The sequence below is a fragment of the Thermobia domestica genome, chromosome 18, assembly GCF_964235325.1.
Source record: "Thermobia domestica chromosome 18, izTheDome1.hap1.1, whole genome shotgun sequence".
Classification (NCBI taxonomy): Eukaryota; Metazoa; Arthropoda; class Insecta; order Zygentoma; family Lepismatidae; genus Thermobia; species Thermobia domestica.
The window spans coordinates 26,572,224-26,698,114 of NC_137471.1; the positions used below are offsets into that span (position 1 = coordinate 26,572,224).

Below are 125,891 nucleotides of genomic sequence, written 5' to 3' on the forward strand. Positions count from 1 at the left end.
TATCCTTCCTCCCCAAGTTCCACCATGAAAGTGAAATGACAGAAACCATTCCAGGACCTAACCTCATCTATGTTGTAAATTTGATTGAGATTGGTCGGGTAGTTCAAGAGTTATTAAATCATTAAACACAGTCACTTATATATATATATATATATATATATATATATATATATATATATATATATATATATATATATATATATATATATATATATATATATATATATATATATATATATATATATATATATATATATATATATATATATATATATATATATATATATATGTAGTGTATAAAGTGCATTGAGTTCTTATGCCATCTTCCAAGTTCTACCTTGCAATACATTTCGCAATCTTGATCGAACTAACATTCTTGTTAAGACGTGCACGTAGAACGATCATTCAGCCTTCTCTGAAAAGTGCACGGTTATTCGATGCGTTCGCAATGCGTTTTTGTGGCTCATGCGTATGCTTGGAATACGCTGACCATGTATTTAAATTTGGATGGCTAATCACAATGCACTGCAAACGCATAAAGCAATAAAAAACGCACAGAATACGTTGGCTCGAGCGTATTTGGTACGTTTCGGAACAATAGAGCACCTGCTGTTTCGAAATCAATAAAAGATGTCTAAAGGAACGAAAAAAGAGGAAAGACGTGTTGCTAGGCAAGAAACAGCTGCTTGGAAGATGCTTTGTGCAGAGTATTGGAACCCTGGTATTATAAAGTATGTGCGTGTATAACAAAAGAAAATTCACCAAAAATACAAGGAAATTCGAAAAATTCGCTAATCACAGAAAAATCTATGTAACACAATAGGGTTATTTCTCGTGATTCGCATGAATGAGAATAATGGTGTGGCAGTAAGGCGTGGAAATCCTGACTGGCTCACAGTATGATTTACAACTCTAGCGAAAGTAAAAATTACCGAGTAGCCACCTAAATCGCGTTCGCTGCGGCGGTAACACATCGGAAACGCATCCTTGATTAGCCATAGTCTAAACACAAGAAAAAGTAGAGGAGACCGGGGCTTGTTGTGACAGGGGCAGATTGTGACAGCTATGTTTCTAGGAAAAGTGCAAACAATATACACCACCTGGCGACGCTGATTGACGTCTAAAGTCACGAGTTCACAGGCTATTGTTTCCCATCAGTGTGAGTCGCGCCAAGCCAGAGCAAAGAAGAAAGTTGGTTTTGTGGAGGCCTTGATCTATTTTGCAAGGTAAGTTTGATTTCTGTTTTCTTCAATATAAAATAGTTGGAAATATTAATGTTTTTTTTTTTCTAAAAACTAAAGCAACTATAATACGCATGTAAACGGTTTTGTTTGTTGGTAAAGTAAAATTGAAATACTGAATTGCCAATAAAAGCAAGAAAATACCCATTGGGGCTAGTTGTGACAAACTGCTAGGGGTAAATTGTGACAAATGTCACAACTGTCCCCGCAGGAAACCAGAAAATAGAAGTTTATTGTCTAATTAATTTTATTAATTTTACATAAGGGATATTTTTAATGTTTTGTTAGGACGTGGACACGTTATTAGTATTGGGAAGAAATTTTCGATTTCTAACGCATAAAATCATTAGCACGGTGTTGATTGTGTATGCATCAATGTTTGCATAATTAGACTGGTTTCTTTTGCATATGTCTCTTGCAGTGTACTCAAGGAATCCCGGGTTCGATTCCTGGTGGAGACACAAATGGTTCGGATCCCACCTTAGTTGTAGGTGCCTCCTTAGGACGTCATTACCATTCCATGGAAAACAAAGACAAACCGCCATGGGTTCACCGTGTCCAGAGACCTTTGAATCAAAGACTTGCCTTCGGACAGAACACCACATCTACATCTGTACCACATCTGGCTACCGGCCTGTCTTGCAAAGATATTTAAAGTCTCCCCTGAGAGACTTCTCGCGACTCTCGTCCAGCTCTAGCGTCAAAATAACTAGACTTGACTCGAGGGGATATGGTAAGCAGCACGCCGCTCCGGTGCCTTTACTTCCCTGAAATAGACTACTTATCTAATACCAGGCTCTATGAACCTGGGAGCCTCTATAGAACTGACTGAGCCACACAGTCACAGAAACTATTCCTTGATTCTTCTTTCAATTGACAGATAATACTTAAATGATTATGTAACTATAATATCTTTATATGCACATTAGAAAACTACATGCGTGTTGCATTTTTTTCATTTCAGGAAAGGAAAATCCTCTTCCAGCTTCTACCATTGGATACAAACGCAGCCGACAGGTGTTTACAGACGCCCAGGAGGAGGAGTTGGTCCAATATATCATGACTTGTAGTAAATTATACTATGGATTGTCACCCAGAGAAGTTCGTCAACTGGCTTATGAATACTCAGTTGCTAATCACATTCCCACCCCAGAAAAATGGATTGACATGAACATGGCTGGAGTTGATTGGTTCACTTTATTTATGAAACGTCACCCTAGTTTATCAATCCGATCGACACAACCTACAAGCTTAAGTAGGGCAACAAACTTTAATAGGCATAATGTAAATATGTTTTTCGATAACCTTTCTGCTATTCTTGATAAATACCAGTTCCAGCCTCAAGATATATATAATGTGGATGAAACTGGTATTACAACTGTACAGAAGACAGGTAAGGTAGTAGCAGAGAAAGGAGTCAAGATAGTAGGTGCTGCTACATCAGGTGAACGATAGCTTAGTAACAGTTACAGTAGCAGTCAATGCTATCGGAAATGCTTTGCCACCAATGTTTGTCTTCCCTCGAAAGAGATTCGACCGACTTCGATTTCATGGTAAAGGTCCTATAGGAAGTATTGCAGGAAGTAATCCATCAGGTTAGATGACAGGAGACCTGTTTGTGCAATTCATGAAGCATTTTGTCAAACATACAGGCAGTTCTCTTCAACATCGTGTTCTTTTGTTGCTTGATAACCATGAATCTCATATCTCAGTGCAGGTAATCAATTATGCCAAGAAAAATGGTGTTGTTCTCCTATCATTCCCACCTCACACGTCCCATAAGCTGCAACCCCTGGACAGAGGAGTATATTCTTCATTTAAAAAGTTAGTTGCAAATGGAATGGATGCATGGATAAAAAAACAATCCTGAGTGTGCACTTAGTATCTATGACATCCCGACTATTGTGATAACGGCATTTCCTCTTAGTGTAAATCCACCTAATATTCTTAATGCATTCAGAATAACTGGTATATATCCCTTTAATAGAGACATTTTTACAGATGATGAATTTTTGCCATCGCAGGTAACTGATCGTTATATTGAAGATGATGACCACATTATAAAATTAGCACTAGGACGTACTTCACTAACACATCACTCAACTTCAACAGCATCCTCATCCTCAACGAACTTTACAGGTCATAATGAAGAACAAGGACCAACTAACATTACATAAGAAGTGAATTCAGAACTCCCAGCTCTACCTGTGAAAGAAACAAACCAGCCTTATCCAGCAACAAACCGTAAAGAATCTAAAACCTCATCGACTGTTGACAATAGATCTTCTACAAGTAAAGAAAAACCACAACTGTCGTCTATGCAAAAAATGCCTCACGACGAAACGTCTAGAAATAACAGTAATCCTCATCATGTTAGTCCTAACGCCCTTCGTCCGTTACCAAAAGCTAGACCCAGAGAAGCTAAAGGAGGAAGGAAGAAGCGAGTGTCCGCTGTACTCACTGATACTCCAGTAAAAGAAGCATTAGAAGCAGAAGCAAGAGCAAGAAATGAAAAGTCTCTTAAGAAGGGTTATAACGAAATACTTTAGTTTGTATAATATTTACCTGTACCGTGGGCAAAAAGTGCTCATAAATATGTAATATACTTAGTAGAATGTTCATTTTAAATTAACAGAAAAGAAGAATGTTTTTAATATATGTAAGAGATTATTATGGGATAGTTGTGGCTATGTACATGTTATGTGTTGACCTAGTCAAGTGAATTTATGTATTTCACGGTTTTAAAAGGGAATATTTAAGACATATCAAGCAATAAAGGTGAGACTAATGATCTTTGAATATCTGAGTTGATTCTTGCATAAAGAAAAGTAATTATCGCTTCGTAACTTATATATTACAAGACGGACCAGGTTGACGACGCTTTTCTATAGAGTCGTTATAAAAATTTGGTTTACCAAACCCGGGACTTTTGAAAATTCAGTTCCCGAAGAAGGAAAGTAGGGCTGAATTTACTTGGATATTACCATTTATGAATACGAACTTAACCGTATTACGAAGCGGTAAGGTCATCAAAAGAAAAATGGATAGTGAAATAGTGCAACAGGAATCTAATACCAGTAATCCAGGTGAAATTAATGCAACACCAAGTTTGTCATTTGAGGATCGACTTTTGTTAGCGGTGCAGCGACAAATTATGCAAATGACGACTGAGATAAAACAAACCATAGAACAGAAGTTCAACGAATATAACCAGATCATGGAACAGAAGTTCTATGAAGCTAACCAGGCCATGGAACAGAAGATAGAATTGAAATTCAACGAAGCTAACAAGACCATGGAACAGAAGTTAAACGAATCTAACCAGACCATGGAACAGAAGTTAAACGAATCTAACCAGACCATGGAAAAGAAGATAGAACTGAAATTTAACGAAGTTAGCCAGACTATGGAACAGAAGATAGAACTGAAATTCAACGAAGCTAGCAAGCAGTATGAAGGATTTAAAGCGGCATTGATCGCGAATTACGAAAATGACTTTTTGCTGGCAAACAGAGATGCCACTCTTAGAAATCAACATTTCAATCCTCGATTGCACAAATCTATTGTAGAGTTTGTTGTAAATGTCCATAATGAATTAAAGGTTGTTAATCCCTTGCAATCGGAATCAAGAATAATTGCATCGATTCGCAATTTGCTTCCATTTAAATTACAGCAGATCTTATTTTCCACACAGTGTATGAGTTTCAGTCATTTATTAATGCTTGTACAATGCTACGAAACTCAATACCATGCTATGAATCTAACACAATCAGGAATGGGTAAAAATAAGAGTAATTTTGATCATTTGGTCCCTGTTCGGAATTTGAATATCCGAAGTGTGAATAATAATGAACCGAACCTAAGACGAGTATACTCTAGCAATCAAAATGAACAAAATAGACAAGGTTATGTAGGGAATCCGCCTAACCTAATCAACCGAAGTAGACACAAAAATAATAGAAATACATGTCGAAATCCTAGAGATGCTACCAATCCTATGTATAGACATAATCATTGTTCACGAGATGGTACTTCGTATCCAAATTCAAATCACGATGAAAGACATGTACAACCTAATGTAGAACCTAACCACGATTGTGCGGTACAATGCACTTTATTAGATTCATATGCCAGTGCGAATGTAACATGATTACCGTTAACGAAATTAGGTTAAACCCATGTTGGTTATAGATTCTTATGAATTTTCGTTTTAAAGTTTGTGTTAATATTAATAATGAAAACGATGGTTATAAATATTTGAAATGCATCTAGTTAAAGAGTTAGTAGCACCCAACATTCTTGATCAAATAAATAAGAATGAAAAATAATAATAATAATGAAAAATGTGTTTATTTAATAACAAAAGGGTGTCTTTTGTTTCTGTAAAATAAATTTATTTATTTCCATTTGATTATTCAAACGTAGGTTATGTTTAATTTTTATTCTTTCTTATTAATGTGAAGAATCATAATTCAATTTATAATTAGTTAAAGGCAAAAATTATTTTATATCAGATTGATTTGTGTTTAATTATCAAAGATTATGTTAAGAATAAGATCCATTCTATAAAATCAATTATTCAATGACTACCTTGAGTGAAATTCTTCTTTATTTTGGACATCTTAGTGCTACTATGTATACATTACAATTGCAACATCTAACTTATTTGTTATACAATGCGCCCGAAAAGAACAAATATTATTTGTCACATCATCGTTTGTAATAATGATCGAAACTAGTAATCTTGATAATTTGTGTTTCACCCTCGTTAATTATATTTCTAAGCGACGATGTTTTTAATGATAAAGAATAAATAATAATGTAATAAAAGAGAAATATTAATGAAATCAAAGATTTATTGTAAATGTATTTATGCGAATGATAATAACTAATATTTTATATATATATGAGGGTTAACCAAAAAGTAATGAAGATATATACGAGGTGTGATCAAAATATAAAGAACATATGTAATGTACGAACATTAATCTAATCAGACCAGTGGTTCTTGAATATAAAAGCCAAGCCTACTCATGACTTTTATATTCAGTCCCTTTATCGGGCGACATTTTCTATAACGAAATACTTTAGTTTGTATAATATTTACCTGTACCGTGGGCAAAAAGTGCTCATAAATATGTAATATACTTAGTAGAATGTTCATTTTAAATTAACAGAAAAGAAGAATGTTTTTAATATATGTAAGAGATTATTATGGGATAGTTGTGGCTATGTACATGTTATGTGTTGACCTAGTCAAGTGAATTTATGTATTTCACGGTTTTAAAAGGGAATATTTAAGACATATCAAGCAATAAAGGTGAGACTAATGATCTTTGAATATCTGAGTTGATTCTTGCATAAAGAAAAGTAATTATCGCTTCGTAACTTATATATTACAAGACGGACCAGGTTGACGACGCTTTTCTATAGAGTCGTTATAGGGTATAAGCCGTAATATTTTGAACAGCTCTATGAAAAAAGGGGTGAAAATTTCAAAACATAAAAATGATAGTGACGATGATAGTGAAGATTGTTTTTGTCTTGTGTGTCTGGAACCATTTTCTAATTCTAAACCCAGAGAAGCGTGGGTTAAATGTGTTGACTGTAACCAGTGGTCACACGAAGCGTGCACAGAAGGTAATCCTATTTATGTATGCCACAACTGCAACTCGGATGATGATAGAGGGTCTATGTAGTCTAGGTTTGCATCATAAGTAATTTCGGAAAGGAATTGTGATTCTATTATAAAACTGAGTATTAGGAAGGAAGTATTGTGGACTCATATAACTGTGTACGATAACGATAATTTAGAAAGAATATTCAAATGAAAAATTGAAACTGGATTCTTTATGTATAGAAAATATTTTTGTTAGAGAACATTACTTTTTCGTTATGTTTAGCACAATTTATGTTAAAATTACATAAGCGATATCGTGCACATTTCTTTCTGTCACAACTTACCCGATCAAAGTCACAACCTACCCCAGCAAGGGGCATGTTGTGACAAAACATTTGTGTTTGTTTTTCCTATTATATTATTCTTGTAATGAAAAATATAGATGCAGAAAAAATTATGGAAGTAGTCTAATGTCTAAACTTTATTTTAAGACATTTTTTTTTTTGACATTTAATAAAAATGGGATCTTAGAAAAAATAAAAACTGAATTTTGTCACAAGCCCCGGTCTCATCTATTCTTCAGGATAAAGTCATTAACAAATTCGCTTTGTAGCCTTACCCTCTTTAGCTAGCGCTCAAAACGGTGAAGGAGGAAAATTAAAAAGAAGGTAGCATAGTTGTATAAAAACTATGTTTATGCTTTCATAATACAATAGTTATTCCTATTTTAAATTGCATAACAGCATTGAGAATCTAATATATTGTGCTTATTTAATACCATAAAAATATTAATTTGTAAAACAATAATTCTGATTGTTCTTTGTCGTATATGTACAATGATAATCAAGTTTGAAATGCCCGAACTTAGCCCCCTTAACAACCTAAATACATAAAGACAGTCGAAACTGAAATGACCTGACTTTGCCCCTCTCTGAAAAAAGTCCTTGTGACGCCCATGTATAGTAATAGAATCTAGGTTCGAAATACATAGGTGTCAAAACTCGAGAGCCCGACGCTCATGAGCTCGGCAACCGGGCTCGGGCTCAATAATTGAGCGCGAGCTCGAGTGAGCCCGAGCCCCAATGAAATAAGTGAGCGCGAGCTCAGTTGAGAGAAGTGAGCGCGAGTCCGAGTGAGCGCGAGCCCACTTGAGATTACTGAGCACGAGCCTCAGTGAGCGCGAACCCAATCGAGAGAAGTGAGTGCGAGCCCGAGTGAGCGCGAGCCCAGTTAAGAGAAATGATCGCGAGTGCGAATGGGCGCGAGCTTAGTTGAGAGAAGTGATCGCGAGCCCAAGTGAGTGCGAGCCCAGTCAAGAGAGATGAGCCCGAGCCCGAATGAGCGCTAGCCCAGTTGAGATAGGTGAGCGCCAGTGCGAGCGAGCCCAGTGGAAAATGGCCATCTATGTCGAAATAACACTATGTTATTTTCTCCGACCTTCATTCAGTATTTCGTTCTAGAGCTATGGCTCTTTACTTTTTATCGTTTAAACCAACACCCGAATGGCATTTGTTCTACAATAATTATATTTTCGTGCAAGAATTCATTTCTTGAACGTATTTGGTATTGTTTCCGAACATCCTGTATAATATTTAGAAACAGTCGTAAGCCTCTGAAGCAGTTTCTTCCTGACATGGTGTTTGGGGGCACTGCCCCCCACCCACGAGCTCTCAAAATGGCCTCCGAAGGAGACCAAAATAATACGTCTATAATACAGGGTGTCCGAGAAGTCCTTCCCTGATTACAGAAATTGATAACTCAGGCTAGAAATAAGATAGAAATATGAAACTGGTGTTGAATTGTTTACAAACTATAAAAGTTTTGGTCACATCAGTACACTTCCACATGAGCACCCTTGGTAGCACGTAGCCTCCACCATGTCTACTGAGGTTCTTGGTCGACCAGACCTCGGAAGGTCAGCAACCGACCCTGTGTTCTTGAACTTCTCATACCAGGCTTTAATGCTTTTGACATCAGGTGGAGTCCTCCCAAATGTTGTCTGGAACTGTCTCTGCACCGTGGTTGGTGATCGTGTCTCATGGTACCACAGGACACACTGTGCCTTCTCCTGGTTGGTTGGCATGGCTTCTTGGGCTTCTTACTTACGTACTACAAACCTAAAACAAACAAAATTGAGACTTGGTAAAACAGAACAGAACAAACCTAACACAGACAAAAACTTTTATAGTTTGTAAACAATTCAACACCAGTTTCATATTTCTATCTTATTTCTAGCCTGAGTTATCAATTTCTGTAATCAGGGAAGGACTTCTCGGACACGTATAATAATAAATAGAATAATACCGTGTGAAAATAGTATGTGCCCCTCGAAATACTAACAAGTAAGTGTGCCCCTTGGAACTTTTTTTTAAAAAAATGAAAGAAACACTGCTCTGAAGTGATTTCAAATCTACGCATTTACAGTATAAACTTGTTTGGAAATAAGAAAGAAGAAGTAATAAAAAAAAAGAGAGATTATTCATTCGCTTGTTATCAAAAAAAGATTAAAAAAACCCATCAAGTCCTTTCGAAGAAACTAACCTAACAAGAAACCAAAGAATCAAAACAGTTCTCTGTTTGTGAATAAAAACAAGACTTAGGACGTGCATATATATAGCTGAACGTGACTGACATGTTGCCGCTGCGTACACACGAAATGTACCAAAACGCGTATCAATGTAATTAAATGGAAAGTGAACAACCTTCTGTACTATATTAATGTTAAGTGTTTCTTGTTTTCAAACCGTGCTGTACGTATATTCTTAGAGAAACGCGTGAGTTCTTTTAATGCTAAGCGGCTTAACTGGCAAGCGACTCATTTCCAGAGTCTATATCAGGGTTTCTCAACCTGGGGGTCGCGAAGATAAGCGGAAGATATAATTAGAATCTAATACCGGTAAATATTTTTAAATATTTTGAATTTTGTTCTGATAGGCATATTTTTATTTTTATACATACTGTTAAAAACAACAAAAAAATAGGTTTACTAAACATTTTTAACTGGAGCAGAGTTGTTTAAAAATCAATTTAAATGGAAGATGTACTATATGAAACTAATAAGAACTGCATATTGAAATACCAGAAAAATACAAATGCAACAAAACCTGCACATTGAAATACAATTAAAATTGAAAGCTAATCAGATACCTGGCATGGTGAGATTTCACTAGTACAGCAATGTCAGATTTAATCTTCATGACGCATATTATCAAGTCATTTAAAATACTCAATAACTTTTTTAACAACTGCTCAAGTTTTTAACCAAAATTAGAAATCACTTTGTATTATTATTATTAGACCCAAAATTTAGGTAGTTACGAATTTTTAAACTTCCAAATGGCCTCCATTTTGAAAAAGTATGACGGATCGGATTCGATATTTGGTATATGAATGAACTGACCAAATCTGATTTTAATCCATTCGTTTCTAGAGAAATTACTGTATCCATTGTATACAAGAAATGGATTCTACTATTATAAAAAGTATATGGATTTTGTGAGATCTCCGCAGTCTTCTATCTATCTATCTATCTATTAAAATGCTACAATAGCAATTAAAAGCGCCCAAGCTCCAACATATAACTATGGCTTTCAAATCTTTCATTTACGGTTATGTGTGATTTCACGTTTAACAGAGACAAACATTTTAAGTATTTGTACTTTAAATAGTCTAAATTAGTTAACCATATCTTTTTCATAAAGTTTATGATATATTATTGTTGTTCAAAGCCTTTGTATTTTAATAAGCCTTCTCCAAAATCAATGCACATGAATTGTGCTTCCATTTTCCGAGTTCTTTTAAACTATATGTTGTGGAAATTTATATGCTTGTGACCAATCCTTTCGACAATGAGATCTCGGACACTACAGGCTCTAGAAAGATGACGTTTTCACTGATCGATTGGAAATTTTGAGTAGATTGTCCAGTTCTAATTGAATATTTTAAAAATATGGCCGTTATTTCTTTAGTGCATTTTTTAGGGTACGCATGGAAGCGTTGAAATTTAAAAAAAAAAAAAAAGCAAAAGCACCATATTCTACACGTTATACATTCCAACACCACGCTGTTGTATCTAGGGGTTGCATATGTCTCAGGCGTTTGTTTCATGGCCAAATAATAATGAAAAAAGAACGATAACCATTTCTCCAGTTTAACCAGTAAGATGAATCTTTATTTTTGGAGTGATTTGCCCAATGAACACCATATATAACTGCGATTATAATTAATTGCGTATGTAATGTATTTGCTTATTACATACTGTGTGCAAGAAGAAAGAAAACACTGGTCATGCATGAATTAGAAACTCCAACCGGAAGTAGGTTCAAATCTTGCAAACGGTGCGAAATATTGAGGTCCCCTTTATGATACGCCTTGCGCTTTTTTTTTTTTTAATCAAGACTTTTTTCACTTGTGTCTGTAAAGGGACATGTACAGATGTTGTGAGGAATGAGAAGAATATTTATGCTCATATGCGAATGATGCTCTGTGTAGAGAGCGCAGGTTCAGCTAGTAAGTATATTAAAAATCCAACCAAAGCTTATTACAAACCCGAAAATTATAAGAGGGTCGCTGGCAAGAGGATATGATAGATAGGGGTCGTGATAGGAATTGGGTTGAGAACCATTATGTTCTTCGATTGATACGTTGGCCGTGGTTTAATTGATGCGTCTTTCACCTAGTATTAGGGAGTTCCTCAGTTCGAAACTTGGCCATCATTCTAGGTTTTCCCACGATTTTCCGGCTTATGTAAATAAAGGGAATAAAGAGAAAAGTTTCTTTTCCTAATAGGAAAGAAAGATGTATAAATAAAAGAATTTCTATATAGTATTATAACTAGAGAGCGGATTTTAAGGTGCAGCACTTTTTCTAAAAATGTAGTTGTTAAACAACCAAAGTTCAAAGTATGTATTTCCGGGCATAAAACGAACTGAAATGAACGCACTTTGTTGCACTTTTTTCGGAAATGTTGCACCTTTTTTGCTAAATTAATAAAATTTCCCCTTTTTAATATATTTCTTTTAGCCTTCGACAACTTTGTTGTCCCTTTTTCTACTTTTTTTTTAAAAAAATTTGGACAGAACAATATGTTTTATTTTCGATCTGGTTTACACATAATGTTCCATAAATTTGGACGCAATCTTGACGGATTTGCTAGGGACAAATTTGAACTGAATTTGCGAAAGTATCCGGACGTAGAAACCTTTGCAACGTCAACTGAACTTCTCGCCCATGTGCTTACAAAATATGCACCACTGGTTTCCGTTGATGTCGAGCGAGGGTTCTCCACAAACTAGGATCTCCTGAACTCCAAGCAACAGAAACTAATGTCGGAAAACATAGAAATGTTATGCATATTCAAGTATAACCAGTTTCTGAAAACCCAGTAGTATGTAACGGTTTCTCAAGCCACAATATTGCTAAATTAATGTGTTTTTTTTTTTAAAACACCTAGTTGGTTTTCGCCACAATTATATTACAAGAATATTGAATGTTGTACAAATTTGAGATTAAATACAACAATTTTGCAATTTATGTCAAATGTTTAAAGCCAAGTTTATAACAATATTTGCTGGTGTAATGAATAAAGAATATTCAAGTAACTGTATACTATAGCACTCAATAAAGATATCCTATTAGCACCTTTTTTTGGCACCTTTTTGAATGATTTTTCAGCCCCTTTTATTCCCTTTTTCCTACCACATTTTTGCACCTTAAAATCCGGTCCCTAATTATAACAAACATTAAATTCCAGACTCACAATAGAAAGCTTTTTTTTTTTTTTTTTTTTTTTTTTTGTAGTTGTTAGCTCTCAGATTGATACTTTAGAGAGTATTCATGGTTACTATCGCATTAAAAAGTTGTTTTGCATGTTTGGTAGCACAAAATATTTATCGACTACGACGGAAGACTCTACACAATTGTTGCCCCATGCAATGCATCATTTGCCACCCCCTTTTCTCCAGAAATAACAAATCCGAAAAGACACGGGTTTGAGTATACTATCCCATTATGAACAACGAAGGGGAGGGAAAGAGCATTCGCACTCAGAAAGGCCTAAACACTATAAATACAATATCGTTGAGTCTGCTTTTTTTCCCTTTATAATCTATTATATTATTGAAAGATAAAGCAAACACATCTACAGAGTAAAGATGGTAATCCTTTTTGTAGAATTCAATATCGAGCTTCAATCTAAATATTTCAGTTTGCAATTCCAGTGCAACTAGATCTTTTATCTTTATTTCTTGACTTTCCTTCTACCTCTATTAAAAAGTTTTTAATAAACCTTGTTTCCACCTTCAATGATAAAGAACTTGTTTGTGACAAAGACAAGAGTAGTTTTCATATCAAATCTGTGATAACTAACGAAATGAAAGTGTGGAACAAGTGTTCGCTGCTGTTCGAGAATTGAGTTCTTGTATATGACAACAATCAAGCAATCCATGCTGGGATTTGTTTGACCATTTGCTTTTAGTACTGTCCATGTAATCTTAAACTAATGCGACACAAACACGATTTATGAATATAGTATTCAAATAGAGGGTCAGCTTAGTAAATTTTTAACTACCATCATCATGAAGTCTGTTTCCAACAAGAAATATTTATTTAAAATTATATAGATATAACAGAAATTGCCACCCCTTGCGATTGGCCGCCACGTGCAAATGCACGTGTTGTTGCACATATGGTAGAGCCGGATCTGTCTTATAAATATATACAGTGGTCGAAGTGAGACGGTATGCGGTGGTATGCCATATCGCCTCTGGTTTTTCAATGATAAAGGCATACCGCCTCTAGTTTCTCAGTGATCAAGACATACCGTTACTGCTAAATACCTTTAATAAATCCATTTTTATACACAGTAATTGACGAATAGTTTTACACGTAAAAATATTTTATTTCTTATGTAGAAATACTTTCTGAGTTAACAACACCAACATTTTTGTTATCTTTTTCAACCTTTTGTTTTTAAAAATGAGATGTCTTTAGAGAGGTTCATCTAAAGATATACCACATTGACTTGACACTTAGTTTTCCATTTCAAGCGCTGCTATCGGCTGAAGCAATTCCATTCCCTTTCGCTAAGGCTCTCTCGCTTAACAACAGCTGAACCCTTATTGGCTCAACGCCTGGGTGTGAACTTTAGTTCGCATTTTTGCCACGGCTCAAGACATTTTGGCAGCACTATAGTTTATATTTTGATGTGCCATATTGTCTGATATAGGGGTCGTCTGCTATGGGGCAGATCTTCCGGGTATTTGGAATATCCCTCAGACGAGTGGGGAGTCCGGGAGTTTTCCCGTAGAAAATTGTTAATATAAAAATAGGTTTTTCAGGATTTTCGTGTACAATTTTCTAAGGAGATATTTTAATTTTTTTTTCAGAAAGTTGTAGGCGGGATCAAAGTTTTTCCATATCCCCCCCCCGTAACTTCAGAGAAGCTCTCTAATGCTTTTCAGTCATTATATAAATAGAAATGTAATATTTTAGGCAACATACCCTCACTGTATTTCAACATTTAGATAACCGGTATGTCGAGTCAAAATCGAAATAAACATATATATTGGTTAGTAGCAACATGGCTACTACTGAGAATGAAAACCTATGAAGGGAGCAAATGTTTAATTAGGGAGGTGGGTCAGACCCTCAAATTACCCTATAGCTAAGCCATTGCTAGAACATATTCGTGGAACGTTTCCTCAACCATTTCATCCAAGTACTGACCAGACCAAATACTGCTTGACTTCGGAGACCATACAGGAATTGGTAGTAGACCTGCGCAGCTAGGGTTTTGACCAACAACGATACAAACAAGCAACAAAATTTACTTTCGTTTTCTTTACTTAATTTACTGTAAATGTCACCCAGGCAGAAAGACAAGTTTACTTTTAAGAAGCATATGCACACATAATTTTGTTCAACTTTTTTTTTTGGATAATGCATTGCACTTTGTCTCTAAATAACAAAAAAAGGTAGAAAAAAAATGAGAAATACAATATAAGAAACTGTCAGTAGAAGTTGACTTTTGTTAGAATAACGCTTGTTAAGTATTGCGTGTAATTTCGTTTTCATTTTGTCACACTGTCTGAACACTGTCTGAACGTAATTTCCAAGACCCACAACAAAGGAGATTCAATCTGAGTTATCTCGTGTGTCAAGCGCCGTTATGCTGTTCCTCCAGACTCATCTCTCGTATGTCTTCAGGCAGAAAGCTTTTTTTTTGGGGGGGGGAGGGGGGGTTGTTTTGCTCTACATGACATCTCATTTGACATAGCGGTCTTGTTAAAAACAACAAAAAGAAACTAAAAGTGAAACAACCTGCGAACAAAGAAAGAAGCATCACAAAATTATCTTGCAACATACGTGTTGTGAGCACAGTGGTGGACAGGTGGTTTGGTTAGACCGGTTGGTAGTTGCTACATAGTGGGAAAAAATATGGTGATTCGCATCGGTACAAACTGGCAAGATTATTGGTGTTTGATTCTATGTATAGTTATTTCAGGTAAGTGTTAAACAAAATTTTTAACCATATTTTTTAGAGGTGTACAGTCAAAAACTTGTGGGTCCAAATCTACCCTTGGTAAAATCTCTCGTGTAAAGATCTCACCTGTCCAAAACTAGCCGGGCGAAATCTCGCTAGGACAGAACCTCACCATGATAATTTATTTACCGCAGAATGTTCAATGTATCACTATAGATGAGGCTTTCCTATTAGTAACAAATGAAAATGAAATGAAATCTTTAAGTTTAACGTCCCACGTTTATGCCGTTCAGACTAAAGGAGACGGTGATAATGAGAAATAAGTGAAATGGTGGAATGAGGAAACGGGAAAACCCCGAGAAAACCCACGAGCTCAGTATTTGTCCACCACAAAGTTCACACGGCGCTAGCTGGGATCGAACCAGGAACCCCAAGCACCGGAGGTGAACGCTCTACCACTGAGCCACCGCGCCCCCCTTGTTAGTAACAAGAAAATACTATATACAATCTGAGATATTCCGAGTGGTAATATCTGAGCTGGGACCCACGGTGGCTCAGTGGCAGAGCGCTAACCTCTGGCACGTGGAGTCCCTAGTTCGATCTCTGCTTCTCCAAATGGGTTTTATGGTGGACAAATATCGTGTGGGGGGGCTTTTTCGGTGTTCTCCCGTTTTCTTTCTTTTTCGGCATTCGACTATGTCCTACATTTCATCATCACCTTAGCCTCTGTGCATAATTATGGGACATTAAACTGTTAAAATAAGGTTTTAAAAAAACTAACTGATCTGTGGCAACAGTCAGTTACCACGCCTGTATAGGGTGTTCTAAAAATGGCGCCCACGGACTACGGAGCACTATTCTACAAGTCAAAATAAAGCGATATATATATATAAAAATTGTATACCTTTTGGGTTCTTCCGCCAAGTGAACTTTGTGGTGGACAAACACCGTGTGCGTGGGTTGTCTTGGGGTTCTCCCGTTTCCTCCCACTTTCTTCATTCCACCATTTCATACATTACTCATCATCACCGTCTCCTTTAGCCTAACCGGCATATCGTGAGACGTAAAACTCAAAGATTTCATTTTCATTTTGGGTCCTCGTCTGGAGATGCCAATTGCACTATGTGGCAACGTTGCAGGTAAAGAACCATAGAATAGATCTACCAATCCATCAATTCTTCAATCCATCACATCGATTCTTTCCAGAGGAAAGTTCACATTGATTTAGATTGACACTACTACTACTTACTGTATTAGCGTAATAATCGATGTAACTGTTTGATTGGTTCGTAAAGCAATGCTAATGATTCCACGTTAATCTGCGACGTTGTCACATAGTGAAATTCTGATTCCCTGTGGCGGCTAAAGCAGAGCCTGAGAATGGACCATTCCGATTTAGTAAAATCAATTGCTGAAAATGAATGTTAGCACTGAATTCAGTACCAAAAGAAACAGAGAAAAAGAGGGTGTTTATTGACAGACTGTATACAGGGTGGGAGATAAATGAGGGCAAAAAGCGAAGATAGAACGTAGAAAATATCTAGAAATGCCATGTTAATTTTGAAACGAGTAGAGGGATTGAGATCAAATGTTAGATAAGAGGAATCTATCTGGAGTTCCACTGAATAGGTGTATGTGAAGTGAACAGTGTTTTAACTGCCAATTGTATGTAACTGATTTTGAGAAGAGTAATCAGTGTTACAACCTACACGTTTTTTTCGGAGGGGGTCATAAATATATCAGAACCCTGAATGGGACAGGTATCTTTGTGTGCAAGGTACCACGCCAGCATTCATCCAGTGGAACTACTTCTCATTCTGTTACACGTTACAAACATTCTTCTTGATGTTCCAAGATTCGATTCTATTCTTTTCTATTTCTCGTACATACAACGTGCTCATGGACCGTACTACAGGGTCTCTAGTTCCTCATTCACGTCACCTTTACACGACAGTATTGCTACATTACCATAGCGTGGAACGCCTCCTGTTACAGAGGTCTCAAACTATATTAGCTACTATTGATTTCAATAGACGGTGTGCTTCAAGAGTCATATGTCACATGACCCCTTTCCTGTATATTTTTCTTGCGCTAATTCCAACATGGCGACTTTTCAGATGTCCCCCATGGTTCACATTAAGCCTATTCAGTGGAGCTTCACATGCATTCCTCATATCCAACGTTTGACCTCAATCACTCTACTCATTTAAAAGTTAACACGGCATTACTTGATATTTTCTATCTTCGCACTTTGCCCTTATTTATCTCCCACCCTGTATACGGCCTGCCACTAAACACCCTCTTTTTCTCTGTTTCTTTTGGTGCTGAATCCAGTGCTGGTAATCATTTTTAACAATTGAATTCACTAAATCGGAATGATCCTTGTGAGGGGTATGCCATTATACGAGGATTTTCGCTTTATTTTGATCTGAAGAATAGCGCTCTGTTGTTCGTGGGCGCCATTTGTAGAATACCCGATATATATCTAATCTAATATAAATAAAATAGTTTGTTCGTCTGCCTGTGTGCGGCATGGGGACCAGACGACTGGACCGAGAGTTACCAAATTTTAGTCAGAGGTACCTTGGCCCAGGCCCCAGATCAAGACGAAGACCTTTTTTCAAATTTTGAACCAGGGGGTCTCAGGGGGGGGGCGTTTACCGGAACCGGCTTGGGGATCAGACAAATTGACCGAGAGTTACCAAATTTTAGTCACGAATACCTTGGTCCAGGCTCTAAACCAGAGTTAAACGTTTTTGTCAAAATTCGAACCAGGGGGGTCTCAGGGGGGCGTTTACCGGGACATGTATAACTTCTAAATTCACGTTATTCGGCTCCGGGCCGGAGGTCACCGGGGGAGGGGGAGTGAGATACCGAGACATATAAAAGTAATCCAAAATGACCGATATTAGTGTCAAATCCATAGTTTTCGCGGTCGCTGAGATCAATAGTGATACTCCCACAGGCGTTGACTTCCAAATACAGCCCCCGTGCGAAGCATGGGTATATTCAACTAGTATATATATATATACAGGGGCGGATCCAGGATATGATCAAGGGAGGGTCTAAACCATATTTTGCCGTTTTATCCAATGTAAAGCAGGATTGAAGCCCATTTTTATCTAGTGTACACCTGAGCGTCAAGAGGGGACTATAGCCCCTATAGCCCCCTTGGATCAGCCATATTTTATATATATATATATATATATATATATATATATATATATATATATATATAAGCGGGAACATTTAGGGGCGGAATGGCACGCATTTTTCTTTCTTTTTTTAAGTGCAGTTTATGAACATTGGCCAAAATATATACTCATGTCCAAAATTATTGTATCATGTCTATAAGTATGTTGTAGGAATATAATTTGATAAGGAATTCGCCCGGTATTTCTTATAATGTTAGTATGTGTATAATCGGCAAATACATGTATGTGGCAAATTTCATGTCAAAAGAGCAGTAAATAAGAACAATAAAACGAAAATAATACTTTCTTCTCCATTTAGCAACATTTTGTTTTACTCATTCCAATTTTCGTATTTATAATTCTTTTTCCTATAAAAGTTAAAACAAATATACATTTCCAGATTATACACATAGTATCAGTATTAAAAGTACCGGCAGGCACGTAGCCAAGGGGTGGGTCCGGGGGGTCCGGACCCCCCCCCTTCGGAACCAGAAATGTAAAAAATTAAGGAAGGATGAAACAATAAGAAACGAGAAAAAGAAGAATCAGCGTTAAAAACATAAAGCTACAGCAAGCGTATGGTTACTCTTTCTTATGAGAAGCTTTGTGTAGAGAAACTGTGGGTGGGTGGGGGGATCAAGTTAAAAATGAATATTATTGTAACGGAGCATTCCAAATTCCATCTAGCTCCATGCTAATCCTATGGACAACAAATGATGATCGAGAAACCGGTTCGATCAGATAGACTCTAAGAAGAACTTAAGAAACTCGGAATATTATATCTTTTTCAATACTTTTTTTATGTCTTTTACTCGAGATTCTTTATTCTTTTATTCGAGAGATAGTTCGTTATTGAAATACTTACTAGAATGTCCTCATTTTATTGTCCTAACAAACCAATATACGTGTTGCCACTAAAATAGTGTAGATTGATCGAACCCCTGGTGTGTAACCAGAGTATTTCATGTTATCCCCCCCCAACATTACGAAATCCTGGCTAAACGAACCAATATATGTTTACAGTAAAATAGTTCAGAATGATCACGATCTTGGCGTGATAACCGCTATATTTCGTCACGGACCCCCCTATTACGAAATCCTAGCTACGTGCCTGGTACCGGTACCCTGCAAAATCATTATCAAGTCATATTCTTACAAGAAGACAGTTATAGATATGCGACAATCATTTTGGACATGAGTGTACGTGTGCCAGCGCCGTACACAATTAGGAAGAGGAAGTTAATAAAAAGTGGGATTACCCAAGATCGATTACTGCCCTCTTATATGGAGCAGGGAACATCTGTCTGGCCATAGTACGTTTCCGTGTTCCCACTGTTCATTCTATAACTGCAGAAGATCTCCTGCATTATCTGAATATCCAGACACCGGATGTTCTCAGAAATGTCACTGACCTAAAGTTTCTATATAAGGTAGTCAATGGAAGCCTAAGGTCTGAAGCCCTACTTCAAAAATTATCCCTTCATATTCCTACCCCTTGTAGCACAAATATTCATCTCTTCCACCTTTCTTCCTCTAGACCAGCGTTTCCCAACCGGTGTGCCGCAAATGGGCCGCTGATGCGCCGCGAGAAATGAAAAAATTATTAATTATATAGCAACAAAATTGCAAGACAGGAAAAATGTGTATTTGTATTTCACATTACTATGAACCTCTACAATGGAAAAAAAATACTGTAATTGTAATATATTATTGTACATACTTTACTACTACATAGATTGTATTTCGAAAACAGAATTTTATTAATATTTAAAAATTGTAATGTATATTAACCATGTTAATAAAATATAAATTTCACACTGTGTTACTTGTCTGTACATTTTTAATGTTTAAAAAAGTATTTATTATCATTGTTATGACTATTATTGCTTCTTTATTGTTACAGATTATTTCGCAACTTGAAAATTTGAAATCTCATTCTATCCTTTCGACAAAGCAAACACACACACAAATTACCTCCACCTGTTTTAAAAGTAAAAGAGATTTGTTTGTTCGTTTGTTATTTAGTGATCTTTCTTAGTGAAAGGTTGGATACAATCTTCGAAAAAGAAATTATTTTAAAAGCATGAGTCCTATATTTCATTGGAATTGTTTTCTATTTTTTGATTAGAATTAAAAATAAGCATAATGATTTACGATAGGGGGAAACCAGTGTTCCAGTTTTCTTCTCTGTGAGGAGATCAGTAGTAAACAAAAAAACAAATAAATAAATAAATAAATAAAAATAAATAAATAAATAAATAAATAAATAAAAACGACGGTATTTTCTATTTACAAATAATAATAATATCTATGAGTGTGCCGCGAGAATTCAAGTTACACCCGTAGTGGGTCGCAAGTTGAAAAAGGTTGGGAAACGCTGCTCTCGACTGTCGATTATTCGAAGTTCCTTCTTTCACAGAGCATCAAATTTATACAGTCAGATAACAACTGACGTGCACATTTTTTAAAGCTACTTAGCTTTTGACAGAATAATTACACAAATTCAACATAACTGAAAGTGAATTAAGGAACTTCATCTTTGCTTTGTCCTTTTTATTTTTCTATTGTTAATACATGTTTGTCATGTTTTCCTGCGTAAATGGCACTCGTTATGTTATATCTGAGTATCTGTTGAAATAAATAAATGAAAGGAAAATAGACCCGACAGTGCTAGTGAAAGAGTTAGGAAGTATCAAAGCAAGGAAATGAAAGTACTGTTAAGGTTATAAATGCTGTTATTCTATTTATCTCAAACAGTGAGTCAGGGGCGGATCCAGGACGGACTTTGGGGGGGGGGGCGGTGCATTGCAATACTGCTACTTAGAGCTACTTTTAAGAGTTCCAAGCTCTGGGATTGGTTTTATCTCTATATATATAAAAGAGAACGTACAAATCCTTTGTTCCCTCATCACGCTAATACGGCTGAACCAATTTCTTTTATTTTTGGGGGGTTATTAGGATTTGGACCCTAGATGGTTTTTATCATATCACTTTAATTTTTAATTACCAGTGTCTTGAGATAATTGACCATTCAAGTGTCCATAACGTACAAATCCTTTGTTAGATCATCATAGGTAAAAAATAAACGTATTTATATGCAACCCGCATGACCGTGTCACTCGGCGGGTTAACATAAATGACAGGCGCTATAATGTTAACATTTACTGCAATCACTTGAAAGCGAAAAAGTAAAAATTATCTAAGTAACAAAGTTTATTGCGTTCCGGGGTGACCGCAGCGAAACGGGGCGGGTTAACATAAATGACAGGCGATATAATGTTAACATTTAATGCAATCTTCTATGGTTTTTATCATATCACTTGAAAGCGAAAAAGTAAAAATTATCTAAGTAACAACGTTTATTGCGTTCCGGGGTGACCGCAGCGAAGCGGGGTGAACGCTGCTAGTTAATATATAAAATAAGAAAGTTGCCTCTTCTGGGGGGGGGGCGATCGCCCCGCACCTGGATCCGCTCCTGCAGTGAGTGAGAGACTTGGAAATATTAAAATGTACTATCTCATCACGAACTTTATGTTGTTTTTTTTACACTGGTGCAAACAGAACTGATTTTTCTATGACATTTATTGAATGTAGATAAATCTACTCTAATCAAAAATTATATGTGAGTATAAACTTTGTATTACTAGTTTACACTAATCATTAACGCATAAATTGTTCAAAACACAAAGTTGTTTATAGTATACGTCTTAACAATTGATTTCTTTAAAAAGGCAAAAGTTAAATTTTTGGACACACTGCATTCGCTAATCACGTTTTGTATGGAATCTTTATAGAAAGAACTAGCATCAATTACCCACTTCGCTGGGTTAAATTAAGAAAAAATAGTAACAATGGGCCTTATGCAGAGTCATTTTGACGTATGATTAGCGTCATACTAAAGGCCTGACTACTGCAGGAAACATATGTTAGTCGAACTCTTTAGTATGCCACTAATAACGCATCAAAACGACTCTGCATAAGGCCCAATATGTTCCGTTAGCCAGTCACTTTTAACTATTACTAAAATGCTCTTTGATATCGGTCAATTTCGATGATTTTTATATGTACACTCATGTCCAAAATTATTGTTGCATGTCTATAAATATGTTGATGTAGGAATATAATTTGATAGCGAATTCGACCCGTATTTCTTACAACATTAGTATGAATATAATCGGCAAAGACACGTATGTGGCAAATTTCATGACAAAAGAGCAGTAAATAAGAACAATAATACGAAAATAAAAATTTCTTGTCCATTTAGAAACATTTTATGTTACTCATTATAATTTTCGTATTTATAATTTTTTCCTATGAAATTTACCACAAATATAGGGCTACATTTCCCGATTACACACATAGTATCAGTATTAAAATACCCTTAAAATCATTATCACATGATATTCTTACACGAAGACAGTTATAGATATGCTATAATCATTTTGGACATGACTGTACCTCTCCCCTTCCCATGTTACGGGGCACGGCATCGGAAGTGTCATTGTTCATCTCAGCGACCCCGAAAACTATGAATTCGACACTGATATTGGTCATTTGATCATTTTTACATCTCCCTCCTTTACCTTCCTCAAGTTGGGGACTGATATTTGGATTTAAACGGTATCAGAAGTGTCACTCTTCATCTCAGCGACTCCGAAAGCTGTGAATTCGACACTGATATTGGTCACTTCGATCTCCCTCTTCCCTTCCCTAAGTTGCGGGGCTGAATTTGGATTTAAACGACATCAGAAGTGTTACTGTTTACCTCATCGACCCCGAAAACTACGGATTCGATATTAATATCGGTCGTTTTCGATTATTTTTAAATGTCTCTCCCTTCCCCCCACGTTTAAGTTACACTATCAAAGTGATATGACAAAAACCATCTCATGTTTAAACTTCATCTAGGTTGTAAATTTGATCGATATCTGTCCGGTGGTTCAAGAGTTATTAAGTTTTATTTATTTTCATATATAAATCCCCTCCCCTCCCCAACCCTAAGCTCTACCGTAAAAGCGATTTGTTAAAAACCACCCCTGGTCCGAACACCATCTATGTTGAAAATTTGATTGGGTGGTTTAAGAGTTATTAACTCACGAACATAGTCATTTTTAATTTTATATTGATTTTAATATATCTCCTCCCACTCCCCGATGTTGCTTCGTCAAAGTGAAAGGATAAAACATACCCCCAGGCACGAACCTCATCTATGTGTAAAATGTGATCGAGACTGATCATTTAGTTCAAGATTTATTAAGATTTATTTATTTATAACTCCCCCTCCCCTTAGTTCTACCGTGAAAGTAGATAGCTAAAAACACTCCCAGGTCAGAATCGCATCTATGTCAAAATTTTGATCGAATTCGGTCGCTCGTTTCAAGAGATTAAGAGTTACATAGTCACTTTCAATTTTATGCAACCATCTTTTGTTTTATATTTACAATGGACATCGACATGGTTTACATTACAATAAAACTTTAATTTCCTGTTGCCCTGTGGTTTTATTAATAAAATTTCATTTCAAATGCCACATACATAAATAAAAATATTTTTTTAAAAAATAATTGGCTTATGGATTACTTATTAATACCGTACAGAGAGGTATTCGGAGTAAATTTTATTTTATTTAATGCTTAAACAAATGGTAACAGTGTGATGTGGTTTAACAAAGCTTCGCTTGGGTTTGGGTTTATGGGGACGCAGACATGTTTTTCGCCTAGGGTATAAAATATCTTACAAGTTAGAGCCGCCCTTGTGTCTTTCCATACTGCTTATATATATATATATATATATATAATTGTTTCAATCATTTAAAGTAGTCTAGTCAGAGGAAATTTTCAGAAAGCAAGCCTTTATTGAGTTTGCCCTCACTACCTCATTACCTTATTCTCATATCAACCTCATGATGTTCCTCTTATTTCGTCTCACCTCACACGATATTGATGCAGTATGATTGTTTCAGATTTTGCTTGGTGGGAGGGAAAATGAAAATTTATTTTGAGTAAGAGTTTTACGTTTTTTTAATATATTAGTATGTATAATCTATATATATAAAAGAGAACGTACAAAATCCTTTGTCCGCTCATCACGCTAATACGGCTGAACCAATTTCTTTCATTTTTGGGGGGTTATTAGGATTTGGACCCTAGATGGTTTTTATCATATCACTTTAATTTTTAATTACCAGTGTCTTGAGATAATTGACCATTCAAGTGTCCATAACGTACAAATCCTTTGTTATTAGTTCATCATAGGTAAAAACAAACGTATTTATATGCAACCCGCATGACCGTGTCACTCGGCGGGTTAACATAAATGACAGGCGATATACAGCGGAAAATAGCTTGAATCTTCTGTTTAAAATTTTTTAATTGATTTGCTTATTTTTACAGACACTTTTACAATATGCCAGCACCGGGATGACCGCAGCGAAGCGGGGCGGGTTAACATAAATGACAGGCGATATAATGTTAAGATTTACTGCAATCTTCTATGGTTTTTATCATATCACTTGAAAGCGAAAAAGTAAAAATTATCTAAGTAACAAAGTTTATTGCGTTCCGGGGTGACCGCAGCGAAGCGGGGTGAACGCTGCTAGTTGATTATAAAATATATTTATTACTAAACCTCGGGGGGCAGAATTGCCCCCTTGGCCTTCCCAAATGACACTTCTGTATTGGTGGAATTGAAATTCGAACTCGTGGAATCATACTTGACGTAAATCATCATCATCATCATCATCATAGGTATTATGCCATTATTGGCAGGTGACTTGCCGCAGCTGGGAAGTTTCTATGCTCCACGGTCTTCCGCTAACCTCTGTATCTAGATGTGCGATTTTCCTGTTTTGATATCATCCATTAACTGTAGTCTCATTTGCCCTCTCCCTCTTTCTCCTGCCACTATACCATCCAGCATTCCGTGATCACACTGTTCCTTCTTAACTAATGTTGCAACCAGTTTCTCTTCCTCTTCTTAATAATATCTTTTCTCCCCCACGATTTCTGACACCCTCTCATTCACTTTCCACTCGACCTAGATAATTCTCTCTATTCTTCTCCACACCCACATTTCGAAAACTTTCAGTCGTTTTTCATCATTTTTGCTTAATATCAATGTTTCTGCCCCATACACTATAATACCGCGCATAAAGCATTTTATGAGTCTCTTTTCTCAACTCTTTGTATAAGGTTCCACAAAATAGTCTTTTTTTCCTCCTAAACGCTTCTTTCACCATTCCTATACTTGCTTTTACGGTATTTCACTTCACACTTTATATCATCACTAAATATACTACCTAGGTATCGAAAACTGATCACCTATTATATTTTCTTCCCTCCTACTTCTATGTTTTACACTGACCGCTTCGTTCTAATCACCATGGCTTTTGTCTTTCCAACATGTATTTTTATCCCATATTGTTCACAGCATTTCCTCACGTTTTCTAACACCTTATTGATTTTCTCTTCAGATTCTGCAACAAACGCCATATCATCTGCAAATCGTAAACACCTAATCATTCTACCCCCTTCTGAAATGCCGTCTTCATTATTATGTAGGCTCTTTTTCACTATCTCTTCCAGATAGATATCAAATATTGTTGGCGAGAGACAGCATGCATGTCGAATTTCCCTTTGCAAGTGGAGTCTCGTCTATCATTTCGTCCCCTAATCTTACATTTTACTTGTTGTTTCATATATAAGTTCTTATGTGACTTTTGATATAAATAATAATTAAATATTCAAAAAATGAAATGAAATCTTTAGTTTTACGTCCCACGGTTATGCAGGTTAGGCTAAAGGAGACGGTGATGATGGGAAATGAATGAAATGGTGGAATGTGAGAGGAAACGTGAGAACCTCGAGAAAACCCACGAGCACGGTGTTTGTCCACCACAAAGTCCACACAGCGCGAACTGGGATCGAACTAGGGACCCCAAGCACCGGAGGTAAACGCTCTACCACTGAGCCACCGCGCCCCCCTAATTAAATATTCAGAATACACTATATATTTAGATTATGTTAAATTATATAAGAAACAGAGCACGATCATAATGAATACAAGATCTTCATTTAAGCCATACACTAATAGTTTTAAATTGTTAGAATGTCTTTCGACATGTATTAGCGTAACTGTTTATTATTGGAATTAGTATGTCGCGGAACACGCACAAAGTTTATTAAGAATTCGTCAGAATACATGCAACAGGGGAATGGCTTCAAAGTTATTTAACAATACGTGATGATTCGCTGGAAAAGAAAACAAAATGGCTTGTCGAATGTCACAAGGAAATTGTTACCCGCCTCGGCTTCGTCTGTGTTCCATTCATTAGCCATTGAATGTTAGTACACAGCGCTATCTTTCGCCTCGTGCATTTTAAACTTTAACAGTAAGGGGCAGACTACTAAATATTTTTCAAAAGCTAACAATTTTTCTTTTGCCAGTTTGCCAGGTTCTATGAAATAATGAAGTTAGTATTGACAATTTTTGCTCCCACTAGAAGTACTGACTGACACAATCTACCTTCGCCATGAAATATAGTCGTTGGTTCAGCGATGTGGTTCCAGACGTCGACTATTTTGAGTAGTAAGGTTATTGTAGTTTTATTTTTTTATTTTATTTTATTTATTTATTTATTTATTTATTTATTTTTTTGGTCTTTGAAAATCACACTTGGAGCGAAGCAACCTAAGGGTAAAGACATACCGACGATACCTCGCGATTGAGGTCGAGGTTTAAGTCGCGGTTGCAACCTTGATGTCAAGGTCTAGATGGATGAAGGGCGCACATAGCGAAGAGGTCCTCTTCAGTTTGTGGAGAAACATTACTGTGACGCGTGTGAAATTATTGCATAAAATCACGGCGAAAACACATTTTCAAATTGAAAGGACCAAACAGTTTACAAATAGGGATGGATGCGAGACGAGACATGAGAAATGCCGAAGTCTCGTCTCTTGTTTCGCAAAATTATTTGAGTCTCATCTCTTGTCCATCTCTATCAACAAATCAAAATCATTTCCCAGTAAATTAAAAAAAAAAAAAAAAAAAAAAACAGGTACCGTATGTTTCGAGGTGGATGGGGTATTAACTTCAGCAAATGAAGTTTCGTCACTGCAATTCCATTATTCGACTTTGCCTCCCCATGGATACGTGCCTGTCTTTAAAGGTATTTTTTTTTATCTTGTATCAATCACGAATTTAGAAGAAACCCCTTTTTTTAAATCTCGGAAATGGGGGGGGGGGGGGCGTGGAGTTTTTAAGCATAAATATAATTAATAGCAGCTCCTTTTTTGTTTAGAAATTCTACAATTTACGGACTTCAGCCCGAAAGCCCCTCCCTGTAACCGCCACTGCCTTATATAATAATAAGCTACAGCACAGGGTGTTCGGAATGGGACTCACTGTTTTCAAAAGTGTATAGTTTTAATATAGCCAGAGATACAGAAAAAAAAAACAATGCATTTTAAAGGAGAACTCAAAAAGTTTATTTGGTCTTACAAATCATTCTAACTCAATGTAACTCCACGTGAACTCCATTTGTAACTCTTACAATATCTAGCCTGAACTCAATCTCTCTCCACATATTTTGTAACATCTGAGGTGTTACTGAAGCAATCGCATTCCTAATACGGTTCTTCAGTTCATCAAGGTTACGCACCTTTTCACCAGAATACACAAGGTCTTCCACATACCCCCACTGGAAGAAGTCTAGGGGGATAACATCAGGAGAGCGTGGAGGCCACCTAATTGGCCCTTCACGGCCTATCCAATGGCCAGGAAATTCAGTATCAAGGTACTCTCTCACTTGTAGGCTCCAATGTGGCGGGGCACCATCCATTTGCATCAACTTGAGGTTGCAAATGTTGTAACTGGGGAACAGCAAAGTGTTGAAGCATGTCTAAGAACACATTTCCTGTTATGGTTTGCTCTATGAAAAAGAAGGGGCCTATAATTGCATTATGTGTTAAAGCACACCAAACATTCAATTTGAGATTGTCACTAGAAATGTTCTATGGACGCATGCGGATTCTCAGATCCCCATATCCTAACATTGTGTCTGTTAACACAGCCAGACAAGTGGAAAGTTGTCTCATCAGAGAAAACAACGTTCAGTAGGAAATTATCATAATCAATCCTGTCCAGAATTTCAGTAGCAAATGCTGCTCTCTGTGGTTTATCGTTTGGCTTAATTTCTTGCAACAATTGCACCTTATACTCGAGCAAACGTAATCGTTTATGTACCACATCGTGCATTGTTAACTTTGGAATTGAAATTGCCTGCTCGCTGCGCGAATTGACTTCCTCGGGTTACGTGAGAAACAGTTTCTTATTGCTTTCACATTTTCTTCTGACACACACGATTCACCACCGCTGTGTTGTTTCACAACCACTCCCCGTTGATAAAAATTGATCCTTTCACGCCTGGATACTGTTGCGTGATGGAGCATCATTGTGGTAAACACGTCGAAAGTTTCGTTGAACTTGAACAACAGTTTTTGCCTCTGCAAACCTCCAGACGCATTGCACCTTTTCGACTGCAGACGCCATTTCTGTTTATCGGCGATACTAGCGCCGTCACTGGTACTTGTTCAAATATGAAAAATTACTGAACAAAACTTTTTGAGTTTTCCTTCAATATGAATGTTTTTTCTTCTGTATCTCTGACCATACTAAAACTATACACTTTTAAAAACGGTCAGTGCCATTCCGGACACCCTGTATAATTCTCAAATAAATACGAATGACTTATCTGACATTCTCATTTCAGTTGTTATTTTCTTAAGTTCTCTATTTAAAACCTGCCTACAGAAGTATCATGATGCTTTTGTGTTTCTTATCCCATATTGCTGGAACATTCCTTATTAGTTTTATTAACATGTCTTTCATAATCAAATTTAATAGTGCAGCAAAACTTCTCTACTTCTCTAAAAATACTAAACAAATTAACATTTTATTCTGTGCAGCGCTTCAGGGAGAACCAATGAGAACATGGGCTACAGCGATGCTTCCGCTGAACATCGATGTAAAAGCAATCTCGGTTGTTTATCATCGCGACCACTAATTCACCCTCGCGGTCGACTTCTAGGTCGCGATGTAGCGTACATCTTCGGCATGCGCTTACCCATTTGAAAAGTGAAATGAAATGTATCAGTTTTACGTTCCACAGTTATGCCGGTTAGGCTAAAGGAGGCGGTGATGATGAAAAATGAATGAAATGGTGGAATGAAGAAAGTGGGAGGAAACTGGAGAACCCCGAGAAAATCCATGAGCACGGTGTTTGTTCACCACAAAGTCCACACGGGGCGAGCTGGTACCGAACCAGAGACCCTAAGCACCAGAGATGAACGCACTACCACTGAGCTAACACAGCCCTAATTTTCTGAAATCTTATGTAGAGTTAAACATAGGGTTTTTAGAAGCAAGTGTTTTGAACGTGACTATTTCAATGTTTGTTATTTGAAATAAATTATGCTTTAAAAAACGACGTAACTTCGGGGATCCCAAATGGAACATACTACGCGTAAGTAGAATCCACTTTCGATATCTCTGTACTAAAAGTCAGGGCTTTGAACTGGGTCAGTCCCTCTGCTAAAGCCACTGGCACCAACTTCTGGCACACAACTAAAGAAATAGTGGGAAATTACCAGCAAATGGAAGAAATCGTAGACTGAGAGCTGAAATGAACGGAGTAATTATAACAGGAGATTTTAATGCTAGGATAAGAAGGTAGTAGGGGCGTACGCACGATGTGGGTCCTGGGGGTCCGGACCCCCTCTGAAATCCCGACTTTTTTTTTTTGTAAATGTAGTCTATTTTTAGGAGCAATTTTAGAGATTTTCACATAATTTAGCCTCAAATTGTATTTGGGCCACCCCCCGAAACGCTTTAGACCCCTCCCGAAATAAATTCCTGCTTACGTCCCTGGAAGGTAATATAGTAGAGATATATGGGTTGGGTGAATGATTCAAGACGCTTATCAATTGTTACAGGCAGAACTCACTTGCAATTGGGAATAGTTGATTTAACCAGAACAGGATGAGGAGATGAAAATTATACTAGGAAAATGTAGATACAAAATAAATTATGTTAAGATTTACGAATAAGTTAGCATTCCTTTTTTAAAATAAAAAAAAAATACAATAATATGCAGATTCATCCCATAGTCAACATCTTCTCACATTATAACCTTGTTTCGGTCGAAGTGAAATGAATATCCAACTGAGGAATACAACAATAAATAAATAAATAAATAAATAAATTAGAAACTGCAAAATTAAAAAATAAATAGGACAAGAGGAATACATAGTAAGAAAACTCATAAGAAAGTAATTTAACACGAAAAAATGGACAAATGAAAAAATATGCATCAACGTTTGGAGGCATCAGACGACTGAAAACGTAGTAGGATCGTACATATTAGAAAATCTACACATTAATAAAGTGATTTGTTTTTACGTCCTTTATCAGCAGAGAGACAATATCGAACGACATACAAATTTACAGCTTGTATTTGGTTTACAGCTGGATCTGAATCACTGAGATGCTCTCTCTTATTCTTCTATCGAGAATTGAACCCGGAAATACGTGCACCAAAGCCATACGCCGTAGTCACTAGTGGAGAATTCGGTAACCATTTGCACATCTCCATGGCCGGTAATAGGAAATTTGCTACCCCATCATGAACAACGAAGGAGAGGGAAAGTTCACTCGCACTCAGAAAGGCCGAAACACTACAAATACAATCTCGTTGTGTCTCTTTTTTCCTTTAAATAATAATCTATTATGTTGTGAAAGATAAAACAAACTCACCTGCAAAGAAGAGATTGTAATCTTTTTTATATATATAGAATTCAATATCGATCTTCAATCTCAATATATCAGTTTGCAATCCCAGTGCAACTAGCTTTTTTATTTTTATTTTTTGACTTTCCTTCTACATCTGTTAAAAAAAGTTTAAAAATAGTTTGTTTCCACCTTCAATGATAAGGAACTTGTTTGTGACAAAGACAAGACAAGTCTTCATATCAAAACTGTGATAAACTAAATAGAACAGGTGTTCGCTACAGTTCGAGAATTGAGTTCTTGTATTTGACAACAATTAACCAATTCATGCTGGGATTTGTTTGACCATTTGCTTTAGCACTGTCCATGTGGCCTTAAAATAATGCGACCTAAATATAATTTATGAATGTAGTATAGATGGTAAACTTAGTAAATTTAACTACCATCATCATGAAACCTGCTTCCAACAAGAAAAAAGTATTTTAAATTATATAGGTATGAAAGATTTTGCCACCCCTCGAGACTTTCAGCCCCGTACAAATACACGTGTTGCACATAAGGTAGAGCCGGCCATGAACCAGGAGCGTCATTTCAGATTTTGCTTGGGGGGGAAACCCCTTGATATAAGTAAAATATCGCTTTTTTTACTCATTTACTACTACTCTATTGATAAAATCTATATAAATCTCAAACTCAGGGAGGGGCAATTGCCCCTCCCTGTCACCCCTAAGTGACGCCCCTGCCATGAACATCTGATAAAATAATAATTTTAGAAATATCTAAATGTAGTTTGCAAAGGACACAAAGTTCATCATGAAATTTAACGGATATTTTGTTCAACATAAAAAAAAGAAAAGAAAAAAAAGAAAAGAAAAGAAAAGAAAAATGTAAAATAAGCAAGTATTGTGCATGTCAGTTGCGAGAGTATCCGGAAGACAGCATCAAATGCTTTTGTATTGAATGCCATCTGCATATACCAACACGTTTCTGTCGTGTATAAACGTACGTACACGAACTCCAGGAAGAAGTCGCCTTCTCGAACAATAGAAAATTCCCAGTCCAGATTAATATTATCATTATCTGTGTTGTTATTTTAGTGTTTCCTGAGGCACCTATTTTTTTTTTTTAAGCTACATTATTCTTCTCTCTTTCTTCCAGCTACAATTTACGCTTTCTGCTCGTCATACCTTGCAGTTTGTAGGACTCTCTTTCAATCTCATCCGAAAAGAGAAGAAAGAAAAAAATTAAAATGTCTTCCGGCAAAAGAAGAAAACAAGTCCATTAATTTTGTTCTTAATTTTCAGAGAAAAGATAAAAGTGGAACTGAACCGGTTAAACATCTATCCCCTTTTCTCTTTTTCTTTTACAATTTATTGAAATGGATTATTATTGTTTATTTTGGGTACTATGGTGTAAAATTTAAAGTAGTCCACTCTCTTTAATCAATGATAGCGTTTGCATTAAGACAGTAGAAATAAGGCAACGCAAAATCCACCTTTTAGTTTACGATAATAGCACTGCTCAGCATCAAAAATGTTTTCGAATAAATGGGTGTTCCTAAAAAATTTAATGCGCTGAGTTCAATAGTGCAATCTGTTTTTTTTCTAGCACGTCAGGTTTCTGAGGAATTCAAGGATTTGTGTTTGATAAAAGTCCCGTTAATATGCTGTTGAACGCAAAGGAATGTCTCCAAACGTCTCCATGTCTAGTGTTTAAATTGAAATTTTAAAGTGAAAATGTGAATATACCAGTGTGATAGTTGAAGGGGGAAAATTCCCAGGCACCTCTGAACACTTCCCCGGAACCTCGTTCCCTTTGTGCTTTCTAGCGGTGGAGGAACTTGGTAATGACTTCCATGTATAATTACAAAAATTAAATTTATATACAAATAAAAAACATCAGTTTTTCAACTTACTAATAAGGAATCTGTGTTGGAACAGAATCTACTCCGAGAAGTTTTAGCACAGTGCAGTGGCGTATTTAGGAGGAGGGTTATCGGGCTTATCCTGAATAAATTCGATGATTTTTCGCATTCCACGCACAATAATAATCCTTCTCACCATTTCTAAGAATTTCATTGACTTTTCATTTTCTTATGCTCTTTGTTCACAAATAATACTGTATTTGTCAAATTTCATTCCATGTAAGAATTGTGTTCTTTTTTTCCTGTCCTTCGTCCATTCTACTCTTCTGTTTCCTTTTCTTGGCTGTTACTTTCTTTCGTTTCTCCTATCATACTTTCGACCGTTGTTAGTTATGATTCAAGTCGGCCGTCGTCTGTAACACCAAAGCTAAGAGAAGCTGATAAGCGAAACTGATGTTCCACACCAACTTGCACGGATATCGTCATATACTTTAGTTATTATAGCAAAGGAATATTTACATCGTTTAATTATAAAGAAAGGTAAATGTTTGAATTAAAGAAAATCAAGAGAGAGGAATAAGTAGCCCGGGAAATTAGGTAGACCAAGAGGATGTTTCCTTTTTCTTCTTGAATAGAATAAAAGGTAAGATTCACTGCTAAATTTTTGTGTATATCGTATCACATAAGATTCACCAGTCTGCAATTCTTGCTATTAAAACGGCAATAATTATATTTCAACTTCAACTTGTCTCAACATTTTATTATAGGTAAAAACATACACAGCTAAAACTGAATATATCCATTTTTTCTAAATTGAAATCAGTTAAGTTGAAATGAGATTACAAATATTCAACGTGTTTGTAAGAGCGTCATTTCAGGTTTGCCTGGGAGGCAAAATCCTCCACCGACATACGAGTTTCACATTTTTTCCTAGTACCGAATTAGTAGATAATTGGTTAAAATATTAATCTCGAAGTCAGGTGGGCAATTGTCTCCATTCTTCCCCGTATTGTGCATAGCTCTCCCCAAAACAAAATCCTAAATACGCCACTGGTACAGTGAGTTTATCCGAAACGCTGAAAAGTAACACCTCCTGAACACAGAACAGATTGAGGTGTGTTTCAAGCTCTCAGGTTTAGTTCCAGGTTTAGCTATAAGCTATTTTACTGTGAACAATGGATATAAGACAGTTTTTAACAAATATCTCTTCTGCCTTTTTTGTATAATACACTTCTTTTAAACTAGAAGGTTAACTACTTTGAATATTCATAATAATTACGGTTATGCATATTTGTAACTTGGTGTACACAAATTACAATTATGAGCACACTTTATGGAGACACTCTCACAGAGAATACCCAAGATCATTTATACACTATGTACGTATATTAGAAAAACTGATTCTTTTGTGAAAAAAATACTGTGAACTGAGAAATTATAGCCTTTTCCATATTGTACAGGGGCATTTTCCTGCGAGTACAAGTTTCTTTTGGAATGTATTGAGAAATTAACACAGTCTGCAAGACAGTGGCGTATTTTGTGGACTACGGGCCTACCTGTAGCAGCCCTAGAATATTACAAAATAAAGTTATAATATGAACTAAATTATATTAATAATTTTATATTTTAGTATCTTTTTTCAATGACAAGTTTCTGAGAATTATATGTATTTAGAAAGATCCACTTTTTCTATGTATTTAGAAAGGAAATTATACGAGTAATGACAGTGCATTTTGGGGGTCTCGGGGAATTGTTTTGGACATCATGAGTCTCGTTCCGTAGCAATTTGCGTTAACGCAACGAAAATTTTGTGTTTTACAGTAGTTTGCATAGCTCTTCGCACGCAACCTGTCTCGCGAACCTAAAAGGTCTTCAATACGACAACGCAGCAGAAACCACTCTCAAGCTACTACAGTAAGAATCGTATCAGAGCATTCCCCTTCGCTACACCTCCGCCCACAGCGTATGAACCAGGTAGGTTTCGTGGGCGTGGGTGAAGAGTAAAAGGAAATTATACGAGTAATGACAGTGTATTTTGGGGGGGGGTCCCTGGGAATTGTTTTGGACATCATGAGCCTCGTTCCGTAGCGATTTGCGTTAACGCAACGAAAATTTTGTGTTTTACAGTAGTTTGCGTAGCTCTTTCTTACAGACTGAGACTCTTCTTTCCTGATCGCCTATTTCAGCGCTCATTATTACTCGGACAGCTTCTATTTGCTCTGGTGAGTAAGGTTATCAAACCTATTCAATGCGAAATGTGGTGATACTTCATGCAACAAATAAAGGTAGAAATGTGTGATCGTTTTTCCGTAATACTAACAAGATAATATGTCTTACTAGTGAAGAGAAAATGATATTTATCTACTTGATAAAAGGATGGTGTAAGTTTTTTTTTCTTATTTTGAAAATTGTATAATAACATGGAAACTAAAGTCCAATAATAATAATAATAATAATAATAATAATAATAATAATAATAATAATAATAATAATAATACAATGTACAGGTGTTATAAAGGTTAGTGGTAGCCCAAGCCATCAAACCAGTATGCGCCATTGCTGCAAGAGTACTCTCTTAGTACAAGATATTTTAGACCCACATTAAGTCCTCCCCCCACCTCGAAGTGCTTCAATTTCCACAGTGGAATATACCATAGTATGTGGTCTGGCAACACTAATGCGACTGCTCTTTACTTCATAGGTGGTCTGCTAACACCGACTGGAATGAACTGCACGGTTGCATAAAGTATAGATTTGTGTATTCAGACAACAATGTCGTCACGTGTCTGCGAAAACCATCCGAACACATTTTGTTATACATGTGGGAAGTACATGTTGTGTAAATAAAGACTAAATATAACATCATTAGTGAAAGAAGCCTATTTTGCGTACTTCGGGTTTGTGCTTGGCGATGAAAATAAACCATGGACACCAGGCCGGTAGCCAGCCCAAAAATGTAGGAGGGGGGCTGAAGTTAGGGTGGCCCGATCCAACCATATTATAGTTCATTTGCAAGCCTACCGTGAAAATTTTAGGGAGAGCAGCAAAAATTTAGGAGGGGGCGGTCCCCCTAGACCTCCCGTGGATACGGGCCTGATGGGCACCCCAGAAGGTATGTAAGACATGTGTGGAAGTTTTGCGGTTGTGGATGAAAGGACAAAGAGACAAATTTTATTACGGAGGGAACAATTAAAGCATACGAATGATTGTTATTTTTGTCAGGTGAAAGTGCAACGTTTCAGTTCCAAGAAGAAACGTGATATGGTGTATCCTCATTTGAGATCTGCAATGCGAGCAATTAAACATGCCGAAACTCTGCCTGTTCCTTCTCGTCCATTAGGGATGCACACGAGACAAGATTTGAGGCTGTCTCGACTCGAAATGTGCTGTAAAAGTGATGTCTCGACTCGAAAAATTTATATTTTTCTATTAGAAGAGCTGTGTCTCTAGTCGAATTTTGTCAGGAAAATCCTGTCTCGACTCGTCTTGTAAGCATCGCTATCGTCCATCAAGCACTACTACGAAAGGAACAAAATGATTCAAACAGAAAAGCAAGCCCCGCACAGCTACAAGGATGTTGTTAAAAAAAAAAAATTCCTAGGAAATACAAGATGTCCATGAAGTTAGCAGGCCACCTATAGCAGGCCAGAACTTCAACTTCACAGATCGTTAGTGCTTCGTTAGTGCTCGTTAGTGCCGCAAACCCCATCGTTATTGCTACAAAAATAACGCCGCAATTTTAATAGTTACTATTGGCCTGCTAACTTCATGCCAGCAGGCCAACATATCAGAATCACACCATAAGTGAAATAGCCGGTTTCAGCATCGTTAGTGCTCGTTAGTGCTGTAAACAATAACGTTAGTGCTTCTATATATACAGTTTTTAGGGTAACAAAATGGGTCAGTTTTATGAAGCTAGCATGAACTTAGCAGGCCACCTATGGCAGGCCAGAATTTCAACTTCACAGATCGTTAGTGCTTCGTTAGTGCCGCAAACCCCATCGTTAGTGCTACAAAAATAACGCCGCAATTTTCACCAGTCACAATTGGCCTGCTAACTTCATGCCAATGAACTTTGCAGTCAACATATGGCAGGAAACAACTGGGATTTTACACATCGTTAGTGCTTTGTTAGTGCTCGTTAGTGCCGCAAACCCCATCGTTAGTGCTACAAAAGTAACGCCGCAATTTTAATAGTTACTATTGGCCTGCTAACTTCATGCCAGCAGGCCAACATATCAGAATCACACCATAAGTGAAATAGCCGGTTTCAGCATCGTTAGTGCTCGTTAGTGCTGTAAACAATAACGTTAGTGCTTCTATATATACAGTTTTTAGGGTAACAAAATGGGTCAGTTTTATGAAGCTAGCATGAACTTAGTAGGCCACCTATGGCAGACCAGAATTTCAACTTCACAGATCTTTAGTGCTTCGTTAGTGCTCGTTAGTGCCGCAAACCCCATCATTAGTGCTACAAAAATAACGCCGCAATTTTCACCAGTCACTATTGGCCTGCTAACTGCATGCCAATGAACTTTGCAGTCGACATATGGCAGGAAACAACTGGGATTTTACACATCGTTAGTGCTCCGTTAGTGCTCGTTAGTGCCGCAAACCCCTTCGTTAGTGCTACAAAAATAACGCTGCAATTTTAATAGTTACTATTGGCCTGCTAACTTCATGCCAGCAGGCCAACATATCAGAATCACACCATAAGTGAAATAGCCGGTTTCAGCATCGTTAGTGCTCGTTAGTGCTGTAAACAATAACGGTAGTGCTTCTATATATACACAGTTTTTAGGGTAACAAAATGGGTCAGTTTTATGAAGCTAGTATGAACTTAGTAGGCCACCTATGGCAGGCCAGAATTTCAACTTCACAGATCGTTAGTGCGTCGTTAGTGCTCGTTAGTGCCGCAAACCCCATCGTTAGTGCTACAAAAATAACGCCGCAATTTTCACCAGTCACTATTGGCCTGCTAACTTCATGCCAATGAACTTTGCAGGCCACATATGGCAGGACACAACTGGGATTTTACACATCGTTAGTGCTTTGTTAGTGTTCGTTAGTGCCGCAAACCCAATCGTTAGTGCTACAAAAATAACGTCTGAATTTTAATAGTTACTATTGGCCTGCTAACTTTATGCCAGCAGGACAACATATCAGAATCACACCATAAGTGAAATAGCCGGTTTCAGAATCGTTAGTGCTCGTTAGTGCTGTAAACAATAACGTTAGTGCTTCTATATATACAGTTTTTAGGGTAGCAAAATGGGTCAGTTTTATGAAGCTAGTATGAACTTAGCAGGCCACCTATGGCAGGCCAGAATTTCAACTTCACAGATCGTTAGTGCTTCGTTAGTGCTCGTTAGTGCCGCAAACCCAATCGTTAGTGCTACAAAAATATCGTATGAATTTTAATAGTTACTATTGGCCTGCTAACTTTATGCCAGCAGGACAACATATCAAAATAACACCATAAATGAAATTGCCGGTTCGAGCTTCGTTAGTGCTCGTTAGTGCTAGAAATATTAATGTTAGTGCTTCTATATATATAGTTTTAGGGTAACAAAATGGGTCCGTTTTATGAAGCTAGCGTGAACTTAGCAGGTCACTTATGGCAGGACAGAATTACAATTTCACAGATCGTTAGTGCTTCATTAATGCTCGTTAGTGCCGCAAACAATATCGTTAGTGCTACAAAAATAACGCCTGAATTTTCAGCAGTCACTATTGAGCTGCTAATTTTATGCCAATGAAGTTGGCAGGCCACATATGGCAGGCGACTACTAGGATTTTACACATCGTTAGTGCTTCGTTAGTGCACGTTAGTGCTCCAAACCCCATCGATAGTGCTACAAAAATAACGCCTGAATTTTCAACAGTTACTATTGGCGTGCTAACTTCATGTCAATGAACTTGGCAGGCCACATATGGCAGGCTACAACTGTGATTTCACATATCGTTAGTGCTTCGTTAGTGCTCGTTAGCACCGGAAACTCCATCGTTAGTGCTACGAAAATAAGTCTGAATTATGATATAATAGATAGTATTGGCCTGCTAATTTCATGCCAGCAGGCTAACATATCAAAATCACCCCATAAATGAAGTGGCCGCTTCGAGCATCGTTAGCGCTCGTTAGTGCTAAAAGCATTAACGTTAGTGCTTCTATGTATTCAGTTTTTTGGCTAACATAATGGGTCCGTTTTATGAATCTGGCATGCCACATATGGCAGACCACGATTTGGATTTTACACATCGTAAATGCTTCGTTAGTGCCCGTTAGTGCCGCAAATCTCATCGTTAATGCTACAAAAATAACGTCTCAATTTTTAAAAGTAAATGTTGCCGTGCTAACTTCTTGCCAATTAATTTTGGCAGGCAACAATTTCGATTTCACATATTGTTTTGCTTCGTTAGTGTTCGTTATCGCCGCAAAACTCATCGTGAGTGCTTGAAAAATAACGTCTCATTTTTTAGTCACTATTGGCCTGCTAACATCAGCCTAATGAGTTTGCCAGGCCGTCTATTGCAGCCCACAATTTTGATTACACACATTGTTAGTGCTTCGTTAGAACAGCAAATCCCATCGTTAGTGCTACAAAAATAACGCCTCAATTTTTAACAGTCACTATTGGCCTGCTAACTTTATGCCAATGAACTTGCCAAGCCACATATGTCAGACCACAATTTCGGTTTCACATATTGTTTGTGATTCATTTGTGCTCGTTAGTGCCGCAAAACCCATCGTTAGTGTTACAGAAATAACGTCCCAATTTTTAACAGTCACTATTGCCTTGCTAACATCTTGCCAACGAACTTAGCAGACCACCTATGGCAGACCACAATTTCGATTTCACACATTGTTAGTGATTCTTTAGTGCTCGTTAGTGCCGTTAGCCCCATCGATAGTGCTACAAAAATAACTTCACAATTTTTAACAGTCGCTACTTGCCTGATAATTTCATCCCAATGAACTTGGCAGGTCGTCTGTGGCAGGCCACAAGTTCGAATTCACACATTGTTAGTGTTTTGTTAGTGTTCGTTAATGTCCCAAATCCCATCGTTAGTACTACAAAAATAACGTCTGAATTTTAGTAGTTCTTTTGGCCTCCTAACTTCATGCCAGCAGGCCATCGTATCAAAATCACACCATTGGTGAAATTGTCAGTTCGAGCAACGTTAGTGCTCGTTAGTGCCCTAAACATTAACGTTAGTGCTTCTATATATACAGTTTTTAGGGTAACAAAATGGGTCAGTATTATGAAGCTAGCATGAACTTAGCAGGCCACCTATAGCAGGCCAGAATTTCAACTTCACAGATCGTTAGTGCTTCGTTAGTGCTCGTTAGTGCCGCAAACCCCATCGTTAGTGCTACAAAAATAACGCCGCAATTTTCTCCAGTCACTATTGGCCTGCTAACTTCATGCCAATGAACTTCGCAGGCCACATATGGCAGGCCACAACTTGGATTTTACACATCGTTAGTGCTTCGTTAGTGCTCGTTAGTGCTGCAGACCCCATCGTTAGTGCTACAGAAATAACGTCTCAATTTTAATTGTTACTATTTGCTGCTAACTTCATTCTGAAGAACTTGGGATACTACCTATGGCAGGCCACAATTTCGATTTTGCACATAGTTAGTGCTTCTTTATTTCCCGTTAGTCACGCAAACCCCATAGTTAGTGCTACAAAAACAACGTCTCAATTTTTAACAGTCACTATTGGCCTGCTAATTTTATGCGAACAGGCCAACATATCAAAATCACTCCATAAATGAAGTGGACGGTTGGAGCAGCGTTAGTGCTTGTTAGTGCTATAAACATTAATGTTAGTGCTTCTATATGTACAATTATTGTTTAAAAAATGGACCCGTTTCATGAAGCTGACAAGCCACCACCATTTAACCTCACATATGAATTGAGACGTTATTTCTCTAGCACTAACGATGGGGTCTGCAGCATTAACCAGCACTAACGAAGCACTAACAATGTGTGAAATCACAGTTGTGGCCTGCCATATGTGGCCTGCCAAGTTCATTGGCATGAAGTTAGCATAACAATACTTACTTTTAAAAATTGAAACGTTATTTTTCTGGCACTAATGATGGGGTTTGCGGCACTAACGGGCACTAACGAAGCATTTACGATGTGTAAAATCCAAATCGTGGTCTGCTATGTGTGGCATGCCAGCTTCCTAAAACGGACTCATTTTACTACTCAAAAAACTGAATACATACAAGCACTAACGTTAATGCTCTAAAGCACTAACGAGCACTAACGGCGCTCGAAGCGGCCACTTCATTTATGGGGTGATTTTGATATGGTAGCATGCAGGCATGAAATTAGCAGGCCAATAGTAACTATTATATCATAATTGAGACTTATTTTCGTAGCACTAACGATGGAGTTTCCGGCTCTAACGAGCACTAACGAAGCACTAACAATGTGTGAAATCCTAGGTGTGGCCTGCCAAGTTCATTGGCATGAAGTTAGCTGGCCAATAGTCACTGGTGAAAATTCAGGCGTTATTTTTGTAGCACTAACGATGGGGTTTGGAGAACTAACGAGCACTAACGAAGCACTAACGATCTGTGAAATTGTAATTCTGTACTGCTATAAGTGGCCTGCTAAGTTCACGCTAGCTTCATAAAACGGACCCATATAGAAGCACTAATGTTAATATTTATAGCACTAACGAGCAATAACAAAGCTCGAACTGGCAATTTCACTTATTGTGTGATTTTGATATCTTGGCCTGCTGGCATAAAGTTAGCAGGCCAATATTAACTATTAAAATAGCGGCGTTATTTTTGTAGCACTAACGATGGGGTTTGCGGCACTAACGAGCACTAACAAAGCACTAACTACTTGTGAAATCCTAGTTTTGGCCTGCCACATGTGGCATGCCAAGTTCATTGGCATAAAATTAGCCGGCCAATAGTGACTGGTGAAAATTGCGGCGTTATTTTTATAGCACTAACGATAGGGTTCGCGGCACTAAGGAGCACTAACGAAGCACTAACGATCTGTGAAGTTGAAATTCTGACCTGCCATCGGTGGCCTGGTAAGTTCATGCTAGCTTCATAAAACTGACCCATTTTGTTGCCCTAAAAACTGTATATATAGAAGCATTACCGTTAATGTTTACAGCACTAACGATGCTGAAACCGGCTACTTCACTTATGGTGTGATTCTGATATATTGGCCTGCTAGCATGAAGTTAGCAGGCCAATACTAACTATTAAAATTGCGGCGATATTTTTGTAGCACTAACGATGGAGTTTGCGGCACCAACGAGCACTAACGGAGCACTAACGATGTGTAAAATCGCAGTTGTCTCCTGCCATATGTGGCCTGCAAAGTTCATTGGCATGAAGTTAGCAGGCCAATAGTGACTGATGAAAATTGCGGCGTTATTTTTGTAGCACTAACGATGGGGTTTGCGGCACTAACGAGCACTAACGAAGCACTAACGATCTGTGAAGTTGAAATTCTGGCCTGCCATAGGTGGCCTGCTAAGTTCATGCTAGCTTCATAAAACTGACCCATTTTGTTACCCTAAAAACTGTATATATAGAAGTACTAACGTTATTGTTTACAGCACTAACGAGCACTAACGATGCTGAAACCGGCTATTTCACTTATGGTGTGATTCTGATATGTTGGCTTGCTGGCATGAAGTTAGCACGCCAATAGTAACTATTAAAATTGCGGCGTTATTTTTGTAGCACTAACGATGGGGTTTGCGGCACTAACGAGCACTAACGATCTGTGAAGTTGAAATTCTGGCCTGCCATAGGTGGCCTGCTAAGTTCATGCTAGCTTCATAAAACTGACCCATTTTGTTACCCTAAAAACTGTATATATAGAAGCACTAACGTTATTGTTTACAGCACTAACGAGCACTAACAATTCTGAAACCGGCTATTTCACTTATGGTGTGATTCTGATATGTTGGCCTGCTAGCATGAAGTTAGCACGCCAATAGTAACTATTAAAATTCAGACGTTATTTTTGTAGCACTAACGATGGGGTTTGCCTCACTAACAAGCACTAACGGAGCACTAACGATGTGTAAAATCCCAGTTGTGTCCTGCCATATGTGGCCTGCAAAGTTCATTGGCATGAAGTTAGCAGGCCAATAGTGACTGGTGAAAATTGCGGCGTTATTTTTGTAGCACTAACGATAGGGTTTGCGGCACTAACGAGCACTAACGAAGCACTAACGATCTGTGAAGTTGAAATTCTGGCCTGCCATAGGTGGCCTGCTAAGTTCATGCTAGCTTCATAAAACTGATCCATTTTGTTACCCTAAAAACTGTATATATGAAAGCACTAACGTTATTGTTTACAGCACTAACGATGCTGAAACCGGCTATTTCACTTATGGTGTGATTCTGATATGTTGGCCTGCTGGCATGAAGTTAGCAGGCCAATAGTAACTATTAAAATTGCGGCGTTATTTTTGTAGCACTAACGATGGGGTTTGCGGCACTAACGAGCACTAACGAACTGTGAAGTTGAAGTTCTGGCCTGCCATAGGTGGCCTGCTAACTTCATGGACATAAATACACGGAGTCCAGAATTCAAACGCATTGTGAACGTCACTTTGGACAACTTCAGGAAACTCGGATATAACATGAGTTTAAAGTTACACTTTCTATTCTCACATCTGAGGTCTATTCCACCATTCAACTTTGCAACTTTTCACTTTTCGCTTTTTACTTTGCAAAATTTGCAAAGTGAAAAGTTTCTGAGTTCCACCAGTACTTTTGAAGAACTTTGCAATTTGATGTTCTGCAACTGCAAAGTTGCAAAGTCTTTGCAAAGTGACAGTTGAACATTCAAGTGCGACTTTAGGTGCTATATTCTAGTTAGTGAGATGAGAAGAAAACAGCAGTTCCTCAAGTGGTCGAAGAAAAACATTTGGTTCATTTAAAGACAAGCTGACCAAAACTATAGTACAGTATATCTGGAACGGGGTGAATCCAGGACCGACTTCTGGGGGGGGGGGGGCGCAGTGGGTTGTCATACTGCTACTTAGAACTACTTTTAACAGTTTCAAACTCTGGGAGGGTTTTATTTATATATATAAAATAAAAAAGGTTCCTCTTCTGGAGGGGATCGCCCCGATCGCCCCCCTGGATCCGCCACTGATCTGCAAACATACCATCTTATCCAGAGTCGTTTTGACGTATAGTTACTGCAGGAAATATATGTTACTCAAACTCTTTAGTATGGCACTAATCACGCGTCAGAACGACTCTGAGTAAGACCCAACAACGCTATGCACTGTTCTAAAAACAAAACAAAATGAAATGAAAACTTTGTTTTACGTCCCACGTTTATGCTGGTGAGGCTAAAGGAGGCGGTGATGATGAGAGATGAGTGAAATGGAGGAATGAAGAAAGTGAGAGGAAACGGGAGAACCCCGAGAAAACCCACGAGCACGGTGTTTGTCCACCACAAAGTCCACACGGCGCGAGCTGGGATCGAACCAGGGACCCCAAGCACCGGAGGTGAACGCTTTACCACTGAGCCACCGCGCCCACTGTTCTAAAAACAAGTTGCTTTTGATACACGGTGCATTTGTCCTAATCCGTGCATTTGAGTACCATTTCCTAGCCAATGAAGACAAAGGAGTACTTGTTGTCTGGCTGTAAGGGTTTTACTACATTTTGTTGTTCTTTCCAAAGCCGGTCCAATGTACTCTAATACGAATTCTACTTGCTCACTTGTCAAACGAAAGCATTCTTTAAACTGAAATAAATTCATGCCGTGGAAGTTGATTCTGCTTTTATACACTTTTATTAGGAATTGCATCATCACTTGATGAATATAATAACCTTCGAAACATTTTCAAACGAAAATAGCTCCTAGTCAATCATTCAGGCAGTCAAATTTTTCTTTGCAAAATACGACACAACTTCGCAAACTCTAGGTTTGCACTTTTCAGTTTTAAGATGATGGTGGAACAAAAGTAAGATATTTCTGCAAAGTCTTTCCAAGTTTTCGCTTTACACTTTTCACTTTTCACTTTGCAGAAATTTTTTTTTCGTGGATCACGTTTTCATCGAGATTTAAAGGACATGGAAAGAAGATACTTGATGGTTGGACTACGAACATGATGGCACACTACTGTTGGTCCCTGAAAAGGGAAGGTATGTCTCATGATACGTACGGACGAAGTGCAAAGCGAAGGAAATTCCTTTCTGACAAACAGGAGCATCATTGTCAGTGATTGTAAGCACTTGTTGGTAATTACTAGGGCACAGAAACAAGATAAAAACTACGTGCATAGTCGACAGCAACACGCGCAGAGTGCTTATTCTATAAATGCAGTGTTTCTCCTTTTCTCAATCAATTAATTATAGGAAGTCGTTTTGTATCGTAAACCAAACGTTTGGATGCAAGAAATTTCATTAATCAAATTATGATCAAGAAATTATATATTTTGAGTGTTTAACGAAAAGAAAAAAATGTCCAAAGATGAGATGTGTAATAATCAATAGATCGCATTGGACTAAACAAAATGACATACTTGAGAGAAAATTCTAATGCGTAGTTTCCGACAAAATTTAAAAAAAATCGTTTTTATGGCGTTAAATGTTGGTTATTCGTTGTCAGTTTGATGTAGTTGACATGCCGATTTCTCTGCAACTTACAGGAACCCATTCAAATATGTGTTTGGTTGCAGACAAGGGTCTAAGGGGACGTATAAGAGGATTTTAAGACGAATTCAAATTATGCCAAATATTGTATATTCATAAAATATATATACATGGTGTTTCAAAACAACACCGACAACGTTTGGGAGGTGATTTCAGACACAAAGATAAGAAAAAAAATATAGAACAACCTGGGTGCATAAATGCTTCCTTTCGGAGTTATAGGCTGCCAAAAACATGAAAAAATGAACTTTAAAGGTCCATAGCTCCAAAACGATGAGATCTACCGTAGTCGGGTCAAGACTCCACTAAGGAACTATTATGTGCGCTATCCAAAAATACATGTTTCAAAATCCTAAGGTACTCACGCAACAATTTTTATAGAGGGAGTTTTGCTATGGGCATATAATTTAAAGTACTCGCCACAGGATTCTAAAACTTGGATATTTGGATAGGGAACATATTAGTTCCTAAGTGAAGTCTTGACCCGACTACGGTAGGTCCCATAATGTTGGAGCTATGGACCTTTAAAGTTCATTTTTTCATGTTTTCGGCAGCCTATTACTCCGAAAGGAAGCATTCGTGTACCCAGGTTGGTCTATACTTTTTGTCTTATCTTGGTGTTAGAAATCACTTCCCAAACGTTGTCGGTAGGGATGGTACCGAGACCGAGACCGAGATGGACTTTTATATATCGAGACGAGACCGAGACGGACTTTGAAATACCGAGACGAGACCGAGACCGAGACAGACCTCTATAAATCGAGACGAGACCGAGACCGAGACGAGACAGGTCAGTCTCGAAAGTCTCGGTCTCGTCTCGAATATTGATATTGATAGATACTAAAATTGCCTTCACTCAAAATTTCTTTCGTTGCTGTGTTAGATAATATGAGAACAGTTGACTGATGTACAGTGGCGTATTTAGGGAGTGGTTATCGGGCTCAAACCCCTCCCGAAATAAATTTGTGATCATTTTTTGCATTGCACGTATAACGTAAATGTTTCTAGTCGTTCCTCAAGCCTCTCCCGAAACAAAATCCACTGCTGATGCAAATAGAATTCATTCTCTCTCTCTCTCTCTCCATGTATATATATACCGGTATATATGGTCGCGGTGCCCCCCAGGTCCGCCCTTCATAGGTTCCCGGGGCCCAACATTAATTTTAAATGGAAGCAAGGGGTGAGTGGTAACTCGTTCGATAGATCTTTAAAAACTAAAAAGCGTTGTGGCAAAAGATTTTTCATATCGGGCACTGTATTCAAAATGGCCGTCAAGACATATTGCCTCTATCAGATACAGTAAAACGTGCAGTACCACTAATATGAAAACTGTTGAACATAAATGAACCGAACAAAAACTCAAATAGAAAATGTCATGTGGCACATCGATTGATAATGTCGCGGAGGCTTCCAGGGCCATCCTTCATGGGGGCCCAGGGCGCAACTTCAAAATTGTAAATGGAAAAATGGGGTGAGTGATATCTCGTTCGATATATCTTTAAAAACTAAAGAGTGCTGTTGCAAAAGATTGTTCAATGTTTTCAAAATGACCACAAAGACATGGTACCTGCATCAGATAAAACGTCCAGTATCACTAATATGAAAACACTAGAACAAATATTCGAATAGGAAATCACAGAGGTATTTATCATTCTATAGCTCAGGAATGTTGCAACAGTCGAAAAGATGATTAGAAGATATCTAACTTTTAGAAATTTATCCTAACCTCACTCCGTGAGTGAGTGAAGCGGAAAGGATCGGTGAAAATGCAAATGAGAGCCTTAGTTTTTGCAAATTGTATCTACGAAACAAAGTTATTTGAAATGTGTTTTTATAAGAGATAAATGTCTTTGTAATGGGATAAAGTAAGTAAAATTCTTGTTAAAGGTATCTTCCATTTTGATTGCAGGCAATGGTTTGATGCAAAAATGAATCAACTGAAATGCGAAACAAATTTGTCGAACAATGCAATTTTAGAATAATGTTTACAAACGTTGGTTTTGTTCAACAGTCGTATGCATGATATTGTTTCGCTTCTTTTCCTTCTATGTCTTCTTGCATATGATAGAATATGAGTTTCACTGAGATGTCCACAGTTACATTCCGAATAACTTTCAACGGTAAGTTCTGTTGTGATCCTTTGTAACGAAACGGTACATACTGATGCAGATATGTCCCAAAAATCTTGCACGCATTGCGTTAAATTATCAGGGGTGGGCAAAATGTTGTTAAACTTGAATTTCATCTTGTTTTTATTCACCTTATTTCACTTTATTTTTATTCATTATAGTACCAGTCATTTGTACACATAAGTGTTTCAGACAAACCATATCTATTGCAAATAAAAGTGAGGAGATTTTACCATTCATTCCCGCTTCACCTACTTACGGACAGAGATCGGAAAGATAATTTTCTATCATTTCCTCCTTTGTATCATGTCAATTACACTTTAATAATCTTTTTCTCCGTTGCATTGTACTCCAGCCGTGAAATGATAAATACCCTCTGTGCTTTCCCTATACGAGTTCTATTCTGTTCATTTATCTCCAACTATTTTCATATTAGGAGTCTAGTGGTACTGGACGTTTTATCTGATGTAGGCACCATGTCTTGGCGGCCATCTTGAATACGGTGACCGATATGAAAAATGTTTTGCCACAGCGCTTTTTACTTTTTAAAGATCTATGGAACGAGGTATTACTCGCCCCATGTTTCCATTTAAAATTTTAAAGTTTGACCCTGGGACCCCATGAAGGGCGGCCCGGGGAGGCGCCACGACAACACCATTCGGTGTGCCCCATGGCATTTCCTATTTGAGTTTTTGTTCGGTTCATTTATGTTCAACCGTTTTCGAGATATCTCCGTGGAAAGATTAAAATGGGCCATCCTGTATATACATACAGTGGCGGATCCAAGGGAGGGGCTATAGGGGCTGTAGCCCCCCCCCCTTGACGATGAGGTATGCACTGGATAAAATGGGCTTCAATCCTGTTTTACACTGGATAAAACGGCAAAATATGGTTTAGCCCCTCCCTTCATCATATCCTGGATACGCCCCTGTATACATATATATATATATATATATATATATATATATATATATATATATATATATATACAGCCGTGGACCCAGTATATGTTCAAGGGAGGGGCTAAATCATGGTTTGCCGCTTTATCCAGTGTAAAGAAAGTAGGATTGAAGCTCATTTTATCCAGTGTATACCTGAGCGTTAAGGGGGGCTATAGTCCCTATAGCCCTCCCCTAGGAACTGCGATATATATATATATATATATATATATATATATATATATATATATATATATATATATATATATATATATATATATTAAAAATGCTGAAATTTTGTACCAAGTTGGGAAATTCTTCTAAATACTCTGCAATACCACTAGATAAACAAGCAATGTTGCTAAAGTAAAATAAAGTTGTATTTTCTCAAATTGCGCTACGTAAAGTATTACATATTTCTAATTTAGTTATTTAACAAAACCACAATAGCCCATACATTATTTAGTGTAACAAAGGACAACACAGTATCACTAACATCAACATTTTGGAGATCTCTAATAACTCAAGGCCGGTGCAATTCGCATCTATGATCATGGAATATACTATGATCATGGAATAATATATTTCGAATGAATGAAGGAACAAAGTTACAAGAAACGGAAAATTTAAATGTTTCTAAAGACTTTACTTCGAAAACGCGCTGACATATCACGTCTCATCATGTAGATGCTTCCAAAAGACTTAAATGCTTATAACGCCATTTACAACAATTATTTCAAATCGTTTCAGAGATACCAAATACATTGGTAGTGATTGCTATACTGCTTAAAATGACGTATTTGTATTAAATTTTTATAATGATTATTGCTTTCCTTTGCTTCTATAAAATTACAACAATAGTTTTTGGTGGTTTTAATTACAACAAGTGGCAGTTACATTATTTTAAGCAGTGTTGCCCACTTAAATAATATTGCTAAATATTATTCTAAATATGCGCAAATAACGTAGATAAACTGCAAAATATTTTAGAATTACTCGTAATTTGTTTTATGGTGCAAGAATGCTTTCAAGAGACGACGTTTTTCATAGTCTTTGGGCTACTTATAATGTTAATGTTTAAGTCTTCGTTCCAGCAATACATGTAAATGCAAATTGTAACTGAAATTAACCCTCGAGTCCCGTGGGACGTAAAACTCAAAGATTTTAAATGTAATTGATACATTTTCAGTAACACTATTTGTTCCCCCTAAGCCTTAGGCCTGGTATGCACTTTATATTAATACCGTACTTAATTAAAGGTTCTAATTACACCCTAATTATATTTCACTTGTTTTAGTTTGACCACCGACCACCTCAAACTCGATCCATACCATATAGCTATATGCAATTATTCAAGGACTTACAGTTAGTAATACACAGTGTTCATTCTTGTTTTGTTTTGTTTTAGTTTAACGTCCCACACTTATGCTAGGGTGACTAAAGGAGACGTGGAGCGAATGATTATAGTGGAATCCGAACCACTTCGATCGTTCAACTTTACCCCTACCGGAAATCGAACTTGGGGCCACGCGAACCGAAATCAAGCGTGCTAACCGCTAGACCAATTGGGGTTCCTCACATTGTGTTGATTTAAATCATCAGTCAGTGTTGCCAGATCCGAAGATTAAAAAGTAGCGTGTCTGTACTCCGAAAGTAGCGAATTCGAACTATTTGTAGCCCAAATATATAGAAATGAATACTGATGGTGCTAATGAAATAATTTAATATGAGCTGGAAGATGTGCTGGACGTATTGCAAGAAGAAATTATGATCGACGGACGAAAACAATTCTAGACTGTATACCACGAGACGAAAACAGTCTAGGAAACCTCCGCATACAAGAAGGTGTGACGAAATCAAGCACCACTGAGGAGTAACCTGGAAAAGAAATGCTCAAGTTAGATAGTTGTTGGAAAAGACTTGGAAAGACCTTCATCCAGCAATGGATTGATAATGGTTTATTATGATGATGGTGATGATTTTATTAGATCTGGACCTTGGAGGTAAACTAAATCAAGTCATAATTTCGTAATTTTAGAGAAGCGAAAAACCGGTTTCTCAACTAAGACCTATAGTACTGTTTTTGAAACTTACTAAGTAGTTACAAAGTAGTAAGATGCTTTCAGACTTACATTATTACACCAGTAGAAATAACATAGTCTATTAAAAAAGTATTGTTAACTCAATTTCAACCAAAAAATGACTTTTACTAGGTAAGGTAGGGTAAAAATGGATCCAAAATTTAATGAAAGTCGCAGAGCGAAAAAAAATATGACTATTCAATCCATCATATTGCAGCAAAACTACGAAAATTAATACAAAACAAAACTAGAAAGTTAAAAATCACTTGTTTTGGCGAGTGAGAAAAATAGATACAGATAACTCTAATTACCTATATACTTATCTAATATGTATGTTCAAGTTTCGCAAATAATTTTCAATCAATATAAAATTTCAACGTAATGAACGCACGATTAGTTTTCTCGAATAAAGATTACATGCACTGTTGAGAGCTCAGGAATAAGATTAATCTATGTTACGGCACTGGATATGTGCTTACGTAATGCGTTACGTCCTTATGAACTTGTATACGAAACAGAATGCACTTAAAATGAGACGCGAACTATGCGAAACATCGGACTTTGAATCTAACTTGTTTTGTGATCCAACTCGAGACCTCAGATAGCAAAGATGAGTGTAGTAGCTCCAACCACAAAGTTCAGGACGTTCGTGTTATAAAGTGTCAATTAAACACGGAGATGTAAAACGGTAATAAAGGATTTCATCAATTTGAAACAAAATACGTATATTGTAGTAATAATTTACCCTATTTGTTAAGATAATGAACGTTATATTCTGTTTTTAAAATGACAGTCAAAGCAGAATCTATTGAATAATAAAGGAGAAATTGTAAAATTTCAATTTCGGTATGATTTAATACATTCGTGCTGCTATATGTTGTGTTATCCGTTAGGAGGTATTGAACAATTCTGATTCAGAGGAAGGAAATAAACTACTGTATAGTACTGGAGTTAATTTAATAGAGTTTAATTGTATAGGCAGTTCTGAGGCTATATGAGACAAAGTCTATTGCTGAAAGTGAAATATGGGTTATGATTAGGGTTTTAGGGTGATATACCCACTGATCTTTGAACCTGGAATACACACATGGAAAGCATTAACACTAGCAAATTAGCTATGAAGAGGTACACCATACCATAATTCTAAGTCAAAGTGAAAGGAAAAAATAAACGAAAACGACAGACTATACGAGAATAATACTTTCACTATTTTAATTTCACACTATTTATTTCGAGACTTTCAAGACGAGACCGAGACTTGGTACTCGAGACCGAGACCGAGATCGAGACAAGCATCTGTTGACCGAGACGAGAGCGAGACCGAGACGATGATTTTTTACTCGAGACGAGACCGAGACCGTTATTTATCAACCGAGACGAGACCGAGACTGTACAAAGTCTCGTCTCGTCTCGTCTCGATACCATCCCTAGTTGTCGGTGTTGTTTTGAAACACCCTGTATATAATAATAATATAAATACATGTAGCAATAAAAATACATACAAAAATACACATAACAATACATATAACAATAACAAATTCATAAAAAAATACATGGGGTGGCCTACATGACCTTTGGGGGAGCCCGGGGTCCTCCGGCTTCTCGGGATCGGCGCCCTTGTTAGCTGATAGCTTTTATTTTGCTGGAATAGGCTTTTTTTAATTTATGTACTGCATACAGTGCATAAATACATAGGCTATATACAGTGTTAAATAGCGGAATTGTATCTAGTAAACTCTATTGTTTGCATTTTCCTAACACTAACACACTCAGAATAGACTAGGGTCTATTATTTATAAAATGAATATCTTTTTTGCTTCTATATTTCTAAAATATCTTCACTTAACAAAACTTAGGTTAATGTTTAGATGAAGGGGGCCAAAACTATATTTAAAAAGTAGAAAATTTACAAGAGAAATGAGTTGAAGTAGGGCTAAGGTAAGCGTAATTGATTTGTGTTTTGAAAATACCTAATCTAACCTAACGTAACTTAAGCCCGTCTCACACGGATCTGAACTAAGGCCTCAACCCAGGCTACAACTTAACAGTGTTGCTTAACTCAAACTTCCATACAATTTCTTTTATCCTGAGGTGATGTAGGGGTCTCAGACGATCTTAAAACTAAGTAGGTTTTACCAGCAGAGCCTCTCGTGGTCGCTGTATTAAAACAAACAAAAAACGTGTTACGCAAATCGTAAATATTATTGTTTTTCTATTTCACGATATGAGTTCATCTGAAGAGGATGAAATAGCCATAACAGCGATATCTGCTCTGTTGCTGACACAAAATCCGCCCTCCCCTCCCCCCAAAAAACGAGAGAGAGAGAGAAAGAAAGAGTTAAAGAAGAGCTGGTGGACCAGAAAGTGAATTCTTCGCCGCAATAATGCACAGGAAAGCACCGTATTTTCAATGGTGAATAATGAACTACTTACAAATCCTCGTTCCTACAAAAAAAAAAAAAAAAAAATCTACAGAATGGATTATTTAGTTCCATACCCCATTGAACTCCGAAAATTCAGCAGCAAGATACGAACATGAGGGAGTCTGCATCAGCTGAAAAATGGTCCGTAGATCCTTGGGAAACAGGTCAAAACTTTTACAGCCAAAACCCCCACACTCAAGAAATGTCAAAACGCCCACACAAATAGTCATACCCCCACACAAATGGACAAATCTCCCAAATACACGAGCGGTCATAACCCCCACAGCCAAAACTCCCACACTCAAGAAATGTCAAAACGCCCACACAATTGATCATAACTCCCATACAAACGGACAAATCTCCCAAATGCATGAACGGTCATAACTCCCACAGCCAAAACCCCACACTGGTAAACGGTCATAACTCCCACACAAATTTACAAAACTCCCACACAGCAACGATCACAATCGCCACATAAATGGACAAAACCCCCACACAAATGGACAAAACTCCCACATGCAGAAATTGTCACAACTGCCACACAAATGGACAACCCCCCCACACACAATCGGACAAATCTCCCACACTCTGAAATGATCCTGGTTGCATGTCTTGCCCTTGTACTTTTTAATAACATTTTTTATTCCACTTAAACTGATGTTGCAACTATTCTTCTTGCACTGTTTTCTAATGACAGAAACACTAAAGTGGTCGTCATAAAGAGCCGCAACAAAGACGTGCAATCACGATCATTTCAGAGTGTGGGGGATTTGTCCGATTGTGTGGGTTTTTTGTCCATTTGTGTGGGAGTTATGACCGATTGTGTGGGCGTTTTGACATTTCTTGAGTGTGGGAGTTTTGGCTGTGGGGGTTTTGTCCGTTCGTGCGTTTGGGAGATTTGTCCATTTGTGTGGGAGTTATGACCGATCGTGTGGGCGTTTTGACATTTCTTGAGTGTGGGGGTTTTGACCTAGACCCGATCCCTGGATCCGCCAGATTGTAAAACTGGAAATCAAATGACTTGTCCAAATATGTAAATGAGGGCAGTTATCAGGCGCGGAAAGCTAAAATAAAGAAGAAAGAGCAATTTTCTAGTATTGGTACTGAGTGCATCCTCTCAGCTCAGTACCCACAAAAAATGCCCACATAGCCCATAAAGTAAATTTATACCCACCGGGAACCCATCTCATGCACTACACGTGGAATTTTTGTATTGTGCCAGCATTGTAGAACTGTTCCCTAAAATTTCACAAAAGCCACACAACACTGATGACAATTAACTCTCATTGTTTCTGTTTTTGGCGCTGGTTTACTTTTGGCGCATCACATCTGAATTTTATGTTTACAAGTGTAGGATTCCTAGTTTAAAATTATTACAAGTGCTTTACGACGAATAAAATAAACGAGTTGATATGAAAGATGCCTGTATACAAACTATTTTCCACCGGCGATGAATTTCTGCACAATTTACAGAAGTTGTATTTTGTTTACAAGTGGAATGCTACTAGTATGAAACCGTAACAAATGTTATTGAAACTTGCATCATTGTCAAAACCCACTCGTTTCACTACCCTCGCTTAAGCGGATACCCACCTTCGCTGACGCGCCTGTTCCCTTAAGACGCACCCCCTCGCTAACTCTCGGGCCCTACAGCTTCGCTCTGATATGACTCGGTTAGATAGCATTCGTGCTTTTTAGTGGTGACCTAGCGAAGGTTGTTTTGTGTTTTTGGGCTGTAGTTTTTATGCATGCATCCGGACGCTGTATTTATACGCAAATCGTAAAAGAATTATAATTTTTCAACAATTGCTTATGATACCCCCTTGAATTTTAACTATGCCATGTGGATATTTTCATGTCGCCCAGCATAAATCATTTAGAAAACAATAAGAAGGTAATTAGTGAAAGAATTCTAATTTTTGAACAATTATTTCGAGTGGTGCGCCAAAAGTAACCCTGCACGCTTTTTTTAACATGTTACTTTTTTTGGTATACAAATTGCACAATAATAACCTATTTTTATTATTTTAAAAGATGTAATTACATTTGTTCACAGCTGTAGTGTTCGGGCGGATTCCTTCACTGCATACCTCCTCTAAGGTCTTTATTCTTGCAATTTTTTAAATAATATAAATCGTGCTACAAAAAAACATATTTTTCGTACGACTCTATCAATACTATTTGTGCTTTTCTTGTTCAGACAGCATTGTTTTGAAATTACAGCGAGAAATAAAGTTGAATGTCGTCAGGCGCTACTCTTTTCTGATTGGTAGTTGTATGCAAGTCCAGATGAAAATAGAAACTGCTTCTATTTCTTCCAAGTCAGGATCCAAATAAGGACAGCAGAAAATTTCAACCTGAACTAAGGGCAAGTTACTTCTCACACGATCGTTAATTAAGGTCGTGAATTTTAGATCGTGAATCGCAGCCTTACTTCAGTCCCGTCTGAGACAGTGTCCGATTTATAGCTACAAACCGTGAAGGTAAATACTAATTCAAAATACCCTAAACCTAACCTAGCGAAATTGTATCATTTTTTTCGAAATAAAAGGATGGTCTCAACTAAGCACTGTAAAAAAAAACAAAAGTTATTTATTCCGAAATTTCCTAGGCTCCAGACCTGGAATATTTTTGGAGAACAAACTTAAAATATTTGTGTATATATATATATATATATATATATATATATATATATATATATATATATATATATATATATATATATATATATATATATATATATATATATATATATATATATATATATATTGAATAATAGCTTCTCTATTATTCTGAAAAGAAAGAATAAGAATAATTTATTGTCGTTAAACAACATGATGTTGTAATAGACAACGTCAAAATTTAAGTTTGCGTACATGTAATATTTACAATTTTAATTAATCAATACAATATTTTATATTTTACCTAGTACTACTTTTCTATTCTAATACTGAAATTTCTTCCTGAAATTCTGAAATACTATATATACACTTTTCTAAGAGCCACTTTTTACAAAAACATTTAAAATTTTTAATCTCCATTTCTCTCACTCTGAGTGGCAACAGATTATACAATTTCATTCCTATATATTTATAACTATTTTGAGTTTTGCACAGCCGCACATGGGGAATATTTATTTCATTTTTGCGCCTTGTATTGTGTGAGTGAACACTACTTCGAGTAACATAATTTGTACAGTTTTCTTTGATATACATAAGGCACGATAATATGTACAAGGATGGGACGGTCATTATTCCAAAATCTTTAAAAAAATGTCTGCAAGATTCTCTCTCTGGAATTCCTGTTATCGTTCTTATCGCTCTTTTTTGCCACTTAAATACTGTTTGTGCCCCGGAAGAATTACCCCATAATAGTATGCCATACGAAAGATGAGAGTGAAAGAAAGCATAATATGCAGTGATTAATAGACTTTTACTTACAGATATTTTTAATTTACGTAACACATATACTGCCCTTGATAATTTTTTACAAAGTTGCATAGTATGCACATTCCAATTTAATTTTGTATCTAAGTATATCCCTAATAGATTAACTGAGGAGCATTCTTTTGTATCAGTTGTGGAGCTGCTGAGATGAAAGTATAACTTCTCTGTTTTATTATGATTCAAATGTAATTTATTGTGGAACAGCCAAACAGTAGATTTATCTATTGCTTTATTATTTTTTGTGTGTATTGCGTTGATATTATTATCTTTCGTTATAAATGTAGTGTCATCGGCATACATAACAGTGGTTTCTAATACGTAGTCAGGTAAATCGTTAATATATACCAGAAATAGAAAAGGTCCAATGACACTTCCCTGTGGCACTCCTGTTAATATATCAAGTACGTTTGACTGTTTATTTTGTACACACACAACTTGTTTTCTACTTTCAAGATAAGACCTGATCAATAGGAGCTCAGTTCCTCTGATCCCATAATACTGTAATTTCTGAATCAATATTTCATGTGAAACAGTATCAAAAGCCTTACTTAAATCTAATAATGTTGCGCAAGCGAATGAACTGTTTTCAAAGGCATCAATTATCTCAGATACAACTTTTTCAACAGCTTTAATTGTGGACATACCTTTCCGAAACCCATATTGTGCACAGTTAATGAGTTTGTTATTTTCAAAGTACAGAGTTAGTTGTTCTTTCATGCAATGTTCAATAATTTTTGATACAATTGGTACGAGAGATATTGGCCTATAGTTGCTGGGACAGTTTTTGTCCCCTTTTTTATGTATGGGAATAGTAACCGCAATCTTAAGACAATCTGGGAACACTCCTTCTACTAGTATCCAATTAATTAAGTGTGTAAGGGGTTCCACTATTACGTCTATAATGTTTTTAATTGTACTATTAGTAAACCCATAATAATCCTCGCTACCAGATGTCTTAAACTTACGAACCACTGACAAAATTGCTTCAGGTGTTACGTTTGTCCATTTAAATGTCAAGTTACTAGTATGATTTCTACATGAACTTAGAATACTTTTAAAGTCTATAACACCGTTTTCTGTGGACTTAGGGATATTGCTTGTATTACCATTTACATACTTAGCACTACTTACAAAGAATTCATTAAAAGTGTCAGGGGATATTGATATTAAATCATTTTCTTTTCGTATCCCTATTTCCCTGTTTATAATTGTCCACCCTGCTTTACATTTATTTGTATGGTTTACAATAAAATTGTTGTTTGCCTTAATTTTTGTGTCCCTTATTTCCTTTCTGTAGTGTCTTTTAGCTCTGATGTATTTTTCTTTTCCCACAGGACAGCAAAGAAAAAACTTAAAATTTTAGGAATTATAATCATTCTTTTCTACAAAACATTGAAAACTATTACGTTTTGCGTAAGAAATAATTCTATATTTTCAGTCCATTGTCTTCCAAACGACTGACTTCAGTAGTCATTGTTCTCTAGTTGTTATAACATTAGCTCTATTTCTGCGAAGAAAATTCTATAAAAGAGTGGGCTTAATACCATACCAGTTTACTTCAACGCTACACAAACTTTGCGTTGTAATTTGCGCCCAATTTCCAACTTACCTAGCTACTGATGGATATTTCGTTAAATAATAATAATAATAATAATAATAATAATAATAATAATAATAATAATAATAATAATAATAATAATAAATCTCCTAATATTTACGTTAGTACCTATAGAAGCTAGGCTTCTGGCTGGGTAAATGATACTTCAGAGACTAAAAGATTCTTAGAACAAGTCATTAATATGTTTATTGATTTAAATTTACTACATTCACTAGTTTATACAGATTCAGAATAAAAATCCCAGCTATTATGTTGCTTTATCTCCAGATTGCTGCCAGATCCCCAGATTGTTACTTGTTTGAGAACTATTGTTACTTGCTATATAAAACCTGTGCACTTACAGAATGTAAGGGTCCAATCACAATCAGTGGCGTATTTAGGATCTTGTTTCGGGAGGTGGGGGCTTGAGAACGAGTAAGAAGCATTTGTGTTCTATGTATATTGCGAAAAAATAATAATAAAATTATTTCGGGGGGGGGGCTTGAACCCGATAGCCAACCCCCTAAATACGCCACTGGGTCCAATGGATGAACTGTCCAAACCCCAATGTATTCTTACTTCTAGAAGCTCCTCTATACTCAATAAACCTTCCGGCACATGATATAAACACTTTCAAAACAAGGTGTTTTGACTTATTCACGTCTTTGACGTGGGAGACCCGGATTCGATTCCCTGCGGGAGCTCATGTGGTTCGGATTTCACGTTAATCAGTAGGTCCACGTCTCATATAGCCTCGCTGCTGAACGGGACGTTAAACTCAAAATCACTCACTCACTTGACTTATTCACTAATAAAACATGTGTGTGGTGTTTATTTTAGAGTAAAGTGGATACAGCGCATTTGGACAATATGATATCATGAATTTAAAAGAAAAATAGCTCAGAAATTGCACTAATATTCCTATAGATTTGTTGTACGACGTTTTATTATCTACTGAAATACAATGAACTTTTCGAGCGCTAGCTACTGGTATAATGGAGCCCTCTGTTCGCAAGGATGCTACTGGCCAAGTTTGACAGTGAGTTGTCTAAGCTTGACACAAACAGGAGTCATATTTTAAGAGAGCAAAAGAAAGCGTAAGAAAAAGTGCAATTAGCAAGCATACTTATCTTAATGGCGATCTGCAATATACTGCTTTCCATAAGTCAATCTTGCTTTGCATATTCTTAAAAGCAGTCATACCTTATTGATTCCCTTCCTATTAAATTTGAGTACCACTACTTTTTGTTGCCCTTCTTCTTGTCTACACACACACACACACACACACAAGTATCTCCTCGATCGTCTGTCAGTGCTGGAGCCCGTCTGTTAACAATGTGGGCAGGAAGTTGTTACAGAGGGAAGGCTATGACATTTTCGGGGGGATTGGGCTTTTTACGTACTAAACGAATATCAAAAATTTGCTTTGAAAACATGAAAGCATTAATAACACACACACACACACACACACACACACACACACACACACACACATATATATATATACATATATATATATATATATATATATATATATATATATATATATATATATATATATATATATATATATATATATATATATATATATATATATATATATATATACATACCTGAAAGAAAACGGTGTCCGTTGCCATAGAAACCGCCGTTTCCAGGGCAACAGATCCTATCACGGTTAGCCAATTGTAAGAAAACGGTAAAAATAAAAAAAGTAGTAAACGAAGAAGAGCAGTGTAGAAGGTATAATTCAGAGCCCATATGGAGGTACAGTTAGGTTAAGTGACCCAAAATTAATATTTCCTGAAAATTACAACATTCTGCTTAGTCTAGAAATCGAAATATTTAAGTAAATAATCAATACGTAATTTCTTAACAGAAGTCGAGCGATATGATGCTAGTTCTTCGCTTTGAAATTATATTAAATGTTCATTTCTTTCTTTGTGGCTGCAGAATAATTTCATTGTTGTCAGAATTTCATAAACATTAAATATTATCGCAGATAATTCTATTTTTCAGTGAACATACGTAGGATTTTTTTTCCCTTTCTTAATAAAGCTACCAGGTATTACGTAGTATTGTGTGTGTGGTGAAAGAGTCTTGAGTTCGAGTGAGATTGTCGTGCAGTGATCGGAATGGGAAATGTTTGTAGTGACTATAGATTTTAAAGTATTATGATGAAATGTGTATATAGGCTGGGCGTAGATAGAGGAGACAGGGTGTTTGTAGAATATAGCGTCGTAGTAAATGAAAAAGATGATGATATGAATATTATATGAATATTAATATTAATATGAATATGAAGTATATGAATATCGTAGTAGATGAATATAGAAGATAGGACACCCATATAGTTAAATATATAGTAGCCCAGTGAATACTTCGCCACGTGTTGATATATTCGTATACGTATTGAGTAGATACGTGTAGCTACAAACATCTCAGGTTCTGACCCCTGCGCCGGAATATCACGCGGACAGGAGGGCGATATATAGTCGGACTATGGCAATACTTTGTAGTTTAATGTGTTATAGTAATGATCAGCTATAATATCATCTGATAGCATGGGTAGCATCGTACAATCGCTGACTAGACATATTTAATAATCAATTATGCAAAAGACAATAGTAGCTGTAGAACGGGGCTGTAGTGAATTATATTTTCTGGTCGGTTTTAAAATAGAATATCCTGCTCCATGAGATTTTTTTTTCCTTCACGTTACCTACTCGGGCTAGCTTACAATATTCATGAAGGCGACAGCTCTGACAGGGTTACATAATCAAAACAATTAGTTATTGAAATTTATTATACCGTACCCGGGCATCGACCCCTCCCCCCTTGAATATTTTCGTTTTCTTTTCTTAGTTTTCAAACTAGATAGTGATGGAAATTAATCGATGCCTCAGAATTTAGCGCATTCTGCGAAGGGGAGCTATCGGTGAAGTTTGGCAATAGAAATCACCGATCCAAAATCCAGTTTATTTAATTTTTTTATTTTGGCAACTCACTAATTAGGGATATCTTAGCTATTACTCTAGTTTCATTACTATTCTGGAATCTTTCAGTTTCCGAGAGGTCGTATGATTTTTTTCTTTTAAAATTCTAAATTAACGCCGTCTCTAACCTTCCGGAGGATTCCGGGATATGCAAGGGTGTTGACCGGATACGGTGAGTGGTGGGATTTCCCAAAAGCCTTTGTCTTTCCGAAAATCCCATCGGGGACACAGACTTGTCTCATATTCGCAGAGATCTTTTATCGGCTATTTATTTGGTAAGCCGAACCCTTTTTGGCATAAAAGAGAATATTTGGTTATAGTATGTTGTATACGTAAATTCGACCCCTTATCTTTCGTAGTTGTAGTGTTCTTTCTCTTCTCTTTTTACCTATACTTCTTCTACTTCTGTAGAGTTTTTTTTAATTTCAACCTCCCCCCCGATTTTGAACTTGTCGCTTACGATTTATTTAACGTACAACTCTGATCTGAAATTACCAGCTGAGACGTTGCAAGACACGATTCATGGATAAAGTAGATAATGATTGGGTCCTCCATCACATTTTGACCTATCGCCGAAATGAACAAAGACTTCGTATTTGACGGCACTTCAATTACGTTCTTTCACCGTCGTCCCTCTTAAGTTTTTTTTTATCCATTGGTCACTTTCCTTTCTGTTTTGGTTTTCGTTTATCTTGTAGTTAACCTGGGCCCAGAAATTGTATTTTAGGTTATCTATTTATATCTTTAGGAATGTTCTGTGTTACGTGCCTGCCTCACAAAGTTTTTTTTAAAAATTATTTAAGCACTAATTGAATATATGAAAGTTAAAATTTATAGATGCGCGGTATCAGGTAAAAATCAATTCTTTTTCATATGTAATGTCGGAAGTCATTTGTTTTCTTGTACAATGTTTGCAACCTTTTCTAAAATTATTGTTGGGGTTATTACTTAAAATGTGTGCGCGATTATTAAATATAAATATATATAGAGATAAATGAATACGTCGAAATGTACATGTACTTAGTATGTGAATATGATTTTAAAGTAAAAGTATGATATTAAATGTACTATATGGATATATGTAAGAGCGCTCGTGTCTGTCCCCCCAAACGTGTATTGGTTGCTATAGTTTACCAGTAAGTTTTCCGACGAATATAAGAATATAGATTTTGTCATGAATACCGCCGTGCACTCAAGTAATTTTTCTTTTCTTCTGAATAGATGTAAATGATAACCTATGTAATTATTTAATGGCATGTATTAAGAAGTAACGGCAGGTCTAAACGTAACCCACATCATAATGAATATTATCCCTGAACTACCAACCTAAAACCACTGTGGAAAGTGTACCTTTAATCCCTCTCACCTGCATATGTATCCTGTGACTTGACCAGTTTTTTTTATCCTCAATTTAAACCATCATACTCCTTACACCTGTGGAAGATCGTTTTAAATCCGAACCATGTATACATATATACAAAAGTGATCTTAAGGAAAGGTCTCATGACGTGTCCCAGTGTTAAACAAATAACTTGAAATTATCCAATTAATAAATTTGTGAATGGACTGACTAAGAGGAGAAGCATCCTCTGGCGGAAAGTTATTTCAAAATCCCTAGATGGGTATAAATGTTACAGTATGCGAGTGCAGATATAAACTGCTAAGAGTTACAAACTAAATATAGTTGATGAATGGTTTTTATAAACCAATAGTCATATATATATATATATATATATATATATATATATATATATATATATATATATATATATATATATATATATATATATATATATATATAAACACAAACTAAGTTAAATGGAGCGAAATATTTTGGACGCTACGAGTAGTGCGCGATTTGTGATTTGAACGCTCAGAATTATTAATATTTTATTTCTCAATGTGAGGTAGAGACTCATAAGTTCTAGTACACCTAAAAGTTTTTTCTTTTCTTTCCTCTTTGTCCAATTTTTTTTAGTGAAATAAGTGTCTCCTTTGCGTATGTCGCAAATCATAATTTTGCTTTAGCATGCCTAAGATATGATACATGTAATTATTTTTTTTCTTTCCATTTGTCAATATGATTGAACATATAAAGATTTACTAAAGTATAACTTTATGTATTCTATTGATATATAACCAAGAACTTGTGCTTTTAATATTTTCTTTATAATTATTTGTTTTGTCTTTTCTTTTCACTATGGATGTAATAAATTATTTGTATCTTTGTAGTTAGTTGCTTTCCTTTAAACATATATACACTGTCCTGAGTGAGTGAGCGTGTGAATGCATGATAGATTTAATTTAAGTAATTTTAGTTATATCATTTGTTATATTAACATCTATAATATATGTGTCATGTTTTAATATATGTGTTAAGGTAAATAACCTAGGTCATGAAGGACCGCTACTAATGGTTTAAATCGGCTCTAGGAGTGAAACGAAAATAGCAGGATGAGCCTAAATACGACATCTTTCTTCCAGGAAGTTGAAACTTTTATTGATACGATACATAAATTTATATTGAGTTTATAACTTTGATTTTTTTTCTTTCTTGGGTAATTCATATGTGTGGTCGATCCTAGAGAACAGAATTCAGATGCTGGATGGTTATCAATCACCGGTTGGAATAACAGTAAAAAGTATGATTTCAATTTTCTCCTTTCCTGGTCTAGGTCTGGCCAACCCCACGATCGTGGTGCCTGGAGCTAGGTCTGGATGGTATGAGGGAACATGTGTCTATTCCGAAGCATTCCAAAATTGAGTAGTCGTTAATAACACTTAGAATGATTCATCTTTCAACAACTTTATCGACTTCTCGTTATATTTCCGGAATTATCCAGTAATCTATTTTCTTATAAAAATACTCTATTTTTTTCTTGCTTTTTCTCTTCCTTTTTCTACCTCCTTCTTTTACCCTTCTACTTTCTTCTCTTTCTTTTCTATTTCTGAATGAAAGAAAACGGAGTCATGACTGAGAGTAGTCGCTATTGGCGCGGTCAATAAGTTGTTTCGATGAGTTTTCTTCGGGAGTCCGATATGGGATAATTAACAATGAGATGAGTATGCATTGAGGGACGAACAATAACAAGAAAGTTTATTGAAGTTTACTTTATTGGAAAATAATCATGATTTCAATTAGTAGGTGTTGTTTAGTAATCGCCCTCGTTAAAAGAGAATTAATTTTACCGACTCCTCTAAACTGCTCTTCTTCGTTTACTACTTTTTTTATTTTTACCGTCTTCTTACAATTGGCTAACCGTGACAAGATCTGTTGCCCTGGAAACGGCGGTTTCTATGGCAACGGACAACGTTGTCTTTCAATTATTGACTACATTAAGCTACAAAGTATTGCCATAGTCCGACTATATATCGCCCTCCTGTCCGCGTGATATTCCGGCGCAGGGGTCAGAACCTGAGATGTTTGTAGCTACACGTATCTACTCAATACGTATACGAATATATCAACACGTGGCGAAGTATTCACTGGGCTACTATATATTTAACTATATGGGTGTCCTATCTTCTATATTCATCTACTACAATATTCATATACTTCATATTCATATTCATATTAATATTCATATAATATTCATATCATCATCTTTTTCATTTACTACGACGCTATATTCTACAAACACCCTGTCTCCTCTATCTACGCCCAGCCTATATACACATTTCATCATAATACTTTAAAATCTATAGTCACTACAAACATTTCCCATTCCGATCACTGCACGACAATCTCACTCGAACTCAAGACTCTTTCACCACACACACAATACTATGTAATACCTGGTAGCTTTATTAAGAAAGGGAAAAAAAATCCTACGTATGTTCACTGAAAAATAGAATTATCTGCGATAATATTTAATGTTTATGAAATTCTGGCAACAATGAAATTATTCTGCAGCCACAAAGAAAGAAATGAACATTTAATATAATTTCAAAGCGAAGAACTAGCATCATATCACCCGACTTCTGTTAAGAAATTACGTATTGTTTATTTACTTAAATATTTCGATTTCTAGACTAAGCAGAATGTTGTAATTTTCAGGAAATATTAATTTTGGGTCACTTAACCTAACTGTACATCCATATGGGCTGGGAATTATACCTTCTAGGTTTTATTTCGAAAAGAAAGGTCAATTCCATGGAAACTAAATCACTAAGAGCATCGACATAAGAATGACGGTTAGTACTGACTTTTGACACTAGGGGGCTAGCGACGATATGATCAACCCTTGAACCACTGAATGTGACTTTGTACACGGAATTATTGTACTATATTACGTTCACTTTCAAATATTGTTTATAAGTTCATTTAATGACGGAATAATAATAAAAAATTATCGCATAGTAAATACTACACTGTCCATATTTAATTATCTCACACACTCTTTCATCACTTAACTACCACTACTACTGATACTACATTACGAACACATACATGCCACATCCATACTACACACTACATTAATACATGTTATACTAATAAATATACACAGACAACATTCAGATTTTACCATTTTAAATCGGCTCTATCGGTTTACGAAAGGAAAGGGAAAGAAAGGAACAGGGCCAACTGGCCCTTGTATTCACTAAATCACATTCTTAATTCAACCTGTTTAATCAATGCCCCCGAGGGGACGTATCAAAGTGTTGACTAACAATAGGACCCCTGCCCTGAAGGGGCAGGAACCCGGAACAAACTACATGTTCAACTCATCCCGCTGGAAGCCGTACCCCCAATTTGGGAGTAGACAGGAGCCCTCTTGAAACTTTACACGTGCATTATGATTACTATCCTAACTACAAAGAAATTAAATACCGCCATGTTACTAATAAATAAATACAAAAAGAAATCACATCCGCTACATACACGAACACAAACGGCAGTGAGGCAGGCCTTACGTAACTCGAAAAGAAATAGTTTTTAGGATAAGAATATTTTAAGGGAGAAAACACTACTCCTCCGAAACTGTTTGTGGATCTCTAAGAACAACTTGCAAACTGATGCACTTCGCAGAACCTGTCCATCACTAACTATATCTGCACAACATGGCGTCACCGAGTTATGCTTCCTATTTTAGTTCTTCAGTCCGGTTTTTACTATGAAAATCTAGCAAATTATGGCTCCATAGCTTCCTGCTTACGCCCCTTCAATTATCAAACTGAATTTACCTGGTTAATGGAGCTTTTCTAGCTCATTTCTGTTTTTCTGAGCTGGAAGATCCGAGTCTGGCTGTTGTCAGCAAAATTTTCAGGCATGGAATGGGAATAATCGCGCTCTAATATCATAGCGTGGGTGAATCCTCCAATCAAAACAAAGCATTTTTGGCGGTGGGGCTTTGAAACGAATAAAATTTGGTAAAATCTGGATTAAACTAGATTTCAGAAGGACCTAGGTATCTAAAAGAGAGGTGAAGGGTGGTCCAGAAAATTCTGCCGAATTTTAGATTGGTTATTTATTCGAAAAGTTCCGTCCAATGGTGGATCTATATTTTCAGATCGCACTGACACCGTAAGGATTGTAATAATCCATTTACATATCCATATACAAGACATATAACTAATTTAAAATATAAATAAAGATATTGATTCCCAAAACTATAATTCCTAATGAAGTTTTACAGTTTTCCATGTTAATTTGAAATAGAATAACAAACAAAATTACGAATTATATGAACAGCCAGAAATTTTTTGTTAAGCGTCAAGTACAGTCGGTGCAAAAAATTTCGGACACCCTCCTATTAAAAACATCATCACATTAGACTGTAATGGCATATTACATACCTATATATATATATGTACTCCCATGCGCAAAAAAAAATGCGCGTATACTGTAACTCACGATTTTCCGTATTTATTCCTTTTTCCTTACGTTTATGGGTAAAATTGAGTTATTAGTATGTGGAGATAATAGAGAGCAATCCATTTAAGGAGATATTTCCAAAAAATATAATAAAATAATAAAAATATAAACAAAAAACAAAATTATGCTCGGTTTTGTGTATACTGGCAACGATGATTTCTAGGGATTTTTTCAGTAGTACAGCACGATTGCGGAGGGAATTCAGTAGGGAAGTCGAGGAGATGGATGAAGGAACTGGATACTGAACTAAAATGTTGCATTTATTGGTTAAAACCTAGTGTGTAGATTGCCTGCCAAATATAAATTAGCTTCTGTAACTAAGATGTCGTACGAAAATATAGAATTAAACAGAAAAACTCTTATGTTAAGGTTCGAAGCGATACGCACCATGGTTATGAAGATTATTTCTTAAGAAAAAAGAACAAACACAATGTAGCCTCTGTGGTTAGGTGGATAGAGTGGCGGACTCGTGGATATTTTATTATTTTGACACCACATCGAATCCCATCCTATCCTTTTTTTTAACAAAACATTATAATTTTCATGTTAATAAGAACCGAAGCAATATACTAAGGACAACTTATTGATATCCAGGATTACAGTATTGGTAATAGCTATTGTTTTCAGTTCATGTTGTTGTATAGCTTCTCTCACCCTGTTTTCTTGGGAAAATAACAATTTTGTCTCCAACAAAATGTAAAGGATATATACAGACAGAAAAAGACATCTTAATATCAAAAGTGATTTATCGTGATGAAATGGACTAGTTTGCCATTATTAAAAAAAAAAAAAAAAAAAAACTAAAGTAAATTACTGAAGTTGACTTCCCTTTAGCTTTTAGCTAAAAAAATATTTTTTTCTTTATAAGACTATACTTTATGAGGCAAGGTGTGTGATCATACCCACAAATTTAGCTAGGGAGTGAAAGATAATCGTTTATACAAACATTTTACAGGTTTAGGTGCGTGAAACACCAATACACCATGGTCTCGCTTATCCGACCATCCTTTGTTACACATACCGTATGATCCGATATATCATTGCAGAAAGCACCAATCGGCAAGAAGAACTGCAAGTTGTGGTCTTAATCTATTTTTCATGCTCTGGAGTATATCGCCTAGCGCGCCCGTCTACACGTTGACTCATACATCTATCATTCAGTGCAGACACGTATCCAGGTTTTCTATTCGGAGGGGGCCCAACACGAATCCTCGTAAGCACGTAATTCTAATGTTTTAAAAATATCAATATCAATAATAATAATAATAATAATAATAATAATAATAATAATAATAATAATAATAATAATAATAATAATAATAATAATAATAATAATAATAATGCAACAGTTCTGTATTTCTCTTAAACTTTTTCCTACTTTTCATTTATAAACCGGTTTACTTTGGAAACTGCATTATAGCACAAACAAAATGAAACATATTTTCGAGAGAAATGTAACTAAAGAAAACTGTCTGCTACGTATATCACATAACAAAAATAGCAAGAAGACATTGAGTGTATCGTTCTAATATATTAAAGTTAAAAACAGAACGGAAACAAAATGTTAATCCTATTTAATTCCTGTTCTTTAATTCCAAATGGTATAATGACATTAATGTATGTTCTTAGAATTATAACAAGACAACAGCACATTGCCCAAAGTTTGGACACTGACTATTAGTAAACTGATATAAAAGAATCTCAAAAGGGTAAAAGCATGTTTCTTAAAATGTGCTTGAGTTTCGGAGGGGGACAGCCCTCAGGCCCTCACGCTGGATACGTCCCTGATTCAGTGCAGTCATATTCATATTCATATTCATATTTATTTGCCTGTTTATAGCTTACAAATGAGGACAATCCTCAATTAAGCATTACAGTTGTCAGATATGATTTACATTCTCTATATATTATCAGTAAGATAAGTTTCCACAGAGTAATAGCTTTTTTCCAACAATAATTCTAACAGAGTATTTCTGAATATCCGTTTTTCGTTAATGTTCTTATACTTTGCTGGTAATTTGTTATATAATTTTATACAATTCATATACACAGTTTTGCTAAAATTTGCATAATTCTGTTGGATAGTATACATATTACAATTCTGCCTAGTATTGTATGAGTGAATTCAGTGCAGTTATTTGTTATAAAACATTATTATTAGATGTGTAATATGTAAAATTATATCATAAGTTTTACTTTTAACAGGTCTTTTCTTAACACATCCATATTATCCAGCGTTCTGCCTGCCTGTTTATGTCGGATAAGCGAAATTCTACTGTATTTCCAAAGCTAGCATATACATGAACTAGAATTGTATTGTCCTAGAACAGACAATAGTGTGAAATGCTTATATTAAAAGGCTGGATTAAAAAAAAATACTGTTTTGGTAGCGTGAGAACAAATTAAAAACAATTCAATATATTTCCTAGGTATTAGATTATTATCTTATTGTGTCGATATGTATTCTTTTTTTAAACATAGTTTTAAAAGTCATACCATTCTCAATATTCCTAAGGAAATCGAAAGAAAAACTCCTTGTGCCTCTTGTGGCAAAGCGGCTTAAGGTTATTCAGAACGTCCAAACAGTTTGTGTCTAAAACGATAGATGGCGCCACCGTCACCAATGTTAACATATACAACTAATAAAATTAAAACAATCAAATATAAAATAAACAGTTCAAAAATTAAGCAAAAACGGATATAATCTGGTTAATGGACGTTACAAAATCTAGGGAATGGTACGTGTCGATTTCAGATATTGTTATTAGTTTCATTGTTAGAGGCCACCATTGTTAAGTAAACAATCAACTTTATCTGCCGTACTTTCTACCAGAAACTGACCAAACTTTGCACACCCATTTAAGATTGAAAAATCTAGGGAATGGTACGTGTGGATTCCACATATTGTTGTTAGTTTCATTGTTCGAGGCCGCCATTGTTAAATAAACAATCGTTGGATTTCTCCATTGTTAGATAAACAATCAACTTTATCTGCCATACTTTCTATCACAAACTAACCAATCTTGGCACACTCATTTACGATTGAGATATCAATGGAATGGTACGTGTCGATTTCACCTATTGTTGTTACTTTCATTGTTAGAGGCCGCCATTGTTAAATGAACAATCAACTTTATCTGCCATACTTCCTACCAGAAACTGGCCAAACCTTGCACACACATTTAAGATTAAAATATCTAGAGAAAGATATGTGTCGTTTTCTCATATTGTTGTTAGTTTCATTGTTGAAGATCACCATTGTTAAATAAACATTCGTTGGATTTCTCTATTGTTAAATAAACGATTAACTTTATCTGTCATCATTTTTACCACAAACTAAGCAAACTTTTCACACTTATGAACGATTGAGATATCTATGGAATGGTATGTGTCGATTTCACATATTGTTGTTCTTTCATTGTTGAAGGCCACTATTGTTAAATAAACAATCTTTGGATTTCTAAATTGTTACATAAACAATCAACTTTATCTTACACTCTTTCTACCAAAAACTAATCAAATTTGGCGCACTCATTTACCATTGAGATATCTATGAAACGGTACGTGTCGATTTCACTTATTTTTGTTAGTTTCATTGTTAGAGGCCACCATTGTTAAATAAAAAATCAACTTTATGTGCCACACTTTTTAACAGAAACTGACCAAACTTTGCACACCCATTTAAGATTGAAATATCTAGGGAATGGTATGTGTCGATTTCACATATTGTTGTTAGTTTCATTGTTGAAGGCCACCATTGTTAAAGAAACAATCAAGTTTTTCTGCCACACTTTCTACAACAACCTAAACAAAATTTGCAGACTCATTTAAGATTAAGATATCTATGGAACGATATGGGTCGATTTCACATATTGCTGATAGTTTCATTGTTAGAGGCCACCATTGTTAAATAAACAATCAACTTTAACGGTCATACGTTCTACCACAAACTGACCAAACATTGCACACCCATTTAAAGTTGAAATATCTAGGGAATGCTATGTGTCGATTTCACATATTGTTGTTAGTTTCATTATTGAAGGCCACCATTGTTATATAAACAATGGTTGGATTTCTCCATTATTAAATATACAGTAACTTTATCTGTAATATTTTCTACCACAATCTAACCAAACTTGGCACACTCATTTACGATTGAGATATCTATGGAATGGTGCGTGTTGATTTCACTTATTGTTGTTACTTTCATTGTTAGAGGCCACCATTGTTAAATGAACAATCAACTTTATCTGCCATACTTTCTACCACAAACTGGCCAAACTTGGCACACCCATTTAAGATTGAAATATCTAGGCAATGGTACGTGTGGATTCCACATATTGTTGTTAGTTTCATTGTTGAAGACCACCATTGTTAAATACACAATCGTTGGATTTCTCCATTATTAAATATACAGTCAACTTTATCTGTCATATTTTCTGCCACAAACTAACCAAACTTGGCACACTCATTTACGATTGAGATATCAATGGAATGGTTCGTGCCGATTTCACACATTGTTGTTAGTTTCATTGTTAGAGGCCACCGTTGTTAAGTAAACAATCAACTTTATCTGCCGTACTTTCTACCAGAAATTGACCAAACTTTGCACACCCATCTAAGATTGAGATATCTAGGGAATGGTACGTGTGGATTCCACATAGTGTTGTTAGTTTCATTGTTAGAGGCCACCATTGTTAAATAAACAATCAACTTTATCTGCCACACTTTCTACCACAAACTGACCAAACTTGGCATACCCATCGGATTACAACTGAGATATCTACTGAATGGTACCAGTCGATTTCACATATTGTTGTTAGTTTCATTGTTCGAGGCCGCCATTGTTAAATAAACAATCGTTGGATTTCTCCATTGTTAGATAAACAATCAACTTTATCTGCCATACTTTCTATCACAAACTAACCAATCTTGGCACACTCATTTACGATTGAGATATCAATTGAATGGTACGTGTCGATTTCACCTATTGTTGTTACTTTCATTGTTAGAGGCCGCCATTGTTAAATGAACAATCAACTTTATCTGCCATACTTCCTACCAGAAACTGGCCAAACCTTGCACACACATTTAAGATTAAAATATCTAGGGAAAGATATGTGTCGTTTTCTCATATTGTTGTTAGTTTCATTGTTGAAGATCACCATTGTTAAATAAACATTCGTTGGATTTCTCTATTGTTAAATAAACGATTAACTTTATCTGTCATAATTTTTACCACAAACTAAGCAAACTTTTCACACTTATGAACGATTGAGATATCTATGGAATGGTATGTGTCGATTTCACATATTGTTGTTCTTTCATTGTTGAAGGCCACTATTGTTAAATAAACAATCTTTGGATTTCTAAATTGTTACATAAACAATCAACTTTATCTTACACTCTTTCTACCAAAAACTAATCAAATTTGGCGCACTCATTTACCATTGAGATATCTATGAAACGGTACGTGTCGATTTCACTTATTTTTGTTAGTTTCATTGTTAGAGGCCACCATTGTTAAATAAAAAATCAACTTTATGTGCCACACTTTTTAACAGAAACTGACCAAACTTTGCACACCCATTTAAGATTGAAATATCTAGGGAATGGTATGTGTCGATTTCACATATTGTTGTTAGTTTCATTGTTGAAGGCCACCATTGTTAAAGAAACAATCAAGTTTTTCTGCCACACTTTCTACAACAACCTAAACAAAATTTGCAGACTCATTTAAGATTAAGATATCTATGGAACGATATGGGTCGATTTCACATATTGCTGATAGTTTCATTGTTAGAGGCCACCATTGTTAAATAAACAATCAACTTTAACGGCCATACGTTCTACCACAAACTGACCAAACTTTGCACACCCATTTAAGATTGAAATATCTAGAGAATGGTATGTGTCGATTTCACATATTGTTGTTAGTTTCATTGTTGAAGGCCACCATTGTTAAAGAAACAATCAAGTTTTTCTGCCACACTTTCTACAACAACCTAAACAAAATTTGCAGACTCATTTAAGATTAAGATATCTATGGAACGATATGGGTCGATTTCACATATTGCTGATAGTTTCATTGTTAGAGGCCACCATTGTTAAATAAACAATCAACTTTAACGGCCATACGTTCTACCACAAACTGACCAAACTTTGCACACCCATTTAAAGTTGAAATATCTAGGGAATGCTATGTGTCGATTTCACATATTGTTGTTAGTTTCATTATTGAAGGCCACCATTGTTATATAAACAATGGTTGGATTTCTCCATTATTAAATATACAGTAACTTTATCTGTAATATTTTCTACCACAAACTAACCAAACTTGGCACACTCATTTACGATTGAGATATCTATGGAGTGGTGCGTGTTGATTTCACTTATTGTTGTTACTTTCATTGTTAGAGGCCACCATTGTTAAATGAACAATCAACTTTATCTGCCATACTTTCTACCACAAACTGGCCAAACTTGGCACACCCATTTAAGATTGAAATATCTAGGCAATGGTACGTATGGATTCCACATATTGTTGTTAGTTTCATTGTTGAAGACCACCATTGTTAAATACACAATCGTTGGATTTCTCCATTATTAAATATACAGTCAACTTTATCTGTCATATTTTCTGCCACAAACTAACCAAACTTGGCACACTCATTTACGATTGAGATATCAATGGAATGGTTCGTGCCGATTTCACACATTGTTGTTAGTTTCATTGTTAGAGGCCACCGTTGTTAAGTAAACAATCAACTTTATCTGCCGTACTTTCTACCAGAAACTGACCAAACTTTGCACACCCATTTAAGATTGAGATATCTAGGAAATGGTACGTGTGGATTCCACATAGTGTTGTTAGTTTCATTGTTAGAGGCCACCATTGTTAAATATACAATCAACTTTATCTGCCACACTTTCTACCACCAACTGACCAAACTTGGCATACCCATCGGATTACAACTGAGATATCTAGGGAATGGTACCTGCCGATTTCACAAATTGTTGTTAGTTTCATTGTTATAGGCTACCATTGTTAAATAAACAATCAACTTTGTCATACGTTCTACCAGAAACTGACGAAATTTTGCACACAAATTTAAGTTTTAAATATCTAGGGAATGCTACGTGCCGATTTCATGTATTGTTGTTAGTTTCGTTGCTGAAGACCACCATTGTTAAATACTAGAGATTCAAAAAAGCCGGCTTTTTTGAATCGATGGTTTTTTTCACATAAAAAGCCGGCTTTTTTGGGAAAAAAACGAGAATTTTGGAAATTTTGTCTTTTTTCATTTTCATGATTTTTCTATCTAAATAGCTTTCTTATAGTATATTATATAGTTAGATAAGAATTCCATGACCTGAATGTGATATTTCGCTCTGAAATTCACCATCAAGATGGATGGAGCACATGTTTTACGAATTAAAGCTAACATGAAGAATGTAGTATTTGAGGGTAATTTTAGAGGCTATTTAACTTTATTTTAACTTTTGAGTCATCGACATCTTTTTTCTTCTCTAGTTTGTCATCCGTGTTTCATTTCTAAGAGCTTTTAGTACTCTAGCTTCTAGCGCAAAAGTTAAACTTACCCGTTTTTCTGTTTATCCGTCAAAGCGTACGTTTTTCAATATATCCGTCAAACCGTACTTCCACATTTCTGTTATACTGTAGCTGTGAAGTGATTTAGCAATAATTTTCCGGACACAACCTTGAATACCAATTTATACAAATAATCAGTAGCGGATTTAGAAAGTACTTTAGGAGGGTTTTTTCTGATTGTTTCGTTTCCTAAAAAGTCCTAATTTTATTTGGGAAGTGCTTGAAGTTTATGAGTACAGGCATAACTAATATTTCGTTTCGTTTATATGTTTAGCAATAATCTTCCGGATACAACATTAAAAATCATTTTATACTGAGAATCAGTGGCGGATTTAGAAAAGTATTTTGGGAAGGGTTTCTTACTAATGTTTAGTTTTTTTTAAACATTCGTAATTTTTATTTGACGGGAGCTTAAAGTTTATGAGTAAAGGCATAAATAATAGATATTTCGTTTGTTGCTGACATTCCGTAACTTTGGAGAACGGGCTTCAGTCCGAAAGACCGCCCCCCTAACCTTCGCAAAACCGTCACTGCTGGTAATTAGTAATAATAACGATTTAAAAACAATAAAAAAGGAAGTCGCCCAACTCACAGTACACGCACTATTTCTACATTCACACATGGAATGAAGAAAAGCTTTGTCAGAATGGTCGAATGCTGGTTGAATCCCGGACTTCCCGATAGAAGCGCAAAAGCTAATCACTCAGTCATGTTTGTTGTGCAGTTGTATTTAGCTTAACTTAAATATATTCCGTAGTCTTATTTTTTTTTGGGGGGGGGGAGGGGAGTTCCGTAATGATATGTTGAATCCCTCTTGTTAAAAATTCAGAAAACTTGAGGATTGGGTAAACTGTGATGGTGGTTCTATAAAACTTAACTGTAGAATTTCAAGAATATACAGAACCAAAAGCTCTAGATGTGCAGTCTTTAAGTGTATCATATAAATCTAAGTATTTCTCTTATGTTTTATTTTAATTTTATTTTGTTTTAAAAATTAGGGTATGGAATATTTTGAAGTAAAAATACTACATACTATTTTGCTAGTTATTTGTGTAATCTTTAAAAAGAAGTGTTTACTTTTAGGGTTGGCTGATTTACACCAACTTTTTTTTTTTTTTAATAACTGGTTTAAACCACAAAAATAAAAAGAATGAAAAATGCGAATCGTGTGAACTTCATGGTAACGTTTCCAGATATCAAACCACCTGCAATAGTTTTATTTCCCTTTCACCTTTTAATCAAGGTGTCCCATGTTCAATTCTCGGTCGAACCACAATCCTTCTTTCATGCGTAACCCAAGTGGCGGTTCGGAGGTCAGTTTAAGCGAAAGTCTTCTCCTTGATAACCTCGGTATTTCGTAAGGATGTTAAGCCTAAATATACGAAACAAACCAAATTGTATATTTCTACATGCCTAAATGCGTGTTGTTTTATAAAGAAGCCAATATTGCTTAAATATATTGATAGAAATTGGCAAAATTTATCGATTGCCTACGTAGCTTCCAACATTAGCTTGGATTGGACTTTCAATGATATCTACGTACCGGTACTAAATTTGTAATTTAATACCTCAGTTTTAGCGTACTGATTATGGTACGTTGACCTTTAAATAAAGCAATAACAGGATTTTCCCGTTATTGTCTTACATTTCAAGTAATGACGGGATTTTCCCAATGGCTAGGGCGGGAGATTCTCAACTTAAGAAATTTACTGACCGCACTTCTTTAAGCTTATGGGAGTTCTTCCGGCATAACCCCGCTGTTGCATAATAACATCAAGGCGAAACAAACTTATTTCTGTGAATATGTAATATAAATACATAAAGCAAAAAATCTAAGTCAAAAAAGCCTGGTTTAAACCAAAAAAGCCTGGTTTAAACATCCCCCAAAAAACGGGTTTTTGGCATTTTCAAAAACAACCACGGTTCTTGCCAATTCTGCTTACTTTTGTATATAGGAGGTTAAAAAATTCTTATTATATACATTGGTTAATCCTGTGGAATTCATAATGTAAATATGTTGAAGAAAAATTGTTTGAAATATTTTTTCGAAATTCATAGTTTATTTTCGATGTTTTATATTATTATCAGCATCAACCACTAATTAAATGATTTTTTGTGTTATAGAGAAGCGATACAAGGTCTGTTTTATCAATTTAAAGCAGTATTTTGAAAAAAGCCCAAAATTTCCGAAGCAAAAAAGCAAAGCAGATAAAACCGAGTTTTTTTTCCAAAAAAGCCGTTTTTTTTTTTTCGAGCCCTTGCATCTCTATTAAATACACAATCGATGGATTTCTAAATTGTTAAATAAACAAACAACTTTACCTGCCATACTTTCTACCACAAACTAACCAAACTTGGCACACTCATTTGCGATTAAGATGTCTATGGAATGGTAGGTGTCGATTTCACATATTGTTGTTAGTTTTCTTGTTAGAGGAAACCATTATTAAATAAACAATCATCTTTATCAGCCATACTTTTTAGCAGAAACTGGCCAAACTTTGCATACCCATTTAAGATTGAAATATCTATGGAATGGTATGTGTCGATTTCACATATTGTTTTTGTTTCATTGTTGAAGGCCACCATCGTTAAACAAAGAATCAACTTTGCTATATTTTGTACCAGAAACTGACCAAACTTGGCACACCCATCGGATTACCACTGAGTTATCTATGAAATGGTACTTGTCGATTTCAGTTGTTGTTGTTAGTTTCATTGTTAGAGGCCACCATTGTTAAATAAACAATCAACTTTATCTGTCATACTTTCTACCAGAAACTAACGAAACTTTGCTTACCTATTTACGATTGAAATGTCTATGGAATGGTACATGCCGATTATCAAGGGCTAACAAGCCCTAGCCAAATTGTGTGTAATACGTCATTATGTTTGGGATCAAACGATAATTATTCGTGATCAAACGAGCTGGCCAAATTCCGATTGAATTTGTTTTGATGGTGGCTGTGGTGGAGGGGCTAACAAGTCATCGGTAAATGTTATTGTTCGGAAAATGGAATAGTGCAAAAAAAAATAAACATATTTCATTCAGAACTTTGTTGTGCCTGCTTTGTAACCAGTGTGAATTAGTTGTGTGCCGCCAGATTTCTTTTCATTATTATTATTATTATTATTATTATTATTATTATTATTATTATTATTATTATTATTATTATTTTTTTTTTTTTTTTTTTTTTGGTCTCAGGTGGAGCGGGATGGTTCCCTACAGCGTTCCTAGAGCTGCAGTCTAAAATCCCCTCCCATATAACTGACCTTTGTTTCACAGCAGACACCTCACATTTGAACTCTGTTGAGATTCTGTGTAAGTTTGTCGGTTGTACGCACAAATTGAGAGTATAAAAATGTATTAGGGAATGAGAAGTTCTCGAAATAAATTTGCAAGCTGAATATTTTTTCGCGACATAAGTGAAGAGTAATTGTATATCCTTGAAGAGTACCCTGGAGAGTAAGAAAACTCTAAGCAAAATAATCATTGAATAAATAGCAATGTAATCACAGTAATGTACATATGGCATGTTGTATTTCTACCAGATTGTTAGAGCACTAATTCTCTCATTTTTTGATGTGAGCGGTCTCGCTATCGAATCTCCAGAAGAACATTAAAAAAAAGATGTATTTAGGTCTATTCCATTTTAAACAAACGAAATACGTTGCGTAAAAGAACTTTCCATGTTAAAATATTTGATGGGTAGAGTAGTTTGTATGGGATTTGATTGTTATTGCATGTATCTATTGCATGCTGATTGGGTAGCTGGGAATACAACGGTATGTTGTATATTTACCTGTACCGGTCTTAGAAAAGGTGATCAGAGGTGCGACAACGGAGCATATTTTGTAAATAAGAAGAAAAATTGTATTGAAAAGATTTTTTTTAGTGCTCCTTAGTTACAAAAGATAATATAAATAAGTAAGATTGTTGAATAATAGATTGCAGGGTTATCAGAAGAATTTGATGTTTAGGAAATTAATCGTTTGTAATAAGTATATTAACCGAAGGTGTAAAATAAATGATATTTACGCTTCAAAGTTCTGTTTTTGATATTGTGGCTCAAGAAATATTTAATTAAGAACCGGTGGTGTTACATAATTAAATGGTGCCTTCATACCGGGAGTTAGTGTATCGTTCTGAAGTACAGTAACAACGGACACAATTGAGCCCAATATTTATGTTACTATATTAAGAAGCGGTAAACGAATAAACCGAGGTATGTCGGAAACTGAAGGTATACAAGACCGACCTATGCAAAGTAGTAGTCATGCTCCTGATACCGTGATAGACCTTTTAAAGCAGATATCATGTCAAATGAACCAACTTCAACAGAATCAACAGGAGTTCCAACAGAATCAACATGAGTTCCAACAGAACCAACATGAGTTCCAACAGAACCAACAGGAGTTCCAACAACAATTTGAGGAGTTACAGCAAAAAATGGTTACACAACAACAATTTGAGGAATTCCAGAATGTAACCCATCAACAATTGGAGGACTCCCTAAAGCAATTACAACTTAAAATTGAGGAACGACTGGAAGATAAAATGGATCAATTACATTGTAAAATAGAAGGTCAATTGGAGGAACAGATTTCCACGAGATGTAAGCAGTATGACCAAAAGCTGGAACGAATATCCCAAAATTACACTGAGATGCAGGATGTGGTCAAAGCCATGGAATCGGTAATTAACGAACACACCTTTCACATTCGAGAACTCCGGGAGGATATGAATTGTTTGCAAGAGTGGTACCATACTACTACGGAAGAGCACGACGGTGGACATAGACATCAGTCTCACAGTGGACATAGAAATCAGGCTATGTATAATGGATTAGAACCAGTAATCTCTCATGATGGTGGTTATAGAAATCAGTCTCCTTTCAAGGAACCAGAACCATCAACAGCTCATCGAGTTTTGGAGGATAGTGAGTCTTCGGGATACAGTGAAGGAAGTACCGAAGTTGGAAGAAGAAAGAAATATACATCCCGTAGGAATTCAAAATGTTACGGTAAATATTCAAAATCTCATAATAATGACAAACCTTTGCGATTTAGCGAGGTAAAGTCATTGACCAAATTTAGCGGTGGACCTGATGATATTCCTGCACGGGTATTTATCGAGAAGTTTGAGGATGAATGCGACTTAATAGGCATCAAAGAGTCGAAATTCTTGAAGATACTTCCACACGTCCTACAACCTCCATGTTTAACATGGTTCAAAGCCATTCGAGAAAACCTTTATGCTTATTCAGATTTTAAAGCGGCCCTACTATCCAATTATGAAAACGACTTTATGCTTGCTAACAGGGATGCTTTATTACGTACCAAAGTTTTCGATCCCCGAAGCCACAAAAATGTTACGGAATTTGTAGTATCGACATACAACGAATTAAAAGCTCTAAATCCTAATCATCCGGAATCACGTATAATTGCTTCAATTCGCATACTATTGCCGTTTAGATTACAACAAATGTTGATGTCTGCACAATGTGTCAATTTCAGTCATATGGTCATGTTAGTGCAGAACTTCGAGAGTCAATATTTGATGCAGAAAAATAATAAAAATCCCAATAGAGGTCAGGGTAATGTTAGCCGCAATCCTATTAATTATGCTCATATTCGCAATATAAGTGTACAGAATGGAAATAGCTCTAACACACAAGGAAATGGCAATCGTCGTTTTAATGTACGAGCGTGTAATTCAAATAATACCGGTAACTCAACTCAACCTAATGGAAGAAATAATAATAGGAATTTCAGAAATAATCACCGAAATTATAATCGAAGTAACAACAATTATCGTAATTATGCACAAAGTCGGTTCATAGGTGGTAGCAATTATAATAACAGAAATCCAAATTCTGTGTATGCATACAATCGATCCGATTCTACTCAAGAATGCGGAATACAATGTTCCTTAATTGCACCCTTTGAACGAATAACTTGAACCATTAAAAAGGCGTCCGACAGATTTGTTTTAGATCGACTTTGCTTATGTCTATGGTTAAGGTGTTCTTTATTCAGTTTATTATTTTGGCAACCTACCGAAAATACTAAAAAGAAATGGATGGACCTAATCAAAAGTGTAGTCCCTCCTGAGATCATAAGTAAAATTAATATAAATAATGTATAATAGAGGGAACTCAATCTCAAAACGAGATAAACGTCGTATTTCATAATTATATAACTTATTTATTGTATTTTTCTTCATGTTATTTTATCTTCAACTATTTTTCTAGTGTAACAATTATTTTCTTCAATGTTAAAGTATGTTATATTGTTTTATTATGTTCACAACACTATAATTACTCACTAAGCCCTTTATGTGTTCTATATGTATATTCACGTAGAATGTTTATGCCGTGTTTACATCTGGATCAATTCTATTAGAGAACATATTTATATTTAATTCAGTGCAATTATATTTAACTTCATGAATTAAACTATGCACATTATAGTAAAAATAGTCCAATGAATCAAAAAAATTGTGGACCGTATTATTATTGTTATTTTCCTGTTGATGTACCTTGATATTTATATTATAATGTAAGGCCAAAGGATATGCCCAGTTATGTGATTAATATATGATATTAATATAAAACATAATTCTATGTATATACAAGGGCTGATCAAAATGTGTATACTTGTACGGTCCAGGATTCTTTTCATTTATTGTTAGTAAATAAATGAAATCCATGTTCGTGGCGCCAGATACAACGGTATGTTGTATATTTACCTGTACCGGTCTTAGAAAAGGTGATCAGAGGTGCGACAACGGAGCATATTTTGTAAATAAGAAGAAAAATTGTATTGAAAAGATTTTTTTTAGTGCTCCTTAGTTACAAAAGATAATATAAATAAGTAAGATTGTTGAATAATAGATTGCAGGGTTATCAGAAGAATTTGATGTTTAGGAAATTAATCGTTTGTAATAAGTATATTAACCGAAGGTGTAAAATAAATGATATTTACGCTTCAAAGTTCTGTTTTTGATATTGTGGCTCAAGAAATATTTAATTAAGAACCGGTGGTGTTACAGGAAGGCAGCCAAGATATTCATTCTGACGGTTGCAAGCCCGTGAAAATACAGAGCAACAGTTACTCCAAGGGAGTAGATAATAGATAAAAAAAAAAAAAACTACCGTGAGGGAGAGAGCCGAAAAGAGTTTATAGTATGAAATTTTGTCCGCAACTAGGGAAGTTCCGCCAGGAACGCAGGATCACCTGTATATGGCTCTCATTGTTGAAACACTAAAATTTTTCAATTAATCGTATACGGAAGATAAACATTAATAAACTATTTTTATTTATTTACTTATTCCTCGGGGGGTAGTCTATCTCAGAAGATTTCGATTAGCATAATTCTATGTTTCAGGGGTGCGCTTCCAATCCACCTCCCAGAGGCGGTTTTTGGGTGGGCGAACCGGACCTTGTCCTTAGATCCACACATTAATTAAAGTATATGTAACACACATGTACGTATGTGTGTGTGTGTGCGTATGATATGTGTATATGTATGTATGCTAAATGTAAAATATTTTTGAACCAATGTTTCCAATCCAAATAATAGAGCCCCACGGCTCCAACTCGCCAAAAACAAATTCCGCCTGTGTCACCTTCTACACATCAGCGGCTATGCCCATAGTATATTCTATGATAACAATTGACTGAATGTGCTTTTCAAGTTTCTAGCTCATTTTCTTGGAAAGATAATGCGTAAGACTCTCTTAGTGTTGCAACGAGACGAGACAGGACTCTTTGAAGCGAGACACGATACAATACGAAACGTTTCGTAAAACGTCTTGTCTCGTGTCTCGAAAAATACAAACACAGTTTCTGAATTTGCTTAAAAATTTATTAACTCGGAATAAATTATTTGCCTTCGAAATGTATACCATCTTTTATTATTTCAAATGATCCAAATGATTCAATGTTTCAAATCCTACAAAGAACAGGGAATACCTAAAGCACTTTTTAAAAATGATTCTTACAAACAGCTTTCACTTCCATTTTTCAATCGATTCAAGTTTAATTATTTTGTGATAGTGCTCCAGATTCAAATACAATGTAAAGCGTTCATTGAGATCAGTGTTTCAGAAGATTTTATTCCGGGGGCTGGTGGAGATATCTACGTATAAAAATCCTTTAATAGAAGTACAAGTATGCGTAGAAGTGGCAATTTTATCAGTAACTAACTATTGTTTCATGGTCTTTCTCGTTCCGAACCAAGACAGAAACGTGTCAGCCTTTCTCGACACTGAGTTTCGAAAAAGATTCTGATTTGACAATAAAATTTATCTTTTTTATCCTTTTATGCTGTTATTCGAAGATAAACCATTTTTTAAATGGGAAAGTTACATAGGCCTCCTTATTTGTTGAAGTGGCGCCAGGGGTTCTGAAAAAAGGATATCAGAATAAATGGGGAAATCTTGCCTTTCGTCTGTACTGACGGTTTTGACAAATGTTCCTATCGAAGTAATTACGGGTTCAGTTGAAACTAAGCAGTCGTTGCTGGAGGATTGCAGTCGTATTTTGTGTTGTGCTCTGTTAACCAAACTAGGTTAAAAGTTATAATTTTAATCACTTGGTTTAACAGCTCTTTTGTGAGCCTCAGCCTTTCTGGTGTTGCCACGAGACGAGACAGAACCATTCGATACGAGACGAGACGGACACATCTTTTCTAGACGAGACGACACAGCCAGAAGTCTCGTCTTGTCTCGTTTCGTCTCGTGGCAACACTAGACTCTCTAGATATATCAGTGCAAGGTATGACAACGTTCCTCACGGAGCACATGTTAGCTCTCAGCCTCTTTCTTTCACTGATGTTTGTTTACGTAGTAGATGAATATATAGAGAGTAACAAAAGGATGAGATATGCAGATTCTCCTGAAACCACATTAAAATTGTAGCAGTATTTGGAGCTTGTTATAAATGGATTTACCGGGGAACTAAAATAATTCTGGGAACTGATCATACAGTATTGATATAAATAAACATGGAAACAAAGTAAATACAAAGAACTGAAATCGTGAATTGTTTTCAAAATACAGAAATCTCGAAGGAATATCTGTTTAGGCGGCTTTAATTGTAAAGGAATTTTGAATAAATTTGCATCCCCTGAATTCTTATACATAAAAAATAGAAATCTTTCTTTTAGCGTACGAATGAAATGCTTTAGGAAATTAGGTTAAGATAATTAAAATGATACTGTCCTTTGCAAAATTTAAGAGGAATACCATGATCGAAAAAGCATGAGTCAAACTATAAAGGTCAGTGGTAGCTTTTGCCATTTCTTACGACCACTATACGCACCTTATTGCGAAAAATTTATTCGTATTATAAAACCGATATCATTCAATAAATGTCAAATTTAACAGATCTTGAGAGATGAAATGACAAAAATTGTCATTACCTCTGTCGCATAAGATATTCTAGCTTTGTGACCCATGTTATTATATGACTTTCACAATAAGTGACAAGGAGAATATAAATCCCAAGTTCAAAACGTAAGGAAAGAAACCGGCTGTTCGCGCTTCAAATTATGAAAAATGTACCAAAATGGTTGAAATTATGATTTTGTATTTCTTTACGAGAAAGAAGAATAAAAATAAAAATTGGAGCAATTCTAATCATGTATGTATAAGTCCACTATCTTCTTCAAGTTACTAAACTAACTTCAAGTGTTTCAACCATTTTTGACACATAACTCGAAAACTTTTAGAGATATTAGAGGCAAGAATACGTGGTTGATAATGAGCTTTTTAATTATGTCACAATACTTTTGAACTTTACCTTATGAGAAATGGCATATTCCAAAATTAATTCAGTACCACCCTAACCTGAATTTTACCAAATGATTAGTGAAAGTGATACGGTGTGCATCGTCCAGGGATTAATTCCCGGTGTGGCACTCAAACATTTCTGTGTTGACCAAATATCGAGAGAAAAGTTGGGAAACTAAAAGATAGCGGACTTCAATCTAGACAGCCGGCGACGTTGGGTGTGGTTGTGCTTACTACTAACATAAGCCCGCTGCAGGCTCAGATCACAAGGGACTGTTGCGCCAGGATTATCTATCTCTCTCTCTCTCTCTCTCTCTCTCTATATATATATATATATATATATATATATATATATATATATATATATATATATATATATATATATATACAGTGGTTTATTTGTGGATTTTGTAGAAGGAGGGAATATTTATAAAGAATTGCTACTAAAACATGAAGTTGAATTATTGTATTTTAAAACGGATTATGTAGCCTATGAAAGGGGGAAAATATCTTTCCAGGCTGGGAAGACTGATTTAAACTTAGAGACAGGGAAGTCAAGACTTAGAAGGGGGGAAATTCCCAGGCTTCCCTGGCTACAAATAAATCCCTGTATATATATATATTGGTGTTATTATTTTACCTTACATTCTCTCAGTAGCGTAAGTAAGGACGAATGGGCCTCCCCGCAAAAATGTTAAACGGACCCCCTCTTTCCACATTCATGAGTCACGTAAAATTTACAGAGAACAGTTTTGACTTTCTATGTTCTATCTAGTGAGTCACAACTTGCTCATATGCAAAAAATGCATATTATTATTATTATTATTATTATTATTATTATTATTATTATTATTATTATTATTATTATTATTATTATTATTATTATTATTATTATTATTATTATTATTATATTGTGCTATAGTTTTCGTCTATTCTGCTATACCAAATTCGAGAGTCTACGACATCCGACATTTTTAATGAGGTGTGGTCGTCCCACTTTTTGTTGTTTGGTTTGATGCTGGTTTCACTGTTCTTTTTCCATCTTTGAAATACATAAGCACGGCAGATCGCGAAAACTCGACAAGTCGCGTTGTTTCCGAAATGAAGCTCCCAGCCACTTAGTCACCCTGATATATCGTCGTCCTTCCCCATTCAAGGCACAAGCATCACACTGACTAATCGAGTGAGATTCTTGTCGTGTTTGGCGCGCGGTTGTGTTATGCCTTGTAGCTCTTATCTCAGCCCGATGATTTCGTTCAAAAAGTAGCGAGTGGTCATAATGTTTTCGCTGGTCAGTAAAAGTTTTGTTGGCATTTAATTTACTAAATAATCGCTCAGGTGTTACCGTCTTCATAGGTAAAAATGAGATATAGTTGGAACATCATGGGCCTCTTTCTGTTCTGGGCCTCTCAATGTTGCGGGCCCTGCAGGCCCTTTAGTTGCGCCACATCATTTTCTCTACTCAGAAGGATAGGGACAAATAGAAAAGTCAAAATTCATTTTGTCCATTTTTCATGCATCATACACTTCAGAAAAAAAATCATATAATACTGATATATAAGAAAATATTAGTATTGTTTGTCTGTTTTCTGTATACAAAGAACCATTTAGGTTCTTTTTATCTCATATTCTGGTAATAATCAAAAAAAGAAAAGAGTTTCATGTGATAAACGTACGAAAGATAATTTGTCAACGCGATGTGAATGACGTTCTCTGCAACCTAATTCCCGTTTTTCGTACAAAACTCTATTCCTACCTGCAAAAAGAAAAGATTTATGTTACTCATCAATGGTTGAGGTTTTGCCCTGCGGCTGAACAACACGGCTTGTATAAATAGACTCTGACTGACTGCAGGTGCACGAAAAAAAAAAACTGTTGGATTCCTCTCCCCGCCCACTTCAAGTGTGGATATCCTGGACACATTCAAACTGAGCGGTACGATCTTTCAGTTCTTCCCAGTAGAGGTACCAGCAGTGATTGCTAAATGAAAAAGTGAGCATCTGGTGGCGAAAAGGCGAAGTGCTCGGACAAGGGGGAGTTCACAGGAACCTTAAGTGCGTGGTCTGAAACGTTAAGGTATAGACAGAGTACCCGTACTTCAAAAATGCAAATCCGGGACGCTACTAAATTACGAGAATCTTTGAAATGCTTAAAATTGAAAGAAGTGTTGAATACTAATTTACTTTTCTCCATTAGATAGAGTTGTTCAAGCATTACGTTATCACATTTTTATTCCTTTCACTAGACCTTCTTCCAAGGGCGCCGATTTCTCTGTAAATTTTTTTTCTGGGAGGGCATTCAAATGCAGACGATATATATTAGGATTTTAAGGCAAATTGCATTCAAATTATGCCAAATATTGTATATTCATAAATACAAAGGGGGCCTACATGAGCTTTGGGGGGCCCGGCCCCCTAGGATCGGCGCCCTTGCCTTCTTCCTAGTTAAGCAAACGTAAGCAGATGATTTATTCCCTTCCCCTGGTAAGCAAAATTGTTTTTGTTTCTCAAGATTTGTTGTGTTTCGTGAAATAACAGCAGGAATTTCCAGATTACTTAACCATCTAAATGAATGTTTTCACTTAGAGCCATCCCGTCGATTCGCTTTGCCTAGGACTAAAATAAATTAAGGGTCAATAATGAAAGAGACATGTGGATCGAAGATCTTTCTTTGTTCGAACTTTGATTTTTTTAAATCCATGATGGGAAATTATATTATGAGTACAATTTTCGAAATTAATAGTATACAATCGTAAAAATATCTTACAAAACGATGGTTTATTGCAAAATACTTTGACTCAAAGAATAAATTACAAGTAATAAACTTGTTACTTTTCCTGGAGAGTCTAAGTCTTGAATGAGACAGAGGCTCTTCAGCGTAGTGCTTGGAAAGATTGCCTCACTTGTTCTACCTTCCTGTGACTCAGCCTTGATTCGACTTGATCCTAAACGGATTATTCAGAAGTCGAAGTCGGAAGATGTTTCCCATTTTTCCCAAGCACTCTTGGTCGATTACAATCTGCCTCACTTGTGAGGGCACAACCCCATGCCGTAAGCGTCGGTGGACTACCGATAGGCAACTAGCGACATGTCTCCAAAAATTGGTGGTTCCGCAGCCAAAAATTGGTCCCACTTCCGCTTTGAAAACTATACCACCACTGGCAGAGAAGCGACGGAACGCCAACGAACCACAAAATTGTTCCCCTAAAATACGTTAAATCGCCTTTGCATTAAGGTGAGTCTACAAACATTTTTAAAAAAAAGGAAAAATAAAGTGCCCTGAGCTGGGCGTGAACCACCAACCTTAGGGTTATTAGGTGCGTGTTCTTCCGAATTCGCCACGGAGGCGATTGTGAAGACACAGCTTGTAGAGTGATAAATCGTTGAAGTATTTTTAATATTTCTAATCAGAGTGCTCCATTAACCGTGTATATTTGACGATAACTGTTTGGAATCAGATCAAATGCACTCGTCATGTAATTTTATAACAAAATGGCAAGCGTCTATTTACTTTTTTCATAGTTCTCCCATATTCACTTGCTAGTGATCGGCGACAGTTGCCAACTAAATTCATACAATTATGCGCACCCATCTCAAGATTTTTCACTTCATGATGTAAACGCAGGAGTTACTCTTGATCCCCGGAGCTCAAGTATTGTCCTTATAATAACAATTCGTCAGGGAAAAGTAAGTTAATATATAATAATAACTGCATGCACATGACTGGGATAGTTCGTGTTGGTCCCTTTGCGATTGTCCGTGACAAATCAAAGGAGCGGGGATCAAAATGAAGTCCTCGCTGTTACGTGGTGGTAACTTCAATATCCCCGATTCTAGATATCTGCTTCGACTCGACGAATCCCTGCCACTAGTGGCACACTAGCGGCAATCCTTCGACGCGTCGCTATATTGACGATCGCCATTTACCAGCAAATGGGCCACTAGGTGTTGGCGACGTTTACGGCATGGATAAGCTAATAAACAAACAAACCAATAAATAAATCTAAAACCTTATAAAAATGTTTTCCCAAAATTTACATCTAGCAAAATCATTTGTTGGTATTCCAGAACTGCAAATTCACCTGTATTCATAATTTACTTCTATCGTAGTTTTGATATGAGAATGATGTGTCTGAAACTGTAACACAGGTCATTAAGATTGTTTTTTTGCTTTAGTCAGATTTAGCAGTTTTACTTAGCAGTTAGTCAATTTGGATCTGTGATTTTAGAGTTTTAGAGATTTCCTTAAATTTTTCATTTCTACAACAGTTTGCAACTAACACCATTAACGTATCTCTTTCGATATTTCCATAGGCAATGGCTTGGTCACTCCCAGTATATTTCATACAATGAACTACGGTGTCTTACTCCATTAATCCGAACTACATTTAATATCCAACAACTCTGTACATTTTCTCTTAAATCTGCAAACTTTCTACTAGGTTAAAACTGAGTATTTTCTATTTTCTTCCTTTTTTGCTAAAACGAAAGTGTTCTTTAGACAACCGGAAATGATGACTCTATATTACATTATGTTGCATAGGGCATTTTATGTAGCATATCATTTGACAGTTGGACACTTTCTTCGTATATTGAAAGCAACAGGGATTAAGTCCTTCTACACTTACATGAGAAGTAAACAAACTCCTTTTAATTCGTGGAATTGTGCCAATGCACTAGGTCCAGAGAGTTTTTAATTTAAGATTATTATTATTATTATTATTATTATTATTATTATTATTATTATTATTATTATTATTATTATTACTATTTTATTGACTTAGGTTTTCCTGAATATTAAGCAATATTTCACAAAAAGCTGGTATTTTTAAACAAATGTGTTCGATATCAAGTTTTCATAAAGTAGTCACTCTCTCCTATAAATAATTTCAGAGGGGCCGCGGTGGCTCAGTGATAAAGCGTTCACCTTTGGTGCATGGGATCCTTTGTTCGACCCCAGCTCGCACCAAGTGAATTTTGTGGTGGACAAACGCCATGTGCATGGGTTTTCTCGGGGTTCTCCCGTTTTCTCCCACTTTCTTCATTCCACCATTTCATTCATTTCTCATCATCACCGTGTCCTTTAGCCTAGTCGGTATAACCATGGGTCGTAAAACAAAGATTTGATCTCAAATAATTCCAACCCAAACAGTTGCAGGAAGTATGTCATTTCGAATAAAACAAACTACTCTATAAAATTCTGAGTACAGTATTATTATTTTTTAAATATACAATTCTAGCGGACCTTATTTCTAAATCGAAGGGTAAGAAGACTAAATTCACTCTTATTATTATAGATTAATTTCAATTGAAGCAGTTAAAATAGTTGGGGAAAAATTAGAAAGCCATACCCTATATTCCAGTGTGCCACAACCGGATAACAGGCACACTGGCGCGCCCAGCAAATTACAAGAATATTTGTCGAGTTTATTTTATTTATTATTATCAACGATTCTCCCATGGATCAGCTGTCTGTATACAGATCACGTTGAGGAAATGAGTGTAATTATTTACTTTAATAGTAATAGAAAGGTATATTTTCTTGTATTTTCTACCGGGAATAACTGCATCCGGTCTAGAAAGCTGGGGCTAACAACGAAGGAACCCGATGTGCCAAACACACACCACTCTATAGTCATGAGTGCCACAAGTCCTTTTCTACGTCTTGGCACCCTAAAGGTTGTTGCCTTCAAAGAGAGAGAGAGAGAAATAACTTAAGTCTATTGCACTTCCATGCTTAAATAAATACATTATGTAAATAACTGTTTCGTTTTGTTTTTATTATTATTATTATTATTATTATTATTATTATTATTATTATTATTATTATTATTATTATTATTATTATTATTATTATTATTATAAATTTCTTAGGAAGTTGACTGCCATATGTATGCACACTGATCTCCCGTGCAGCGCCTCGTGTATGATTTTCCATACATAAACTATATATTCCAAGTTTGTTGTGTTCGTTCTATAGGTGTGTTTGTAATTAGATGCATATGGCGTATAAGTCAAAATTGAATGTCCACGCTACGTATATGCAAAACCATAGACAAAGAAATTTATGAACAAAGACATTTATGGCGCTAAAACAAAGGGCAAAAATAAAGAATTACTGGCGGATTGTTGCCCGTTGTGCACAGGTATTAACGGTTAACAGTGTTAAATTTAAACACATAGTTTTAATTAAGCACGAATTTAACTTATAGAGTACAGTGCGGAAAGGCTGAGGAGTTTGCTAGGATCGTTACAATATCGAAACCCGTAAAATGTATTGCAAACCTGTCCGCAAGCCCCCCGTAATGTTCAACAGATGTTGTGCATTAATGCTCATTTCAATGCAAACCTATATAGACCTACGCACTTCAATACTAAACGAAGGTGCAGAGACTATTCATGAGTTCCAGTATTAAACTATCTCACCCAATGTATTTTCCTAACATGTCTCCCAACGATTACAATATTTTTTGGTATCTCAATCACTTCCTAGTAGGATAGCTTTAACTAGAGACCACTGATTAACCTGGTATTGGATGTTTCACTTTCTTACCTTTGGAGTTGACAGTCATGGGTTGGACTTTTACACGCAAATATCTAATATTAACAACGTTTCTTCTAGAATTTCGTAATATTGTATTATTTCTTTGTATTATTCATTAGCTTGGTTAGACTTGTTTAAACACTTTTCTCTTTGCACCTATTCCTTAACGTTGGATAAAAATACACTAGCTCTCACCGGGAATCAAATCCAGAACCAATGTACTTGAACCATTTGGCCACAGCAAGGCACATTTAAAAAGAAGTTTCGATTTTCTTAGGAAAATTGTGATTGGGCGTAACATTTAAAAATATATTTAAGAATGGGTACGGATGAAACGCACTGAATTTTCTCGCTCGAATTTCTTAAACTGACTCGTGTTAGGCTGCAGCTATTACTGAAACATTTATTTGGGAAATGCGAATAAAATAATGTGTTTTAGAAAACTTTGTTCGAAGCAACTTACGTCCAAAAGTAAAGTACCAATTCGTCATATTTCTGTTAGAAATAACTTATGCCATACATTAGAATTATTAAGCAGATAATTGTATGTGAACTATGAGCAAAAGCGTCTGAGTACTTTCTGAGAAAATCGTTAAAAAAGTCATCCCCAAGAATAAAATATCCCTTGTATATCTTTTCAGGACAAACGAGTTATGCTATTTATGAAATACGAACAAAATTGCCAGAGTAATTATCGACAAAATCGTAGGGTAAAACTTGCTCCGAAAAGTAATATACCACTTCTAGCTTTTTAGGATGATGGAATTATACCATATCGTTAGGTTAGTTATGTAACATTTATTTATGAAATATGAACAAAATTGGGTCAGGCGTTAATGGGAAAATCGTCGAAGAGTAGGCTAAACTACCTCTTCTGAATGTTTACAGGACGAACGAGTTGTGTCATATTGTCAGGTTATTAATGATACATTTATTTATAAAATGTGATTGAGAAAATTCTTCAAAAAAATGCATCCCATACAGTAAATTACACATTACGTATTTTTTCAGAGGAATGATTCATACTATATTTGTAAAAATACAAACAAAATCTTTACAGCCGTTTTTGAGACAATTTAATGATTTTAAATTTTCATCCTTCAGTAAACTACCCTTATTTTTAGGTGTCGGAGGATATAGAATTCGAAACGATAGTGTTATGAACACAAATCTCCGGGTGTAGATGAAATTCCGGCTGAGTTAATTTTAGCTGGGGGTGAAAAATTGTGGAACAAGATACACAAACTCATTCTCCTTATATGGAACAAGGAAGAATTGCCACAAGAGTGGAAAGAATCAATCATTGTTCCAATTTACTAGAAAGGCGACAAAACTGTAATAATTATCGAGACATTTCTCTTCTATCAACATCCTATAAAATCCTTTCAAATATTCTGTTAGCAAGACTGACCCCATACGCAGATGAAATTATTGGAGATTATCAGTGCGGATTTAGACGAAATCGATCAACTATCGACCAAATATTTACCATTCGCCAAATACTCGGAAAAAAGTGGGAATACAATACCCCGGTACATCAATTATTTATTGATTTTAGAAAGGCGTACGACTCGGTTAGGAGAGAAACATTATACAACGTTCTTACAGAACTTGGAATACCGAGAAAGCTAATTAGATTAATTAAGATATGTTTAAATGAATCCCAAAGTAAAGTCCGGGTAGGAAAATTTTTGTCCACGAGCTTTCACGTCGAAAATGGCCTGAAACAAGGAGATGTGTTGTCGCCATTATTATTTAACTTCGTTCTGGAATACGCTATAAGGAAAATCAAAGATAGCAACCAGGGCCTACAGTTGAACGGTATTGACCAGGTTATGGCATATGCTGATGATGTAAATTTAATAGGGGATGATAGGAGAACAATAGAAAGAAATGCAGAGATCTTATTAAACTCTTGCAGGGACATGGGTTTAGAAGTAAATGCAGAGAAAACTAAATACATGGAAGTGCGTCGGGACCGGAATACAGCAAATTATGGATGCGTTAAAATATTAAATAATACTTTTGGTAAAGTGGATAGTTTCAAATATCTAGGATCAATATTAAGAGAGGGAAATCATATTCACGAAGAAATTAAATGTCGACTCAAAGCAGGGAATTCGTGTTACTATTCGGTTCAAAATCTCTTGTTGTCGCGAATTCTGTCGAGGAATTTGAAGCTTAAAATATACAAAACGATTATTATGCCTGTTGTTCTGTATGGCTGCGAAACAAGGTCACTTACTCTGAGGGAAGAACATAGACTGAAAGTATTTGAGAACAAGATCCTGAGACGAATATTCGGACCCAAGAGGAACGGGAATGGGGAATGGCGGAAACTTCATAACGAGGAACTACACAATTTATATGATCTACCCAACATTGTTAGGGTCGTCAAGTCTAGGAGGCTTAGGTGGGCGGGTCATGTAGCTAGAATGGAAGAAAGTAGAAATGCTTTCAAAGTCTTGACTGGAAGACCAATCGGAACACGACCATTAGGAAGACCTAGGCGCAGATGGGAGGACAATATTAAGATGGATCTCGCAGAGATTGGAATACAAAGTAGAAACTGGATGCAGTTAGCTAAGAATAGAAGTCAGTGGAGAGCTTTTGTGAACGCGGCATTGAACCTCCGGGTTCCATAGGCCATATAGTTAGTTAGTTTTTTTTTTTAAAGAGTTATAAAAACTTTATGTCTAGAATTCGGTCCAGATACGTCGAACAGTATGGCCTCTATTTGAATACATGAAAAAGCGTGACGAACTGACAGACGAACAGATGGACAGACATCAAAATTACTTTTTCGATATGTGGGGGCGTGAAACTTGAATTCATTGAAATCTCGAATTCGATTTTTATCACTATTACTACAATTTCTTCTTTCGTCGCTCGAACGTGAAAACGAATAGGAATACAACGACACATAAGGTGATAATTTGTAATTCCCAAAATTTAATGATTTAAGTTTAATATGTTGCCGTGCTAGAAAAAAAGCTTATGCCTGTTTGTTATATCATTTTAATATAAGTTTTTCACGCTACTATATAATGTAGAAATATGGTATGATTATCGTTCATATTCATGCTATCTTTTGGAAATATTCGTGTTCCGCATACATAGATCTGTATAATTTCGCTTCGTTCAACGAAAACCCATTCCTTACACAGACTTATGATTGCATTTTGAAATCGTGTTTTTGTCGTCGTTAGAATTTAGTAAATATAAGCATAACACTCAAATTAGTTTTTGACTTTTACAGAAAACCAAATTTCTGTAAAAAAAAAAAAAAAAAAGCCCAAAAGAAAAAACTGCGGCTGACTTAATCCCCACCCTCCTTGTGCAGTGCATAATAAAACGCAAGTGTTATATAAAATATCCCCTACTCTCATTCGTTGCCGCTAGCGCAAATTATAAATAAAATTAAAAAAATCATTCCTATAAATCAAAAAGGCCATCTAATCAAAGTAAATAATTTTAAAAAAATAAAAATTAAAAATAAAGTAATTGTTTTTAAGCACTCAGGTTGTTAAATATATAATTTGCTTGTAGTTTACTTATTGTATATTATTTGTTTAATCATAATACATAATACTCGTAATTTTAATCTCACGTTAAATTCGTAGCCGTAATCGCTCGTAACTTTAGAGTGTATTATAAAGATCTATAAATTATTTGTTTTAATTTGTTTTTTTTTATTCATTATCTTTACGGCAAGCACTTTTCTCTTCCCCAATATCTTTTCAGCGGCCGGTGAAAACGGGAACTGCTTATATAGTTTATAATGACCTTTCGTGGGTGCTAAGAGCCACAAAGCCAAAGTTTAAAGCAAATGGTTAAAAAAATGTCGTCTGTTAGCAATCCAAAATAAATCGTCCTATTCCCAATAAACCCACAAAGGTCGGTCATAATTTCTTGCAATTGTGGATATGAAAAAAAAGAGAGAGGGAGAAAGTCAATACTCTAAAAAGAAAAAAAAAACACAAGCACACACACACACAGACAAACGATAATTTGACATCAGCTTTTTCCTTTCTTCCTTTTTTCACGACAACAAGCATCATTCGATGTAACGTCATGTCGATATAACAAGGGGTAAACTTGGGAAGACTGTCAAGGTCGCGTATGTTATTTTTCCTGTTCTTGACACACAAATCCGAAGTGAGTTGTCTGCTGTTCAAGAACGGGCAGGTAACATACAAGACCATAAACTGAAAACAATAACTGTTTGCAATAGTACACGTATTCTAATACTGAATAAATACGTCGACTAAAGGATACTATCAATAAGTTATTTCCTTATTATACTGTTTCGGTTCTTATTAACATCAAAGTTATACACTTCCAATAATGTTTTGTTAAAAAAAAAATGGGATGGGATAGGATGGGATTCGATGTGGTGTCAAAATAATAAAATATCCACGAGTCCGCCACTCTATCCACCTAACCACAGAGGCTACATTGTGTTTGTTCTTTTTTCTTAAGAAATAATCTTCATAACCATGGTGCGTATCGCTTCGAACCTTAACATAAGAGTTTTTCTGTTTAATTCTATATTTTCGTACGACATCTTAGTTACAGAAGCTAATTTATATTTGGCAGGCAATCTACACACTAGGTTTTAACCAATAAATGCAACATTTTAGTTCAGTATCCAGTTCCTTCATCCATCTCCTCGACTTCCCTACTGAATTCCCTCCGCAATCGTGCTGTACTACTGAAAAAATCCCTAGAAATCATCGTTGCCAGTATACACAAAACCGAGCATAATTTTGTTTTTTGTTTATATTTTTATTATTTTATTATATTTTTTGGAAATATCTCCTTAGATGGATTGCTCTTTATTATCTCCACATACTAATAACTCAATTTTACCCATAAACGTAAGGAAAAAGGAATAAATACGGTAAATCGTGAGTTACAGTATACGCGCAATTTTTTTTGCGCATGGGAGTACATTATTAAACTAACTAACTAACTCTATGGCCTATGGAACCCGGAGGTTCAATGCCGCGTTCACAAAAGTCTCCACTGACTTCTATCCTTAGCTAACTGCATCCAGTTTCTACTTTGTATACCAATCTCTGCGAGATCCATCTTAATATTGTCCTCCCATCTGCGCCTAGGTCTTCCTAATGGTCGTTTTCCGATTGGTCTTCCAGTCAAGACTTTGAAAGCGTTTCTACTTTCTTCCATTCTAGCTACATGACCCGCCCACCTAAGCCTCCTAGACTTGACGACCCTAACAATGTTGGGTAGATCATATAAATTATGTAGTTCCTCGTTATGAAGTTTCCGCCTTTCCCGTTCCTCTTGGGTCTGAATATTCGTCTCAGGATCTTGTTCTCAAATACTTTCAGTCTATGTTCTTCCCTCAGAGCAAGTGACCATGTTTCGCAGCCATACAGAACAACAGGCATGATTATCGTTTTGTATATTTTAAGCTTCAAATTCCTTGACAGAATTCGCGACGACAAGAGATTTTGAACCGAGTAGTAAGACGAATTCCCTGCTTTTAGTCGACATTTAATTTCTCCGTGAATATGATTTTCCTCTGTTAATATACTATATTATATCTGTACATTATTATTATTATTATTATTATATGATACTTATCGAAACATAATCGGACCGTACGTGAAGTTAGAATCACAGCTTGTGGAAAATGTACTAATAAATTGTTCATAAGAAAATAAAAATTATTTATGGAGGTTCAGTTGTCTGAGTTTGCTTTTATACATACGAGGTGTGTTCAAAAAGTATCGAACCATTGGTTGACAAAAATACATTTATTGATTCGGAAATCCGAAACACTAATCCCCTTGTTCAAAGTAGTCTCATTGGTAATGCAAACACTTCTCTCAGCGCTCCCGCCATTATTGGAAACACTTCTAGAACGCAGTTTTTGGAATGGTGAGCAACCGTGCCGTCGACATTCCGCATGATATCTTATCTTGACTCAAATCGAATCCCTTTTAGTGGCATTTTCAGCTTGGGAAATAACCAAAAGTCAGACAGAGCCATGTCGCGTGAGTGGGAAGGCTGACGACACACATGAATGTTATGTTTGGCGATGAAAGTCTGAATCAAATTTCGCGGACACTCTCCTCATGTCCAAATTTTTCGTTCAAAATTGAATGTACCGATTCGATTGAATAGTTTCCGCTTGGGTATCGTCAAGCTTTCGGCAAAATTTGATGCAATATCGCTGTTCAAGTGTTTCTGTCATTTTACAAAAAAAAAAAAAAAAAAAAAAAAAAAAACTGAAATCTGACGACCGTTCACTACACGTCTTCACTCATTGGCCGACTGCCAGAGACTGACGCCTTTCTGTGGACGACTGTGTGTGAGTATTCCTGCTACATCTACACTTAAGAAAACCTCCAGCGCTTCATTGGTTTACGCGGGAAAAAAAATAGGTTTGATATTTTTGAACACACCTCGTATATTGATATAACTGTTTCTTTAAAAAAAAAAAAAAAAAAACTTGAAGAAAAATAAGACCAAACTCAGACACCGGTATGCAATAGTATAGCAATTAATTTGCAACTATGTACATCTAGTTGGGCAAGCTTAATAAACACACAACAGACAAACCCCCACTTATGGAGGGCAGGAAATTGTTTGCAACGTTGGTCCCTTATTTGTCTTTTCCTCCATGACTGCATCTCTGGCTCTTGTACGTACAGGCTCTCTGCCGGAAAATTTTGCCGCAAAATCAAAACGTGAAACGGCTGTAATGCAACATTAAATGCTAAAGGACGTGCCCTGAATAATAGTGACATGTAATTTATCTCCCTGGATGATTGGGTAACTTTGGGAAGGGGTAAGTTACCCTCCTAGTATTATATAATAAATAAATTATTACTTAATAGTGCATTAAGTTTTTTTATTAATATAAAACAAAATAAACAATTAAAATAATATTTTTTTAATGTAAATATTTGGTATACGGAAGGTGAGAGAATAATGAAAACATTTAAAAATAAAAATAATTTGAGACTAAGATTGTGTAAACTAAAAAATAAACTTTTTTACAATAAGCTATAACATAACACCTAGCTACCCTTAATATGTGCATTTATAATTTAATTTATTGTTTGCAAAAAGAGTTAAAAACAAAATATTTGGTGATGTTTTGGTAAACAAATAAACATTTTTTTTAAAACTAAACAAAAAAAATAACCTTTATATTTATATACATAACAATAATATTTATTAAAAAACTATTTTTTTTAACTAGTTTAAAATTTAAAAATATGGTGCCAACTAGTTGTAACAAACAAAAAAAACATTTACAAGTATTAAAAAAAACAAATTTTATAAACCAAAAAATCAATCATTCAAAATCATTCAACAATCATTCATTCGGCTTCCACCATTTCAAATTCACTTCATTCCGTTCAAAGCTTCAACATAAAGTTTCTGAGTAGCTGTCGTCAGGACATTAAATATAAACTTAAAAGAAAGTATAACTAATGTATGGTATAATATAACAAGTTAAAATTACCTATTAGCAGTTTACATGCTTTTGTAGTTATTGTATGCTTCTTTCTTTTAGTACCGTAATATATTTGTGCACTTAACTTATATGCGTAATTGTTTCTTTTATTCTAAATATTAATTAATTACATTATACATTCTTCTTCTTTTTTTTTATTCAATCTCTTTTATCTACTATCTGTCACATCTAAATAAAATGTCATAAATCATTTAGGTAATAATCTTTATGTGACAGGCAATACACTATAACTATAATCCCACTATACTACCCGTTTCATTATTATAATATACTAATATACTTTTACCCATTACACCATTAAAACTCAATTTTAATTTTATTTAATTTTTTTTTATATGTGTTACTAGAGGTATATCTGGAAGAAAACTGCTCCTATACTGAGAAATCAATTCGGCTTTGTTTCCGTAACTTATAAAACAGTGCATATGTTTCAAGATGGCACAGACTTATGGAAAATATATTGTAATCACAAACATATCGTATTTTCTTTACAGGAACAACAATAACTCAATGCTGGACATCATCCCTAGGCGGTATGGAACCATCATATTCTCTGGAACAAGTTAATAAACCCACGGTCAAACACAATGAAGACAGAGGAAACGTTACAGAACCACATTTGAAAAGCAAGAGTAGTGTGTCTGAAGATAAACCATCTGAACGTGATTCTTACGAAAGAAGAAGTTACATAAAGGTTCCGACAGAACGACCTGAGGTAGACAAAAACAAGATAATATCTATGATGAATAATGTGTTCACATATCCAAGAAACCATCTGACCAATAGGACACTGAAAGAAGCAGCTAAGAAATATATCAACAGAAAATTTAATGAGTACAAACTGGAGACTGGGATACAAATCTTTGAGGCCCACGAATTGGATGTAAAGGTAATTTTATGTTTTGTTACAAAGTTTCTAAATAATCTTGTTTTCGGGTTATCAAAATTTAATTGGATATCAGAAGCTTTATTCAAGCTTGATTTTTGACTGACTGAAGTTATTAGAGTACCAGAAACTTGATTTAAGCTTGCTTTTCGCTTACCAAAGTTCATTGGATTCAGAGGCTAGTACAAACTTTGCTCTTGGCTTATCAAATTTACTTAGATATCAGAAGCTTCATTGGCTTATCAAAGTTAATTGTTCATTCAAGCTTGTCTTTGACTTATCAAAGTTAATTGGATATCAAAATCAAGCTTGCTTTTGGCTTACTAAATTTACTTGAATGCCAGAAGAAGAATTCAACTTTGTTCATTGCTTATGAAAATTAATGGAATATCAGAAACTTGTTTTAAACTTGAATTTTAATGTAAGAATCTTCTTCTTTAATATTATTTTGCTGTTATTATTAATCCGGAAGTGTCATTAATTGCATTAACATTCATTTGTTCCTTCTCTTCTCCGTTATGCTTTCTATTGCACTCCTAACATACAATCTCTCTTTTCTTTCTTATTTTAATTTGTTTACAACCTTAATCTTTTCATTTGGTTATTTCTAGCAATATACGGACAAAATCTCGCCGCCCAAACATCACCACCCAAAATCTCGCGGGTAAAAATCTCATGTGACCAAAACCTCGCACGGTATATATGTATACAGGGTATGACAAAAAGGTACGACAGGTACGGCAAAGTTTCAGGGGTGGATTCCTTATTGGTAGACAAGCAAAAAAGTTCATATGGTCATATATCAGGAAATGCATCGTAACAGAGTTACGGTCATTGAGCCGCCTGACGGTGTAAAATAGTCAGATTCTGGTCAGTCCTTAATGTGACTCAATTTAAAGCTGAATAACTCAGCCCCTACTTAACCTAGGAGGATAATTTTGGTAGCAATGTGTTCCTGAAGGATGAAGCTTTCCGCAGATATGCATTTTATGAGTATATCCCAAGGTGGAAGGAATGTCATCCCCAAAATCGTGATGCAAAAAACAAAAGAACACGTAATTACCCTCCCCCGTCGGCCGTGTTACCCCCCACATACATAAAATACATATCGGTGGGAAACTTCGTCCTTCAGGAGTGACCAGGATGTGACTATTTTACACCGTCAGGCGGCTCAATGACCGTAACTCTGTTACAATGCATTTCCTGACATATGATCATATGAACTTTTTTGCTTGTCTACCCATAAGGAATCCACCCCTGAAATTTTGCCGTACCTGTCGTATCTTTTTGTCATACCCTGTATATATATATACCGTGCGAGGTTTTGGCCACACGAGATTTTCACCCGCAAGATTTTGGGTGGTGATGTTTGGGCGGCGAGATTTTGTCCGTATATTGCTAGAAATAACCAAATGAAAAGATTAAGATTGGAAACAAATTAAAATATGAGGAAGTGTGAGTGTAAGTTGCTGGAGTCAAAATAGTAATATAATATGGGACCAGAAATGCTTACTTTAGACACCAGAAGCTTAAAAAGTTGACGGATTCGAAAAATAAAAATGGCTATTTAATCGTAAAATAAACCGAAATTAGGGTAAATCTTATACATTAAATTGAGTAGCATCATTTCAGAATTTGCTTGGGGTGGGCAAAACTCTCCGATATAAGTAGAATTTCTAGTTTTTCACAACAATAATAACTATAACTATAACTATAACTATAACTATAACTATAACTATAACTATAACTATAACTATAAATATGTGCAGGGTGTTTCAAAACAACACCGACAACATTTGGGAGGTGATTCCTGACACCAAGATAAGACGAAAAGTATAGACCAACCTGGGTGCACAAATGCTTTTTTCCGGAGTTATAGGCTGCCGAAAACATAAAAAAAAGAATTAACTTTAAAGGTCCATAGCTCCAATACTATGGGACCTACCGTAGTCGGGTCAAGACATTACTTAGAAACTAATATGTGAGCTGTCCAAAAATACACGTTTGAGAATCTCAAAGTGCTCAAGCAACAATTTTTATAGAGTCAGTTTGGTTACGGGCATAAAATTTTTAAGTACTCACCAACTATCTCTATAAAAATTGTTGCGAAAGTACCACAGGATTCCGAAACATGTATTTTGAAAAAGGACACATACTAGTTCCTAAATAGTGTCTTGACCCGAATACAGTGGCCCCATAGTATTGGAGCTAAGGACCTTTAAATTTCATTTTTTCATGTTTTCGGCAGCTTATAACTCCGAAAGGAAGCATATGTGCTCCCAGGTTGATCTATACTTTACATACAAAAAACACTGAATGAAAATATTCGTAGAGGGACATTATTTGACGTACTAAGGTTAACAATGTTTTATTTTTATTTATTTATTTATTTATTTATTTTTAATAGTTTCATTTCCCCTTCCCTTATTAATGGAAAATCTAACTGCTTTCTTTGTCTACTTTCTCTGTCTGCTTACTCTTTATATTTCTTCAATATATCTCCTCTTTTGACTTTTTTTTTAACCTCAACAAGCTGATATGAGGCACTTTATTATTTTTAGCATGATACCTTGTATTAAAGATTATTTTTTTCTTTTTTTGTTTTATATTATTAATAACTAATCGAATAAAAACTATGATAAAATGAAATCTTTGAGTTTAACGTCCCACGATTATGTCCTTTAGGCTAAGGGAGACGGTGATTAAAGCAAGTGAATAATGATGGAAGAATTGGTGGAATGAGAAAGTGGGAGGAAACTGGAGTATCCCGAGAAAACCAACGACCACGATGTTGTTCACCACAAAATGTTTAAGATTAGAAGGTAAAATAGGCTACTTTTTAAGGTTAAATGACCTCATCATTATGTTTTGAAGTTTAACCAAAAAGTCATTTAACCTTAAAAAGTAGCCTATTTTACCATCTAATCTTAAAAAACATTCTAACATCAGCACATATCTTTATAAATGAGATATAAATTCTACCATTAAAGTCATTGTTACCCATAAAGATTTTAACGGACTGACTCCGTTAATCAGCTCGGACGAGATAATTGTTCCAGCTTTCTATTACAAAAAACAAAATTCAAACATTCGCTTTTGTTCAAGTTCTTTACCGTGTGGACTAACGGACTGATGTACTAACGTGACAATCTTGTAAGTCCTATTTGCGTGATCCTAATGAAAGCATTGTCACACAATACAAACTTAAACTATAAAACACTTTCGCCAAATGCTTCATCAGATAACGAGACAAAAGAATACCATGAAAAAATGAAAGAACACTAAGGTATCTCTGAAGAGTCAAATTGGGCAACTGCGCTTATAGTGTACTTTCTGTAGTGATGTGTGATAATATTTCCACTATTTTCTGATTAGTAATTTGTTTTATTCAGACTAATGCGCACGAATAGTTAGCAATATTAATCCAATACTAAAACAAAGTACTAACAATAATGCGAACTAACAGAGGGAGGGGGGATTTCCTCCTGAATGACTTTTTGATCCTGTTAAAGAATCTGTCCGGTTTTAAATTTGTTTTTCCCCTTTTCCACTTGAATATTGATTATTCATTTCGCTGTGTCAAATTTTCTACACCGACATTTTGTGACATTGGGGAGTCGGATTTTTTTTTTTCTAATGGCCTGGGGATTCGTTTATTATTCAGTTCAAAATCTTTTGTCATCGCGAATTCTGTTGAGGAATTTGAAGCTTAAAATATATAAAACGATAATCATGCCTGTTATTCTGTATGGCTGCGGAACATGGTCGCTTATTCTGAGGAAAGAACGTAAACTGAAAGTATTTGAGAACAAGATCCTGAGACGAATATTCGGACCCAAGAGGAAGGGGAATGGGGAACGGTGGAAACTTCATAATGAGGAACTACATAATTTATACGGTTTACCAAACATTGTTAGGGTAATCAGATCTAGGAGTCTCAAGGTGGGCAGATCATGCAGCCAGAATGGAAGAAAATAGGAACGCTTTCAAAGTCTTAACTGGAAATTCAATCGGAAAACGACCATTAGGAAGACCTAGGCACAGATGGGGGACATTATTAAGATGGATGTCGCAGAAATAGGAATACAAAGTAGAAACTGGATCCAGTTGGCTAAGGATAGAAGTCAGTGGAGGACTTTTGTGAACGCGGCATTAAACCTTCGGATTCCATAGGCCATAGAGTTAATTAGTTTAGTTAATGGCCTGGGGCACCACAAATGTTATATATATGGCTCTGGTTGTAGTCAATCACAGAAGAAAGTTGGACAGAAGTGATTAGACTTTAAACGACATATATTTTTTACCATATGAAGTCTTTCGTGATAAGTCAAAATTACTTTTCAGACAGACTGCATCACCCAATATCTGAAACGGTAGCAAGGGTCTATAAATCTAAAAAGAAACCTATAGTCTTTATCATTTACAGCAATAAAAATCCAATAATTGCGTTAGGACGTTGTAATCGTTCAGTAAAAGGAGTGGTCAATCAAAAAACAAGTTGAAAGTCACTATCTTAGCACGTCCGAAGGAGGGTTCCACAAGAATTTTAAACGTAATACTGGAGATTTTGAACAAACAGATAGTCATACTATTGTTTTATATTTAGGGAATAATTTATGTTTATTTATTTATTTTTATTTGTCAGTTTATTTTAATTTATTTACATTTACTCTTTTATTTTTTCCCAGAGTGGTGCTCCCCTTCCTTTGGGCAACAATATTATCGGAATATGGCCAGGCGACTTTTGGGGAACATCGAAGGACAAAATTATTCTCGTAGGCGCTCACTGGGATACAACAAAATTTTCACCAGGCTTTGACGACAACGGTTCAGGCTTGGCAGTAATGTTGGAAGTTGCAAGATCTTTGACGTCATCAAGTTGCCAACCAAGGTATTCAGTAATATTTGTGGCATTCGACTATGAAGAAACAGGATGTCAAGGCAGTTTGGAGTTCATCAAAAGCTATCTGACGCCGTTTATTTTAGAGGCCCACGGATGGCCCATTTTCCAAGGAGCTTTCATAATGGATTCGGTGGCCAACTACAACACAAGCAGCTATTCACAGGATCTTCCACCCGAGTGGCGAGAAGTACTTCCAGGATTTCAACAAAATCTTCAAGCTAACTATTTCAAAGGAGATTTTCTTGCTGCCATCTACAGGAGAAATCCAGACAGAAAACTGGCGTCACTTTTCTCTCGTCACTGGAGCAGCAGTGGAGGAAAAGTGGATGTTATAAATGGCGACAATCCTCATATTGATCCGTACAGCGTGCTGGCCGGTAGCTTAAAATTTCCAGGAGGTATCATAACTGCAGATATTATCAACAAGGAAATCCTCGATGGTGACAACGTAGACAATGAGAAAACAAATGAACAGAGTAATAACGCAGAAAGAATAAACGATAAATTAATTATGGAGTCCAAAGATGATTCAGAAGGTACGGAACTGGAATCGATAGATTCAGATTTAGTGGACATTGATAAAGAACCTGAAGAAGCCACTTTATTATTTAAGAGTAATTTTACAACTACCACTACAAGCACTACCCAGGAGCCAAAAACCGAAGCTTCTACAGAAAGAGACATTATTACTGACGACAGTATGGTAGATACAGAATCTGATACAGATGATCCTGCAGGAGAGAATGTAGAAGAATCTACGGTAGTTCCAACAGAAGGAGAAAATACTTCACAAAAATCTTCTTTGATCGAACAGAGCAGAGATAACGACGACTCAAGCGAAATTGAAGAACCAGAAGACGGTGGACGTTACATCAGGATAGGACGACAAACCAATTTAAAAGACTCAACAGCCAAAGACTCCAGATCTTCGGTTAAACCGCTTGAAAAGGGCTACGAATGGGTTGAACCTAAAGGTTTTAAATTAAAGTTACTCACGCTAGATCTGCCTGAAAAATTACCGCATGTAGCAGTATTGGCGCGCTATGTTGACTTTCTTCGAAGTGATCATGCAAGGTTTTGGTACTTGAATGATACGTCTTTGCCAGACGAGTCGTTTCCAGCGCTATTACTCACAGACACAGGTAAGTGTTTAGAAACAAAAACGAAATTATTTTGCTTTATAATAATTTTTTTTACCATTATTTACAAGCAGTATGTGTATAAAGGAGTAGGCGTGTCATAGTTAGGAAGAGACAGACGACAATAGATACAATATGTTGGTTAAAGAAAATAAATAAAACTCATTTTGTTTAGCAAAGGATTAATATCTGTAAGGCAAATAAACTTTACAGCAGTGGTCGCCAAACTTATGAAGCTTCTTAGCTACCGTGCCGTTTCTAAATACTACCAAAGAAACTACGATTTTAAAAAGTTTTTACATTTATTTATTGTCTATAAACTTACATTTCTAGTAAATATGAAAACGAACTATTAAAGTTAGCAAATGTCTAATATACACACGAAAAACATAACGTTTAGCAAATGTCTAATATACACATGAAAAACATAACGTGCACAACCCCACGCGTATATAATCAACTGTGAGATGAGGCTGACAATGGCATTTGCGCGGAAGAAACAAGCAGTTGTTGTCGTCAGCGCCCCCTGTCGTTAGCATTAGCTCAGTGGAGGAATCAAGGTTAGCCAACCGGAGCGTTAACGCGATTTACCGAAAATGTCCTTGCGAGTTACTAATAGCTCGCGATCGACGGTTTGGTGATCGATCACTGCTTTACAGCTTAGTAAGGATAGTTATCCTTAGAATCCTGTTTATTTATTACTTAAATCAAAATGTATGTAATTTAAGATTATACTTTCGGTAATATTAAATTAAATTTAATTGTGTTTAATAGGAAAATTTAGAGAATAATAATAAAAAAATAAATTAGTTTTTGCCTCAGTTTTCTACGGTTAGTGTCGAATGACTTCAAAATATTCTTCGACCAATATTTTAATTTTATAAACCAGACATTTGAAGTTATAACCAAAGAAATATAGTACACAATTTGATAATATCAATTATTGTTCCAAAGAAGGCTTTTGAGTGAATGTGCAGTGTAAATAACAAGATATTTTTAAATTTATATACCACCAAGTCCCTGATCTACGTGTCTCATTGCTCTTTAACATGTTTTATGCCCATTTCATTTTTTATGAGCAATTTCTTCCATGAGTAACTGCTTTATACTTACTGTTAAAATCAATTATATGTTTAGATAAAATACTCTCAATGTTTGTAATATGCTTACGAGTTATGTGTAATATTGATCTTCAGTCTTAATGTAGAAGCAGCCTGAATTTGATGTTAAGACATGTGTAAATAAGTCGACAATCTGTTTTGAAAGTAATTAGCTGGAAGGATGCTTTACCTCCATGCTTATATATACGAGGTGCACACCTAAAGTACTTGCCGTTCTTTTAATCCAGAAACAACGAAATATAAGAACTAACCTGTGTGTATTTCTCAACAAACTCTCTCTTTATTGACACACAGTTCCCATCACTTCGTCCATTTTGTGTAGCACATGGCTTATTCATCTTTAGGAGTATGTTTCAGATACAGAAAAATAACATTTCCCAGAGATGATCTACTGGCAAAATGGTGTCCAAAAAGAGAAACCTTGAGGTTTGGGAACAACCAGAAGTCACTCGGGACTAAATCTGGTGTGTAGGATAGGTATGGCAGAAATTCAATTCCGCAGTTTGCCAAGAACAAGGTTACAATATTGGCACGGTGTTGCAGTAGAGGATAGTAGAGGATAAAATTGCCATTTGCCATTTGTGGTCGTCGTTCTTCAATGATTTTTTGGCAAAAACTTTGTATCCAAAAGTGTACGAAAATATTCGCCCGTAAGTATATGACCTTTCGGAACAGGATGGGCTAATATAACTCCCTAGGAATCCCAGAAGTTAGCGTACAGCACCTTCTCCTTGGATCTCATCTGACAAACTTTTTTCAGTTGTTGAATCTGTGTGTTTCCACCTCATTGACTGACTTTTTGCTTCTGTGTTGAATAATGGAATCTGTGATTCATCCATTGTCACAGCACTTTGCAAGAAATTGCGTCCCTTTCTCCTAGACCGTGTCAAATTTTCAACACATGATCAAGTCCTTGCTTCTTTTTTACCGCCATTAAGCGTTCGTGGAACCCAACGAGAAGAAACTTTCGTTAGGGCCAGTTTGTTTGTAATTATTCGTTCTACTGTTTCCATTGTTAGTCCTAGTATATCACAAATTTACTACATGGTGACACGCCTATCTTACATTATGAAATTTTCAATACGGGCAATGTTAGCTTCAGTTGATGCTGTTTTTGGACGTCCAGATCTCTGCTCATTTTTCACATTCGTTCGCTGTGCTTTGAACTCACGCATCCACTTTCTAACATCTATTTCTGTAAGAAGCACCATCACCACATACACCCTCCAATTGAGGATGAATATCAGCTGCACAACATCCAGCTGAGATGAAGAATTCTCCAATTACCCGTTGCTCTTCAACTGAAAATTCCATGTCCTCGAGCAGTATCAGGAACCACGTCTTACTCGTTTAGATACTGACTCAACTGCTGCCACCTAGTAAGCAAAACATGCAATGATTAGAGACGCAGGATGGAGGTAACCCGATGCCGCAGTTGCTTTCCTGAAATGACAAAAAATATAGACTTTAGAACAAAACAGCACGTAGTTCTGGTGTGAACCTTGTGCGAGTAATTATAGTTGTTGTCTGACGATGCTGTACTCCGATAGATTTTTCTTTCGGTGTTGATGTTCATATTTATAGTCTATTTTGTTATTGACTTAATCTTTACTGCAAGAAGAAAACAGATGACAATTCCTGTGTTTCCTACACAAGCAGTTATTCTCTGTGTGTACTAGGTTTGTAGCTGATCTTTGTATCTTCCACGGTAGAAGTTTTTCGATAAATTGCTTGAGATTTACGATGAGAAAAATAAAACGTCGACACCAAATTAAATTACTTTAAATTCAAACGGTACCACAGACGTCTTGTACAGAGTTCTTTTTCCGACTACTCCAGCTCAAGACAGGCCTTGAAATATTCTAAACAATCATTGCGTATCATCTTGGGACAAATAAAATAAGTCTTGTCTTCTCATCCATATTTCTTCGTTTCTACTCCAGAAGGCCTAGTTCGTCGTCAGATAAAAGGCTGTTTTTGAAAAGATCTGGTGCAGACATCTGGTGAAGGGAAGCTGATACAATTTGTAAGCGACGCCTGCTGACGTGGGTCCAGCGCTTGCTTCCATGCCACATTGCCAAACGAAAAACGTACTGCAGGAGACTATGAAAAGGACGTGGAGAGGTCCAAGTAGCAGACAGCTGTCTAGTCACATTCGGAGGCTAACAGCAATGCCAAGGGCCTCTGCAAGTTTGTTCGCCAATACCGGGAAAGTGTCCCGCGCGGGTTTATGGTTATTGCGGGGTTTAGTTATGCGGAGAAGTTGCTGCACATGCAAAGTTGATTAAAAAACGGGATTTTCTCGGGTCAACATCTCACAATTTTACTGTGAGGATCTATACGGATAGTTTAGTCATCCCGCTGGACCATCTCTGTGTTTGTGTCTGGAAAGGGAGCGTGAATTAGGAATTCGAGTCATTCCGTTTCAAAATATTTGTCTGAAGAGCCCTGATTCCAGTTCAATGAATGTCTGTGGCGTTGGCCTGTCTCAAAGATTCTCCAACACCGTCACCCGCTTACACTAACTGGTCTCTGGGAAGCTTAAAGGGAGGAGTGGGCTCGAATTCCCTCGTCCGTACTTCATCGGGATTTGCGTCAATGAAAACTTTGATGTCGGGCAATAGTCCAAACAGACGTTGACGTTCTCAACCACAAATACCTTCAATTATTCACAGTATGGCCATTGAGATGAAACTAGGCAGTCACTTGTTATAGTATTTCGAATTGCAATTTTTTTCTTATTTAGTAATTAATTTAGGAAAAATATTAAGGAGGTTTAAAGGGACAAGTTTTGCCGATAGATGTCACTACAGTCTTCGTATCTTTCTCATGTATTTTTTTTACCTTTCACGAAAATTCTCGATTTCTCTTACAGATTTCAACCTAGAGACCCCAAATTTTTAGAGAAGGAATTTCATAACTTATCGAAGGCAACAATCCGTGCCGATTTTTTATTTAGAATTTTCTTCATTCTTGAAACAGTTATATTGTTAAACGTTTCGATATCAATTTCAACAATCAAGCCATGTCAACAACGAAGTAAATTCTAAATAAAAAAAAATCGGCACGGATTTTTGCCTTCGATATGTTATGATGTTCCTTCTCTAAAAATGTGAAGTTTCTAGGTTGAAATTTGTAAGAGAAATCGCGAGTTTTTGTGAAAGGTAAAAAAATGCATGAGAGAGGTACGAAGACTGTAGAGACATCTAGCGACAAAACTTGTCCATTTACACCAATCTTAAACAACATAATTTTCTTTTGCTGTGGAAAATAATCATTTCGATTTCTGATTAGCATTAATCCATTTACTTTGAAAGAATAATAGCTTATCATTATTTTATATATGTGGAAATATTTATTTAAGCACAAAAGAATAAATAATATATTTCGTCGTAAGAATAAAAGTGTATATTATGTTTAAGATGTGTGTGTGTGTGTTTGACAATTCATTAAATACCTGAATTATATTTTTATTTTGTATATGATAATGTTTTCCTCGAAATACAAGTAAAGTAACTACCACTCCCAAGGATAATAGCAGTTTTGATTAAAGAATTTCATATTCCATACATTTCAATTTCCTGTACAAGTGGTAACAGCATAGCAAATAAAAGTAAACACACTGTATTTTCACTGTTATTTTGCAATACTTTTTAAGTGTTCTGGAAAATGTGTTGTGATATGAAAAATGCTGAAACGTCATTTTCTGACATCTTTTACAAAATGATAAAACTAAAATTTATTTATTTTACTACATTCTGGCTGTCAAAATAAACTTTATATTTGAAAAAAAAAAAAACTAGCTTTCGTTATATATTTTGTAATTTTAATCTGATTTTCTTTAACACCAGTAGAAGGACCACAGGACCAGGCCCGAAACCAGCCAAAGAAGTTTTTTTTTTTGGGGGGGGGGGGTTATGAATCTGTTACGGGGCCCAAGTCATTAAAAATTCTCTTACAAATATCTAAATTGTGTTTCTTGTATTGTGGTCTGGAGGACCAGAAAAAGTTTAGGAAAGCCAGGCCTCCCTAGCCCCCTCTGGTTGCAGGCCTGCACAGGGCTACGAGCCGTTCACAATTAACTGTATTTAATACACACTGAAATTTAATTCTACGATAAATTTTTAGAATTCCTTATTGCATGTATATATGTGGGAATCTTTTTCATAAGTACACAGGTTATTGTTTTGTGTACTACTAATTTCGTTTTCTGATTATTTCAGGACCATACCGTGGAGTAATGCAAAAATGTTACCACTATACGTGTGATTCGGCAGCAAATAATGAAGATGTACAATTCGCAAACCCTGATTTCCTGGCGAAAACAGCCCAAACTTTGGCCAATGTTATCGTAGAAATGAGTGAAGCGCAATGCCTACCTCACAAATGGCATTATCCATTTAAATCAGAAGAAACAGAACCTGTACCGCTCCCAGAACCTTTTAAGAAATCAAGACAACCACAAGAGAAGTACTCAATACGTTTCACGTAACATATTTGCATTTGATTGAGCGATAGTTATTGTATTGTAACGGCATCTAGTTGCACATTAATAGTATGTTCTATTTATTTTTATGTTTTTTTTTACAATGTAATTTTTACATGTTGTTTTGCAATAAAATGACTAAATAAAGTTATTCTTTGTTGTTTTTGAAGTTGAGTTGACAACTGTGTGACAGAAACGCAAAATAAATATACAGGGTGTTAATGAATTATAATGACAAACTATGAGAGATCATTTCTCAGGTCAAAATAAGAAAGCAAAAAAAGTTCATATGGACGTATGGGGAAAATTACTTAGTTTCTGAGCCAGGCCATCCTGCAACATGCATTATTGCGAGCACGAGAAACAAGTGGAAGTCCATACAGGTCCATACAGTCCATACAGTCCATACAGTCCCTACAGTCCATACACCTGTATGGACTGGAGTGGCAGTCCATACAGATGTAAAGGAAGTTATACATACGCTATGCTAAAATGCATATTTCAGTAATGTGGAATGGGATATACTTAAGATTAAATGAGACACATAATTAATTTACATTAATGATTATGAGAGAATTGGTGCAATGGAAATGTGGAAGAGAATGAGAAAATCTCGAGAAAACCCAATGGATACGATGATGCCCATACAAGTTCACACAATCGAACAAGGGAACCCTCTTACGTAGTAAGTGAACGCTTTACTACTAATCTACCGCGCCATAATTATAATTTATAGTGTCTTGTGTCTTCATGGAGTGCGGTCAGTTTCTTCAAGGGGAGGTTCAAACTCCGAAGTTGATGTCGTTTCAAGATGTTTGTATATTTTCTAATATGATAAATGTATATTGTTTCATAACGTTTTGTTTAAACCCCCTTTTGTGTACGCTACTATCTCCCATATAGCTAATTGCTTATGTGTACAGCATCAAGTACGATTATCAACAGAAGCGCAGATTTTCGGTTGTCGAAACTTTCTCATGCTTGGTTATTGGAGTTGAACATTTGCCTTTTCAGAAGAGAAAGAGTCCAAATCACACGTGGTATTATTGGTTTGTTCCTCACCAAAGATGTGAACACCAACCATTCAGTCCTGAAGAAACTCTTGAAAACTTACTTAAGTTAACGGGTAGGAAACTGCTGTGTAGAAACCCAGAACTCAGGGCCGCCCATAAGAGAGTGCAACCTCAACGAATGTTGAGGACCCAGGGAAAAAATTTCTTTTTCTTTTTCTTTTCTTTTGAAAAATTTTCTTCTTTTAATCGTAACGTTTTTCAAGCTTGAAATTCCCGCCGAACTGCCTGTGAAGCGCGGTCATATGTACACTCATGTCCAAAATGATTGTCGCATATCTATAACTGTCTTCTTGTAAGAATATAATTTGATAATGATTTTGCAGGGTACTTTTAATACTGATACCATGTGTATAATCGGGAAATGTATATTTGTGGTAAATTTCATAGGAAAGGAATTATAAATACGAAAATTATAATCAGTGTTGCGTTTATGTACTCATTTTTTGTACCTAGGTATAGGTGCAAGGCACTGACCAAAATTGTACCTAGGTACAGGTATTAGGTTCTAGCTGGACAATGTACCTAGGTACAAGTACTGACCAAAGTAGCTAGGGTACTTTTCTAGGTATAAGTTGCTACCCAAGAATTTTCATATATAAATGAACAGTCGTCTGTCTAATGAAGTAAGAATATGGTATTTAATTATAGTAATAGACCAGGGGGGGGGAAGATTTATTGTACTTAAGAGTGCATCCATTTTGGCGCTCAGTGAACATATTTGTATTTTCTGGTTCTTTTCTCAAACGTCTTTCGATATATAAAATATTTTCTTTGGGAAATGTGTGTTGAGGTTTGTAACAAACTTTATTCAAAGAAAAGTATTGCAAATCAACCAGAAACATAAATATGCTCACTAACCAAATAAAATTTATCCATTTTCCTTTGCTCTAATTGTTTCTTGCATTTATATCTGAAATTTCCGGATTTTTCTTTGATTTTGTACTGGTAAATATTATTTTCACAACAACAATTATATCAGTTAATGCATGTAACTGAAATACTAGCATTTTTAGTGAATACAATTTTTGCAGAGTACTTATCAACTAGAGATGCAAGGGCTCGGAAAAAAACGGCTTTTTTGAAAAAAAACTCGTTTTTTTCTGCTTCGCTTTTTTGCTTGGGAAATTTTGGGCTTTTTTGAAAATTTTGCTTTAAACTGATAAAGCAGACTTTGTTTCGCTTCTCTACAACAAAAAACTCATTTAAATAGTGGCTGATGCAGATAATAATATGAAACCTCGAAAATAAACCATGAATTTCAAAAAAGATTTTTTTTTTTTTTAATTCTTAACATATTTACATTACGAATTCCAAGGGATTAGCCAATATATGTAATAATATTTTAACCTCTTATATACAATAAGTACTTTAAAAAATGGTACACAAATAACTAGCAAAATTGTATGTAGTATTTTTACTTCAAAATATCATACACCCTCTTTTTGAAGCAAAATAAAGAAAAACATGAGAGAAATCTGCACATTAAGAGCTTCGTTTCGGGTGGTTCTGTACATTCTTGAAATTTTTCAGTTAAGTTTTAACTTTCATATACATTGTATGAATATTTCGAACAAATTTTTCACTGATTAATCACATACGTAATAATATGTTACCACCTATCAGGTGCTTCGGATCTGCAAAATCGGTAAAGCTCCAAATTCTGTAATGCACTGACTGCTCCTTAAGCTTGTTCAGAACCGGGAAAGTATCGAAATTTCTGTTCATGGATCATATACGTAATAGACGGTTCATCTGAGCGTATGGTTTCCTAGGCTGTAGAATATATAACCACCATCACGGTTTATCCAATGCTGAAGGTTTCTAAATTTTTAACAAGAAAATTCAACATATAGTTAGGGGAAGGCGTTGTACCTTTGAAACAATGTACCTTTGGACACCTGTGCTTTTCTCGAATTCAGAGCTATCTAGGTGCAATGATTAAAATTCATTTGAAAGATTAAATAAAAAAAAGCACTACAAACACCTTTGGCTGTTGTTTACTGAGTGTTGTGTCGAGTAATGTTCCTTTTAATTTTTTCACCCCCAAAACGAAGATTTTTTTGTAGTTCCCTTTTGAGTTTTATGCTCTTCGGTTTTCGCAACTTGTGATATTTATTTGTCCAAACTTGGGGTAGAATCATTGGTGAATAGAGTAATATTTTTAGTTTTAACTTCTGTTTAATATTTAAGCTAGTGGAGAACTTTTTTTCGTAATGGTGACCCTCTTGTACCTATGAACATTAATGCATCGTGTACCTTTGAACGATAAATAATACTGTTTAAAGCTACACAATGTAGTTAAAACAATTGATATATTTTATATAGGTTAGGTTAGGATATAAAGTTATTAATTATAATTTTAAGTAGTTTCTATATATTAGCTTATTATATAACATAATGTTAAGACTTGTATATGCTCAACTTTATTGTTCACAAGTTTTTGTTAGAACTTCTCTTTAATTTTTAATTTAATTGATAAAATTTTAATTCTGGGGAACTTTTTATAGCTAAACCTTTTATTGCAATTTATAACTGTTAATATTTGTGGTTTCTTTTTATATTATTGCCGGAGAAACATTGTAATTATCACTGTTCAAAGGTACAAGAGGGTCTGTTCAAAGGTACACGACCATAATGTACCTGTGAACAAAACGGATTTGTTCTTATTTTATCTTATAAAAGCTATTGTAATTATGTAATTAACACGTTTAAAAATCATCCTATCTGATAGCAAAGAAATGACACTTCAAATGTACGACAAAAATTGGGGAAAAAGTGCTGAATATTAGCACCAAAATTTCGAAGACTCTAAAAGTGTTCACAGGTACAAAGCCTTCCCCTAAGATTTTTTTTTCTTTTACAAAAAAGAAAAAAATATGCAATACATTTAAAAAGAGTGAAAGAATCAATCTCTGTTCCAATTCACAAGAAAGACGACAAAATTGATTGTAATAATTATCGAGGTATTTCTCTTAACATTCTATTAATAAGATTGACCCCATATGCAGATGAAATTATTGGAGATTATCAGTGTGAATTTAATCGAAATCGACCAGATATTTACCATTCGACAAATACTCGAAAAGAAATGGGCATATATTACCCAGTACATTAACTGTTTATTGATTTTAGAAAGGCTTAAAACTCGGTAAGGAGGGAAACTTGTACAACATTCTTACAGAATTTGGAATACCGAAAGAGCTAGATTTATTAAGTGTTAACATGAATTCCAGAGTAAAGTCCGAGTAGAAAAATACGAGCTTCCACGTCGAGATTGGCTTGAAACAAGGATATGCGTTATCGCCCTTATTATTATGCTTTGTTCTGCAGTACGCTATAAGAAAAATCAAAGATAGGAACCAGGGCCTAGAGTTGAATGGTATTCACCAGGTTATGGTGTATGCTGATGATGTAAATCTGATAGAACGATCGAAAGAAATGCAGAAGCCTTATTAAACGCTTGCAGGGACATGAGTGAATGCAGAGAAATCTACATACAAGGAAGTTACGGCAAATTATGAAAGCGTTAAAAAGTCAATTAATACTTTTGACACAATGGATACTTTCAAATATCTTGGATCAGTATTACCAGACCAAAATCATACCCACAAAGAAATTAAATGTCAACTAAAATCAGGAAATTCTTGTTATTATTCAGTTCAAAATATTTTGTCGTCGCGAATTCTGTCAAGGAATTTAAGTCTTAAAATACATAAAATGATAATCATGCCTGTTATGCTTTATGGTTGTGAAACATGGTCGCTTACGCTGAAGGAAGAACGCAGACTGTAATTATTTGAGAATAAAATTCTGAGACGAATATTTGGACCCAAGAGGAACGGGAATGGCGGAAACTTCATAAGGAGGAACTACATAATTTATACGGTTTACCAAACATCGTTAGAGTCATCAAGTCTAGGAGGCTCAGGTGAACAGGTCATGTAGCCAGAATGGAAGAAAGTAGGAACGCTTTCAAAGTTTTAACTGGAAACCCAATCGGGAAATGTCCATTAGGAAATTCTAGGCCCTAGCAGAAATAGAAATGCAGAGTAGAAACTGGATTGAATTGGATAAGGACAGAAGTCAATGGAGAGCTTTTGTGGCCATAGAGGAAGAGAGAGAGAGAGAGAATACATTTAAGTTAAGCACAAGTGCACAACAAACATGAGTGAGTGGTTATCTTTTGTGCTTCTATCGTGAAGTCCGGGATTCAATCCCGCATTCGACCATTTTGACAAAAGTTTTTCTTAATTCTATCTGTAAATGTAGAGATAGTGCGTGTACTGTAAGTCCTGGCCGACTTACTTTCTAATCGTTTTTAAATCTTTGTTATTATTAATTACTAGCAGTGATGGATTTGCGAAGAGGGTTAGGGTGGGGATGTCTTTCGGATATAAACCTCTACTCCGAAATTACGGAATTTCTAAAACAAACTAAATATTTGTTTTGCCTTTACTCATAAACTTCAAGCTGTCCTCAAATAAAAAATTAGAAATTTTTAGATAAACTAAGCATTAATAAGAAACCCTCCCAAAATACTTTTCTAAATCGGCCACTGATTATCAGTATAAAATGGTCTTCAAGGTTGTATCTGGAAGATTATAGTTGAATATACAAACGAAACGAAATATTTGTTATGCCTGTACTCATAAACTTAAGCTCTTCTTAAATAAAAGTTAGAAATTTTTAGAAAAAACAAACATTATTCAGAAAAAAACCCTCCCAAATATTTTTCTAAATCCGATACTGATTATTTCTATCAAACGGTATTCAAGGTTGTGTCCGGAAGATTACTATTAAATCATTGCACAGCTACAGTATAACGGAAATGTGGAAGTACGCTCTGACAGATATATTGAAAAATGCACACTCTGATGGATATATTGAAAAACATAAGTTTAATTATGTGCTAGAAGCTAGAGTACTAAGCTCTAAGAAGTGAAACACGGATGACTAAAAAGAAATGATCTAGAGAAGAAAAAATGTCGATAATTCAGAAGTTAAAATCAAGTTAAATAGCTTCTAAAATTACCCTCAAATACTACGTACTTTATTTTTATTTTAATTCATAAACCATGTGCTCCATCCATCATGATGGTGAATTCCAGAGCGAAATATGGCATTCAGGTCATGAAATCTTATTTACCTTTAGAGTATACTATAAGAAAGCTATTTAAACAGAAAAATCATGAAAATGAAAAAAGCCAAAATTTCCAAAATTCTCGTTTTTTCCCCAAAAAGCCGGCTTTTTATGTGCAAAAAACCATCGCTTCAAAAAAGCCGGCTTTTTTACATCTCTATTATCAACTAGTCCAGAAATGACGAAGAATCTCAAAGGAAAGTCCACATGATTATAGACTACACAATTTTCTCCAAAACTAAATGTACGTCTTTCCTTAACAGAAATTCTATTCCAGGATTTCGCGTGCGCTTGAAACCTTAGTACAACATTGGCAGCAAACAGTAAACACAAATAATTTGTACTAGGCCACTGTTCAAGAAGCGATCTATTTTATATTATTTGAAAATGACTACAATAAACGCAATTTACATTAATAAAAAGTGAGCCGTTTTTTTTTTCATGGTTCAAAACTACAAACACTTATCCCCCTTGTCCGCCATTGCAACTTTTATTAATACACTGCTAGGCTAATTGAAGCAGTGCGAATTTAACCAGCAGCAAAATTTCAAATTTTTCATTTCTTGTTCTTAGCGTAACTCGATTTTAAGAGAAGTAAAGTTTCAAACATATCGTCAGCTAGACGGTTTCTTCTCGCAATCAAGATTTGTCCTCCGGTGCTGAAAAGCCATTCTACTGGGGCAGATGAGGGCAAAATTGTATTATATTTTAAAAAGATCTGTTTCACAATTGGAAACGAATGCAATGCTGACAGATCTTTGCTATTATCCTCCAAATAGGACAGTACTTGCATTTTAGCTGTATTACCTGCCGATGAAACCGTACCTGAGGAAGGCTTTCGATTCAGAAAATAATGTTTAAAAAAATCATAAGAATCGCAGTCGGAAGGCTCTGACATTGCTCCTAAGTCGCTAGTTCTAAGTTCTGACAACTTTGCAGCTTTGCTAAACAATAATTGCTTGCATATGTTGAGCTTCTCGGGATCAGATTCGATACATTTTAGTTTGAACTTCGGGATAATGCAAGTTACGAGAACGTATGCCTTGTTCGAGGAAGAACTTATGTCAATCACTGACGCCGACTCTCCAAGCCATCCAAGATAGATCTTACAAGAGGAGAACAGAATTCCAAATGTATGAAGGAATGAAGTTTCGATTCCAATTAATACACTACAGGGAAAACAAATCCCAAATAACAGTTGTCGCCCTGCAGTTTGTCCAGCGCTTATGCCAAAGAATTCATAACTGTGATATATTCACTCAAAAAATCAAAGTCAGATATTTTGAACCTGCCTATGTTCAATCGCTCACATAATTCTCCTAGATGACTTTAGATCGAAATAATCTTTGTGATCGAGTCGAATGAAGAATTCCATCTTGTTGGACATGAGACTGGAAGACAAAAGCCACATATGTTCTCGAAAACATCCGCTAATTTTGTAAATCTGCTAATAATAATGTTCCATAGAGCACAACTGTTACCTAATACAGAATTGTACATTCTTTTGTACTGTCATCCAGGAATACCATTTTTGTTTCGTTTGTAACTCAGTTAATAATTGCACATTGAAACAAAAAGGAAAACAGGTATACACCTTACATATTTGGCTTTATTTATGCGTATCTTGATGAAGTTTCGTTACAGGGGTGGGCAAAATTTATAATTTGTAAAGAAACCACTTTGGAGGGTAATATGAAATAGTCGGGTAATATGGGATGCAAATGCTATATAGAAAGGGAATGAGTTTTCTGTTGAACATACAATGAATACAGGACAATATATGAAAATTCTGAATGCCAATCCACAACTGAATGTGATTACTTGCAAAAGTTATAAACATAATACTGTATTATGATTGAGTATCGGCACAGTCATTGTGTGCTCACATTAAACATGAACGATGGACCGAAGCTCACCCCTTGTATCATCAGAAAGCTTGCTGTAATAAAAAATACACTTAGCATTGTTGTCATTATAAATGTATGTTTAATTGTCCAATACCGATAGATATTTTTGTAATCGGAATACCATACGGAATAAGGAATACCATGCTTTTCTTGCGGGTATTCCATATTGCCCTCCACGTCACCTTGAAAACGAAAGATCTGTTAAACGCATTTGAAGGCATATAGAATAATGGCGCTTATCAAACTACCACTGCAAACAAAGAATTGTTGTTCTATTACATTTCAATATGAAACTACAGGTTGTAAAACACTTACCTGTAAAAGTTTTCACGAATAAGAAATCAGATTTTCACGTCTACCAACACAACGAATATCACAATCACAGGGAGACTGACTGTAGAGCATCATGGGAACGTGAGGTAATAGTTTCTTTTCTCTCCGCTTGGAAGCAACACATCACAGGCTAGATAATGAGGTATTCCATATTAGCCGACTATTCCATAATACCCGAACTTCCTCTATGTGTGGAAAACTTCATTCGTCTGCACTCTAGTGTTTCTGATTTTCTGGAGAATGTCTGATCATCTGATCTCGACTTATTTGTACTTTGGATTTGATACTAGCTCAAACTAAAACCAAGAATAACATGAGCCAACAAATAATGATGTAGCTGAACTTTGATCATTAGTGAAGCAGGTAACAAATTATGATTCACTGAAAATCAATGTGTGCGAAATGCAGTCGTTCTTTCAGAAAAAAATGTTCCGGGGGCACTCTTACTATTCTGGGGGGCACTGCTGGTACTATTCTACTATCATTATTATTATATTATAGACGTATTATTTTGGTCTCCTCCGGGGGGCATTCTCAGTGTTCCGGGGGACAGTACCCCCCAGAAAACATGTCTGAAAGAAACACTGGCGAGATGAATCAAACAATTTCTATCAAATAAACAAGAAAATCTGCAATATTTGTTTTGTGTGCGACCTACCTAAAAATGTATCTAAGAAATGTACCTATAAATAAGTACTACGTACAGGAAAATCGTACCTAGGTATAGGTACAAGGTACTAAACACTAAATGTACCTAGGAACGGGCCTTAGGTAGGCGTTCTGTACCTAGGTACACTTCCCAACGCTGTCAATAATGACAATCTGCAATGGTTGTAAAATAGCAGGAGAAGATATCGGTCTTTCATTTGTGCACTGAAACCAACAACCGCCCTGTTAGAACGTCATCTGTATAATTGAAAGAAATTATTTACTACTTACGAGTGACACATAGCCTAGGGTTGCCATTCGCCCGGAAAATCCGGAACCGTCACAGAATCAAGATCTGCGTCCCGACGTCCCGAAGATATTTCTCGGGACGCTTAAATGTCCTATATTTCAGCAAAGAAGAAAGGAATTTTTTTTTTTTTTTTAACAGGATTAGGTATATAATAATTCTCTTCAACTTCTAAGTATGGCAATTCAAAAGTTGAAAAAAAAAAAAAAAAAAACTCGAATACATAAAACATGGATTTAATTAAGTTTACGATTTAACTACTTTGACATTGAACATGCCATGGACAAAAGGTTTTAATGCTCAATCTTTATAGTTATCTTTAGTACTCTGTTCCAATCTGAAGCTGGCCCCGCGTAGCGTAGCCGCTAACGCTCTCGCCTTCGGTGCGAGTGGTCCCGGGTTCAATTCCCGGTGGAGGTACTCGGTCGAAAAAGTGTAAGAACTTTTTCCAGGCCAGCCACTCTGAATGAGGTTTTCCTGGATTTTCCTCATTCACACCAGGCAAATGCCGAGGTGGTACCTAACCTATAGGTTCCAGGTTGCTTCCTTCCTTCCCTTTCCCCGGATAGTGTGCTCGCCGAGGGACGTCATTCCTCAAAACGTGACGGGCTAACATTGCCATAAATGCCGAAAGCACAGACGTCTAAAATTCAAAATCCAATCTGAATCTTGCTTCTGAAATATTTTAATCTATAATTCCTGACCGATACTTTCGGTAATTTTCCGCTGACCATTCAATAAGAAAAATGTATTGTTTTAATTAATAAAACTGGACAGAAAACAATGGAAACATTTTTCTTTAAATAGAAGCTTATAAGATGGGGCAAAATAGACCCTCAAAGCCACGACACGTAAGTTCCTGAGAAATAAAAATAAAAAAAAAAAGTTGCTTGTAAAAATTGCTGTTACAGAACTTATTATGAAAGGGAGGGATATATTTCCCTCCCTTTCACAATATTTATATCAAATGTGTTATGAAACACAGTGACATTGTTCACAAAAACTTCACACACTTTCAGCACAAACAATTACTCAATAAATTGCTTTTCCTATTTCAATTATGCACTTCCACATGTCTGTGACAGCAATCCTGAAACAAAGGGATGATAATAACTTGTATCAATGTAGACAGTATAAATTTAGAAACATCCATACTGATTAACAAGAACAATGACCTAAATTGATTACTGTCCAGAAACTTAATACCTCTCTAAATAACTCGAAAGGTGGATAATTGAGTAAATTCAAACGAATACATCAAGAAACAAATGAAATTGAATATAAATTCCTTTGATGCTGCAGGTAAGTAGCTACAGGCAAATGGTTATCAATCTGAACCCAGATATTCACATGATCAATATCGTGCAATGTTTGGTTTATGTTGAATTTTGAATCGGATCCCATTAAGTGCCCAAAATATAACTTTGTGGTGTTTTAGTACACATACGAGACTACAATCTGGGCAATTTTCAACAAATTCGCAGGGACGTTTCTATGCGAAATTCAAAATTCAAATTTAATTTGAATTTTTGAAATGTTATTTTCTATCTTACATTTTTAATATAGTACAACTTGTAGAGCAGTCTTTAAGCTTTCCAATGGTTTTTGTTTCATGTCTCTAGTGCACATATTAACAATTTTATGACAATTTTTAATAATCACTGTAACTTTAAAAAAATGCCCTTTATTGACATTTTTGAACACCCTGTATAGTGTTGTAAAATTTACGGAAAGTTTGAATCTGCTGGTAAAAAAGTTTTTTCTGGTTTCTTTCCGAAAAATTGGAAAAACTGAGAAAATAACAAAAATCTTTGAATTAGATTAGTTCTACTAGTAATGGAACCTTTTTTTTCGAACGTGTGAAATTTCATTATTGTGAATATTAAAAATTGGAATACAAAGTAGAAACTGGATGCAGTTAGCTAAGGATAGAAGTCAGTGGAGAGCTTTTGTGAACGCGGCATTGAACCTCCGGGTTCCATAGGCCATAGAGTTAGTTAGTTAGTTAGAATATTAAAAAAAAGCATTCGAAAATAAAACGATTGTAATTATTCATGAAAATTAATAGTCTGCACTCATTTCCTTTATGTGCCTTTTAGTCGTTTGGTTGTGAATGGTTGTGCATTAATTACAGAACTTTTACAATTGGATACACATGCAACTCTATCCATCACGACTCTGGAACTCACTCAAGAAATAATAAACACTTCTGACCAGAGTATATACACTTATTTATTAAAAACTAAATTCCAGTGTAACAGTTTCAACAACGTAACGTTGTCTTCATCAGACACTAACTGAAAGAGATATCTTAGAGCGCAGTTATTTATACTAAAAGTGAAAGTCCTTGTGTGTATGGGAAGCCCGACCCAGGTGGCTTCCCATGCACACAAGGACTTTCACTTTTAGTATAAATAACTGTGCTCTAAGATATCTCTTTCAGTTAGTGTCTGATGAAGACAACGTTACGTTGTTGAAACTGTTACACTGGAATTTAGTTTTTAATAAATAAGTGTATATACTCTGGCCAGAAGTGTTTATTATTTCTTGGATACACATCTACCATCATGAAGCGTTTCTGTCGCAAAAATAGGGCTCTTGAATGAAACAGTTCTTAATGTGCTCTTTTATCTGGTGAAATTTTGTTAATTTTAACCAAATTACTTCTTAAAAGAAAGAGCAGTAGGTAAATTTCACTAGTACTCATACACTAAGACATATAATTACTATTATTTAATATTCAAATACAGATGTTAATACAGTATAAACTTTATATACAAAATTTTGTATGTAAACAAATACATATTTTCTAGTGCGACAAATTATCTATTATATATATATATATATATATATATATATATATATATATAAATGAAAGTGACTATACTTGTAAATTAACAACTCTTAAACTACCAGACTAATCTCGATAAAAATTCTCAACATAGAGAGGTTCGGACCAGGGTTGGATTTTGCCATTTCACTTTGAATGTATAACTTGGAGGAAGGAAGTGCGGATATATATTGAAAATGACCCATATTAGTGTCGAATCCATAGTTTTTGGAGTTGCTGTGATGAACAGTAACGCTTCCGATGCCGTTTAAATCCAAATTCAGGCCCGCAACTTGGGTAGGAAGATATATATATATAAATTACTGAAAATGGTCGATATTAGTGTCAAATCCATAGTTTTCGGACTCGCTGAGATGAGCAGTGACATTTTCGATGGCGTTTAAATCCAAATACATCCCCGTAGCTTGGGGGCGGGGAGATATATAAATATGTTCTAAAATGAACGATATTAGTGTCGAATCCATAATATTTGCGGTCGCTGAAATGAACAGTAACACTTCCGATGCCGTTTAAATCACATTTCATCCTCGTAACTTGGGGGGAGAATATATATATATATATATATATATATATATATATATATATATATATATATATATATATATATATATATAATCGAAATGGCCGATATTCGTGTCGAATCCATGGTTTTTGGGGTCCTGAGATGAACATTAACATGCTGTTTAAATCCAAATTCAGTGCCGCAACTTGGGAGAGGGAGAAAGGGTGAATATATAAAAATGATAGAAAATGGCTGATATTAATGTCGAATCCATAGTTTTCGGGGTGACTGAGATCAACAGTGATACTTCCTATGCTATTTAAATCCAAATTTAGCCCCCATTATTACTCCTAAAGGGGAAGGGTGACATGTAAAAGTATTTGAAAATGATACTAGTGTCGCATTCATAGTTTTTGGGCTCCCTAAGTTTATTGGCGACAGTTTTGATAGCCTTATACCCAAAATGAAACGAATTCTCCCCGTGCGAAGAACGGGTATTCTGCTAGTCTTTAATAATAAAGAACGGAAGATTCACATATTAAATTCTTTAATATATTTGTCGCTGCTCAAATGTATGCATTTGTGCGGTGTACGTGTGTATATGTAAATAAGATCCTCTCTCTTTTTGAGTTGTTCAAAAAATATAGAAATAATAAAGAATGATTTTTATCGGATATCAGAAAACTAAAAAGTAAAATTAAAAGCTGTTGCCTTAAGTATTTTTCCTGCTAGAGAAATATGTTGTATATATGCTGCAGACACGTTACAGAAAATAAGATTAGCATCAGGCGAAGAAATAGTTTTAAATTATATTTTCCGGGTTTTGCCAATATTTCCGAACAAAAGTTTTTTTAATGGGTTCAAAATTTCCGGAAATTTTACACAACACGTATCTCCATGAAATATATATATATATTTGATTTTAACATACTGGTATTAACTAAAATGCTTCTGGCCATGTTTTTTTAACACTTCCTTGCCATAAAACGGTAACTTTGTAAGATTACTTAAGACAATTTAAATGCGTCTATGTTAATTAATCTAACTAGGATTATATTTGAGTATCTTTTGTGTCCATAATTCCATTAGAACACAGTGCTAACTTTAAAGGAGTGGTGCAAATATATTTGTTGCCACAAAATTTCCCTAATCTAATACAACAAACATAACTACTCAATGATTTTAACTGTAAACTATTAACTATAAAATAGTTTTCGTTTTAAAAGCATAATGTAGTAAAATATTTGAAAATTTCAATTTTTCAAAATTTCCCGTTTTTTCCAAGCTCGGGAAAAAACGGTAAAAAACTATTTTTTAAAACCCAAAATTTCCGGTTTTTTTTCAAGACCTTTACAACACTAACCCTATATGGCGACACTTTCAGGAGGAGAGAGGTAATATTTGGAACTTTTTCATCTCCCGCTGTAATAAAGCTGTGCACCAATTTTTACAAAAATCTGTGATGGTGAAGTCTGATGACTTGGTGATTTGACAGAAATTCAAAATAATAATAATAATAAAGTTGTGTAAACAAATTTCATCAAGAGGTGTTCAAACACTTAATTTCATATTATTTCAGCACAAACGAGACTTTAGTATATATCGTAATATAATATTCATAATACCTCGCTTATGAGGGGTTAAACCCCTAAACTCCTTGCGAAACCCTAATAATAGTAATAATCATGGGCGGATCCAGGGGTGATCACCCCCCCCCCCAGAAGAGGAAACTTTCTTGTTTTATAAATAAATAGAACCCATCAAAGTTTGGAGCTCTTAAAA

At 35.7% G+C, this 125,891-nt stretch overlaps 1 protein-coding gene and 1 pseudogene across 1 annotated transcript; both read left to right on the forward strand.

Moving 5' to 3' along the window:
* The window catches only part of LOC145675045 (uncharacterized), a 5,504-nt pseudogene extending 2,086 nt beyond the window's left edge, over window positions 1-3,418 (forward strand).
* Window positions 3,419-15,139: 11,721 nt separating this feature from the next.
* Window positions 15,140-111,486, forward strand: LOC145676154 (uncharacterized). The gene is made up of 4 exons (XM_081747057.1): window positions 15,140-15,364; window positions 99,308-99,702; window positions 104,388-105,744; window positions 111,086-111,486. Exons 1-4 carry the CDS (start codon window positions 15,298-15,300, stop codon window positions 111,352-111,354), a joined length of 2,088 nt encoding a protein of 695 aa, XP_081603183.1. The 5' UTR covers window positions 15,140-15,297; the 3' UTR covers window positions 111,355-111,486.
* Window positions 111,487-125,891: the final 14,405 nt, after the last annotated feature.

Excerpts from the sequence above, each read along its gene's own strand:
- LOC145676154 (XM_081747057.1), top strand. The coding sequence starts at position 15,298 with ATGGTGATTCGCATCGGTACAAACTGGCAAGATTATTGGTGTTTGATT. Across the intron at positions 15,365-99,307 it reads TCTATGTATAGTTATTTCAG|GAACAACAATAACTCAATGC; the intron begins GTAAGTGTTAAA and ends TTTTCTTTACAG. Across the intron at positions 99,703-104,387 it reads CCCACGAATTGGATGTAAAG|AGTGGTGCTCCCCTTCCTTT; the intron begins GTAATTTTATGT and ends ATTTTTTCCCAG.